Source organism: Trifolium pratense, linkage group LG5 (genome assembly GCF_020283565.1).
Source record: "Trifolium pratense cultivar HEN17-A07 linkage group LG5, ARS_RC_1.1, whole genome shotgun sequence".
Classification (NCBI taxonomy): domain Eukaryota; kingdom Viridiplantae; phylum Streptophyta; class Magnoliopsida; order Fabales; family Fabaceae; genus Trifolium; species Trifolium pratense.
In genome coordinates this window covers 22,318,985-22,450,548 of record NC_060063.1, presented here as the reverse complement: position 1 = coordinate 22,450,548, position 131,564 = coordinate 22,318,985, and the positions used below count along the sequence as shown (strand labels likewise).

General features: G+C 34.4%; 10 protein-coding genes, 1 long non-coding RNA gene and 1 pseudogene across 18 annotated transcripts; 6 read left to right on the top strand and 6 right to left on the bottom strand.

Moving 5' to 3' along the window:
* Positions 1–7,525: 7,525 nt before the first annotated feature.
* LOC123885520 (glucan endo-1,3-beta-glucosidase-like) lies at positions 7,526–10,544 on the top strand. The gene is made up of 2 exons (XM_045934802.1): positions 7,526–7,643; positions 9,386–10,544. Exons 1-2 carry the CDS (start codon positions 7,577–7,579, stop codon positions 10,387–10,389), a joined length of 1,071 nt encoding a protein of 356 aa, XP_045790758.1. The 5' UTR covers positions 7,526–7,576; the 3' UTR covers positions 10,390–10,544.
* Positions 10,545–18,490: 7,946 nt separating this feature from the next.
* LOC123886386 lies at positions 18,491–19,231 on the bottom strand. Its single transcript, XR_006801283.1, has 2 exons — positions 18,884–19,231; positions 18,491–18,724 (listed from the first exon to the last, which is right to left on the bottom strand). It is a non-coding gene; the product is annotated as an uncharacterized LOC123886386 (long non-coding RNA).
* Positions 19,232–19,634: 403 nt separating this feature from the next.
* Positions 19,635–37,657, top strand: LOC123884017 (PH-interacting protein-like). 2 transcript variants are annotated; one of them, XM_045933004.1, is made up of 26 exons: positions 19,794–19,984; positions 20,219–20,320; positions 22,636–22,737; positions 23,635–23,982; positions 24,269–24,423; positions 24,562–24,801; positions 25,336–25,445; positions 25,558–25,635; positions 25,741–25,847; positions 26,618–26,709; positions 26,790–26,905; positions 27,799–27,902; positions 27,977–28,054; positions 28,189–28,267; positions 28,394–28,562; positions 29,280–29,350; positions 30,789–30,869; positions 30,956–31,026; positions 33,011–33,107; positions 33,195–33,254; positions 33,775–33,829; positions 33,944–34,344; positions 34,428–36,260; positions 36,391–36,963; positions 37,050–37,108; positions 37,189–37,657. In XM_045933004.1, exons 4-26 carry the CDS (start codon positions 23,639–23,641, stop codon positions 37,382–37,384), a joined length of 5,169 nt encoding a protein of 1,722 aa, XP_045788960.1. In that variant the 5' UTR covers positions 19,794–19,984; positions 20,219–20,320; positions 22,636–22,737; positions 23,635–23,638; the 3' UTR covers positions 37,385–37,657. The 2 variants fall into 2 exon arrangements, with proteins under 2 accessions (XP_045788959.1, XP_045788960.1); XM_045933003.1 differs by lacking the exon at positions 22,636–22,737 and having other exon boundaries at positions 19,635–19,984.
* A 1,537-nt stretch (positions 37,658–39,194) lies between these two features.
* On the bottom strand, positions 39,195–42,050 carry LOC123884714 (DNA-directed RNA polymerases II, IV and V subunit 9A). Its single transcript, XM_045933876.1, has 4 exons — positions 41,912–42,050; positions 41,754–41,829; positions 40,626–40,784; positions 39,195–39,522 (listed from the first exon to the last, which is right to left on the bottom strand). The coding sequence occupies exons 1-4, from the start codon at positions 41,938–41,940 to the stop codon at positions 39,442–39,444; spliced, it is 345 nt and encodes a 114-aa protein (XP_045789832.1). The 5' UTR covers positions 41,941–42,050; the 3' UTR covers positions 39,195–39,441.
* Positions 42,051–45,544: 3,494 nt separating this feature from the next.
* On the bottom strand, positions 45,545–50,966 carry LOC123886254 (annotated as a pseudogene).
* Positions 50,967–53,247: 2,281 nt separating this feature from the next.
* Positions 53,248–55,384, bottom strand: LOC123887042 (outer envelope pore protein 16-2, chloroplastic-like). The gene is made up of 6 exons (XM_045936317.1): positions 55,096–55,384; positions 54,811–54,894; positions 54,653–54,684; positions 54,480–54,513; positions 54,151–54,218; positions 53,248–53,529 (listed from the first exon to the last, which is right to left on the bottom strand). Exons 1-6 carry the CDS (start codon positions 55,283–55,285, stop codon positions 53,386–53,388), a joined length of 552 nt encoding a protein of 183 aa, XP_045792273.1. The 5' UTR covers positions 55,286–55,384; the 3' UTR covers positions 53,248–53,385.
* Positions 55,385–55,783: 399 nt separating this feature from the next.
* On the bottom strand, positions 55,784–70,955 carry LOC123887040 (serine/threonine-protein phosphatase 4 regulatory subunit 3B-like). Of its 2 annotated transcripts, XM_045936315.1 has the most exons (25): positions 70,564–70,812; positions 68,575–68,655; positions 68,125–68,224; positions 67,955–68,039; positions 67,804–67,853; positions 66,960–67,039; positions 65,062–65,121; positions 63,452–63,551; positions 63,283–63,360; positions 63,096–63,163; positions 62,930–62,998; positions 62,777–62,854; positions 62,594–62,689; positions 60,515–60,585; positions 60,372–60,395; positions 59,857–59,934; positions 59,658–59,751; positions 59,086–59,184; positions 58,636–58,853; positions 58,431–58,545; positions 57,385–57,516; positions 57,191–57,298; positions 56,986–57,092; positions 56,756–56,908; positions 55,784–56,669 (listed from the first exon to the last, which is right to left on the bottom strand). In XM_045936315.1, exons 1-25 carry the CDS (start codon positions 70,606–70,608, stop codon positions 56,270–56,272), a joined length of 2,589 nt encoding a protein of 862 aa, XP_045792271.1. In that variant the 5' UTR covers positions 70,609–70,812; the 3' UTR covers positions 55,784–56,269. The 2 variants fall into 2 exon arrangements, with proteins under 2 accessions (XP_045792271.1, XP_045792272.1); XM_045936316.1 differs by lacking the exon at positions 60,372–60,395 and having other exon boundaries at positions 70,564–70,955.
* Positions 70,956–72,123: 1,168 nt separating this feature from the next.
* On the top strand, positions 72,124–78,805 carry LOC123885318 (dihydrolipoyl dehydrogenase 1, chloroplastic-like). 2 transcript variants are annotated; one of them, XM_045934593.1, is made up of 15 exons: positions 72,124–72,553; positions 73,673–73,819; positions 73,900–74,034; positions 74,418–74,526; positions 75,195–75,319; positions 75,540–75,665; positions 75,749–75,829; positions 76,453–76,515; positions 76,598–76,672; positions 76,754–76,832; positions 76,911–77,011; positions 77,225–77,338; positions 77,854–77,967; positions 78,156–78,227; positions 78,334–78,805. In XM_045934593.1, the coding sequence occupies exons 1-15, from the start codon at positions 72,230–72,232 to the stop codon at positions 78,379–78,381; spliced, it is 1,713 nt and encodes a 570-aa protein (XP_045790549.1). In that variant the 5' UTR covers positions 72,124–72,229; the 3' UTR covers positions 78,382–78,805. The 2 variants fall into 2 exon arrangements, with proteins under 2 accessions (XP_045790549.1, XP_045790550.1); XM_045934594.1 differs by having other exon boundaries at positions 72,131–72,553; positions 78,330–78,805.
* A 5,037-nt stretch (positions 78,806–83,842) lies between these two features.
* LOC123887431 (transcription termination factor MTERF5, chloroplastic-like) lies at positions 83,843–93,358 on the top strand. 3 transcript variants are annotated; one of them, XM_045936746.1, is made up of 4 exons: positions 83,856–84,166; positions 85,358–85,419; positions 85,530–86,266; positions 93,095–93,358. In XM_045936746.1, the coding sequence occupies exons 1-4, from the start codon at positions 84,024–84,026 to the stop codon at positions 93,263–93,265; spliced, it is 1,113 nt and encodes a 370-aa protein (XP_045792702.1). In that variant the 5' UTR covers positions 83,856–84,023; the 3' UTR covers positions 93,266–93,358. The 3 variants fall into 3 exon arrangements, with proteins under 3 accessions (XP_045792705.1, XP_045792702.1, XP_045792703.1); XM_045936749.1 differs by lacking the exon at positions 93,095–93,358 and having other exon boundaries at positions 83,843–84,166; positions 85,530–86,571; XM_045936747.1 differs by lacking the exon at positions 93,095–93,358 and having other exon boundaries at positions 85,370–85,419; positions 85,530–86,571.
* A 3,130-nt stretch (positions 93,359–96,488) lies between these two features.
* LOC123885619 (transcription termination factor MTERF5, chloroplastic-like) lies at positions 96,489–107,111 on the top strand. Of its 2 annotated transcripts, none has more exons than XM_045934909.1 (4): positions 96,489–96,632; positions 105,262–105,323; positions 105,434–105,640; positions 105,736–107,111. In XM_045934909.1, exons 1-4 carry the CDS (start codon positions 96,508–96,510, stop codon positions 106,815–106,817), a joined length of 1,476 nt encoding a protein of 491 aa, XP_045790865.1. In that variant the 5' UTR covers positions 96,489–96,507; the 3' UTR covers positions 106,818–107,111. The 2 variants fall into 2 exon arrangements, with proteins under 2 accessions (XP_045790865.1, XP_045790864.1); XM_045934908.1 differs by lacking the exon at positions 96,489–96,632 and adding an exon at positions 103,419–103,573.
* Positions 98,016–99,330, top strand: LOC123885620 (transcription termination factor MTERF5, chloroplastic-like). The gene has a single exon (XM_045934910.1). The coding sequence runs from the start codon at positions 98,019–98,021 to the stop codon at positions 98,811–98,813; it is 795 nt and encodes a 264-aa protein (XP_045790866.1). The 5' UTR covers positions 98,016–98,018; the 3' UTR covers positions 98,814–99,330.
* A 411-nt stretch (positions 107,112–107,522) lies between the features above and the next one.
* Positions 107,523–116,555, bottom strand: LOC123884850 (viral IAP-associated factor homolog). 2 transcript variants are annotated; one of them, XM_045934083.1, is made up of 5 exons: positions 116,428–116,555; positions 115,595–115,829; positions 113,571–113,714; positions 113,263–113,468; positions 107,523–108,095 (listed from the first exon to the last, which is right to left on the bottom strand). In XM_045934083.1, exons 1-5 carry the CDS (start codon positions 116,432–116,434, stop codon positions 107,935–107,937), a joined length of 753 nt encoding a protein of 250 aa, XP_045790039.1. In that variant the 5' UTR covers positions 116,435–116,555; the 3' UTR covers positions 107,523–107,934. The 2 variants fall into 2 exon arrangements, with proteins under 2 accessions (XP_045790039.1, XP_045790038.1); XM_045934082.1 differs by lacking the exon at positions 116,428–116,555 and having other exon boundaries at positions 115,595–115,976.
* Positions 116,556–131,564: the final 15,009 nt, after the last annotated feature.

Genomic DNA, 131,564 nt, shown 5'->3' with positions numbered 1-131,564 from the left:
AATAACAATTCAATGTATTGCCACTTAAACTCATTTTACAACTACATTTAAAAAATGTCAAAATCTTGATTTTTATTAGATGTTTACACTTACTTTATGCGTATATTCAATTTTTCTCTTAATACATACCGTACATCGGAATCGGGTTACATATGCATTCGAGATGCATTCGGTATTTCTATATCGTTCGATCAAAATTTGATGTTATAAATCTTAAGACTTCTTTTTTTTTTGGTTTTTAGACATTTTTTTTATTTGATGTAAAATTTTCATGTTAAAATTTAAACCGTCTAATATTTATTAAATGACCATAAAATCATTGATTACATGCCTGCATGCTCCAGTAATTACTCAACCTTAGGTCCCCATATAATCCAAGTTGAACAATAAAATATTTGTTATACTTTCTTCTTTATTTTTCTTTCTAAGTTTATCGTACAACTTTTCAAAAATAAAGAAGAAAGAAAAATGAAAAACCACCTTTCATGGAATTATTTGGCAATGTGGACCCCTAAATAATTATACCATGTAGATGTAGTTGATATACGATAAACTTAGAATAATTATTTTGAAAATGTATCATGCTCACATTGGAAGCACTTTCTAAGTGCATGCATTCAAATGCAATGAGTTGATTTTCTACCTATAACTCCCATGGCAATATAAGGCCATAAAGTACATGTTACATGTATATATTTAAGGACCTTCATTTTATTTTATGTGTGTAAATTTTTAATAATTTATTATTTTGTCTATATAAAAAAAATTAAAATTAATATTATCTCAACAATCTTTAAGCATTGATCTTACTATCAATTTAAAAAGAAATATTAACAGTTAGGTTAATTTAATAAAGAATTTTATGTGTTCAAAAATGTCTAAAAAAAAATTACACGAGTTTACACGTAACTTATTTCTAGAATCCAAATATGAATTACTTCACTTTAAATTTAAATTTCATTCGAGTCATCAAATTTTATGCTTTGATCGTCCTACTTTAAATTTACTTGTTTTCTTTTTAAATGACAAAAATATATTAGATAAAAGGAATAAAAAAGTATAAGAAGGTACAACCTATGAAGTACGGACTCCGATACGGACACCGCGACACGACATGGACACGGCGACACCGTTAATGTGAAAAATGTAGGACACAGACACCGCTACATATTTATAAAAGATATAAGTTGAAAATCAAAATATATACATATAAATCTAAGTTGAGCAAGTTATTATCAAGCATAATTAGTATTTAATTATTATCATTATTATTTTAGGATTTGTATAAAGTCTATAGAGTCAATCACCTTAATTGTTGGAGATATTTGTTCCTTAATTTACTCCAATTAGGTTACTATACTTGTGTATATATACACCTCTTGTAAACTCTCAAAAGTAATGCAATATACAACTTTATTCATTCCTTTATATGGTATCAGTTGGTAACGTTCCAGCCCTACCCTGTTAAACCAGAAAACGCCGTTTTTTCTCCGTTTGCCGTAACACTTTGCCTCCCATGGCTTCCGATGGCTCTCGCTCCATAGCTAACCCCTATGAACCCTCCAAACCCTTTGCGTGTATCACCCTCAGCGGTGTCACCAAGCTTCTCCCTACCAATTACCTCAATTGGAAACTCCAGGTAGAAGCCTTCCTTGATGGTTTTGATCTACTCAAATACACTGATGGATCGTTCCCTGCGCCGACAGCAACGATCACCACCACCGCAACGCCTCCGGTAACATCACCAAACCCTGCTTTTCAAACATGGCGTCGCCAGGATCGCCTCATCTATGGTGCCATCCTCACCACTCTTTCCGACGAGGTGGCCTCCTTGGTGTCCCAGACGAAGACCTCGCACGACCTCTGGGAGTTTCTCAAGAACACCTATGCCAAAGCCTCCCGCAGTCACCTTAAACAACTCAAGGAACGTCTTCGGATGGCCTCGAAAGGTACTCAATCCATCACGACCTATATGCACTCTCTGAAGCAAACTGCTGATCTCCTCGCCTCTCTCGGATCTGCTGTCTCCGTCGAGGACATGACCGACCATGTCTTGCGCGGCCTTGATGACGGTTACCGAGCAGTCATTGATGGGGTCAATGCAAGGGACACTCCAATCACCTTTGATGATCTCCTCGAAAAGCTCCTCATCCAGGAACTCTCTCTTGCTGCTGCTCAACGCCAATCACCTGCTCCTGTTACTGCGCTGCACGCTCAGGCAAGGTCGACCAACAACAAGCCTCGACCAAGTCAGGCACCTGCACCGACCAACGAACGCCCAGGTGATCGCAAACCATTCCTTGGCCGATGTCAATGGTGCAACACCAAGGGACACGTCCTCGCTGACTGCCAACTTTTTCGGACCCAACACCCCAGCGTCCCCGCACCTCCTCGTTCTTCTCCGAGCACCACTGGCCAGGCCCAGGCCCACACCGCTACTGCTGGCACATCCTCGCCTGGTTTTCTGCTCGACAGTGGAGCAACACATCATGTGACCAACGACCTTACAAATCTGGCACTTCACCATCCATACACTGGTCCCGACTCCCTCTTCATGGGGAATGGTTCAGGTTTAAACATCTCTCACTCTGGAACACTTTTAATTAATGATTTATCCTTGTCTAATGCTCTTTATGTTCCCTCCATGAAACAACAAATCATTTCTGTTTCTCAACTCACCAAACAAACTAACTCTGCCGTTGTTTTCTTACCAAACTCTTTTTATGTCATGGACTTGCAGACACGCCAAACAACCCATAAAGGCTCATGTGTGAATGGACTTTATCTGTTGCCCACGACCTCACCTTCCGCCCACACCGTCCAAGTGGAATCCTCTGCTTCCTGGCATCACAAGCTTGGACACCCTTCAACTTCCATCTTTAAATTTATTCAACATCATTTTTCTTTAGGTTCAAATAAATTTCCGCAATCAGATTGTAATTCATGCCAAATTAATAAAAGTCATAAACTTCCTTTTCATGAATCTACTCTTACATCTACTTATCCATTAGAAATAATTTTTTCTGATGTATGGACTTCCCCTGTTTTATCTATTGATGGTCTTCGTTACTATTGTTTGTTTGTTGATCATTATACTCGCTATATATGGCTATATCCCATGAAACTAAAATCTGATGTGCAATCTATTTTTCCCAAATTTAAAACACTAGTTGAAAACTTCTACCAACACAAAATAAAAGTCCTATACACTGACAATGGTGGCGAATACATTGGTCTTCGTTCCTTTCTAAGTACTCATGGCATAAGTCACCACACCACTCCCCCTCATACACCCGAACACAATGGCATCTCTGAACGGCGGAATCGGCACATTGCCGAAACCGGTCTCTCCCTCCTTCACCACGCTGGCCTTCCCCTCACCTACTGGCCTCACGCCATGACCACTGCAGCCTACCTCATTAACCGTCTCCCTACCCCAATCCTCGGGCACCAATCACCTTACTCTAAACTCATCCGCATTAGTCCGGATTATCATAAATTAAAATGTTTTGGATGTTTGTGTTTTCCCTGGATTAAACCTTATGCTAACCATAAACTTGCTCCAAAGTCTACTATGTGTGTTTTTGTAGGTTACTCAGCTGATCAACATGCATATCTATGCCTCGATCCTTCAACTGGACGGATTTACACCTCTCGCCATGTCAAGTTCGTCGAAACTGAATTCCCCTTCCGTTCACTGGTGGCCCAACCGATCACGTCCACGACCTCACAGACTGGTCCACTCCAACTGCCCGTCTTGCCGACCATCGCTCCACCTACAGCGAGCACCAATCCCACATCCCCGGATACCTCACTTGTTGAGCCTCCCTCCCCGTCTGGCATTTCCTCCCCGACCACATCCCAATCCTCGTCCTCAAATACAACGAGCAATGAAACGACCAGTAATGACCCCCCTTCCTCCTTACCGCCAACATTGCTCCCACAACCACAAACGACCTCTTCCCCCACAACGACCACTGAACCCCATGGCGGTGGGATCATCACCCGGTCCAAAAACAACATCGTCAAACCCATCCACAAACTCAACCTCCATGTCCGTCCCTCATCCCCGATGGAACCTAGTACTATTACCCAAGCCCTTCGTGATCCGGACTGGCGTTCCGCCATGTTGGCTGAATTTGATGCCCTACATCGCAACAACACCTGGGAACTCGTTGGTCGTTCCTCTGCTCAAAATTTGGTTGGTTGTAAGTGGGTCTTTCGCATCAAGAGAAATCCAGATGGGTCCATTGATAGGTACAAGGCTCGATTGGTCGCTAAGGGTTTCCATCAACGCCCTGGTTGTGACTACACAGAAACATTTAGCCCCGTCGTCAAACCAGTGACAATTCGGATCATCCTCGCCTTGGCAGTTCGACAAGGATGGTCCGTCCGCCAGCTTGATGTTAACAATGCCTTTCTTCAAGGGACGCTCAACGAGGAGGTCTACATGGCTCAACCACCTGGCTTTGTTAACAAAAGCTTCCCTGATCATGTCTGTCGCCTAAAGAAGGCGCTCTACGGGTTAAAGCAAGCTCCCCGCGCTTGGTATATGGAACTTCGTGTATTCCTGCTCTCCATTGGCTTCGTCAATTCCACCGCCGATGCTTCTTTGTTCATTCAGCGGACACCACGCGCGACACTGTACTTGCTCGTCTATGTCGACGACATCATTGTTACGGGGAGCTCCTCGACAGAATTGTCTCGTCTCATTGCTACACTTGCTGCCCGTTTCTCATTGAAAGATCTTGGCTATCTCAATTATTTCCTGGGTGTTGAAGTCATTCCTTCCGCTGCGGGCATGTTTCTTTCACAACGGAAATACATCACTGATCTCCTTCAAAAGTCGGGCATGACAGAAGCTAAACCAGCGTCCACTCCAATAACTGCTACTCCTCCGCTGCTCAAAAACTCTGGTGATCCCTTGCCCTCCCCGACTGAATACCGAGCACTAGTTGGAAGTCTCCAATACTTGAGTCTCACTCGACCAGACATTGCCTTCGCGACCAACAAACTTGCTCAGTTCATGCAGAACCCGAGCACCATGCACTGGTTGGCTCTCAAGCGCCTACTTCGCTATCTGGCCGGCTCTTGCGACAAAGGCATTTTCATCTCCGCGACTGCTACCCTGAACTTTCATGCGTACTCAGATGCGGACTGGGCGGGTGACAAAGATGATTACATCTCTACCACTGGTTACCTGCTCTATCTTGGCGACATCCCCATCTCTTGGAGTTCCCGCAAGCAACGCTCGGTTGCTCGATCATCCACTGAAGCTGAATATAAAGCCTTGGCCGACACGGCCAGTGAACTCCTTTGGGTGCTCTCTTTGTTCACTGAACTTGGTCACACTCCTACAGCTGGTCCTGTCATCTACTGCGACAATCTTGGTGCTACACATCTGAGTGCTAATCCTGTCTTCCACTCCAGAATGAAGCACATAGCCTTAGCTTATCACTTTGTCCGTGAAAACGTTCAACGTGGCCGTTTTCGTGTTTCCTTCGTCTCTACCAACGACCAGCTTGCTGACATTCTCACCAAGCCTCTGCTTCGCCCCCGGTTCGAGTTTCTACTATCCAAGTTGCATCTTTCTTCCAGGTCGCCCAACTTGCGGGGGGATATCAAGCATAATTAGTATTTAATTATTATCATTATTATTTTAGGATTTGTATAAAGTCTATAGAGTCAATCACCTTAATTGTTGGAGATATTTGTTCCTTAATTTACTCCAATTAGGTTACTATACTTGTGTATATATACACCTCTTGTAAACTCTCAAAAGTAATGCAATATACAACTTTATTCATTCCTTTATAGTTATTTCTTAAAAAAAGTTTTAAAACAAGATATAATAATACTTTATTTTTATTTATCCATCTACTATCGAAAAAACTAAAGTTATTGTAATCAAAATGCAATGTCTTTAATCTCTCATTGATCAATATTGTTGTTTCGACGCATCTTTAACTCTTGTAGATATGTTTGATATGTGCGTAACGAGAGCATACGTAAAGAAAAAACAATTTTTTTTGGAACACTTGTCCGACACGTCTCGTGTGAGTCTCTTACATGTGTCGGACACCAATCAAAAGAGTGTCAAAGTTAAAAAAAAATTGACTTTTTTTGGACACCGGTCTGACCTATCAGACACGTGTCATACGAGTGTCATACGAGTGTCGGAAAACGACAGTGTCGAATACCGTGACACACCTAATCATAAAGGTGTCCATGCTTCTCAGGGTACAACTAAAAAAACGCGACTCAGCACCCGCATACATACGGGGCAAGCTAAAGTTAAGTGAGTAAGAAAACTAATCCACACAAGTCATGTGTGTTGGTCCTTGTATGTATGAGTTGTATCGAAACGACAAAACTCTTGTGATTGTGACCTTCGATTAACTTATATAAACTTGATCTTCTTATAGTTGTACATATTGTAGGGTTGGTAGATTTGTTTGGTGTTCTCTTTAATAACACGACGGATATTCATGGATTATTATGTAAAAACTTGATTTATAATATAGAATATATATAGTTTACTTTTACTAAATTTTAAGTGATTAAGTTTCTTTTTTTTTTTTTTTGGTTAAGTGATTAAGTTTCTTTTATAATGTATTAAGCAAATAAAAAAAAAATACTTAGATACATTTTTCGTCCTCCCTTTTTTTAAAAAAAAAGAAGTAAAGTTTTGGTCTCTATTCTGAAATCCAGTTTGCTATATACCACATTTTATTATATTTTTGGAATTTTGGTAATTATGTTCTCATTTTTAGATCATGTTTTAATTATTGACATATTCACTTATGACGTGACGATGTTTGTTATGCATATTTTTTTAGGTGTATTTTTTATATTAATTCTCTTGCTTTTAGGAAAAGAGATCCCAGTGATTTAGAGTACGATCACAAAGTAAATAAAATCTGATCAAGATAATTTCCATCAAGAATCACTTGGACTCAAATTTTTTCTAGTCTATGAATATTTAATATGGTCTGATAATCATTATTACATCATAAATAAATAAACTACATCACATAAATAAATAGACTACATAAAAAATAACCTAAAAAAACATTTTTTTTTTATCAAACTAAAAAAAGCATATAAGAAAAGGATCCTAATTCAAAAAATAATTAAATTGAGGACCAAAATTTTTTTTAAAAAAAATTAAATACTAAAAGTGTATTTAAGTCCTTTAAAATAAAGTGTATTTAAGCATAAAAGATGTTCCTTCCAAAGGATTTATGATACACACTATAGCAAAGGATTTCATTTTGAAGTTAACAGTCTTTATAAACAAAGTAAAGGTGTGAGACTTTTTCCCAATCTAAGTTAGAAAACAAAAATGATGACTTGCCTAATAAACCGACAAGAAAAAGATAAGCATTGAATTTTTTTAGGTGGAAGCCTAAGGCTGCTGAATATATTTTATTTAGATTAGTTATATATAAAATAATACAAATTAATTGTGAAGTATGGTCATCAAGATGTATATATATACACATCATTTGTATGAGATGTCAATCCATTGCCTTGTAGGGCAAAATCCTTCTTTCATTCATTCATAACTTGCAACATGGCTTCTTTGGCCACTCCACTATTTCTATTGGGATTATTCACAATAAACCTTATTCCCATGGCAGGTTTGGTCTAGATGATAATTTTCTACCATTTTCATTAGTTTTATAAGAATTAATTTATTTGATTTTTTCAATATATTTATTTGTTAGTTAGTCATATATGCCTATATATATTAGTAAGATCTTACCATTTAGAAACTTGTATATTTGAGTTTAATTTGTATATTGTTCATGCAAAATCACAATATGTGCGACTTTAGAAATAATATGATTAAATATTTTTAATAATTTTCCGATTATAACTTATTGACGGTGTAATTAACAAAAATTTACACATACATATTTTTAAAATTTGAATTTGTTTTAAAACCAATATAAAAATATTCAATGACATGTGCGGGGGGAGCACCCGTCGAGCGGGTATTGTGCAGCTGACATGCTGATATAAGTGGCTATCTCAACCTCGATATCTATAGGCTCTTAATTTATCAAAACAAAAAAAAATTGAATTATGGATACATATTAAACTAAATCCTGCAATATCGAGCTGTTTACTTTTTTATTCTTCTTTTTTTTGTCAAGTAACCGTAATTAGAAATTTTACCCATAAGATGAATAAATGGGATGACCGTGATTTGAAATCAAACTCCCTACATATATATAATGCAATGTCTCTATCAACTGAGCTAAGCTCACTTTTTCTTCCATTTTACTATCAATGTTTTATTTCTCTTTTCGTTTGTTTTTCTTTTATTTTTTTATTGTTTTCTTTAATAGTGTTAAGAGTCCCACATCGGTTGCGAGATGACCTGAACATGTGTTTATATATTAGAGACAATCATCACCTTACAAGCCGGATTTGTAGGGTTGAATTATGCCCAATACCCATTTCTAAGAAATAGCAAGTTTTTTTTTCTTTCTTTTCTTTCTTTAATAGCAAGTTGATCGGGGCATTATCATTCATTTTGCTAGCGGATATTACAAAATATCCTATCAACAAAATTTCATGATTAATTAATTTTCAATCTTAATCAGTGATGGTGGCCGGTTTTCTATAATTTGATTATATACTATATATACATTGCTTAATACGACTCAATTATAGCATATGGTTGAGTAGATTCGTGTTAAATTAATCATGATGATCTCTTATAAGAAAAACTTATCATGTTCATATAAATAAAATGTGTATCGAAAAATTTACCATAAAAATATAGTTAACATGTCTTTTTATTGTACCAGATGCTCAAATAGGCGTATGTTATGGTAGAGATTGAAGTCAAACAATTTTAATAATTTAATTGTTATGGAGTACAACTTACAATTGATTGACACCGTAAAAAATCATACATGTGACGTTTAATATATTTAAAATATCATTATTACTAGTACATAGGTGACACGTTGACAATGATGTGAATAAGTAGAGAATTTCAAGTTTAGAATTTCAATTTTTACATATTGAAATGTGTTTACGAACTTAATTATGTCCATGGAGATTTTCAAACCCTAATATTGATTATTAGAATATATATATCTATATAATTTGCGTAAGAAAATATATTGACTCTGAAAATAAGTGAACGCTTCAGTACACATTTTATTTAGACATGTATCAGTACACTACTGACGTGTATTTAATAGGTCTACAAATAGTAATTAATATAGAAAAATTAATAAGCATCATTTATGAACTTATCACAATTGTCAATATCATCAGCAAATGTATCGGTACACATTAAATAAAATGTGTACCGAAGAATTTAGCATGAAAATATAGTTAACATGCCTTTTTATTGTACCAGATGCTCAAATAGGTGTATGTTATGGTATGATGGGAAACAATTTACCACCAGCAAATGAAGTAATAGACCTCTATAAAGCAAATAACATCAAGAGAATGAGACTATATGATCCTAATCAAAATGCTCTAAATGCATTAAGAAATTCAGGCATTGAAGTCCTTCTTGGTGTGCCAAATTCTGATCTTCAAAGCTTAGCTACAAATGCTGATAATGCACGTCAATGGGTACAAAAAAATGTATTGAATTTTTGGCCTAGTGTGAAATTCAAGATAATTGCAGTTGGTAATGAAGTGAGTCCAGTTGGAGGGTCAGCCCAATATGTTTTACCTGCCACCCAAAACATATATCAAGCAATAAGAGCACAAGGTCTTCATGATCAAATCAAGGTTTCAACTGCTATTGACACCACCCTTATTGGAACCTCTTTCCCACCATCTAAAGGTTCTTTCAGGGGTGATGTGAGGTCATACCTAGACCCTATTATAGGGTACTTGGTATATGCAGGTGCACCGTTACTTGTCAATATTTATCCCTATTTTAGTTATGCAGGTAACCCGCGTGACATATCACTTCCTTATGCTCTTTTTACCTCCCCGAATGTTATGGTACAAGATGGTCAATATGGGTACCAAAATTTGTTTGATGCTATGTTGGATTCAGTGTTTGCAGCCTTAGATAACACCGGGATTGGTTGGGTGAATATTGTTGTATCTGAGACCGGTTGGCCCTCGGACGGAGGGGCTGGTACTTCATATGATAATGCGCGTATTTACCTCGATAATTTGATTCGTCATGTTGGTAAGGGTACTCCAAGAAGGCCTTGGGCTGTAGACACTTATATTTTTGCTATGTTTGATGAAAATCAAAAGAGTCCTGAATTGGAGAAACATTTTGGAGTATTTTATCCCAATAAACAAAAGAAGTACCCATTTGGATTTGGAGGAGAAAGAAAAATTGCGGATGGTACCTTCAATGCAACAACTTCTCTTAAGAGTGACATGTAAGAGGTTTTCAAGGTTTGAGTTATTTTATGTGTAAAATAAGAGAATATCTCGTTTCCTTTTTGGATGTAAAAGGATTGGAATTAATATTGAAGCTTGTATTACATATCTATCTATATTATTTATTTGAGTTGGTAAATAAACTTCTATCATTCTCATGAAAGGATATCATGCCAAGTAAAACATTTTTTCAACCAACGAGAAAATCACAATTTCTGTGCAATATTGATTTCGATACATACATTTTTAAACTTTCTAAGAGTTTGATGGTCGTTTTTTGCGAGTGCACAGAATCCCTACCAAGTAATAAAGTGATAAGGGATTGTGCCAAAATTACTAGTTTCGCTTAGGAATTTAGAAGGTAAATTGGTTTGCATTCGCTTTGTTGGTTTGACAGAGTTTTGCAAGTAAAAAGTAAAGAACAATAATTTAAATGACAGAGAAATAAATAGCAATTAAAATAGATAGGTGTGTGAGTAGACACACGGGGTGGTTAAATGTTTCGAATTCTTCCCTTACTTCTGTTTGGTAACCGACGTTATACTTTACTTCATTATTAGTTATTATTCGACGGATTAATTTCTATTAAAACAAGTTCAGTTTTACCTTTCCTTATTTCTATTGCAATTTGAATAAAGTTTAATCAACGGTTGATAGGTTTCCCCTGGTTTTATAGTATCCTCACCTTTAACAAGTTCAGCCTTTAAAAAGGTGTCCTTACCTTTAACAAGTTCAACGTTTGACAAGTTCTCTCTACCTTGATTGATTAACCCTAAACATGCAGAATTTAATTAAGCGTAAATCTTAATCCTACCCCCTTCCTCAGGTACTAAATTTAATGGTCTCATGTTGATCGGTTGATTTGTCTTTAGATTCAACCCTATTAGTCTGTTGTCACGAGATCAGCTAATTCTTATGGGTTTGTTCTATAACGTGATCAAGATTAAGAACAAAGAATTAAAGCAAGACAATTATAGAAAATAACTTAATAACAATCAAATATAAACTTGTTCGAACCAAATTACATGTCTCAAGTAGAGCTGTCAAAATGGGCTAGCCCGAATGGGTCGGCCCGCCAAGCCCGATTTTTTCCCAGGCTCGGGCATTGAAAATCCTAGCCCGAATTATTTCCGGAATTTTTAGCCCGGCCCGACAAAGCCCGATTAAAATATGTGCTGGCCCGAATGGGCCACGGGCGGCCCACAAACCCGAAAAAATTAAAATATAAATATAAATAATTTGTTTTGGATGATAATTAGTTTGTAATATAAATTATAAAACACCGTCTGTTACTTAAGTAGCAGACGAGTAAAAATAGGGCACCCAAGAAACTCGTAGGTAGCGGATGAGTAAAAATAGGACGCGCGAGAAACTCGTACGTAGTGGATGAAAAAAAATAGGGCGCGCGAGAAACTCGTACGTAGCGGATGAGTAAAAGTAGGGCGCGCGAGAAAGTCGTAGGTAGCGGATGAGTAAAAATAGGACGCGCGAGAAACTCGTACGTAGTGGATGAAAAAAAATAGGGCTCGCGAGAAACTCGTACGTAGCGGATGAGTAAAAATAGGGCGCGCGAGAAAGTCGTAGGTAGCGGATGAGTAAAAATATGACGCACGAGAAACTCGTAAGTAGCGGATGCGTAAAAAAAGGGCGCGAGAAACTCGTAGGTAGTGGATGAGTAAAAATAGGGCGCGCGAGAAACTCGTACGTAGTGGATGACTAAAAATAGGGCGCGCGAGAAAATCGTACTTAGCGGAAGAGTAAAAATAGGGCGCGCGAGAAAGTCGTAGGTAGCGGATGAGTAAAAATATGACGCGCGAGAAACTCGTAGGTAGTGGATGAGTAAAAATATGGCGCGCAAGAAACTCGTAGATAGGGGATGAGTAAAAATACGGCGCGCGAGAATTATTAATGCTATTTACATGGTTAAGTTTGAGCACTAAAAGTAAAAAAAAAATTTAAAATAAACCGGGCCGGCCCGACTCCCGTACCGGGCCGGGCTCGGGCACTAATTTTGGTAGCCGGTTTTTTATCTGGGCTTTTTAGCCCGGCCCGACAAAGCCCGGAGCCCGACCGGGCCGCCCGTTTTGACAGCTCTAGTCTCAAGCATACATAAGGGAGTTCATCTACTCCACATAACTTAGGAAAATAAAATTACAAAGACAATAAAAGAAAGGAACCTTGTTGCCTCAGAGTTCCTTGGCCCTCCTTGCCTCGTCCTTAGAGTTCTCCTAACTCTACTTGAGCTATCACTATTGTTGAGTTATTTTTGAATGAATAATTGTGAAGGAGGAGAGCTCTATTTATAGTTTTTTCGTGGATTTGGGTTTTTCCATCGTACCCATCGTGCGCATCGTACCCACGATGGCTTGCAAATCTGCTCATCGTGGCCACGATGCGATCCATCGCGCTATGATGAATTTATTTGTTTTATTTTTTTAACCGCCTTCTAATCGTGCTGCGATAGTCCTCATCGTGGTCCGATGAATTCTTCAATTTCTTTCTTTTTTGCCCTTTTTTGATGTTTTTTCCACTTTTCTTGCTTCTTGGCCAAGTAACTTCATTTCTCTAGGTTTTTGCTTGCTTTTGGTCTTCAATTGCTACTAAAACTACTCTAAAATAGTACTAAAACATCATATAATTGACTGTCACCAGAGTTCAAGATGATAAAAGTAGGTTAAGTGCTTTCGAATTCCTCCCTTATTCTTGCTGGGTAACTGGCGTTATACCTACTTTACTATTTATTTATTCTTCTGACGATTAATTTCTATTAGATAAGTTCAGTGCTACCATTCCTTATCCTATTGCAACTGAAGAAAGTATAGTCAACCGCTGGTAGTGTCCCCCTTGTTTGTCACGTTTTCTACTTTTAGCAAGTTGTCACGTGTTATCCTACCTTGTTTGTCTAACCGTAATCATGCAGAATTTAACTATGTGTGATTCTTAATCCTACCCCCAACCACAAATACTGAATTTAATGGTCTCATATTGGTTGGTTGTATTGTCTTTAGGTTCGGGCTTATTAGTCTGTTGTCACAGGATCAACTAATTCATATGGGTTCGTTCTATAATGTGATCAATATTAAGAACAAAGCATTAAAACAAGACAATAGTAGATAATAACTGAATAACAATTGAATATAATCTTTTTCGAACCAAATTACATGTCTCGAGCATTCATAAGGTAGTTCATCTACTCGACCTAACCTAAAGGTACTTAGCTACTATTAAGCATATTGAACAACAAAGAAAACATGCATAAAAATAACCTCGCTTCCTTGCGGAGGAAGTTTCGTCTCCCTATGATAGGGGAGAGTCTCCTTCCCTTGAGAGATCATTAGCCCTCCTTGCCCCTCCTCCTTTGCTCCTTAGAGGCTTATAGTTCTATGAACTTCTGAATGAATAATTGTGAAGGAGGGGAGCTCTATTTATAGTTTTTTTTAGCGATTTTGAGGTTTTTCATCATATCCATCATAGCCCATCGTGGCCACGATAATCTCAACGTTGGTATCATCGTGGCTACGATAATCCCAACGTTGGTACGATGAGTCTGTTTCTTTGCTTAGGCAACACGCTGACTTGGTGGTCTTCACTTGGCTAATCACTACTCTATTTCCATCCATCTCTTTATTTTTATCTAATTATCAAGTTGTTCCCTTATCAGTTGTCTTCTTGCAAATTCCCACTATCATCGTCGCACACATACACTACAAGAAAACATCAATTTACCGACGGAAATTACTGGCGGTTTAGGCCCTCTGTAAGTTTCTGGCGGCTTAAGCCCCCAATAAGTATAAAAAACCGCCAAAAACTAAAAAAATATTATTTAAATGATTGTCTTTAAACTTACTGGCGGTCCTGGCCGCCAGAAACTTGCTTTTCTATTAGTGGCGGTCCAGGCCGCCAGAAACTTGATGAAACGAAACAATTACTGGCGGTCATGGCCGTCTATAATTATCTTTTCAATTAGTGAGGGTCCAGGCCGCCACAAAGTATGAGAAAAACCGCCAGTATCATATCAGTTCGCCTTTACAAGTTTTACAAGCTTTAACGTACAACATCCTCTCTCTTGAAAAATTCAAGTTACAATCTCAAAAAATTTCATCTGTTTCAACAACTCAAAATATAAGAGAAGGACCATAAGATGTCAACATAGTTACAATCTCAAAAAATTTCATCTGTTTCAACAACTCAAAAGCCATTTGAGGACATCCTTAGTGCCTGTCGTAAAGATAAAGTGCTAGAAGAACATCACCTGATTTTGATTAATTAAATTGAAGACAATCTTAAACCGAAAGATCTATGGCAAGAAAGGTCAAGAAAGGTACAATCTCAAGAAAGTTCATTATCAATTGTTGAACAATTCAATTGAACATCTTTCAATTTTTTTAACTGCTATTTATTCTGGATCTGGCTGAGAGCTTTACGGTTCCTTTGGATGAAGAAATTTCAATGTGAGGTGAATTGGGTGTTGAATGTGTGTTTGTAAGAAGAGAGAAATGGGCAGCAATGGGAATGGGTGAGGATTGAGAAAAGAGGAGTGAGTTTCCATGGAAGAGCTTCAATGCAGCACCTCAATTTAATGAATAATTAATTTTTTCTTGACAAATCAATGAATAATTAATTAAAATAATAATAATAATAATAATAATAATAATAATAATAATCATCAACTCATGCCAGATTGCCAGTAAGTGTTGCAGACCAGGGATTAATTAATGGCGGTCTTGGCCACCAGGAACTGTTACAGTTGTGAAATGATAGTTGTATGCTTGTGGCGGTCTTGGCCGCCAGTAAATTTCGTCATACTAGTTTCTGACGGTTTTGGCCGCCACAAAACTTACCAACGCCCAATTTATTGGCATTTTAAGGACGCCAGTTGGCCGCCAGTAAATGGTAATTTTGTGGCGGATTTAGTCACTTTTAGAGGGCTTTTGGCCCCCAGTAATTTGATGTTTTCTTGTAGTGATATGGTGGTAATGGAGAGATAGATCTGGAAAGCCGAAGCAGCTTGTGGAGAAGAAACCACTTGTTAAAGGGTGTGTTTAAAGGAGGGTGTTAAAGGGTGTGACCCTATCACTACTTAAAAGATTAATGTTCAACGTGGTCTTAAACAAGGTGATCATCTTACTCCTTTTCTCTATCTTCTGGTTGCGAAAAGGTTTAGGTGGTTAATGACAGTAAATTATATGATGTTTTTAGTATTATTTTAGGGTAGTTTTTAGTAGTATTAATAGAAATTAAAGACCAAATGCAAGCAAAAACCTAGAGAAATGAAGTTAATTGGCCAAGAAGCAAGAAAAGTGGAAAAAATATAAAAATGGAAGAAATTGACAAATTCAACGTACCACACGATGAGCCATCGCAACATGATGAGAAAGGCGGTTTAAAACGAAGAAAATCTGTAACAAATCAATTCATCGTGGCACGATGGGATCTATCGTGGCCACGATGTGTGCGATGAACACGATGGAAAAGCCCAAAAAAACTATAAATAGAGTCCTCCTCCTTCACAATTATTCATTCATAAATATTTAGAGCTATTCCAATATTCAAAGCTCCATGCAGAGTTAGGAAAACTCTAAGGAGGAGGCAATGAGGGCTAAGGAACTCCGAGGGAATAAGGTTCTTTTCTTTTAATTGTCTTTGTTATTTAATTTTTTTAGGTTAAGTCGAGTAGATGAACTCCCTTATGAATGCTTGAGACATGTAATTTGGTTCGATATTCAATTGTTATTTGTTATTATCTATAATTGTCTTGTTTTAATGCTTTAATTATATAATGAACCCATAAGAATTAGCTGATCCCGTGACAACAGGCTAATAGGCCCAAACCTAAAGACAATTCAACCAACCTATATGAGACCATTAAATTCAGTATCTGCGGTTTGGGGGTAGGATTTAGATGTTGGAACAAAATTGGTTCTAAAGCCCCAAGTATAATATATAAGTTTTGATGATAATAATAAGTATTAAATGCGTAATTGATAGTACTAATATTTACTTTAAGTGTGTAGGATCTTATAAGCAAATTCTTATAACTTTTAAGTTCTTAAGAAAAGAAACAAGTTCTGAAAGGTCTTCAGAAGCAAAGATGAATCAACAGGCTCTTTTCCATTCAGAAGACTCTGAAGCAAGCATCTATCAGAGACAAACGCGCGTTAGAGGCTTGTGTCCTTCAGAAGCAAGAAGCCATCAGAAGATGACCAACACATAATGCGTTGATAATTAACTCTCATACCAGATGTTTCAGAGAACGTTGGGATTAAGCTAAAAGGATCTTTCTCTGATTTGGCAAAAGGAAAATAAAAGGAAAATCAAGCTTATCAACCCCATTCTTAGTTTGGAGGAGCGTTGGAGTCAAACTGTATTTGTTTCTCTGTTTGGTACATACACATTCTCAAGAAACAAAGTAGTGGAAACTCATTACCACTTTTGTGTGACATGTTGTTTTCACCACCAAACTGCTCAGTCCAACTTAGCTAGCTACATCATCTTTGTACAACGGTCATTTACAACGGAGCGTATCACTTGTCTATATATACAACACTCCTTTGTGAAGACAAATTAACGAATACGTTCTCAATCATTTGCACACTCACTTTGATATTACAAGCACTCAAGCTTTGAACCTTTGAATCTCATTCACATAAAAAATACTTTGAAGTCGGTATCAACTCATTGTATTTTAGCTCTAAGGTTTCAATTGTGCTTTGTATTATCACAACAAGCTTTAGTTATCTTTAAGATTTAGAAGTATATTGCTTAGTGTTTGAGCATTGTTGAGAAGTCTCTTGCTAGGTGCTTGAGCATTGTGTAGAAGTCTCTCACTGTGTGCTTGAGCATTTATAATCTTGCGTGATTATAGTGGAAATCCCTTGGAAGTGCAAGGGGACTGGACTACTCTCGTTTGTGAGGGGAACCAGTATAAATTGTTTGTGTCTTTTCTCTCTCCCTTGATCTTTTTATCCTTGATATTGTGTTGTGTTGTCCGCTGCATTCAAGAATCAAGCTTAAAGTTGAAAAAGTTTTAGTTTATCTTAAAACACAATTCAACCCCCCTTCTTGTGTTTTCACACATTCTTGAAAACACATCACAATATCATGAAACGGTAAAGATCTTGAAAACACATCATGTTTGGATCTGATGTAACACCAACTGCTAGAGCATCTAAAGTTGTGCCATTCAACTATGACAGTATGAATTCCACTCCACATCACTCTAAAATATAGTGGTAGAAAATCACCTATCTTTAATGGTGATGCTTCTGCTTTTGAATGGTGGAAGGAAAGACTCTACAGTCATATTACTGACATTGATCATGAGTTATGGGATCTTGTTGAGCTAGGAGTAACTTTTCAAAACTTGAATGAAAATGGAAGACTATCTATTACTGACAGAAAGTTACTCTCTACTGCTGATATGAAGATTTACATGAATCATCATAAAGTGAAGGATACAGTTGTTGGAGCTATCAAACATGAAGATTATGTGAGAATAGGAGATAAATCAAGTGCCAAATCTATCATTGATTTTCTATGTGCTACTTATGATGGAAATGAAAAGGTACAAGAAGCAAAAGCAAGTCTCCTGATAAAAAAACATGAACTCTTTACCAAGGAAAAAGATGAAGATATTGAAACCAGGAGTTACACTACCTATGACCATGTTCAGAAGATTATAAGAAGCTTACCTCTAGTGTGGAGACCTAAGATAACTGTTATTGAGGAAGCTCAAAATCTCAAGATTATGAGCCTTGAGGTTCTGATCAGTAATCTCAGAAGCCATGAGATGGTTCTAAACGCTGATGCAGCAACTCAGAAGAAGTTTAAGTCAGTGGCTTTACAACCAACAAAGACTTCTCCTAAAGCTCTTAAGGCTAAGCTTGTTGAATGATAGTGAGACATTCATTATTTTAATAGCATTGAGTTGCCTCCCAAATGAGAAACTCTAACAAATATGATATATACTTTCTACACGATGGCATCGTACTTACACACTTCATCATTTTGATTCCCATAAATATACACGAATATAATTAACGTTGATGAGATAAAATTAGAATTTTATACATTAATAAAACAATACAAATTGTAGAATAATAAATCATAGTATACAAATACTTGTAGATAAAACAAATGCTAGCAAGACAAATATACACCAAGGCACAATATAGCAAACCCAATGTGGAGCCCGAAACCAAATTGCAAAAATAAAATAAAAAAATAGATGTGTAAAATGCCGTAAACATCAAAACAAACTAGAGATGAGCTTGACAAAATTGATTTCATCTCTTGTGGAACGGCGAACACGGTAACAGATGCACTAACCGACAACTTGCTGCAACACAAACAACAAACAAAAAGGCCCTTTCAAACGAAATTTGAACCAAACAAAGCGACAATAACGAAAACCAAATAATTACTGCTAGAAACGGAGAACAACCAACAATGAAAACCTGATGAGCACAAAGATCTAAAACTAAAGAGGAGGTCAAACCGTGACTGATATTGAAACTAAAAACTCAACAAAGGCTGGATAGGAGAAGACAATCCAACTGAACAACTACCACCGCTGGAGGAGAGGTGAGATCTGCTTACGAAAGCATATCCGAAACACCAGATCGAAGCACTCTAGCACATATGCAAGAGAAAACGACCACCGGGATGGTGCCGACGACGGTTGAACGAACCAAAACAGGTTTAGCAACCCCAACGAGGGTCAGAAGGTGGTGCGGCCGTTAGGGGCTAATGCATCACCAATTTGAACTTCTACATGGTGAAAAAAACAGTTGAATTTAAGTGAGGTGAGGATGAATGTTGGTATTGAACGGTGGAGAGTTTAGAGAGAGAGAGAGATGAGAGAACTTTCTGATTTCTCTTTATCCATAGAGGATAGTATTTCATAATAACATAAAAAAAATTTATCAATAAAAATAAAAATACACCAATTCTAAATTTCATAATAACTTGAGATGAGTTAAAATCAAATCAAATATAAATAAAAACCCAAAATAAAAAATCAAATAGAATTAAATAAAATAAACTATATATATATATATATTATATCAAATGATTTTTTTTTTTTGACAAATATATCAAATGATTATCCCTTAACATGTTGCTACTACTTATATTTGTTCGCAAAACCTCCACGGATCTCATTAGCGCGTGGGGAACCAACTCAAGAAATATTTACATTAATCTTTTTATTTCTAAAATAGAAATTATAGATACTTTTCTTTTATATACTTAAGCATATTTTGCATAACTGTACAACAAAGCCCAAAACGCATCGTTTTATTCAATCCCTTCTTTCGTTCTTGTTTCTTTTTCTTCATCGTTCTGTGCCTCCTCATATTTTTTTATACCTATAATAAAATAAAAAAACACCGAATATTTATTTTATTTTTCAAAAATAGACTCATATCACTGCACAAAACCTTCTTTCTTGATTCTATAATCGCATTGTAGCGCGTGAATATCACTCACCCGTTCTTCACAAATTCGAATTGCACACTCTATCTTTGAAATTCCAATCCATAAACCCAACCATATCGCTGTTTACACTTCTGAAAACTCAATCCTATCCATGGCACTTGTATGTATAATAATAATGTTCTTTAATTTTAGAAATTTGATTATTTTTTGTTTTTATTTGAATTTTCATTGATTGCTGTTGTTTTTTTTGTTTTGAAGCATGTGTTTGATTTTGATTTATTGGTTTGTATTATTGGAAATTTCACTGTGTGTTATGGTTATGGTTATAGTTAGTTAATTTGGTTGTGGAATTTGGAATATTGAATTTAGGGTTATGATTTTTGAATGTTTGCAGATGAATGTGTGATGGATTCTCAGGGTTTCAGTTTTGCAGAGGAGAGTTTTGAAGTGTTATTGGAAACTGCTTCTCTGCTTCAATCTTTCATTCATTGATGAGGTTTTTATTTTTTTGTTTAATTAGTTATTACTATATGTTCTTTGAATTTGAATTTAACAATGTTTTAATGTTTTACATGATTTGAGAATCTGAGTATATTTTTTATTTTATCAATGCATTAGTAGTATATTACAATTTACATGTAATGATGCAGATATTTTGTGTGAGCCATTTTTGGAATGTGAATGCAGGACTGAGTGGTTAACATTGTTCTTTGTTGCTTAATTGCTTATTATGTTTGGTGATGTTTTTTCTTGATCGTTTATTTTGATGGTCTATTTCAAATATATCATGGTGTTTTAAGAGAGACACTGAATATGTTTTCTTTTCGGAGATATTTTGGAATAGATTAGATTAGATGGGGCAATATGCAGCTGGGTGATATTTGCGTTGTTTAATATGAATAGTTGAAGGATTTACTAGTGTACTATAGTTTGAGGTTCTACGTTATTTGGAAAAGTTAGGTTTTATTGGGCTGTCGTATTAGGTCATGCTCAATGGAATTTCCTAGTATTTAAGAATCGGTTCTTAACTATTAAAAAAGTAACCGAGGTAACTCATAAGACTTGTTTTAAAGAAATAGTATAAAGATGTGAGATAATTATGGGAGCTATTTTAAGTTCTTGAAAGATTTGCATAGTTGGAGGGAAAAGTTGCTAATTTTTTTGAAACTGATGTGATATATTGGAAGCTTAAAAAGAAGGTGCTTGGTGGTTCATCTCATTGGAAGTTAGGGTCTGTTTGGTAAAAATAAGCTATAAGCTAGCTGATAGCTGAAAACCTAGCTTATAGTTGATAGCTGAAAAACTAGCTAATTGAAATTAAAGTGTTTGGTAAAATTAGCTTTTGAAGTGGTTAATAAATATAAAATGACATAATTGATAGTGGGTAGTTATTAAATTAAAGGGTAAAAATGGAATAAAGTGTAAAAAGCTATAAGCTATAAGCTCAAACGCTACTTGAAATAGCATCTGGAAAAAAGCTATAAGCTACTAAAAAAAGCTTGTTACCAAACACCTCTAATTTTTTGAAACAAGCTTATAAGCTCATAGAATAAGCTATAAGCTAGCTTATTTGTGTTACCAAACACACCCTTAATAGTGATTAGTGAATTTTGATACCTTAATCATATTATTGAGTTACTTATGTCTTGGACTTGAAGAGATGACAGAGGATTACTGAATCATGTATCCCATAGAACCTGTGATGCTTATACTAGGTGGTAATGGTATGGTATAAAGAAAACAAAATGATGGACAAAAAGAAAAGTTGAGCTGCAATTTAACTGAAAGTGCAGACTTTCGAAAGCGGGCATATTTTTATAGACGAATCATATACTTATTCTGAAGGACTTTTTGGTGATTTTAGGGGTAAATATGAAAAGAAGGGGGAGGGGGGGATGTTGTTTTGTTTCTGTCTTTTTTGATTCATGCTTATTTCATTAATGTCATTGCATTCACCAAAAGTCCAAACTCAACAGGGGGATATTCAATAGGCATGAATTTTACCCAGGTTTTTGATACGGTTTCTGAAATATAGTTGTGCTTTGGGGATAGATCTTAAATACCCATTCCTTGACAAAAAGACCTGGTGTGACTTGATTCAAAAAATGAATGGGTCTTTTTTAATTGTTTTAAATTTTTTTTGACTCTTGTGTTATGTTCTACTTAGTGTTGGTTTGGGCCGAGTGTTATCAGTGAAGGTCCAATAATAAATTAAATAAAGAATGATAAATTAATTTCAACTATTCCCTAACTATATTGAATAAATTAAGGGTCATGCTAACGAGTGCCCCTGGGGCACTTATTAAGCATACAAAAAAAGGAAATCAAAGAAAAAATTAATGTCGACAAGACAACTTTTTTCATTTTTAAGGTATTGAATGCACAAGTTTCAAGGTGAAATTTCCTTATTAATATGCTTAACAAGTGTTGTGCACTTGTTAACATTTCCCATAAATTAAATAGGGAAATACTTTATGTTACGAAGGCCGTATCCATGAAAAATGCGAATAACACTATGTTGACAGTGTTTTCCGCTAAATAACATTTTTTATTGTTTTTTATTAAAAAATAATACTCGTGATAGTCATGTACTGTGTATGTCGTGAGTTTTGTTTTTTGTGATGTCGTGGTAAATAGCATGGCTCAATTAAATATAGTCTTTACAAAATCAATCAGTAAAATATTTCTTAACTTCAAATAAATGTTTTTTATTTCCTTATGTCAACTATATTTAAATGGCAAAAGGGTTAATTTAGTTTATATAATGTGCTTTTGCAAGCTTATAATCCTGCCTGCGTTTTACAATTGTAGCTTACAATCCTGCATTTTCGATCATAGCATACAATCCTGTGTTCTTCGATCGTAGCTTATAGTCTTGTGTTTTTCGATCGTGCAACGCCGTCGCAATCCTAGGTAATCATTTTGGTAGATTCTTATGATCGTTGTTACGATCAATCATCATACGGTTTACAATCTATTTACCCTCCTCCCCCGATCCTTGGCAAAATTTTGATCTTGACATCATTGAATAAAAGCCTTGCTTTCCTTTGAAAGATTATTTTTTATTTTTATAATTATTACTATGTTGTTATTTATCTTTAGGATAAACAGCTGGGGTTTTTAAATCTAAGCAGCTAGGGTTTTTAAATGCTCATCAGTCACATCTCTCTGTCAATTGATTAATTTTAGGATAAATTAAAATTTGTGGAGTGGGTTGGGGCGAGTGCGATGGGAATGGGATGGAAAAGTGGTAATTATCATCTTGTTTTTCTGTTGTCGTTGGAATCATGATAAACAAAAAAGTCAAAAATAAAATTGCTTTTGTTTTATATGGTATGGTATCCTCTCTTGATAAATGAATTCAAGGTCAGAGTATTGGCTATTTGTTGGTTGTTTCTTCTCTGTCTAATAATTTATGCAATAATTACTTTTTTATTTTACTATCACTATTTTGTAAACTATCGGGTGCCATTTTGAGATCGTTGCCTTACATGTTCCTCTGATGTTTTGTAGGGTTTTGACTTTTTGTGAATCTTTATCTAACCTTGTAAATTTCGTTGCTGTCATTTCATCTGACACTTACAATTGAATCTTGAACTTGAAATTTTGATTTTGTGTCATAAGTCACAACTGTAAGGTTAACATAATGAAATAAATAAGGTTAGAATATTGGCTATTTGCTGGTTGTTTGTTTGCTGTCTAATCATTTATTCAATAATAATTACATTTTTATTTTACTATCACTATTTTGTAAACTATAGGGCGCTGTTTTGAGATTGGTGCTTTACATGTTCCTCTGATGTTTTGTAGGGATATGGCTTTGCAGAAGTATGCTCCTTCTGGCGATGCACCTACTGTTAATCTGAAACATTTGAGTTTCTCTAGTAAGGTCCCTGAGAAAACTCAGTCTGATGTGGCAAATCAGAATCATGAGATGGATGTGGATGTTGACCTTGGGGAAGTTTATTTTCTCATTATGCACTTCCTTTCTGGCGGGCCATGTCAAAAAACTTATTTACAGTTTAAGAATGAGCTTCTGGAGAATCAACTATTGCCTAGAAGATATCATGCTTGGTATTCAAGGAGTGGGGCATGCAGTGGTGTTATACAAGATGATGGTCAATCATTCCCTTTAGGTTACAATAAGTTGGTGGAGAGGTATTTGCAATGCTTTACTTTAGTATGTGCCGCCTGTGCTGTGTTTTCCCCTTAGCCTCCATCTATTGATGATTGTGTTTTTACCTTGTTAAGGTCTTGAAAGTTCATCAGCACAGATCCATTTTCTAATTCATTTTTATCACCTTTTTTCTAGTTGTGTTAACAGTATGGTTGTTTGACTTCTAGTTACGGGCTGCAAGTAGTGAACAAATGAGGATGCAACTATTTTTATGTATTGTTTTCCATTGTGATATTTTCATTGATGTCGTCATTTACTATTATATAGGTATCCTCATATTGAAAAGGATCACTTGGTAAAGCTTTTGAAGCAATTGTTATTAAACAAAGCCTCCTTGTCACCAGGCTTGAGTACTGGAAATGCTCCAAATGCAGCTGATGTACCCACTCTTCTGGGAACGGGATCATTTTCACTTCTGAGCTGTACGTGTAATTTATATATGCTTTAATTACATTTACTATGACTTTGAACTCTTTGCGCTGTCCTTATTACTTTGCTTTTAATTAAATTACCTTTGCCTTTCTCTAACTGTAATTATTGTATTTTTTTCTCTACTATAGATGACAGGGAGAAAGTGAATGAAGAAGTCAAACCGCCACCTCCTTATATGCGCTGGCCTCATATGAAAGCAAATCAGGTTCACGGGCTTGGTTTGAGGGAAATCGGGGGCGGTTTTCCAAGACATCACCGTGCACCATCTATACGTGCTGCATGCTATGCCATTGCAAAACCTTCTACTATGGTGCAGAAGATGCAAAATATCAAGAGAGTTAGAGGACACCGTAATGCTGTTTATTGTGGTAGGCTATTCTGTATAATACCAGAAAGTACTTAACTTTTGTATAATTTTGGTTCACCTTGTTTACTTGTTTATCTTCAATGGTTATAGTAGACAATTATTGGGCTGGGGCCTATTACTTCTTACATTAAACATATTATTAGCTTTATTACATCCTTATTCCTCCTGTATCCTATTTTATTTTTGCAAAAACCTCAGAGGTTAAAATCCCCGCTGTCTCTGCCTACAACAAATTTGTAGTTTTCCTGTGCATAACAGAGAACGTGGATCATATTTTACCCACGTCCATTAGGTCTGGTTAGCTAAAGTGTCCTTGCTTTTGTTTCAATTATATTCCATAAGTGCTTTTTTTAATAATCATGAATTGTCCACTTCCTCTGTTTTGAAAAGTCAATTACTGTACTTTTCCAAGATAACATAAATTCATGTTGCGAGCATTATTTCCCTTGCCGTTTTTCTTGAAATTTTCTGTGTTTTTGAAGTTTGGCTGTTTATTAGTGTCATGCAATGCAACTGAGTTTATTTTATACTACAGCTATATTAGATCGGTCTGGAAGATATGTTATTACTGGTTCAGATGACCGACTTGTTAAAATTTGGTCAATGGAAACTGCATATAGTTTGGCCAGTTGCCGTGGACACGATGTGAGTGTTTTCTTTTGTACTTCAACATGTTTTGTCCTATTCGTATAGATTTGCATTGCTTTCATATTTGCTGACCATTAGATTGAATTATATTATATACTATATTTGATAGGGTGACATTACTGACTTGGCTGTGAGCTCAAACAATGCTGCAGTTGCTTCCTCATCAAATGACTGCATTATTCGAGTTGTAAGCTATCATGTGACGAAGTCAGCAATTTTTTTTTTTTTTGTATTTTGTCTCCCTTCTATCTGGAATTTTTGGAACTTATATTTGACAATTTGGTTTTCATAGTGGCGCTTGCCAGATGGCTTACCAATATCAGTTTTGCGGGGGCATTCTGGAGCTGTTACAGCCATAGCCTTTAGTCCCCGGCCTAATGCTGTTTACCAGCTTTTATCGTAAGTCTGTTGTTTATTTATGAAAGCAAAGGAGTTTATAATTGTCTTCTAGTTGGTTTTTGCAAAAAAAAAAAAAAGAGTCCTATACTTGCCACTGTGGATGCATGTCGAATCCGCAATTGCAAATTATGCCATAGGTGTATCCCCAATTGGTAATCACGACCATCATCTAAATATATATAGTTTACTGGATTTAACATGTGAGCTTTCTCAAACTGAGAGATTGGCTAATATGCATTCTCTATGTCATCCAGATATTATTGCATGCAGTTATGTTTGTATCGAACTCTTGATAATTAATTCTTCTGATTTTCTGTTAAATTTATGAATGAGTGAAATAAGCTTGTCTATTGGGCTTAGGCCCTCCTTAATATAAAAAAAAAAGAAGAAAGAAAATACTTCCAATGTTGTTAAACAGCCGCTGTAGTGGCGCTATAGGCCTATAGCGCTACTGCATAGTGGAATTTTAACAATCCTCTATTTTCCGCTATCCGCAATTGACAACACTGGTTACTTCAATTATTTTGTGAGAGATAATCTGTGAAAGTTGGATTGGTGCATAAATTCATTAAGTGGCCATTTGCTTTCTTCTATTGTTGATTTCTTGAACCGATGCTATGCTGCATGATTATGGCACTAAGAAAATATCCCTTATTGATGGATTTTTGACGCAATAGGTTTTGCGTGCATTTAACCTTTTAAAGTGGTTTATGTAGATCTCCCTTTTGCTTACACATTAACCTAACTTTTATTTTTTATTTTTTATGCAGTTCCTCTGACGATGGAACTTGTAGGATATGGGATGCAAGAAATACCCAGTCAAGTCCAAGATTATATATTCCAAAGCCTTCTGATTCTGTTGGTCAGTTGACTCTTTTGGTAGCTATAATTGTGATACTTCTTGGTGAAACGAACTAACTTGGTATAACATATTGGCTTCAGGAAGGAGCAGCGGCCCATCCTCAAATACAATGCCACAAAGTCATCAAATTTTTTGCTGTGCATATAATGCTAATGGAACTGTCTTCGTCACTGGTAGCTCTGATAATCTTGCCAGGGTATATATATAGTGTTTCTTCATAGTTATATAGATGCATTAGTATAATTATTTAAAGCAAATGTAGGTTCTATAAATAGCCATCTATTTTTAATTTTAGTTATTTCCTCTTTCTTTTGATCTTCTGGTGTGCTTGTGAATTGTGTTGATCTGATGAAAAAATAACCTCTCAAGAGATTGAATATGGATTACTCTTCTCCAAAGTCCAAAGCAAGATCAACTGTCATCTCTGTTCAAGCCTTTTTTAGGAAATCAATGTCCATATTCAATTACTTCAACCATTTGTTGTTTAGTACTTGTTGATATCTGGTGTCTTCATCATTTAATGGGTGTCTCCTGTCAGTTAGTGACAACCTTCTAGGCTCTAACCATTTTCTGACCACCCTGTATGGTTAATGACCATATTTTTGTTTGGTTATCAAATGCAAACAATACCCTTTATCAGTTATCAGCTATTAGATACTTTATGGACCCTAAAACTCTCTCTGTGAACCGTTTCTGAGATTTTAGAACCTTTTCAACATATAAGACTGTCCAGATGTAATGAGACATATTTGCTAGCTTCTAAATCAAAGTTATCAATAGCATGGCAGGGTAACAATTTGATATATTATATATGTTGCTAAAAAAAATATTTAATATATATAAAACAAATTTATATCCTGCAATAGCATTTTTGGGGTCGGTGGTGACACTATTCTGAGATTGATAGCTACGATCTAAATGCATCTTTGGCTACGCTTATTAAATAGGTTTTAGAAAAACTTGATCAAAATGTTTAGAGAAGATATTTTTTCGTTTGAGGTTAATATAATGAAACCAAACATGCGCGAAATTTGTTCAAATGGATTTCTTGCATCACAATCTTCAGAGCTAACTAAAAAGGTTTTGCAGGTCTGGAATGCTTGTAAAGTTAATACGGAAGATGCTGACCAACCAAATCATGAGATAGATGTACTATCTGGTCATGAAAATGATGTAAACTATGTGCAATTTAGGTTAGTATTTTCAGCACGATTTAATAATAGATAAATTTTTTGCATGCTTATGTTTTCAATACCTTTTTTTGCAGTGGATGTGCTGCAGCATCTCGATTTTCCACAACAGAAACTTGGAAGGAGGATAATATTCCCAAATTTAAGAATTCCTGGTGTGTGAAGTAGCATCTGGAATGATCTAATTTCCTAGCATGCTCCTCCTTTCCTTTGCTTCTCAGGAAACATGTCATATACATTGTTCTCAACACTTCTGCTATCTGATATATCTAAATGGCTATATTTCCAGGTTGAATCATGACAACATTGTTACCTGCTCTCGTGATGGTAGTGCCATTATATGGATTCCAAAATCACGCAGGTCACATGTAAGTCTGTCAAATATATTCTCCTTCTACAGACGCTTTTAACTCCATTACCCCCCAAAAAAAAGGGAGAGTTGGTTTGTTCAATTTGCATAATATTAATTTGGTTATTTAATTGATTCTATTTAGGGGAAAATTGGTCGCTGGACTCGGGCATATCATCTCAGAGTTCCACCTCCACCTATGCCTCCACAACCTCAGAGAGGTGGTCCACGCCAGAGAATTCTACCAACTCCACGTGGTGTAAATATGATTGTTTGGAGCCTAGACAACCGCTTTGTCCTTGCAGCCATTATGGGTAATTTGGCTGTTTTCTCCGTCTTGATTCCCTCCTTTTCTTCATTGTGTGTCTTGAGATGAGATGGTGAATACTGTATACATTAAGCAGAAGTCCTTCTGCGGTTATTCAACTCCTACACTGAAATTCCCAACCAAATCAGAAGTCACTTGAGACTTGACTCATTCTCCCTCTTCCCTATTCATTTCATGTATTATCTGTTGTAATTTACTGTCTACTAGACTGTTGCTAAACTTTCCTATTATCTATTTATTCCCACCTCTGTTGTTACGGTCAACTAGGCAGTTACTGTTATTACCAATTCATATGGTTCTAATCTTCTGCTTCGTTAGTCTTCCGCATTGGATGAGTTATGCTGGAAATATGTTTATAAGTGGTGGACATTCCTCACCTTACAATCCAGTTTTGCAAGGGTTGAGTTAGACCCAATCCAATTTTAAGAGTTCCCACACAAGAATGTGCAATATCCTGAAGTGGGTCCTTCTATCACTCACTGAGCCTGCCAAATGTGCATCAGTAATTCAGTATAAGACTCTAGAGTCAAGCTCCCACCTCTTTTAAACAAGATAAAGCATTGTATTTGTACATTGATTTTTATGAACTGCATTTGTCATCATGCCACTCCTGTACATGCGACATGATAATGCAGTGGCCATTTTATTCTTGTTTTACAATTTTGAAGCCAATAGTTATTATTTATCGGATCACAACTTGCAGATTGCAGAATCTGTGTTTGGAATGCTTCTGATGGCAGCTTAGTGCACTCATTGACTGGGCATACTGAATCTGTAAGTGTTTAATTTCTTGATTTAGACATATCTCCCATTCTCCATACTCTTCGACCATTTTACTGTCTTTTTGCAAATATAATAATGTATGTGGTGTGACTCCCACTATTTGACATTTTTTAACGAACTGGACACCTGATGCTTAATGTTGTGTTTATTGCTTTTTTGTTTCAAACACTTGTATCAGAACATACAATTCTATTTGATTAATCTTTGAGGGAATTGGTTTTTTTGTTTTATGATCTCAATATGATGTCCGTTGAAAATATATTATGACCTATGTATTTATTGTATCATTTCATATCATGTAAATAGAGATAGTATCTCCTATATTTATATTTTGTATTTATTATCTTGGGCCTATATAAAATCGACTCTGCTGTGCAGTTCAAACACACAATTTCACTACATTTTCCCTCTTTCAAAAATGTCTATCGTTATATATTTTCGAGAATTCATATACAAATAAAATCTTTTGCATCATGAGGATGCTCGGCACTTTCTTTATTCTAATAAATACACACTATAATTAATTCTCCAGTGTATGTATAATCATAGTATGTTGAGGATAAAAAAACTCAAGTAATTGATGGATTACATTCCTGGTTTATTCTCAAGATTTTGAAAAGTAGAGAGCACTTACTTTAGGGATATAATAAAAACCATTAATGTCTATTCACCATACAGCATCACCTTTTCGGATAGCTAGTTCGTTACATAATGTCTAGGACCAAGTGGTTTAGAGTTTGATTCTTAATACCCCCACTTTTCTAATAAATTATCTGAATTTCAGCACCCGATAACTAGGCTATTTGCATTATCTCCACAGCCTAAGGGACTGTGTGAGAGAGCATGCTAGAGATATATAAAACCATTCATATATTTACCTAATAGCTTCTTAAGCTTTTGGGCTAGTTGGTTGTGTCAGATAATCGATTATCCCAAAAGCTTAAGCTGTTAGGATAAAGCCACATCAATGGTTTTATATTATTTCTAACACGCCCCCTCACGCAAGAGCCCACTTGGACTTGAAGCATGGATAATGCATAGGCCCACCTACCATATGCTTAAATTCCACATTTTAATTAGAAAGTGAGGGGAGCGGGGATCGAACTCTAGACCACTTAGTACTTTTTTGCTGTGAAGGAAAAATTTTATTGAAGTGATTTTATATCCTCACCTTACAAGCCGGTTTTGTAGGGTTGAGTTAGGCCCAATACCCGATTTTAAGAATACCCATTAGATTACTTTGCCTGCTCTTGATTGGCCATGCTCATCACTTTACTGTTGCTTAGTTGCTGGCTTTCTTTCTGATTATACGCTAATTTATTCTCTCGGTTTAATTTAAGTGTTGAAGGGAAAAAAACGTGTAATTTTGATGGTTCATTTTTCTCCAATTTTTTTTAGTTTTAACGTTTTTTTTTTCTGCTCACTTTAGACATATGTTCTGGATGTTCATCCTTTTAATCCGCGGATAGCAATGAGTGCTGGATATGATGGAAGAACTATTGTATGGGATGTGAGTCTCCAGTTTCTTTTATCTCACTTATTTGTAGGCATTGGCATTCCTCTTTTAGATGATTTTCATGTCTTTTATGATTTCAGATATGGGAAGGTGTGCCTATCAGGATATATGAGATATCACGTTTCAAGTTGGTGGATGGAAAATTTTCTCCGTAAGTACAAAATGAATGTGCTAGCTCAGAAATTTATTTGCATCAAGTTGGTTGTGTGTATATTTTCCTGAAGTTATTCTCATTATCTCGTATCATTGTTATAAAATAAAATAATATCTCATAATACTAATATCTTAATATGATGCTAGAATATCACGGTTTAGCTCCTACAATAAGTTTTCAAACATCTCTTATTATTTTTCTGTTTTTATTTATTTGTTTTCCTATTTATTTAAGATCGAGTCTATGTATCCCATACATAGGGATTTGTGTTTATTCTTTTGTATCATCTCATATCAATAATATTGAAGTGTTATTATTTCCTCTCCTCCTTATATCTAAAATCTCACAACTTCAACATGATATCTAGAGCACAGTTCGGTCCCCCGTGATCTGTCCTGTCACTACTCAGCTACTCAGTCCTGAAAAGTTTGAGAATGTAATAATAGTTTCATCTTTTCTGGCATGGTCTCCTCCTTTTTACGGCTGCTGTCTCTTCCAGCTACCATCTCTGCTTCTGCAGCCACTCTTTCCAGTGCCATTCTGGAAAATGACACCGCCGTTGTGACCGCCTCCTCAAGACCGGCCAAACCCTAGAATATCACCTACAACAGGTGCTGAACGCATTCTCACACATGGTAAATAGCAGCTCCGGCGATCCCTACATCCACCTCGTCGACGTTGTGTGTGTCGGCATGGCTGGGCAATCTTCCTGCCGACCTTTTGATGCTGCAGTCGCCGTCTTGTCAGTTCTAGGTCTGGTCTTAATTTTCTGCTTCAGCCCACGGGCATCTATGTTCCAGTGTTAGCAGCTCCTCATCGCTCCTGTATTGCGCACATTTTTCCTCTCCTTTGACCTATCGTGCTTCCTGTTGTTACAACCTCAATTTAGTGCTCCTTTTTGTCATTGCAACTTTGTCTTCTTCACATTTTCTGAGTGCTTTGTCTTTGCTTCCCCTTATCAGTGCTTTCTAGACGTAACTTGTCTGCTTCTGCGATGCACTGGCCTTGTCTTCGTCTCAGATGTATTGGCCTCGTTTTCGTGTCAGATGCATTGGCCTCGTCTTCGTCCTAGATGCAGTGGTCTGACCCCATTTTTGTCTAGATGATCTAGCCTCAGCTGTCATCGCAGATGCACTGGCCCATCTTCGTCCCAGACGAACTGGCCTCACCTTTGTCACAGAAACAATTCTCAGACTTATTTTCAAGTTAAAAATTTGGGTTTCCATACTATTGGTTTGAAGCCTCCAAATGCGGTTTGAGAAGACCAGATATCGCTTTGTTCGATTTCTTTCCATGAATTTCTCTTATGTTGATGATCATTCCAGCTATCTGGTCAGGCCATCTTTATTGCAATTCTCTCCAACTTAACTTGTATCCCTAAGTTGCCTTTCCATCCTTTTTATTTATTTGCAGAGTAATACATTGTTTTGTAGCAAAGCTCTAGCTAGAGGAGGACTGTTGGGAAATAAAATAATATATCTGAATATCTTGATAGTATGCTAGAATATCTTGGTTTATCTCCTGGGATCAGTTTTCAATCTTAGCATATCTTAAATTATCTCCTAGGATCACTTATTGAGAATATATATCGACCGAGGCAACGGCCTGAGGTGCATTCTTCTCACAAGTTTTTAACCTTCTATCTTCTTCTAGCATCACCATGACACTTGTTTTATTTTGTTTGTGTTGCGTTTTGATCACAAAACAATATGCGAGATTTGTGTTGGGACTTAAGTGTTTCACCTATATTGTTTTGCTCGTTCCGTGTCTCAACATGCATCAAATGCACCATATTTGGGTTTAATGTTGTTCTCTAGTAAAATTTACTTGGTGAAGACATCATGATTAGCTTGAAGAAAACATTTTTTTATTCTTACGCTTTGTGATTTCGGTAATAAGCGCATGGAATATAGCTATTTTATGTGGACTTTTTGATTTATGATGTGCTGTGAATTCATGTGCACACTGCATTATGACATAGGGATGGGACATCAATTATACTATCTGATGATGTTGGTCAACTATATATATTAAACACTGGTCAAGGTGAATCCCAGAAAGATGCCAAATATGATCAGGTAGATACAACATTAAGTATTAACTGTTGTGTTTCCCTCTTTCATTTCCTACTGTTTTGGTACTAATTTTGTCTGCAAATCTGACAGTTCTTTCTTGGTGATTATCGGCCTCTCATTCAAGACACACATGGTAATGTACTTGACCAGGTTAGTTGATTGCTCACTTGCTTCCCTTTATTTTCATTTATGATGCTCTTAGAACATCTTTTTTTTGCTTGTTGGTACGGGGGAAATGGGAGTGAGGCTTTTCTATTGACATTTCTATATTTTTCTTTTTAGCCCAAGGGTAAAATTTTGCACCAGAATACTCCTGGCCAAAACTGGCTTTTCAATGCCTTTAATAAAATAAGTATTTTGGTACTTCAACTTCCACATGTAGTAAGAAGTGTAAAAATAAGAAAAGGAATATCAATACAAAAAATCCTAATGTTGACATGTAGTGAAATATTTAATTCACTCTAGCACATTAACTGATGCAATTTGTCGCAAACCATCCACTGCTTCTGTATTAGATTTTTTAGTTACACAAATTTCAATCGCAAAGAATGAAACCTGTTTTTAAAAAAATGTCTTTCTTTGATGTTTTGAGTTTTTATTTAGAATGCCTGTTTAACTTTCAATCTTATATCATATGTTTTCCTAATTTAAATAATATTAAATGAGTCAGGAAACTCAGATGATTCCTTATCGACGTAATATGCAAGATTTGCTTTGTGATTCAGGTCAGTTTCGCTTCTTGTTTCTAATCTTTACATCCTCACACACACATAATATTAACATATTGTTTCTCCCCACATTTATTCATAAGTTGTTTGTTGTATGCTGTCAAACTTCAGCAATGATACCATACCCAGAACCTTATCAGAGTGAATTTCAGCGTAGACGACTTGGAGCTTTCGGCCAGGAATGGCGCCCGTCATCGCTAAAGTTTGCTGTTGGCCCTGATTTCAGTCTGGACCCAGAGTATCATATGGTTCCATTGGCTGACTTGGACATGCTTATAGAACCACCACCAGAGTTTATAGATGTTATGGATTGGGAGCCAGAAATTGATGTGTTTGCTAATGATACCGATTCAGAATATAATTTAACTGATGATAGTTCTTCCCGGGGTGAGAAAGGATGTTCAAGCTCCAATGCCTCTGGTGATCCTAGTTGCAGCACAGATAACAGTGACAATGAGGACATTCACATGGATTCCATTCGTAGATCGAAGAGGAAAAAACAGAAGACTGGAGTAAGTACACAAATAGGAAATATACAGTGAATACTTGTTATGTTTGAAATAAATATAAATTATTCCCATTTTATTTTCTGCAGATTGATATTACGACTTCTTCTGGGAGACGTGTTAAAAGGAGGAATTTGGATGAGTGTGATGGCAATGTTCACAGTAGTAGCCGAAGTAGGAAGGGTAAAGGTGGACAAAAATCATCACGGAGGAAATCTTCTAAATCAAAATCTTCCAGACCTCAAAGAGCTGCTGCACGCAATGCTCTGAATCTATTCTCAAAAATTACAGGTGGACCAATTGAAGAAGAAGAAGAAGAAGAAGATAGTTTGGTTGGTGATTCTTCAGATAGTGACTCAACATTGCAAGAGTCTAATATAGACAGTGAAGAATCTGGTAGAGCTTCCCAAAATGACCAACGGAATAATTCCAAGGGAAAGGAAGTGTTACTGTATGAATCAGAGGACACAAAATCTCATGAATTGACCGAGAGTCGTGTAAACAGAAGGAGGTTGGTCCTCAAATTGCCAATTCGGGGTTCATCTAAACCCGCACATGAGTTTGAGAACCAGGCTGGGTTGGTTGGCTCATCGTCAAAAACTGCTCAAGAATCCCATGATTTTAATGGGAACAACAGACCAAGTTCTACAGAGCAAGGATATCGTTTTGGCAATGGAAGTTACTCTTCAATTGAAAGAAAAGATCAAGTAAATGTAGACTTACTAGAGAAAATTAGATGGGGGGAGGTTAGGGCTCGTTCATCTAAACCTCTCAGAGTGAGAGAAGCTGTGCAACAAGTTGCAAATCCCAACTCTTTGAAATGTCCTAACCATCTCAATGAAAATGAAAATGTCAGTACTGGGCAAGAGAAAGAGGACAAGGACTTCACTAGTACATCCACCCCTGCTTTAGAAATCCAAAATGATGATAAGGTAGATAGTTTGACAGAAATAAATGAAAATTGTGCTGGTACTACCTCTCAGCCATTTAATACTACTGGGAATGGTGAACCAGTCGCAGCTTCCAGCAATTACAGGGATCAAGATGAATCACTAGTTTCTGCAGGCATGACTCCGCAGGATACTATTCTTGTATCTGTCGGCCATAGTGGTGTTGACCAACTACCTGAACCAAATATTGGTTTTCCTTCTGTTTCAACAAAGCTGAGGTCTAAAAGGGGTACGAGGAATCCTGAAAGTCCATGTAAGCATGAAACAAAATCATCAGTGCTAAAGAATATTGCATCTAGCTGCAATGCTGATAATAATTTGAACAATGAAGAGCATTTGGTTGTGGTTAAGGATGAGAACAATACTAGACTAACATCTAATCAGAGAGAAAATGATTCTCAAGAAGTTGATGCTCAGGTTAAACAAGTTACTACTTCACATGATTCACTAGAACCACATTCAAATAGAGATAAAATGTTCAAAGCTGTTTATAGAAGATCAAGATCACATAGGGCTGTGGCTAATTTAGCTGATGGTAGTGGCATGGGAGAATCCACTTCAAATGGGAGCAACAGTAATCTTAATGTGGCAGTGGACAGTAATGGCACAAATGAAGCTCTTCATACCAATGGTTCCCTAGAGTTGGAACTAGGTACTCGTGTCCCAAATAATGAGCAGAGTAATCTTAGAGTGCAACAAAGAAATGGATCTTGTATGGTTAGAATTCCTCAGAATGTTTCCCCAAATAAAGGAAAGCTCACAGAAGAAAGGGGTTCTAATTCAAATTTGACTGTTGGTTTGAGGTCCACTAGGAATCGGAGGTCTACTTATAATATCCGTGATACTAGTCCTGTAAATAGAAGGAAATCACTACAATCAACTTTGAAGGGATCCTGGTTGCTGTTATCCACACATGAGGAAGGATGTAGATATATTCCTCAACAGGGAGATGAAGTGGTGTATTTAAGACAGGTTAGTTATGATAGACTACAAGTTACACATTTTGTTTCCTTATAGCATTTTTATAATTTTTGCATGTCACGTCTTTTCTGTTTTTTAATTTTTATTTTGAAGTTTGCCTTTGAAAATGTCACTTTTTCAGGGACACCAGGAATATATAGATTATAGCCATAAAAGAGAATCGGGGCCTTGGGTGTCACTTAAGGGACATCTAAGAGCTGTAGAATATTGTAGAGTTCAAAGCCTCGAGTATTCTCATGTTCCAGGGTCGGGTGATAGCTGCTGCAAAATGACCCTCCAGTTTGTAGATTCAAATTCAAGTGTTGTTGGCAAAACTTTTAAATTAACCCTACCTGAAGTGACCAGTTTCCCTGATTTTCTTGTTGAAAGAACTAGATTTGATGCTGCTATCCAAAGAAATTGGACACGCAGGGATAAATGCAGGGTTTGGTGGAAGAATGAGGATAATTCCTCTGGTAATTGGTGGGAGGGTCGAATTCAGTTTGTGAAAGCCAAATCTTCTGAATTTCCAGACAGTCCATGGGAGAGATATAGTGTTCGGTACAAGAGTGACCTCTCTGATGAACATTTGCATAGTCCTTGGGAGCTTTTTGACGCTGATACTCAATGGGAACAGCCACATATTGATGATCACGCAAGAAATAAACTGCTATCTGCTCTCGCCAAATTACAGCAGTCAGGCAACACCCTTCAGGTATCTGTCTAAAATCCATAGCATACGGTTGTCCTTTTCTTTTGCAGGTGAATGTAAATATTGACTTCTATGTTACTGATATCCAGGACCGTTATGGACTGCATGAACTGACGAAAATTTCAAATAAGTCAAAATTTACGAACAGGTATTCAATCCATCCTTTTTGAAGCAGAACTATGTAAATGTATCTATATTTTGCCTTAAATATTTCTGGTAAATTCGCAGATTTCCTGTTCCTCTGTCTATTGAATTGATGGAATCAAGGTTGGAGAATAATTACTACCGAAGTTTGGAGGCACTGAAGCACGATGCCTCAATTCTACTGTCCAATGCCACCTCGTTTTTTGAAAAGGATGCCGAGATGACTACCAAAATTAAACGCCTATCAGACTGGTTCACTCGGACATTATCATCTTTATAGCTCTTTGCTTCCTTAGGACATGGGCCATAAAAAGATTAAGGCAGCCCAAGCTGCTATTTTTCCCCCCATAATTTTATTTTTCTGTAGATAGATTCTTTATGTACTTTTTGGATTAGTTTTTTTATCTTGTTTAGTGAATTAGATTCTGAGGTTAGAGATAGCAATATCGGGATAAAGTAGCATTTTTGCTGTGGAAAATTCTGCAGCTTCATTATTTGTACAGGGCACCTTATTGATAGCAAATGCGAAATTCACATTCAGAATTTCTTTTGCTATTATCTTCTGGTTAGGGTAGTTTATACCAATGCTTTTTATTCTTGAGCTATAATTCTGAATAGAATATGCTTTTGGTTTCAACATTTTTTTTTAAATAAAACTTCAAGTGAAAAATTGGTTTATAACTTATTAAAATTATTTAATATTTCATTATTTTGCAGCTACAACTTTTTTGGATCATAAAATGTTAAAATGCTTATTTTGATTAGTTTTTCATAAAAATCATTTTCAAGAACTGTCCTTGTGTACTTTTTATTATTATATGAAATTTTTTAACAATGAATATTTAAGTTGTTGATCGTCAAAATTATTCTTTTAATTTATAACATAAGTTTCAAATAGCTTTTACAAAGTAAAAATGAGCTCATGTCACTATGCCGCGGGGGTTGTAGAAAATGTGTATATGGATTTGGTAGGGTTGGTTTGTGGGGATTTTTTTTTATTCTTTCCGTCTCAAAATAATTGACAAAAATGTATAAATGAAATGTTTTTAAAATGCAAGGACTAAAATTCAAATGACTCATAAGTGTAGGGACATTTTACATATTTAACCCAAAAAAAATAATAAAATTCAATGAGTACCTGTATCATGTATTGATGTATTCACTTTTATTACAAATCTAAAGTGAAAAATATTAAGCCACTTGTATAGTGGTGAGGGATTTGGGTTGTTATAGGTTCTGTGTTCGATTCCCAGCTCATTGTAAACCAAAAAAAATTGAAAAAAATTGAATTGAAAATGTCAATTACTATTTTCTTTTTTTGAAGAAAAAAAAATGACAATTAGTACTCCATCCGTTATAAATTACTTGATTTTTTAGAAAATTTTACTTTTTTCAAATTACTTGTCTTTTTGATAATTTATGTTATATTTTGTCTATTATACTCTCCTTATTTTAAATCTTTTTATTGTAATTTTTTTACTAAACTTCTTTGTATAATTTGTTTAAAAAAAATTGATACATAACATATTAAATTTATTGTTAAGAGAAAGTGTGTGCAAAAAAAAATGGTGAATTAAAATAAAGGTATAATAGGAAAATAAGGTGCAAAAATACACTTTCTTACTTTTTTGTTTGTTTTCCTAAAAAATCAAGTAATTTGAAACGGAAGAAGTATTAATTAGAGGGTAAGATTGAAAAAGTAATTAATATTGTATTAAAAATTAAAATAAATCGATTTATTTTGAGACAACTTTTTTCCTATGCAAAAATGTCTATTTTGAGACAACTATTTTCTTATGCAAAAATGTCAATTATTTTGAAACAGATAGTACAAAAAAATCTCACTCGTAATGTGTGTAATACATAACAATGAATAGAGCCCTACAAAAAATATGTCAAGTATATTCTCTCTAAGAACATCAAACTCAATTTCAATTTCTAATACAATTCAAATTATCAAGAGCCCCTTCTGATTTTGTCTATTTCTTTCATTTTGAAAATATAAATATAATATTACACTGCATCCAAATATCCGCTCTAATACACCTTAAATTACCCCCAAAACTCTGATGAAAACTTGAAAAAAGATAAAAGAGAGAAAATGGAGATCCATTCAACAATACTATGAAGATTTTAGTTGGTAGAATTTGTCCATCAATCAAACTAACACAGGGATTTGTTCATCAATCATTTGATCAACAACTATATTTAAAACAGGTAGCACACGTGCCGTGTTTTCATATTAACTACAAAATTCTCTCTTCTATCTTAAGAGTGCACTACAAAATGTGTTAGATTTCCCCAACAGTTAAACCTTGATTTGAGCAGGCTAGAATCTCAGTCTCTCCAACGGTGTCCACAGTTTGGATTGCAGCAAACAAAGAAAAGAGTCATTCCCTCTTCCCCTCTTGCAGTTGCCTGCATACATAAAAAATATTCCGATGATCCATACGTAATTAAAAATAAGGTTCATGATCAACATGTTGTTTGACATTTGCCAAAAATGCATTCAAAAGTTTTCACAGATACTTCTTTCGTCTACACAACATATCGGCATTACTTTTGGTGTGTAGATAGAAATGTATGTAGTATATAAAGGTTAGAGTGTAGAGATGTCATTGAGGAACTTGGCCAGTGTTTAGTGTTCTTATAACAAACTAATTTGGCTTCTTTTTTCGGGTGAAGAAATAATTTAGCATTTAATAAGAAAAGAACAAATAATGACAGTACTGCATGTCAAGAATATTTTGCCACTAGAAAGAAAATAACATAATTTTATGCATTGCAACAATCTGCCTAGAACTGTGAACACTGCAATGATGGAAACCGCAGCTTCCGGATAGGCAAAGCTGAACAAGAGTCAAAATTGTTCAAACTTTATCTTCATTCTAATATTAAGGTAGCAGGCCGATACTCCAGTAATGAATGTCATCGCACCAAAACAAGATAAAGAATATATAAAGGTTTTCAAGCTTGTGCGATCTATACAACAACTCATGTGCCACCTAGCATATGCAATTGCACGAGTCATTACACTATAACCCTACACAGTTCATCTCAGGATTTGATAACTATAACCCTACAAAGCTTGTGCGATCATCACATTTTTCACACTATCAAATTGTCAAGACTCAAACACATGCTATGATCTATAACTTTCAGACTGGGGATTGAGTTAGAAACATTTCATATTTTCATTGCTTATTCCTAAGCATGAAAATGCTTTACTTCAATACAAACACTTTTTTTTTCTTGCCTTCCTTCTACACAACTCACTTCTTCACAAACTAAGGGAGCAAAAGCTGACCGATGAGTACTAATGCTAAACAAAGTCTTACATCCACAAAATATATAAACTCACTCAATAGTCATGATTGTCATTCAAATCCCTATGACTCTAGCACTCTAATTCAAAAACAAAATCAAGATTGCAACCTCTCTTACCTTTAATCATCTGAATACCAAAAATACAAAATGAAAATAAAAGTAACTCTTTGAGTGCCATAGAATGGCGACTTTACCTGGAAAAACACAGCTTCACCATGGCTGCATTGACCACAGCGAACAGCCTTGGTGCGAGGAAGAGTTGGATCCGCAGCTACATCCTGCAACACTTGAGTGCGCTCAGCAACAGAGTGATGAATTTCATTTCTGTACACACAGAAGTTATCAGCAGCCTCCTGAAAAACAACAACACAACCAGTAAACAACTAATCAAACAAGCATATACCATCTAAGTTAATCACATTATTACAAGAAAATGGTCGTCCCTCTCAACACCAACTTCAAAACAAAGACCAATTTCACTCATGTTTGGCTACACCCTAATTCCATAAGATAATCCCTTTTTCATTCCAAAAGCTCTACCACTAAGCTATCCAAAAGGGGGAAAAAGTTTTTTCCACCCAAAATAAGCTAATAATGCTGAAAAACACTTACAATAGCAAAAACATGCACAAAATTTCTATATTTCAAAAGAAACTCAAAAGAAAAAAAAATGGTTGTTTCTGTACAGCCTCTTGAACAACAACACCAGTAAACACTTAATCAAACAATCATATACCATCTAAGTTAATCGCATTAGAACAATAAAACGGTCCCTCTCAACACCAACTTCAAAACATATACAACCAACAATTCGACCCATGTTTGGCTACACCCTAATTCAATAAAATTATCCCTTTTTCCTTCATAACCCTTTAACTAAGCTACCCAAAAATAAGCAAATAATGCGGAAACGCACTTCCAATAGAAAAAAGTAATGCACAAAATTTCAATATTTCAAAAGAAACACAAAATTGTTGGGTTTTTTACAACAACCGATAAACAATTAATCAAACAAGCATATACCATCCAATTTACTCACATTTTTACAACAAAATCATCCCTCTAAACCCCACATTCAAAACAAATTTGACCCATGTTGGTCTACACCCTAATTCTACAAAATAATCCCTTTTTCCTACAAAACCCTCTATAACTAAGCTACCCAAAATGAAAAAAACTAAAAAATTCTACAAACAAGCACAAAAATTCTAAATTTCAAAACAAACTAAAAAAAACAGAAAATGTTTGGGGTTTTTTTTTCTTTCTAAAACAATAATTTGGGAATTTGAAAAGGGATATGAAAAGAAGAAGAAATAAAGAACCTGATGATCACAATTGCGGCAAGCATAGAGGAGAATCTTCTGTTCTCTGTCTTCCTTAGGGTAAAGAATGTTGTTACTGAATCAAACAAACAAAAGCTATTAATTTGTGAAGAAAAAAAGGGGTAAAAGGGAAGAAGATGAAGAAGAAAGGAACGAACCATTCACGGCAAAACTTCATGGTACTCATCTTGGAAGAAGAAGAAGAAGAAAACCTAATTCACAGTTTCTCTCTCGCTGCTGCTTACTAATACTACTTTCTCTTCTCTTCTTTTCCCTCCCACTTCTCTCTATTTTGCCTTTATTGTTTATATATTTATTTTTGTTTTATTTTATGTGCTTTAATCTCAAATTTATACCAGTGTGACTTTTTAAATATTCCTAAAGTTATGACTTATTTGAGTGTGGTGTCTTACAAATTTAGAGATGAATTTGGTGGTTTACTCTAATTTTAATGTTGATTTTACTCTCTCTCAGTGTTTTAAAAATCGGACCGGTCATCGAACCGGCAAGAGTACTGGGTCACTGGTTTATTGGTCGAACTGCATGACAAACCGAATTAAACCGAATTAAATTGGTGGAATGAACCAGTCTCTATGATAAGACTATATAGTTATTAAACCGGTTGAATCGGATAACTCAGTCTTTAAAAAAGTATAAAAAATTTGAAAATTTCATAAAAAAAATGCTATAAATTCTATAAAACAAGGACATATACCACTAATAATAATAAATAATTTTTTATATAAAGAATGTGATATATAAATAAATTATGTTTATAAGTTTTAAAAGAATAAATAATAATTGTATATCTTACCAAAGTTTTAAAAAACCGGACGTATGTCCAGATTCTCTCGGTGTTTTAAAAATCGGACCGGACCAATTGAGTCTTTAAAAACTTGGGTTCTTCTCAACGATTCATCCTAAGGTAGCACAAATTGAGTCTCATATCATGGTTAACATTGACCAATTTTCAAATATATAAAGATTATAAATAAAAATAGTACGTAGAATATAAGAAAATATTACATGAGATTTTGTATGGAATTTTAAGAGATATGAAAGCAAAATTAACAAATATTATATATATTTCTAATTAAAATCCGCTTAGGTTCATAGATTTTATCACAAGCATCATTTAAATTCTAACTCAATCAACCACATAGTTGTCATGAGAAAAAAAATTGTAAATAAGATACAAGTGATGGAAATACAAAGGCCCTTAGAGGCGATTAACAGAACGTTCCGCCTAAGCATGTTGAAATTCCTCGAACATCCCTTGACAAATGGTTGACACATTACGCCTGGTCATAGTCTAAGATCTGGACACACATCAACTTCTCCGTTCGGCCCTACACATTACGAGGTACGTCATTTTTTGAAAAACTAAGGTACGGGTAAATCCTTATAATTTTTTTAAAATATAGTTATATATATATATATATATATTTATTAAATAATAGAATTATATAGTTAAAACAAATAATTAAACATAAAAATATCACATCACACTTTAAAAGTAATTTAAATTGTTCGAAACATCAAAATGTGAAATTAAAAAGCAATTAGCTCAAAAAGAGTTAATGATTTCCCTCTTCATCATCACTAAAAAGAGCGACCTCAAGTTAGGTTCACCGCGAGGAAGACTAGTAATTTCAAGAATATCAACTATATATTAAATAAATTTCATTCATCTCTATGAATATCCCACATTTTTGTTGCGCTTTCATTATAAGTATTACTATTTCTCTTTCTCGAGAGAAGACGAAGTTTGCTATGAATAAAAACTAGATAGTTGATACTTTGTTATTGTTTTTTAGTAGTAGTTACTACTTTTATATTATAAACAAATAAAAAACTTAAATCTTCCTATAAAAAATACTAATAAAAGAAAAAAAAAAGGAGAAGAAAAAAAATTGTGTTTTTTTTTTATTGGTTTACTACGCGCGTACCACAGGTGTACCACACGCGTACCCATTGCAAAAAACAAAAACAAAAAACTAGGTACGGCGTCGGTGCGTACCGGGGGAATACCATACGCGTACCGGTACCCGGTACGTACCCTGTATAGGTACTCTGTCCAAAATGGAGTACCCATGCAACATAGCTTCCATGCCATAAGATAAAACAATACAATTGTAGAACTATGATATAACTTGTTAGTATTCTTAATCAATAAAAGCACAAGATCAAGGGAGCATGCTATGGACTACTCTTCATGACCCCCAAGATGGAGGTGAACTACTCACAACTAGTCATGACAGGGTTTGCTGATGGTAAAACTTGACTTTTCACTTTCTTCAATATTTAGTGACGGTCTTCTTTGAGTTTAGGCTACAAACCAACTTGATTAGCATTGAAAATCCACTTTCTCATGATTAAGGAACGACTTCCACTATCATAATTAGAGTGTTGATCATTAAACACCTTAAAGTGCATCAAATGCACTTTTTTCCCTTCAAATTCCAAGTTTTAAGTTCTATAATTACAAAACAAACAAAAACAAGTCAATAAGTCAATAGTCCTAAGCATAAATTATTTAGGTGAAATACTAGTAAATATTAGACATAATTTAGTGCTATGAATAAGGAGATGCCTTTACTTTACTTCTCAGATGAATTAATTAAGAGAAGAAATGCTTGCCCTTGTGCTACAAGATGAATTTAAGCTTTTGTATTCATGGAACTGATATTTGAAAATCAAATGTTGGTACATCATACATCTAAGTGTTTCACTCCAAAAATGGCAGTATCCATCCATGTTAATGTTTCCTCTACTTTTCCTAGATAGCCAAGATTCTTCCAAAAACTACTAGAAACTAAAACACACTTTCAGAATATCTGAAACTGTTTCATTTTCTTACAATGTTATTACAAGATGCAGAAATGAATTTGAAAACTAATGTAACCAGGGCCGGTTTTGGGCCAGGGTAAGCAGGGCTCGAGCCCAGGGCCTCCAAATTTTGGGGGCCTCAATATTTTTTCCGGCCCATTGTGTAAAACACTAGTCAAGTAGAGTTGCTGCGAAATTAAAATAAAAATGAATCTTGCTCTAGTGGTTGGCGCGCCTGATTTAAAGTCTCAGTATCTCAAGGTTGTGAGTTCAACTCCCAATCTCTAGTGCTTTTGTTTTATTTTATTTTAACCCATTTATAATCAACACTTCATAGGCTCTTTCAAAATTGTTTCCTTTTTCAAAATGGTGAGTTTTTTATAAATAAAATCACTACTTTAGTAAAAACAAAATCACTACTTATAAATAACTTCACTATTTATTTTTTAAAAAACTACATTTTATTATTTCTTTAAAAATAAAGAATTAATTCCTAAAATTAAGATACAATTTTATTAAAAACACTATCAATTTTTAATGTTATTAGCTTCAAGGTGTATTTTGTTATTATTGATTTTAAAATGATTATTATTTTTACATTATTGATGTTTACATTTTAAATAAAAGATTACATTTTGAAAAAATTTATCGGTTCATTTTTAATGATATATTGCTTAATTTTATATTTATCGATTCAATTTCAACACTGCGGAATTACCTTTTCTTCATGTTAGTTCTGACTATTTTTGATGTTGTTGATACTATTTATAATTTAAATAAATGTTGTTTTTTTTAAAAAAATTATTTTTTATTAGGAGTCCATTTTTATTATTTGTCCCGAGCCTCCAAAATGAAGATTTTAGTCCATGATTCCATTACACCGAGTTCACCCAAAATTGAAATGTGAAAAGTAGCCGAATCTGTGTAATTTAAGATGAAAGCAATAGACCCATTTAATAGCACTAAGTGTTTCCATACCCCGTTTTTTTTTCAAATCTATCATCTATGTCTGAGGGTATGGATGTTGTAAGGAAAACCTCATTGCTCCAGTCAAATGACAACAAATAAGTTTCATTATGTGTTTCACCGGCTGATAGACAGTGAGAGAGTCCATCTATGTACAATTGTTCATCATATATATACTTATGGTCCATATTGATATCAAGTTTTCTCCAAGAGTTACTTCTTAGACTATATATGTTCCCTTGCTTGCACATCATGGTCACAATTAGTTTCTTCAATAACTTGTCCATGGCACATCACTTTATAGTCGTCTATGTGACGATCAAGGTTTTAAATTGCGGTTGCGGTCGGATGCTGCGAATGCGTTCATTGCGGATGCTACAGCGCGCAATGCGGTTGTTGTGGCGTGAAATCTTTTTGAAATTTCACAAGTTATATATAATGAAACTACTATGTAACTACACTATTTATCCATCATTGTATAGTCTTAGTCTATTCCATAAACACTAATTTGAATGTTCTTAAAATACACGATTGGGAGATCATTAAAATTAAGATTTTTCATTAGATTTGACACAAATTATGATTTGAAGTTCATAAATTTTATTTTTTGGTGAGAAAATTTGAACGAACATCGCCGAAAACGTCTGATGCGGCTTCTGATGCGATTATGATGCAGTCGTACACGTGAATTAAGATCGCACCGCAATGCGATTGCGGAGGCTACCACATCAGCAATACTGTGGCCGCAATTGCGGATGCGGACTGCAATTTAAAACCTTGGTGATGATCATAACCAAATCCATGATGATCAACATGAACATACCAATAAGGTCCAGAATCAAGAGGGCTTGGAGGAATGACGTTAAATTGATTAGTAGATGGATTCCACAATATAATTCTCACGCAAAGCACAAAACAAACAAAGTGTTCCACGAACACTGCAATAACCTTAGAATATCAAAACCAGAATCTTTCAAATATATAGGATCTAATTTGACATTTGGCCAATCTAATTTGACTCTATTTTCAAACCTCTCACCAGAAACACAATACAACTCATATGTGTCATCGCTATAATAACTGTCCCAAGGGCTAAATGTTTGATGTATGAATACAGTTGCATCATCATTATTGATGGATTGTGATAATTCAAAGTTAGTTAAGAAGTTAGTTTGTGTCCTTTAAGGTAGTTTGTTAGTTAACTAATCTACCAAGTTAGTTAGAAGTTAGTTTCTAAGCCAAATAGTTTGTTACTTGTAGTCTAAGTAACCCGTATAAATACACCTATGTGTATCACTTGTAAAATACTTTTTACTTTGGCCCAGTAGTGGATGAATAAAAACTTTTACTTTCCTCTTAATTTCATCTTCTTCTACCTCACAAAATCAAGAACACAGTTCCCTTCCTTTCCATCACAGTTTTCTGCAAAACTGTGAACTTGTGCCCATAGGCTTGCCTTGAGCCTCTGCATTGTGCTTTGTGTGTGTGTGCTTGATGCTTTTGTTGCGCCAACAATAATAAGGGTGATCCTTTGTTAGGAAATTGTTGCGGTACATAGTCATGAAATAAGGGTTATCAAATAAGAGGGACCATGTGATGTAGGAGGATTTCTTCTGTATATTATTATTTTAGTTAGATTTAGCTTTATTATATTTTAGGTTGATTTCTTATTTTTATATTTCATCTAGATTAGTTATTTTTATATTTTAGGTAGATTTTTTATTTTTATTTAGTTAGGTTTGTTATTTTCTTTTACAATCTTTTAGGAGATTTGTTATTTTTATTTTCCACTCCTATTTAAACTAAACTATTGTAGCCTTGAAGGCAACTTTTGATTCAATAAAAATACAGAGATTTTTCTCAAGTTTGGTGGATTCCAAATTATTCCTTCTGGTGGATTCCGGAAGTCTAGTGGATTCTAGATTAGTTACTTTTTCTGGTGGATTCCGGAAATCTGGTGGATTCCAGACACCATATTTCCGGAATCCACCAGAAAAAGTAACTAATCTAGAATCCACTAGACTTCCGGAATCCACCAGAAGGAATAATTTGGAATCCACCAAACTTGAGAAAAATCTCTGTATTTTTATTGAATCAAAAGTTGCCTTCAAGGCTACAATAGTTTAGTTTAAATAGGAGTGGAAAATAAAAATAACAAATCTCCTAAAAGATTGTAAAAGAAAATAACAAACCTAACTAAATAAAAATAAAAAATCTACCTAAAATATAAAAATAACTAATCTAGGTGAAATATAAAAATAAGAAATCAACCTAAAATATAATAAAACTAAATCTAACTAAAATAATAATATACAGAAGAAATCCTCATACATCAGTCTCCTCTACCTCAAAAGAACTCGACCGCGAGTTCTCGTTTTGATAAAGAGCTTCCTTTGCAGGTTGACTCCTCCAATGAACAAGAGACCACCCTCCTGGATCCCATTGAATGAAGTGAGAGGACCTGTCTCGTGTCAACACATCTAAATGACCAACGGGGTTCCATTGCTCAAAGATAGCACAAAAAATTGGAAATTTATCACAAAAGGGTATTTGACCCAACTCAGTTAACATGCTTGAGTTAGTGCCGAAACTATAAGATTTAAGGTAAAACCCGAATGGAACTCGATCTACAAGCAAATCCTTGAGTTCAATGTGACGGCTGTGATGCGGCGGTTTTGCTGAGATGGAAGTCGCTGCATGCATCCTAGTGTCCGGAGGTTCTAGTGGCGGTGAGGTTGTTGCCGGATTTTGCACAAATACATCTGGCTTAGACGGAGCCGCCATAGGTAGGTCGACATCAAGTTGTGGATCGCCAGACTTGCACAAGACAATATTTTTTATCCTAGTTGAAGTCTCTTCACCTCCCTTTTCGGACACAACTTCCTCATCCTCAGAACTCGAGTCATCAGTAGATGGGTTGTTGCTGAAGTAGCAAAGTTTTTCCCAAGAAAGGGGGGATTGAATTGTGAACCTATTAAAATTTACCTTTTAAAAATATAACTCAACAGAAAGCGTTAGAATGATCTCAGAACGATCTGGTTAGCAGTAAAACAAATTCAAAGTGAATTGTGTGCTTAGTGTTTGCAGAAACTAAAAGATAAGGGAAGAGAGAATCAACACACAACAATTATACTGGTTCACCCCCTAATAGTATGGGTTACGTCCAGTCTCTCACGCTCCGTGAGTATCCACTATAATCTTGAGATACTAGTAATCCCAAATTACAAACCTCCTTGATCTAAACCAAGATCAATAACCTTAACCCCTACAAGCTTAATATCTACCTCAGTCCTACAAACTAAAGGTGTCACTCAATCAATAGTTACGTATTGACTTGAGCCAATCTTTTACAATGAATTGTTCGGATCACAAGCTTTCAAATGAAGAGAAAATCAAGTTGAGAAGCTAATAGAAGAATACACTCAGTTCACTCAATGATATACTGATCCAAATATGTGATGTTAGAGAGCTGAAGTGAGAGTGAAAAAGTTTAATGACTTGGTCGAAAAAGACAAGTGTAGATGTTGATATTTGTAGTTGAAACTCTTGAATCTTCAAAGCACCCAAGTGTGCTATTTATAGATGTTGTTTGTCCTTTGTTCCGTGGTCTTCAAGCAGGTTGGAGTGTTGCCAAAGACTAGCCGTTAGTCCTTTAAAAGATCAGATCAAATATTATTCAAATAATATTTGATGAGAGATAAGATGCTTCTTGAGAACATTCTTAGAATGATGATGTCATGAGGAGCGTGAGGTTGAGCATCTTTGAGCTGTATGAACTTGTTCTCCAAGAACAAGCACTGTTGAAGCCTTGGAAGATCAATTACAACAGCTGGATACAGCTGGAGAGAATCTTTCGATCAAGAGCAAAAAGTCTGCTTGATTCTAGAACATTCTTAGATCGTTCTCCCAAAGTATTTTCTGATTCTTGGCCTAGATCAAATAGAGAGATGTGCATTGCTTGTTTTGATTTCGTGGGCCTCAAGATATTCATGATGATCATATGATGATAGCTGGTCTTCTTATCCTTTTACTATTCATGTGTACTTGTAAAAGTACAAGTAGCTTTCTATTGTAGATCAAGTTCATAGTGAAATATATTTTATGAAGTCCTTTGAGAAGTACCATTTCAAACTTGTTGTCTCCTTTTCATTGGTCTATAAATGTCTTCAAATAATCTCTGAATAGAGCATGTGAGCTTGAGAAATAAATTGTCAAAGACATGTTCATGTTTATTCCTTAAACATGACCAAATAGGAAGCTTTCTTTTGCTATCATTTAATCCTTGCTTTAAATGACTTATATCCTGTAGAGATTTTCTTCAATAAAGTCCTTTGCAAAAGTGCTTATTTGTCTCTTGTTCAGCTGATATCAATTAAGTGCTTATTGTTGATGTATAGCTTTGCACGTGAGAAAAAGTGCAGACTGGAGAATGTTCTCTGATCATTCTAATAAACTTGCAGTTTTCAATCAATTTAAGTGTAGTGATATATAATGAATGAGTTTTTGTTCCTGTCTATATTAATCACTCAAGAGCACTTGTTAGATCACAAAAAGATCAGAATTCACTTAAAATATAATTAAGATGTTTGTTATCTTTAAAACATCAAATTAGGATTTTGCCTCAACAGTTGCGGTTGTTGTCGCCGTTTCTGCTGTTGTTATTGTTTTTATTGTTGTTGCAGCTTCGGTTGTTGTTAGCGACGTCGTCCCCTTAGTCGTCAATGCCGTCAACTTATCCGACAAAGCTTTGACCATTATAGCTAAATCGGCAAGGTCTGCCCTCGTCACCATGGCTGATCACGTTAGGAAAAGAACAGGAGAAACCTGCTCTGATACCAACTGACGCAGTACGGAAGCGTGAAGGAAAAGCAAGCGCTAATCCTATTAGATAAAAGCTCTGGAATCCACCAGATTTCCGGAATCCACCAGAAAAAGTAACTAATCTAGAATCCACTAGACTTCCGGAATCCACCAGAAGGAATAATTTGGAATCCACCAAACTTGAGAAAAATCTCTGTATTTTTATTGAATCAAAAGTTGCCTTCAAGGCTACAATAGTTTAGTTTAAATAGGAGTGGAAAATAAAAATAACAAATCTCCTAAAAGATTGTAAAAGAAAATAACAAACCTAACTAAATAAAAATAAAAAATCTACCTAAAATATGAAAATAACTAATCTAGGTGAAATATAAAAATAAGAAATCAACCTAAAATATAATAAAACTAAATCTAACTAAAATAATAATATACAGAAAAAATCCTCCTACATCACCATGATTTACGTACACATCTGAATCGCTTCAAAGATTTAATTGGCACTTTTGAGAGAATAGAGAAAAAAATATCATTAGGTATATGTGATTGGTTTCTTACCATAACCTTCTCATTTTCTGAGAACACATCCACGCATCTCTCCATTTTAACTCTCACGAAAGAGTTTTGTTTGCAAATTGCAATTTGAAGTAGCAACCAAGTTGATATTAGATCGAAGGAATAAAGAAATCCATTGAAATTTATATAATGTCTAGAGTAACTTTATTGAATGATATTTTTGACAAATAATTGAATGTTATTTTAAAACACTTATTTATGTATAAATAAATTAAGATCATTTTTTAATAGAAAGTAAATTAAGAATATAAAACTCTGGCTTTAAATGGGGTCCCGCAAGTGGACAATGGGATTGATCCCCTTAGATTAGTCGGTCCTAGAACCGAATACCAAATTTTCAAAAAAAAAATCATGAAACATTCTTCATATTCGTTTTCTCTATTTTTATATAAAGCTAAGAACTTAATTTAGAAGTGACTTAAAACATTTGGATTTTATATAATTATTTTTAGGGTTAAATATGTTTTTGGTCCCGATAGTTTCACAAAATTTTCGTTTTAGTCCCTGAAGTTTGTTTTCACACTTTTTAGTCACTGAAGTTTCTTCACTCAAGGTTTTTAGTCCCTACTTTTAATCAAACTATTGTATACTTTCACATTTTTGAATGATCTTTTATATTCATGTTTATGATATTATAAGAACATCTCCGATAAAAATTGATATTTTTTTAACATAAGATGAATTATTTATGAATTTTTATGTGCAAAAAACTAAATAAATTCATATTTAATTCATCCCTTGTTAAAAAAAATTAAATTTCTGTAACAAAGATTCATATAATGTACTAAACATGACCGCAGAAAAAAAAATTTAAGATTTTGAATGATATGCACGAGTAGAATGAAAAGTATGGACTAAAAACCTTGAGTGAAGAAACTTCAGAGACTAAAACGTGTGGAAAAAAATTTCAAGGACTACAACGAAAATTCTGTGAAATTATAGGAACCAAAAACATATTTAACCCTTATTTTTATATTTACTTTTGGATTTTATATTAATTGGTATATTTTTCTTACTTTATATTCTATCTTAAATGTTGAAGAATATATACTAACTTAATTGATAAGTTATTGTTAAAATATTTTTCTATACTGGTAAAAATAAATTTATTTTTCTATTTTTATATAAAGCTAAGAAACTTAATTTAGAAGTAACTTCAGGCATTTAGAATTTTTAATTTTGAGTCATCTATCCAAACCTTATCATTATTACGTAATGTCAAAATCTTATTCCTCCTCCATCTGACAATGATTATGGAATGATAATATTTAGTGTTACAATCCTCATCCGCATGCTAGTGAATTCGAGATTTTTGAAACTAAAGATACTTTTCTTGGTATAAAATTTCAGGACATTCAAAAATCATATTTTATAAGTCAAGTTTCTGCATAAAATATTTTTAAATTTTTTCTTTTCTCTAATTTACGAGAGTAATTGAATGAAATTTATTTTGTAAAATATCATTAGTTGATATGTTTGATATAAGTGTGCAATTCATATCATAGTTTTTAAAATATCCTGAAGAAGATTCGTCGGTTATCTCACTTATATCCGATTTAAGTAAACCAGTGAGTGCAAACGAACTTAAAAGCTTAGTATGATACACACTTTGTGCAAACATCATCTCATATTCTTCATCATCTTCTTGTTCAAATTATATACAACAGACCCCAACACAAAATCTAAGAAGTACAAGACATGCAATATTACAATAGAAAATTAACTTACAATCACAATTTAAGAAGAGTAATGTCTTATGTACCAAAAAAAAAGAAGAGTAATGTCTTTATTAAAGAGTTACACTACTAAATTGTCCCCATTTCCATTACTCTACACACTAATTTAATTTTTTTTTCTTAATTTACAACTACAAACATTTCAATCTGAATCATCATAGTGGCCATTGTCTTTGTTATGAAGTCTAGGGATTATTTCTAAGCTTTGGCTAACATGCACGAGTGCACCATATGGTGCACGGTGCACAAGTTAGCGATTTCATTATAACGAATACGAATTTTACAAAATCTACCGTTGGATTGAAAGTTTATATCATATAGATCATTCATAATTTTTTTTGGAAAATTGGAAGATTTAGTTACTATTGGAAACAAATTGAACCCAAAGTGAAAACAAGTTTGTGCATAGTACACACTTATCTCGGCACCCAAAGTGAAAACAAGTTTGTGCATAGTACACACTTATCTCACTTGTGCACCATAGAATTGATGGTATATGTCACAATGTGTGTGTGTGTGTGTGTGTGTGTGTGTGTGTGTCATATATATATAAAGAGCATATTATAGGCTTAAGCAAGAGAGGATAAAAACATAATAACTAAAAATTCAAAGGGAAATCCTTGCAAGTTCATCTTTTTTATGTACGAGGAAGTTTTACAGTTCAAAAGAAAAAGGATTGCTAAAGGCAAATATCCATAGACAGTACTAATTTAGAAAATCCCTTTGAACAGATTTGCAGCAGTAGAAATTGCAGCTCCAGTGATAGCACATTGAACAACTTGTTCATGAGTGGAGTCTTCCAATGTAAGTGCAAGTGTGGCACCCGTGATTGCTCCGGCAACTGCGCTGTTTTTCTGCATCAAACAGAATAAATGATGTTATTGTGTGGAATACCAGCAGTTAGAGAAACTGCAATTGCAACCATGATATAAAAGTTTTAGAAGTCTATGCAACATGACAACCGCAATTGCAATGTTCATAGCATAACCATAACGCAATTTAGAACCATATAGCACTATGCTCTGATCACAACATAAATGCTAAAGGAAGTGAGAAAGAGTTCCATTTTATCATTCACAGAAGTTGAAAAGAGAATGAAAACTATTAGAGGTAAATATGGTCCACAAGAAAAGACCAAGTAATAGAGAAGATCAAAACCAAAAGCAGGTGTTGTTGTTTGTATTACTTAAGAGTCAAATTGCTCTGCTGCCACATCAATTAAGTTCATACATTAAGTGTTGTGTTGAATTAAGATTGAGATAACTTGTTAAAAACTATGAAGCACAAACACAGACACCGGCACCAATAATAATTTAAGAAAATGGTATAATTCAATGTAATTATATGTGTCGGTGTTGTGTCTAACACTGGCGCGTGTCTGACACGCGAACCCACGCGAACCCGAGATACGCCTAATGTACATGCTTCATATGTTAAAATCTATGTAACAATAACAGAATAACAAAAGGCATTACCCAGTCATGAGCTCCGCGAGCTTCCTTCAGCCCATATGTTAGGCCTGAATATATTCCTGCAGCCACTCCTGCAATTAAAAAATATCTTTAAGGTTCATGTGTCAACAAAATGGAAAATGGAATTTTGTCTACAAAATTTTGTAATATCATCATCATCATCGAAAACTGTTTATATCATGTAGATAAACACATAACAGGAGCTATTAGAGGAAAATAGAAAATTATATGCACCACTTAAAAAAATTTATTGATCATTTGAAGATTCACATAATGATATACAGAAACATGTACACCAGTGTCCTAGGTAAGTAAAGGGAATATTTCATTACCCCATTGTAAGGCCTCTTTCCCAGTGTTCACCACCTGACAATGAAAAAAAAAGGGCAAGGCAACATAATTAACATAAAAAAGAACATATTTAATATGGCATAAGACAGAATTATCCCATATGTCACAACATCACTATATAAGGCCAAATATAAAAGATTTGAAACTAACTCACCATGGCCTCAAGTGATTTGTTACTGGTCTCTCCTAAATACACAAAAACAAAGAGAGAAAAATGTTAACACTTTTCCCATCTTATATATAGTATTAAGTTTACAAAACTTGATATTGCAGCAAAATATGAGCAAATACAGGCAATGCATGCATGTATACCTCTAAGACCAGCGGGTAAACCTCGTTTGTTTGTGGCTGAAACATCTGGTGGAGGTATAACACCATTGTTACCAACCTTGTTACCTTCAATGCAAAATCCAAATAATCACAACATAAATATTTATCGGTTGTTTCACAAAAATGGAAACTCTCATCATGCAAAATGAAAACAGTTTTACAAATTTATTAGATACCAAAGAAACATACATATGATATATGGTAACAGTTCTGCATGCAAGTTATCTATATCTATATCTATATATATAGAGAGAGAGAGTGTGTAACCTTGAGTGGCTATGGAATAAGCATCACGAGAAACAGCTTGAACGGCACCAATTCCAGAGGCTTTGACAAAGCTTTCAGCGATGCGGTTAAGAAGAGGATGGCCAAGATCAAACAATCCTTTCCTATCAAAGGAACAAACCTCTTCAAGGAGAGTCCTAGTCTCCACCTCACTGCTCGTCTTCAAGTTCATCTTTGTTGATTCTGTGTATCCTCCAAATGCAATTCAAAACTTCTTTGTGATTGTGATATGATATATACAAGAAATAGAAGAAGAAAGAAACAACAGAATGAGAGAAAGAAAACAAGTTATTACTTGAGAATAGTAGTGGGAGTAGTGGGTTGTACAACACGTGTACACACGTGGCATTTCTTTAAGCAAACAGGATGCGCACTTGCTGGCTACCCATTTCAAGTTTTCCAACATATTTGATTTCCAAATAAATCATAATAATTATTACTTTTTAACTGTTCCAAGGATACAGTTTATACTTTCTTACAAGAAATCTCAAATCTCCAAAGTATTACAATCTCGAAGATGTTATAAAGTACTGTATTAATTTGAAATGAGTAATTTACTTTTTGCACAATAATATATTATAAAGTATTAATATTAATTAATACATGAAAATTGTAACTATTGTACCATATAAAAAAAATAAAAAAAAAAGGTTATTTGCACTACAAAACGTGAGCATTGTAAACTCTCCCTGCAGCATAATGCCAGTTTTAGAGAGGCGAGAGCTTCCAATACAGTTCAGAATATGTAGCACCGAAGAAACAAGAGTTATGTGGTCCATGACTCTGAGGTAGTCACAACTAGAGTTTTACAAAATTATGGACAGAACAATGGAGAAAGCCAACCATTGTAACTTATGTTAACTGCACGTAAACTACTACTATTACTACTATATCTGTGATAATTTGGGTCTACAATCACACTGCAGATATCCCTATATCACTTAGGGGGGACAAAAAAATAAAAACCTGTGTAGGGCAGATATTGGTGCCCTTATAACTTAAAAACTACAAGATTATGATAACAGGATTAACCCCCCAATTAGAATTCTCTAGCAGCAATTATGAAAAATGAGCTGAAAGAGATAAAAAATCGGTGACAAGGAAAATAAACGTTAATTAATTATTGCTGGTGAATGTTACAGAAAAGCAACTATTACTATACATGGTTCACTTCAGCTGTTGTGTTGCTTTTTTCAGAGCAGATTTTAGAAACATTTATCTCCTTTTCTTCATTGTCTTCAGTTGAGCTCATCTTCCCATCAACCGTCGAATGACCAGTATGATCCTTGATTGCAGTTTTATTACCAGGTAGTACAGCATGGCTCAAAGTTGAACATAAGGCAGCAAAAACATCTTTTGATTTTGAACTTTTAGACATCTTCTGCTTATGTTCGAGATCCATCTCCTTTTCCTTCAAAGGCAACTTCCTTTTCATTCCAAGAGACTCCATTACCCCTTCATCCTCTTCAGAAGTTTCTGGCTGTTTCCTTGGGGGTGGCTTGTAATCTTCGTCATCTTCATCATCATCATAGTCAACTAGTCCACCAGACCTCGGACTGAAAATCGAGAGAAATGCATTTGCCATAGAAAAGATGATCTTGAGAAAATTGTACTGGTAAAATATAAAGTAACGCACATATACCTTAAATCAGAGTGGCCCGCAGCAGCTCCATTGGATAACACACGTTGCTGCTGCTGTTCTTTCTGGCTTGCAGCAGCTCCATTGGATAACACACGTTGCTGCTGCTCTTTCTGATTACGTGAAATAGACGTGGAGGTTGAGTCCTCATCATCACTGATTAACCACCAAAAGTTAAATAGACACCATGCCAGTAGTATATAATATCCTATAAATTTTGATAACAAAGATACCTGTCCTCATTAAAGTAGTCTTCCTCTTCTTTCTCTAAAGCCCGTTCCTCAAGCCGTCTTCGAAGATCATTTGTAACAGTGCCTTTTGCCCCATCATTATCCAAATACTGCAAGCAAGTATTTAATCTCAAAACTGCAAGCAAGCATTTATAATTGCACTACCTTTGACTTTGAGCAAGAAGTGGTAAATAAAACCGGTAAATACCTGCTCATATTTTACTTTCAGTAAATGAATGGTAGCCAAATCCTCAAACTTCACTAACAGGTCCCGGAAAGAATCAACTATATATATTATTAATATTTTCATATGCTCCTGCATTATAAAATATTATCAGTACAAAATTGCTTGAGGCATTTGATATCCAAAATCCAAAATAAATACAGACAAAAGAATAAGACCTTGCAAATAAACTCAAAAAGTTCGAGAACAGCAGAATTGAGCAGATTGTAGCGACTGCCATTAGCAACAAAGATGTCTACAATGGGTTTGAGAAGGTTGTTCCTAACAAAATGATTTATCAGATGCTCGTCCTGCAGAGAATCACTTCAAAGTGTTAGATATACCGCATATGGAACAAAAGTTTAGAGAAAAGTTTCCATAAAGCTGCAAGCATAAGCAGCTCAAAACGGCACTAATCAAATAGGCTAAATCTTCCAAAAATTATATTATGGCCAACTGACACCTTCATCCCCTCATGAAATTGAAAAGTTCAAGTATAACATGATAACAAAAGTTAACACAAATTTTTAACGGTTATCAAGAAATTAAATGCTCTTGAACTGCCAAGATACCATGGTCCTCATATGTAGTTGCTTTCTATATATAATTACAGCATACATCTGATCATTAACTCCACTTTAACAAAGACCTAAGAGATGAGCGCCAAAATGAGCGAAGGTACAACTTAGTCACTGACTTTTTTTGGTTACAACAGAGAAAAAACAAAAACAAAAAGACAAAACAGCAGCGAAACTACTCCCGGATGAAGACTATCCCCAGCGAAACTTAGTCACTGACTGATAACAAGATTTTACAAGAGGAATGAAACAAGAGCAGACAAGAACATCTAAACAAGAATGTGGTTCACATGAAAGTTAATGAGAAGGATTTAACATATAGTTCTGATTTCTATGCCAGTAGAAATGAGATACAAGTTTCACCAGGTACAAGATACTTCTAATATTCCACCCACATAAGGTGAAGGTGGGGATATGAAGAAAAATAAACTACAAATACACAGTAATTAAAGTTTGTTGTACAATGTTCAACAAGGGAGGAGGAATGTCCTACTTTCTCTCTAGACAGGGCAGTAAGACCCTTATGAACCATATAATTATAATTACATGCTCTGGGTAAATGGGTTGAAATATATATAAAGGAGGAGTGCCCTGGCAGTTGCCAAAGACAAAACTGAGATAGTATCTACACAAACGTATGAGCTTACATGACGTGAGAGAATGGTACGCACAAACCGAATAGCACCAACAACCAGATATTTTTCTCCTCTTCTTGTCAGTAGCAAAATTTTATCAATCACATTATTCAGAAGAAAACTGCACCTGCAAAGAGTAAAGAGAAACCAATTTAAATTTTTGAATGATCAGCAACATAAAGTCAATTCTAAATTTTGCAAAGCAACAAGGATATACTTTATCCGGTATGGGTGGTGTAGAACACAGAAGCATAGTAGTTCACATATGTTCAATAGAATCTCTGGCTTTGTCCCACTGTGATTTTGGTCTCCTTGGTCAGGATCTATGGATTTGTTGTTCGCATTAGCAACATTCTCTGGAGAACACGATGCTGTTATCACTTTGATCAGTTGACCCAAATGCTTCTCGTAGAAAATGTCAATAATAGTGTCCCTCTGTCAAACAAAACAGAAAGGTGATGAAATTGTATGATAAAAAACAGTTTATTTCACGATGTTAAACTTAGTTCACATATTATAAACTGAAGTTAACATTTCTTTCACAAAAAAAAAAACCAATGAAGCACAAACTAAGATATATTTTAGTCCAAAAGCATTTTGGTTAAGTAAATATCAGCAACAAGGCAAGGCATGATTGAGAGATCAGAAAAAGAAAATAAAGTCGAACCTGTGCGCCAGACAATGTGCACGAGTCTAAAAGAATACGAAGAATATCAAGAAACTGGCAATGCATGTCATCTCCAAAATCTGTTATCATTCCTTTAACCTGTACAATACAGAGCTCCTTTAACAAAAATGATAAATATTCAAAAACCATTTTGTCATGGTTCATATTTCCTTGCAAAAGAATATGAGCATTGGTGAGAAAATGGAAGAAAATAAAGGAAACAGAGAGAGGATAAGAGACACTAAAAATACTCTAACAGTGTGTTACCCATATGTTGAGAATTGACAAAAATTATTTCAGGTTTCCGAATTGACAGGAAATATTTTAAGTTCAATTAGATTGTTTACCTCCTACATATATATGTAAATGCTAGTACTACATCTTAGCAAGGAATCGACTGTCAAGAAATTTACCTATGGCATCTAATCAGTACTAGACACAGCTAAACACAACGTGATAAACATGCACAAACTGACAGACACACCACCAAAGTTATCTGATTTGAACTATTTCTTCACACGTGCCCATCATCTAGAGAGAACATGTCACCTATTTACATAGAAACAACTTACCAACAATCCAAGAAGTGTGACTCCTTCCTGTCGAACCACATAAGACCGGAGAAGATTAGGATCCTGATTCAAGAAGAGAATGAGAATATCTGTTCTGCAACCATAGCAGCAATTCCCTCTTAGAAATTGATCATAAAGAATGTAAAATCAGAATAGTAAAAAATGATATATACGGATCATGAGATCAAGGTGACAATACCCAGTAAGCACAAGCTTCTTCTCTTGACTTTGCAAGACATCAGTGACAGTGTCAAAGATGCCCTCATTTACCATATCCCTACATACAATGAATGTGAAAAACTAATCAGGAATTCATGATGAGCTTGGCATTGATGCTACATGTCAAAGTTTTGTGACCTTCACAAATGAAAGTTTCCTCAACGTTCTAACTTTAAGGAACTGACATATATTTTTTTTGAACAAGGGAACTGACATATATTAGACATGACTTTTAATAACTACATCTCAAAAGTTGCTTTCAGAAGCTTTTTACACTAATTAAAGCTTCCTTCCTAGGCATTGTGAAGAAACCAAACTGAAGATATGAAATCTTCTGTAAACCAAGTATTGTCATAGCTTAAAAATCAAAATTGTGCAGCATCAAATTTCAAAAGTAAATGCAACTCTGCAAATCCCCCAATCAAATACACCAATAAAAGCATTACCAATTATTTAAATAATCCAATTATTTCGTAAGAAATTAGACAAGCATACTTGAGATGTAATACCAAACTCTGCCTACATAATTAAAAGAACGCAATCAAACAATAGCAGCTGATTACAAAAAATTGGTGAAAACAAATTGCGTACTAGGTTGATGCTGCGTGTAAACTTGTACCGCTCCAGATGCTACATACCTAAAAAGTCGAAGCTGCTGTACCATCGGTAAGCTCTTGCTTAAACCACAAAACTCATGCAAGAAATGGATCTATCCATAGTATAGAGAAGCAGAAAAAACAACATTAAAATTCAGCAATGATGTTATCTTGCAAAAATTCTGGCATTAACATTAAAGAAGTTTAAAACTACAAGATAGTAAAAACTCTTAATATAATTTATAAGAATACAAAATTAAGCTCAACCGAAATTCTAAAATATCCTTCAAGCTTAGGAAAAATTGAACACAACAAACCATTGTCAAATATAGCCTATTAAAGATCCCACATCATCTACTATATGGCCATAATACTACTAACTTTATGGCTGAGTTAAGCCTAGTTTGTTGCTAAATATAATATAAAATCACAACCTATTCCATTTTCAATCCTAACGTCTCCATATGTCGAGCCCTAGTGTACGTACAAAACCCATGTCTGGGTACAATGGTCACAATACACACTATAGTGACTTGTATAACTCTCTCCTAAAGGTAGCCTTTTAGGTTAAGCAAGGCTCGTCTCATTCCATTCTTTTTTTAATATTTCTAATTAAGCTTAAATGCACTTTTGGTCCCCCCCCCCCCCCCCCCCCCCCCCCCCCCCCCCCCCCCCCCCCCCTATTTTACTGAAATAGGATTTTTAGTCCCCCAATCTCAAAAGTTCAGGATTTTTTCCTACAATCCCATTTGGAGATTATATTTTATAAAGTATCATATTAATGATGTGGAATTCCATTTGTTGATGTAACATTGCTAATTTTGACATAAAACCATGTTACAACATTTTTTTAAAATTTCATTAATCAAATTTAACCTATTCTTCTAAAACAGAAGTCATATCATCAAATGTAATCCCAAATTATTAATATGACACACACAAAATAAGCCCCAAACTAGATTGTGGGGAAAATCACTAAGCTTGTGAAATAGGGGGGGCTAAATTACCACCAGATTTAGAAATGGAGAGACTGAAATCCTATTTCAGTTAAAATAGGGGGACCAAAAGTGAATTGAGTCCTAATACGACATGTTGGCACATATAGTGTTGTGACAACTATAACTTATTAGGCCACATTTAGCTCCAACGCACACACAGTGCTATGAACTCATAACTAAAGGAAAGGGAGATTTTCATGTTGATAACAAAACTAGAAACTTGAATAACAACCCGACTCGAGATAAGTAATCATCAAAAGGTATGGACTAAAAATTGGAGATAATTAACAATTACTAGTAGACAATAATATTGAAAATAGATTACAATTAGTTGAAAATATATATTAGGATCTTTGTATTTATTGTATAGGGTTATTATCTAGCCATATCATATCATGTAAATAGCAATACTATTTCCTATATTTTTATTTATTGCCTTGAGCCTATATAAAACCGACTCCCGTGTGCAGTTGAAACACAGTTTCTCCATCTCATGCTTGTGTTCTCTCCAATTCAACAGAACCAAAGTTCCACTATTCAAGTAGCTTAATGTTAGGCCCACTATCATTAATAGGTCTTCTATTAATTTGGCGAGGGGAGGTACATGTGGTGTGGGTTCAAGGAGAGAGAAAAGGGAAATAAACGTGTAGGCCAAGTGGTAATAAATGAGGGGAGAAGGGAACGTGGGAATCATGGAAGGAGTGTTGTTTTTGGACAACTAAGTAGTGGGCCATTCCCATCCCAGCAAGGGGGTGCTCCCATCAACCGAGAGTATCATTTTCTTTAATTTCTTTAAGAAGTATATATCTAACCATTGTTAAGCTTTCGTACTTCATTTTCCATTGTAAAGAGGATACTCCCTCTGAGTTCATAATCTTTTGCCAAGTGTCTTTCTCACAAGAGAAATTTCTATCTCAAATTTTCATATTTCTTTCAAGTAATAACCTAGAAGAGCAACAGGGACCATTTACCAATGGAACCTCTGATGAATTGTATTTATTCTTTTAGTGAAATTTCAAGAAATGTGACAGGTGGGGAAAATGTCAGCGGGAGAAATAACAATTTTTCATGCAGGAAATAATGTAAGAATGTTGCTATCACTAAGACAAATAGAAGACTTTACCATATTTTTCTTTGATTCAAGAGAGGTAGTGGGAGATTTTAACCTAGCAAACAACTCCCGGATAAATGTACTGTCATCTTTTAATAAAGAAACAACCTAAAATGTAGCAATGAAGTCAAAACTAAAGATAATGACCAATATATTAAAATAGAAGTCTTCTTTCCATACTAATCAAAATCTTACAGTGGCGTTGTTTGCATGTATCATAGAGTTGAGATTTGCAGCAGTTGCCTCATCTAATATTCTGGCCAAAACAACATCCTGAAAGCAGTCAGAGAAGATAAGAAACAGATTTATCAGAGAAAGAGAACAAAATAAAATTCTAAGGAGTCAAACCTTCAAAAAACCAATTCTATATGTTTGATGTATCTTTGATAACACAATTGAATTTTTTATTGGTATGGCCTGCAAAATACAGTAGCTGGACATAAGTTAAACGTTCGAATCTATCTAACACCTTGTTTCTTTCCCACGATAGAAGTAAAAAGTTCACAAAATATACCTCCTTAAAAACAACATGCTCCTTTAAGAATTCACGATGATGTTGAACATGAGGAACCTCTGGATCATCTGAAATAACAAAAATAACAGAAGAGTTTCAAGAAAGAAAAATATTTTCGGGTTCAAATACACACACACACACACACAGAAATAAGATTAGTTGAAAAAAAAAAATGTTATAAACTTACATTCAAGAGCACCAATTATGTCCATTATAAATTCATCAATGAACATTCGCTCAAAAATTTGTGTACTATTAAGTAAAACTGCATCAGAACAAAAATGTCAATAATGTAAAAAGGATAAAATGTCAATGGAGTAATTGAAATAAAAATGGCATAAAATATGGATACTGACTGATCCCTTTCATTATTTTGAAAATCATGTGAAGGCCATCAGTATTTTCCAAATCTTCACAAACTCTGAACAATTCAACGAGCTTCCGAAAAAAATCTTGCTGCATTCAAAATATAAATGAGAGGAAGCACGGGGTGAAGAAGAAACTTACAAAAGATTCTAAGGCACTCTGTCATACAGATGAATGCAATTAAAAAATGAACAAAATGAGCACAAGACCACTCTAAGTTCCCACTTCCCAAGCAAGATGGGCTGTTGTATTAGGTGAATTCTAAACATGGTCAACCATAATTTAGGTGGTCCATGGTGCACCACAGCTATTGACACTCAGATTCATCTCTACCGCACCCTCTCATCATGGACCGTCCACATCATAATTCAAAACCTTCCGCTCTTTGTCTCTCTTTCAAGCCTATCTTTGGTGGTTGGACTTTGCCATGCCGCCTTCCTTCCCAGGTACGATCTTCTTTGCAGCCAACCAGAGAGCACCACAGTGATGCACCATTGTCCTTCATCACCAAGTATGAGTCCACAAACAATGTATACATTCCAGTCAAAGAGCACTGCCGCCCCACCTCGACCTTTTGGCGATAGCGCTTCCACGGTCAAATCCTATTTTCTGTCGTTGCAAGCACAGTTTCGCCAACCTCCACTTACAACCATGAGATCTTCCCCATTTGAAACTTCCACCGCACCAGATTTAACGGTCACCTCAAAGAACTAAGCATTTCTAGGTCTGGTGTTTTCTGGAAACACCGAAACACCGTCAAACTTCAGCCAAACTCCTCACCGACTCTTGTTTCCCCTTCATCGCCATCATAGTGGCAATGACATCATTATGAATGTTAAAGGTGTCACCCTTGGTTTACGACATTGATGTGGTTCTACTGTATGAATATGAGGTACTGATCAATATCTGGTTCTACTGTATGGTGCACCATGTGCCACCAATGATGGTGGTCCGTGTTAAATTGGTGAATAGTATTATAGGGAAATAATTCAATTTATGCAGTTTTTATTTCGCTCTTATTTTTACTATTCTCTTCACTTAATTTTAGAATGGTCATTAATAGTATTAATGTACCTTAATCTACATATTGTAACCTATCACTATATGTACATTTATAAATCCGAAATAATATTCAATATTTTTATCAATCTTGAAACATTGCATAAATGAGAGGTCATACATGACTTCAAATAATTATTTAACCCATCTTATCCTTTTGATCCTTGATTGCTTATTACAAATGAATTAAAGTTTTGTGAAGGCTGTCTAATTTCCACAACCTACAATATTTTTTGTTTACATGTATTTGGACAAGAAATTCCTAGATCCCGATTACACAACAATCCACCATAATAAACACCACCACAAACAAATTAGAGTTGTTGAAATTGTCAATTGGAAAATTACCAAATTGGAATACTTGGAATGAAATGACAAAACCTTGATTAGTGGATTTATTATGGTTGGCTGAATTAAAACTTTAATTGATGGATTATCTCCATTCATAGTGAGAGAACACCAAATCATGCAGAATGATTGGAAGCAATATACTCTATGAACACATCACATGCATATATACTAGAAATCGAATTTAGCTTACATCAGTTAAAATTAATTCTGTAAGTCGCAACTGATCCGTAATGCCACTCTCGACCACGGTCTGTGAACAAAAAAAAAAGATGGTGAAGGTGATGATGATAAATTGCATTCGAAGTTGTATAGATAAATGCATGCTTTTAAAAACAACAGAGAATGGTCGGAACTAGAGAACAAAGTAATAAAATTCAAACTCTGCTGGAAGTGATACTCTACCAAGAAAGTCAAGATATTTCAAATAAGAACCATGCATGTTCTATACGCCGTTTCCAAACACATACATAAGCCAAAAACTTCAAATACTTCTACTGGTGTTTTATGAACGGTTTAATTACTTTTAAATCTATTAACTATTTGGAGTTTTTAAATATGTTCCTATACTAATAATATTTGTAATTTAGTCCCTGAATTTGTCAAAAATATATACTTAGATCTTAGCTAAATTGTTTCTAATCGAGTCCCTGAACTTTTAAATAATTTTAATTATGTCCCTCCTAAACTTCAAATAATTTATATTTAGGTCCGTAAATTTTACAGACCTAATTACAAATTATTTAAAAGTTCTTGTTCAAAAAAAATTATTTAAAAGTTTAACGACCCAATTAAAAACCTTTTTGTTTAAGGACCTAATGACAAATTACTCCCACTGTCCCTTTTTATAAGCTCCCTTCACACATATTAAGAAAATTTGGTTATAATTAATATGTACATTTTGTGTTTAACTATTGCACAATTGCCTTTTTTGTATAGATGTATACACATTTACTTCCAAGACAAATAAGTAGTATTAAGTAGGGTTATGTTTGAAAAAAAGTAATTAATGTACCTAGTAATTTGAAAGAGGACTTATATTTAAGACCATTTTTTTCAAGGGGGCATATAATTAGGGACTGAGGGAGTTATAACAAATTGAAGGATTCAATTAAAAAAATAGTTGAGGGACCTACTAAAAAATTAGTTGACCTTGACCCTTGTGAAACTGTTTTCTCCTTGGAAGGTAAGAAGCAATATCATAAAAGCAACACCAACATAAAATATGTGTGTGTATCAAAATTATTCAAGAATCCACACAAAATGTGTTTGCAACAAACCCCATTGTCAAGTCATATTTGAATTTCTAAATGATTAGTCCACATGATCAATACATATTCACATGAACCTAAAGTCATTGAATATCAAAAGGGACTTGATAATTATTGAAGAATGCAGACTCAACTTCAAATTATAACTGAAGCCTCACATTTTCTCTGTTATGAAGATCTACATCTACTGAATTCAGATCTTGAAATTCATGACTTATTATGGAGCTGTTTATGATCTCAAGATTGGCTTATTTATTTGGTTATATAGATAATGATGCTGTACATCGAATTTTTGTGTTGAGAATTCAGCAAGAATTGGCTTGGGTGGGTTCATGGGTGAAATTTTTCATTTGTAACCGATAAGAAACATCAAAGTGCACAATAATAAGTAGCATATAATGTTAAGAGGGGATTTGTCAAAGATTTTTTAACTGATCAGAAATCAGAACTAGATTTGTTATGCAATATAAAACTTGTGATAATTGCACAGCGAAATTATTTGAAAGTACATCAGAAACTTGGAATTGATGCAATGCAATTAAATAAACTAAGGTGGTAACAGTAACACATTAAAGTAATAAAAACAAGTACTTCTAAATTTCGCTTGGAATTGTGGCTTGGAAGATTAAAAACAAAAGGTTGTAGCCACAGAGTATCTGCATCAGTTAGATTCCAAATAAAGAGATAAAATAGTGAGAGAAAAAAACATGTCGTGAAATTGCAGAATCAATAAATCAAAAACAATAGAGAGAGAGAGAGAGAGAGAGAGAGAGAGATGTAAAAACAAAATCAATCAACAGATTTAAGCATATGTCCAAACCTTAAGAATCAATGGAAGCGTCAACAACTCAACTGCAGGCAACTCCCTCAACTCACTGTTTACACTGTGAAATGCCTCATCTGAAATATACCGGAAAAAAAGGTCAGATTGGTGATGGAATAACCAATACTAGGAGGCAATCAATAAGACCACGAAGAAGCAAGCATGGCTAAGCAAGAAAAAACTAAATCAGCAAGTCCAAAAAAAAACTAACAATACAATTCAACAAATAAAACCAAAGAAATTAACAACAAGAATGCTTAGGTGACACATGATCAGTTTACTATTGAGTACTAGAACTCATATTGGTCATTGACTCAATCGAGGTATGGCAACAATAAATCATTAACTGAACCAATGGTATAGTAACATTAACATCATTTATAACTGTTAAATATTTAAGAGAAAAAATATTCAGTTAACATGTACCAAAAAAAAAATCAGTTAACAAAATTAATAATCAGTAACTGATTTTAGTAATTTCATAATATATCTAATATTTAAAGATGGTGTTGTTTTCCATAAAAAAAAAAGAAGATGGTGTTGTTTTAAGTATGGGTTTTTAGACAAAAGAAGAAAAGAGAAATAATAAAAACTTGAATATTATTGACAAATTGACAATAACTTGAAGGCTGAACTGTTATTTATAGGGATACAAAACTCCTAATCTTAAATAAATAGAGAAATCAATAAACAAATAGTGGTGACAACTACACACTATGAAAGTTAGTCTTAGGAGTTAACATTGAAATGATAAAAAAATATGAAAGCATAGACAAAACATGCAAACATCGTCCAAATATACAAAGGAATGACATTGATATTTGAATTTTGCATTACTTACTATTTAAAGTATTAAAATGCATATTCCTTTGCACATTGCAAATATTGTCCCTAAATAAAACAAGCATAGGAATTAAGATCAATTACATATTAGAAGGAAGAAAACCCAAAGAAAGTGTTAAGAAATTAAAATTTAGAAAGTCACTAGCAACCATATGTAAGAGCATCCGCCAGGTTCTTGAAAGCTGAGCGCCAGTTCAGTGGCATATTCTGGATCTCTCCATGAAATAATTGTATCTAAAGAATAAAATAAAAATCTTCCATGAAACCAGTATAGAAAATAAATCCTCAAATATTTTAAAGCATGATAGCAGCCAACTACCTTCTTGTTTTCTGTAAATATCATCAGAAATTATGCGATGCAAAAGTATAGTCTCGTTGTCGTCTTCGTCATAAACAAATACACCCAGCTCTTCTGATCGCTGCATTTTGAGATGTCATGATATGTCATTCATTCGAAATGCAAGAAGCTTACGATTTATCCAATTAAGAAATGAAAACTGCCTTCAAATACATGTGTAATAGAATGTAATAACAAGACCAATCAAACACTTATTTCTTTTGAGTAATATAATCACGAAGAGAGGGAGGTATCACAATTCTTAATGATGTTATATCTTATAAATTACGATTAATATTATAATTCAAAATGCAAACGTAAAAGCCTCTGAGAATACAAATAAGTACACATTGAGGGGAAGGCATGCATGAGCTGTCCCTCGAAAGGTGCACATATATAATACTCATTATTAACAATCAACAGTGTACTAACCTCCAAATAATCAACAGTGACATGCCCAGTGCCCTGGTCATCCCATTTTCCATCATCATTCAGACGGTAGACCTTCACACGCTGCAATTCATTAATAAAAAAACTAAATAATATAGAAGTCTTAACAAATGAAGACATTAATAGTGGAAAACACACACCCTAGTTATATTCCCAAATGTATTATATTACATCGTAAGTAACGAAGAAATATAAGAACTATATTCATTGAACAAACTCAGGCAGCTTAATTGCTGACTGTGGTGAAAATAGTTATACCATATGAAATGAGAATGTCGTCACTTCACAATTTCTCTTCCATTATCCATAATACGAGCAAAATCAAAAGAATACATGGGTAAAAAAGAAATACAAACTGGTACAAAGAAATATAAGGAAATAACTGAGTTTTATTCAACAATTCTGATTACTGAGGCCAGAATTTGGATTACAATAAGATTAAGATATAGACATTTCCTATCCGAGAAATTAGGGAGTATTAGTCTCTCATTTCCAAGATTTAGAGAGTTTAGTCTCTCCCCATCAATATTCAGTCCCAAAATAAATGCATGTTGACTTTTCCTTCAATTTCCATATTCATGCCTTTTTTTTTAAAAGTCCATATTTATGCTATAACTGTCTCATTACATAACTGCTGCCTAATAACATAATAACACTACTAAAAAAAAGTGGTCTAACATAATGCAAATAAAGTTCCTTCCCATGATCATTGTAATTAGTAAACACAGCTGATTGAAAACCAGGATCGCCATTTTTAATAGATATTTAATTTAGAGACGAGTTATCATGTCGGTTTTGCCTTTGGAACCAAGTAAACATTGTTTGAGGCTTCCTAAACGAATAAAAATACATCTTTTGAACAACTTTCAAAAGTTTACAGTAGATAAAGAAATGCACACTTTTCTATAAAAAATTTACTTCTTTTGGTTAGCCTGCAAACTTCTTCAACTTTATAAACAACTTTCAAAATCGCAGGCTAACATTATAAGCTCTATGTTTTGGAAAATTCACTTCTGTCCAACTTAAATATCTGTGCTAATACAAGGCACCCAATAATTAAAACAATTCACAACCATACCTGTATAGCAGCCACAAGCTTTTGATATTCTGTGGCATTGCTACTGCATGCAATTAACAACTATAGCTCATACAAATCCAAACTTATCCAAAATTATCTAATCATCTCAAGATTCTCAACATATACAGTTCCTTAATACCAGACTCTTGTTTCATAACCACGATGTAAAAACCATGAGCACAACCCACTAACCACCTCCGAGACAATGAGAACGTACAAAGCCAACAACTGAACCCTCACCTTCCAGTACATTTCTAAAAGTTTTTTTTTTTATTTTGACTTTCATTTTATAACTCCTGGACATTATCAATTAAGTTCTGCTAACAACTTCCTAAATCTAATTGCACTTACTAAACAATAAACAGTGTATTAAATGCTTCTAACTATTTAAAGAAACTATTCGCATTGCTTACATGCTTAACCTTTCATTTAATACTTAATACTTTTATTTCCTTAATCAACGCTTCAAAGGAACTCCTTAACAAATCTCACAATCAATTTCATTCGATATACAATAATGAAAAACGAGATTCGAACCAATGACATCATGCAAACTACTCAAACTCCCTCATCACTAGCTCAATCATTATGATTTGATCACATTAATTTACTATCATCTATTTCCAAATCCTAAAAAGATTCACAAATAAAATAAAATAAAAAGACAGTTCAACTAAATTTACAAGTTCTAACTAACTAACTAACACTTATTAATTCAAAGATTCAAAAATTCATCCAACTTCATCACTAACTCAGCAAATAAATCAAATCGAAGCTTAAGCTGTAATTCTCTAAACACATCAAATATTAAAAATAAAACAAAAAAAGCATTAACTAGAATCAAATCAAATATCAAATCAAATAAACTATAAAGCTGAAAAAAGCAAACTTGCCTGTAACGAATTAACGTTAGTCTGCGATTTCTCCGTAGCGCCCATAACAGCAACTCAAAATTTGAAACCAGAGAGATACTGAATCTTCGGTATTGAAGTTCAAATTAGGGTTTAAAGAAAAGTAAAAACGAAACGAGAAAGGGGAATTGAGGTTTGGGGGATCAACACGAAACCCTAATTGGATTGTGTTTGTAATTGAAGTTTGAAGAATGTTTGTTTGTTTGTTTGTTAATCCCCGAAGTTGGGATTAAGCAAAAGAAGAAGTAGAAATAGAAAAGAAAATGAATTAGGCGGGTGTGAAATGGCGGAAAACCAGGGGTTTATTCGTTAAATTACGAATGAGCCATTGGATTTTAGTGCCGTGCCCGCGCTTATCCATGTCTTTGTAATGTGGAAACACGTGTATCGTTGTCACGCTATATAGCGGTTAAAACGGATAAAATATTTCCAAAAAAATAAAAAAGAGGAGGCAACATCACTTGCACTTAAATACTACTACTAGTTCCTTACCAAAAAAAAAAAAATACGACTACTAGTTTATAAAAAAAATAAAAAATAATCTCTCACAAATTTATAACTGGTCAATGAAAAAAAAAAAAAAAACAATTCTTAATATTTCCATATTTAGGATAAATTAGTCTCCGATTTATTATAATATAGAGGTTAATTTATCTCCAATGTGAAAATGTCATGAACTCGTCTTTCTCGCAATATCTACCTCATCCACTTTTATGATAAATAATTGTAAAAACAACATGATTGTGTCACATGCTTAAAATCATTCTACATTTCTTCATGGTCATTTAGTAATAGTTAAGTATTTTGTCAAATTATCCTATTAAATCCTATTTTTATATGAAAAATGTCAGCTTGTACCTCAAGAAAAACAAAAATAAAAAATTTATCATAAAATTTATATAGTCAGTACTTTTAAAATATAAATAATGTTAACATCCTTTTTGTTTTGTTTTATTGTGTGTGAACATAATCATTAAACTCCTAAGAAAAAATTATAACTTCAAAAGTCACTCATCTAATTAGTGTTGTGGTTTACATGAAAAGAAGAAGTCTATAAATAATTGGACATTCCTCTTTCAAAAGACCTTTAAGCTAGATTCAAAAGTTCAATTCTTGAAAAATAACATTGAAATTTTTTTTAAAAGATTTTTTTTTGGTGCAAAGAAATATCTATTTTTTTAACTAGAAAAGTAAAATTAATACTAAATTATTGGATAACAAAAATGTTGCCCAAACATCATTTTTCCATTTTCACAAAATAAAAAAATCATTGTTCCATTATCCTAAAAAAGTAAAAAGTAAGTGCAATAAATCCATGTGGGAGCTGTCCCATAGTGTCTGTGAAAAATGAAAAATAGAAAGTACGCCCACACTTGGATTGATAATATGCTAGAAAACACTGACACTCCTCGAATTAGGTGTTTCTGTGTCGAATATGTGTTGGTGTACGTGTCCGACATCCACACAGAAATTTATGATTACACTAAATTATGTCATTTTTCTAAATTTTTATTGATATCGACATGTCAGTGTCCGTGTTCAGTGTTCATGTATGTGTTTCATAGATAATATGGCCGCCCTCAGTCCCTCACCCAACTCCCCTTCTCCTAACTCCTAACTCCCAACTTCCCATTTCCCAATCACCAAAATGACGCTATCACCAATCTCACTCTCTTCCTCATACACCACCACCATTTCTCAACCACATCACTGTTCCCTCTTCAACACCACCACTTCAACAACTGCCACGTCACTCAATCTCAAATTCTGTTCTCTCAAACCTGAACCCTTCGCTTTCACTTCACTCCGCCATCGCTCACATCACAACCATCCCTTCCGTCGAACACACTTCAATGCAATATCTTCCGCGCTTTCTAACAATGGTACTGCTCCTAAATCATTCGATTATGATTTGCTTATTATTGGTGCTGGTGTTGGTGGTCACGGTGCCGCCCTTCACGCCGTCGAGAAGGTACATTAATTGCTTGAAATTCACCTGAGTTGATTTGATTTTGATGTAGTAACTTGTTTTAGATGATAATGATAATGAAAGGTGATTTAGCTTAGTTGATTTAATTTGTTTTCACTTCACTCTGATAATGTTCAGCTGAGTTTATGTAGTAATTTGTTTTGACTTAATTGTATATTCGGTCCCTTATTTTTATTTTAGGTTTATATTTTGTCCCTTAAGTTTAAAAAGTTTCAGTTTGGTCATTTTCGTCAAATTTTTGTTTAAATCGTCTATGTGGCTACTAGATTTGCGGACAACTTAGAAGGGTACTATGTGAAAGTTTTAGAATAAATTAACTCAAAATTTAAGGAAAAGTCAGAAGAAATTAACTCAAAATTTAACAAAAAGGACGAACTTAACGTTGATATCAAATTATCAATAACATAAGGGACGAACTTGAAACTTTTTAAACTGAAGGACCAAATTGAAACTAAAAATAAACGTAAGGGACTAAATATGCAATTAAGCCAATTTGTTTTAGATAATCATGAAAATGAAAACTTATATAAGCCGTGTTTAGATTGACTTATTTGGGCCTATTTGTTAGCGGAGACGACGCTTGTAAGATTATTTGAATGTGGTTATGAAAACAACTTAGAACATTTCTATAAGCTAATTTCAAATTTCAGCTTATTTCCATGAGCTCCTCTTGATGGCTTTTATCGGTTTTTTAAAAGAAATAGATTATAGTTGAGCATGTTTGGATTGGCTTAATTGAGCTTATCTAGTGACATAAGTTTTGTGAGACTATTTGGCGGAACTTATAAAAACAACTAATGACATCTTTCATAAGCTTTTTTCACCTTATTTTAATAAGTTATACAAGATAGCTTATGAAAACAGCTCATAGCATATACAAAAACAATTTAATTTAATCTACATTTATAAAAATAGCTTATGTAAGCTTATGCATAAGCGCTTATGTTATAAGCTGGAAATATGCCGTTTATCCAAACAGGGCCGTGTTTATAAGCGTTTATGCTATATGTGCAGTTAATTTGTTTATCCAAACATGGAAATATTGTATTGCTGAAGTTTTATATTTTTCAGCAAAATTTGAAATGAACGAGTGAATTACAGGGTTTGAAAACAGCTGTTGTTGAGGGGGACGTGGTGGGAGGAACATGCGTGAACAGAGGTTGCGTTCCTTCTAAAGCTCTTTTGGCTGTAAGTGGTCGAATGCGAGAGCTGCGGAATGATCATCACTTGAAATCACTCGGTATACAGGTAAAAATGTAGTGGATCAGGGTTCATGTATAGGAAAAAAGTAATATATTTAAGTGATTAGTTCGGTTTTGTTATGTTAGGTTTCTAATGCTGGGTACGACAGACAAGCAGTTGCTAACCATGCTAACAATCTTGCTTCTAAAATTCGCGGTAACTTGACAAACTCGATGAAAGCACTTGGAGTGGATATACTCACTGGTTTTGGAACTATTTTGGTGAGTGACTTATTCTGCTATGTAGACTCGTGGTTATCAGAGATAAATGCTTATGATGTTGTGACTGTCTTCAGAAATTGAATTGTCTCTTTGTTAGCCAAGGCTTCAACAATGTTGTCAAATAGTTTCTATAGTGGCACTAATAGCCTATAGTGTAGTGGACTAGTGGAGTTTGAAAAAAATATTGTTCCGTGATATGCTATTTAGTACGAAATGTTATTAATACTCAATAGTAGCGTTATTTATAGCACTGGAACGTAGCAGAATTTGAACAAATTCCTATTTCCGTAATTTGTAGATGACAACACTGTTCTTGAATTTAATTCACCAATGGAGCTTTTATCATTTTTTTTACTTCATGGCTTATTTGTGAATCGTTGCAGGGTCCTCAAAAGGTGAAAATTGGCTCTTCCAACAATATAGTAACTGCAAAAGACATCATCATTGCCACTGGTTCTGTTCCTTTTGTTCCTAAGGGAATTGAAGTCGATGGTACTCCGTAAACTATGTATTTCTTTTTATTTCTATCATTGGCATTTTATTATTTTTGTTTCCACCTCTAGTTTTTACTTAATGAAATGACTTAGGTATGGGCATGTATCCTCTCCTCCACATAGAGCTGTAAAAAGGGCCTTAAGGGGCCGGCCCTTTAAGGGGCGGACCCACTTATTCCTGATTATTAATTTTATTTAAATTTTAAACACAATTTTTTTAGGGTGCCGATCGTGGACAGTGCTGATTGAAGAAAAAGAGAATAAGTTCACGACACTAGAAAAATTGTTTAAAATTTAAATAAAATTAATAATCAGGAATAAGTGGGTCCGCCCCTTAAAGGGCCGGCCCCTTAAGGCCCTTTTTACAGCTCTACCTCCACATGTACTGTCAAGTTTCACTTGGCTTAAGATAGAATTCTATCAATTATCAAATTATAAAAGCAGTCAGAATGCAATTGAAAAAAGAAGGAATCAATTTAATATTGGTGAATGGTGATATTTTCTGATTGATAATATGTTTGTATCTAGGATATTTGACTCTGAGGAGATATTTGTTCAGTAGTTTATTGATACTACCCTCATGTTTTTCGTTTTCCTATTTCTTATTGTAAGATTTATTCTGTATATCACTACGGCAATTAAAACTTGCCATCTAATTACCTTCAGGGAAGACTGTGATCACCAGTGACCATGCACTCAAATTGGAGACAGTTCCTGATTGGATAGCAATTGTTGGAAGTGGTTATATTGGCCTTGAATTCAGTGATGTATATACGGCACTTGGAAGTGAGGTAGCACTTTTCCGATATAACTTTGTTCATGAGAAGGATTGCTATAGTTTGCAACATTTATGATGCCCAAAGGCTGTGCTCATACATTTCTTTTTACACTTGTAATTTTTTTACTAACCCAAGAAAATAAAATTAAAAAAAAACTTGATATTATGTCATTGTAAAATTTAAAAGCCCTATATGAAGAAGGAATATAGTGGGTAATAAAGGTATTTTGCAGGTCACTTTTGTGGAAGCTTTAGATCAGCTTATGCCTGGATTTGATCCTGAAATTAGTAAGTTGGCTCAGAGGGTTCTCGTAAATCCCAGGAATATTGACTATCATACCGGCGTTTTTGCATCCAAGGTAACTAAGTCTGGCAACTTCTCCACTAAATTTTTGTTTGGTTGATATTTTGAATAGTCTCATGACATATGCTTTATGTATAGATCACTCCTGCAAGAGATGGCAAACCTGTATTGATTGAGCTCATTGATGCAAAGACCAAGGAACAAAAGGACACTTTAGAGGTACCTTAATTTTCTCTTGAAATCTTCATAGTTAATGAAATCTTTATAGCTAATCACTTTGTTTTTAACTGTATAAATTTCTCCTAAAGAAACTAGTTGGAAAAGGTTGATTGGAGAACATGTGAGCACGGAACAGCTAATACAGAATAATATATTCTTGAATATCAAAAAAAAAAAAAAGAATAATATATTCTTACAATTAGTAATTATATCTGGTCATATTCTTTCTAGGACACCCTTAACACAGCATGCTCTCGTGGTATGAGAACTTGTATCAAATTTTCAAGATCCAGAGATGGTTAGTGCACTCACCATCTATTTGCATGGTAGAGAAGAGAAGAATACAAGTGCCATGCGTGGAGACAATTTTATGAATGATGCAAAATTGTGTCATGCATCTTCCCTCTCATTTACCCTTTTTTTGTGTGCTTTCATTAATTTATAAGTTTATGTATTTCTATATGCTAGTTCTTCTGTGGCTGAAATCCTTGAACACTTGTAATGTTAATAATAGGACAAGATTTTAAATGTAGACCCGTTGCAACTATCTTAAAATATCAATTATAGATAACTTTATACTGTATGTGCATATTTTATAACTGGAAATATATTCTATTCTGCAGGTGGATGCTGCATTAATAGCAACTGGAAGGGCTCCATTCACACAAGGTCTTGGATTGGAGAATGTATGCTTTTCGAACAGAAATGTCAATAGTACAAATTTTTTTCCCTAAAGTGATTGGATATTATTGTTACATGTACCTGCAGATTGATGTTGCAACACAGCGTGGTTTTGTACCCGTGGATGAGCGCATGAGAGTAATTGATGCAAACGGAAGCCTGGTTTGTTTCAAAAGTCTCACACATGCTTTATTTTTTCCTGCCGACCTATGATTGTTACTGATTTAGGATATGGAACGTTAGGTCCCTCATTTGTATTGTATTGGCGATGCAAATGGCAAGATGATGCTTGCTCATGCTGCCAGCGCACAAGGAATATCAGGTAAAAGGAAATTGTGTAATTGGCTGCAAATGCTCGAGTGATGTTTCCAGTTCACTGATTGAAAATATTATTGGACAGTGGTTGAACAAGTCACTGGAAGAGATCATGTGCTCAATCATTTAAGCATACCAGCTGCTTGTTTCACTCATCCTGAAATCAGCATGGTTGGATTGACAGAGGTATGGTATAATTATATACTTTTTATGTTGATTAATGTTTCATCATCCACTTGCTACTTGTTTCAATCTCTCTTATATGACGTTAACTCTCTGTCGTTAAATATTTTGCTGTGACCCCTTTTATCTTCCTATGTTATTTATATAATAAAATTACTACTAGTGGTTTTCGTTGCTGATGAACTCGCTCATTATGATCAAATATGTTGTTTGCAGCCTCAAGCAAGGGAGAAAGGTGAAACGGAAGGGTTTGATGTAAGTGTTGCCAAAACAAGTTTTAAAGCTAACACAAAAGCCTTAGCAGAAAATGAAGGAGAGGGTCTTGCCAAGGTAATTTTTGTGTGTCTTTCTCTTAATAAGTGATCAATTGGGTTAGATTGTAAAAGATTACATTTAAAGGATTTGTTTTTTAAATGATTGGATGTTGTAAAATATAATTATTTTAGAGTGCAATAACAGAGTTGCTTTTTGAAATTTAATAAGTCCTGTTAACATCGTTAGTAAAATGTAAAAGTCAGTGGAGAAGCAAGATGATAATGATTCCTCTCTTATAATCACTTCTACAACCTTGAATTGAAATTGTGAGAGTTGATTTTTTAAAACCACCAAACATGAACTACCTGTAATGTAAATGGCAAAATATGATTATAAACTCAAAATTCTGAACAACCAGTGGTCTCTTCGTGACCTAACACTGAACAGTTAGATAGTGGTGATGAGTTATCTTCTAAGGAGTTACTTTGGCCATAACAAATGTATTTGGTTGGGAGTAGGGTGGATGATTTTTTACTTTCTTCTTACCAGTTTCTTTGTTGTCTAACTGTCATCATGATGTTTTCGTGCAGTTAATATACAGACCTGACAACGGAGAGATACTAGGAGTTCATATTTTTGGGTTGCATGCTGCAGATCTCATCCATGAGGCTTCCAATGCAATAGCATTAGGGACACGTATTCAGGTAAATTTTCCTTCCGAGGCTGTCATTATGTGACCCTGGCAAATTATTAATGACTGCATATGCTGCATAGTTATTGTTAATTGTTATAATATATTCTGTGCATGTCTGTTGATAAATTTATTTACTTGTAAGAATCTTTCCATTCCTGTCTGTTTCGCAACTTCAAACATTTTTTTGTTACAATGCAGGATATTAAATTTGCAGTTCATGCTCATCCGACTTTGTCTGAGGTGCTTGATGAACTATTTAAATCAGCAAAGGTGAACTTTCTATAATGTACTTCCATACTTAAACTCTTATCAGCACACACATAATTTGTTGTGCTTGGGGCATTAATATGTGTGCTCCCTTCAATGACCAAGGCAGGTTAAAGCACAAGCTTCTGACCAAGTAAAGGAACCAGTTGCAGTCTAATATTGTTGCGTACATGCAATTTGCTTGTAAAAGTAAGTTTCCAAGATATTGATCATCTTCAGGCGTAATACTTCAGTAGCACATTCAGAATCTTCTGAAAGAAGAGAACCCTTTGAACTTTAAAGGAGCAATATCAATGGTTTGATAACAGATTGGCACCAATTATTATGTTTGCGTCATATTGTCAGTTTCTGTCAAAGGCACTCCTAATTATTGGACTTTAGAAACTCGTTTCCCCCGAGTTATGTCTAAGATGATTCTAGTGGGGAGGCATTTTGTAATGGGCCATTTTTCAGAGTACATTAGTTTGAATCGTAGATGTTGACTAAAAATAGTTGTTACAAGGTTTTCCTGCATAATCCATTAAATGGGACTTGAAATTGCTTCTTGATGATTTATATATTCTGTATGTTGTCTTTGTCAACTTCCAATTTACAACCATTTTACAGTAGTTGTTTCTCAAGACATGGAATGGAAGCAGAACAATTAAAAAGGATTCACCATTAACATGACCATTATTTGTCTTTATCCGAATAAAAAGATAAATATTTCGTTGGTAAAATGAGTATATTCAGCACGTGCTCGCTTGCTAGGGAGCGAATGGTGCATCCGAATTGTAAACGTTCGCTGTCTATACACTATACAGCAAACTAAGACAGTAACAGAAGCAGTGGAAAAATTGCAGAAAGGAAAACTTAACAAAAAAAATTATCATTTTATTTCATTAATTAAAACGATGACAATTACATCATAAACCATTACATGATACACTTACATTAGACAACAACCAAAAGGGGTGGTGTTGTTGTGGCGTAAAAAAATATTAACAACTCATCGGTTGAGGCTATTTTCCATTACCACTGCATTCTCCCTTATTTGGCCTGACAGGTCTTTGCTTCTTTACCCGCCTTTATTTCGATTACTCATAACATTATTAATTAATTTGGACACAAAAAGTCTAACGTCAATTACCATAACATTCTCAACGATGGTGACAAAATAATACTGGTAATGATGTTATGGGGTAACCGACAACAAACTGTTATAGCACCATATAGTGTACAAGAATTTAAACAAACCACTATTTTTCACAATCTGTGTTTGACAACATTGTTTGTTAGAAACCTAAAGCATAAGGCTTTTTATGGCTGTTGATTGCTTAACAGAATTTGGACAAACTGTTATTGTTCCATGATACGTGACTTAGCATAAAGTGTTGTCAAATTACAGCTATAGTGGCGCTAAAGCACAAGACTTTCAGCTGGGAAATTTTCAGATTTTGTCTATTTCTCAATTGATACCTGATTTTCCCTTCAAAGTTCAATCAAGGCTGTGTTTTCACAATTCTTGTTGATTTCAGAATATTCGAATATCGACTATGGCAGGCTGTAGTAGCGGAATTGTTTTGAAAACCGCCACGGCCAATTTGTAAATGTTAGTGGCGCCATGGTGTTTTATAGAGGACATGGTAGCTTAAAATGGCAGATGTTTAGCTTTCTGCTATGGTCCCCATCTGCAATCGATAACATTGGTTGTTTTACTCTTGAGAATCAGAATCATGTGATTCTTATTGCTCTGGAAACATAATATCTATTATCTTATAAGTTCAGAGATTATTATTGACGATTTCAAATTGCGCTCATCGCATAATGCTTATGTTGAATGAATTTTATGAACCCTAATGAAACAAGGTGTTCTTTGTAGTGGTGATATTGATCTACATGAGATTTGATGTTTGAATTTATACTATGAATTGTTGTAGATTTTAATGTATTTGTCATGGATATTTTGTTTACCTTTGTATTTATTTGTTACGAGGTTAATTTTATAAAGTTATGACTATGCATGAGTCTATGAAGTTTAGCACCATATTTATTTAATTGGTTCAACTGTCGGTTGAATCAATTGAATCATGACCTGGAGGTCTCGTCCATTTGGACCTTTGTTCTAGTTTTTAACAGAAATGTTATCCAGACACAAATTCTCTAACAAATATACAACACAAAGGGGTATATTGGTCAATTTGCCAATTAAGAAACCTCCCACATCCTCCTTTGTATTGTATATTTGTTGGAGGATTTGTGTCTGGATAACATTTCTGTATTCCCATTTCAGCCTTAAGCATGGATCCATAAGCCGCAAAAAGTGCACGAGAAGCTCTGGACCTGGCATTTCACATGTCCAACATACTCGACATACCGTCACACAGTTTCTATTCTCATTGCTCTCTGCGATCTTCGGGTAAACCCCGAAGCTCTTGCTGCTATTGTCAAAGAACTTAGAAAGGAGGAGAGGCTCCCAGTTTCATCATTGCATCCTACACCTCCTTGATCATGATGTATTTTGTTGCATCCAACAGCACAAATCTGTTCAAAGTTAACAATCTTTTATGATGTATTAAGGATCCCACCATAAGATTATGTTTGTTATTACGGTAGAAACTCTTTAAATTAATACTCGGTAAATTAATAAACTCTATAAAATAATAAATTTGTCCGGTCCCGACTTGGACCAATGTAAAAAATTGAAAAACTCGATAAGATAATAAGATAATAATTTTTCGGGAGATCCCTTTATAATTTTCGGTTCCAAGAAAATCATAAATTAATAATTCATAGAAACTGAACAAAATATATTGAACACATTTGTTCCTCTTGTTTACATTTACCGTACTTCAAAAGTCATTGTTGATTTCCAATGCATATGAACACAATAGTTACTAATTTACGTTGAGCCACAAGGTTCGCTGCAACGTAATTCTAAGAGGCATAGAATAATTTGCCTTTTTGTTTGGTATGTAAAGTATAATTACTTAAAATCTCTTTAAATTAATAATTATTAATTTATCGATAAATTAATAACTCTCTAAATTAATAAATTTCTCCGGTCCTAACATTATTAATTTAAAGAGTTTCTACTGTATTAGGAAACCAAGTGTATTTTACTCTTTCTATCATTATTGTTGTGAGTTTAGTGGTGTGAACTGTGAATTGTGTAAACACCTGATGGCTTATCATGATTCACGCCTCAAACTTGCTTATCACTATCCCTTCCTTAAAGCTGCAGCCAACAATTCTTTACTTACATCAAAATTAACGGTTACATCAATGTTTTTATAAATGTAAGATAACTAAAAGAGTAACGGTGCAACAAATTATAAACTTAAAACATATTTGTGACTTAAAAAATTTAAAAAACTTAACTATTAGATACGCGAAACTTAAAAGATGTTTTGACTTATTTAAATTAAATTGAGTTAACTACTACTCCTTCCGTCCTTTTTTATAAACATTTATTGACATTTTTTACACATATTAAAAAAAAGTGATAGTATAATTAATATATATTTTTTGTATATTACAATTTATTAAATTGTCCTTAGTGAAAAAATGTGTTTATAATTGACTTTTCATATTCAAATATAAAGCAATAGTATTAAATAAGTGTTATGTTTGAAAGAAAAAAGAGCAATAAATGTGTCTTATAAATTTTTTGTAATGTAATGTGTCTTATAACTTGAAAACAGACTTATATTTAAAATTAAATTTTTTATTTTAAAAATGGTTATAGTGATGGATGAATTTTGTTTTGGTTACCATGATATTTGTATGAAGTTTTCACTGTCGTTAGTGATAACTAATCTCCGTCGGGAACCTGTGGGACACATAATAAAATGGGGACCAACCGAGTTTTCTCCATACATATGTGTTAGTAATCGAATCGCTGACTAAATACTTAATGGAACCAACATTCTTAGCGTTTGGACCAATTTATTGTTGGAGGGATGAAATACTTAATTTATGTCGAATTTGATTTCAAATATTTTAAAGGGGAAATAGTCATTTTGGTCCCTCAATGTGTAACTCGCTGTCATTCTGGTCCTCATTGAGGAAAAACTACTAAATAGTCCCTGAATCTGCATTCCGTTAGTGAGTTTAGTCCGTGCTGTTAAGTTTGGCCGTTAAATCAACAAAAAAACTGACATTTTTTTGGACACGCATCAGCTTGCAGAGTTGGCACTAGGGACGGGGAAACTACCATTTTGGTCCCTCAATGTGCAACTCTTTGTCATTATGGTCTTTGACTCAAGAAAAATATAAAATAGTTCTCAACCCTGCAATCCATTAGTCACTTTGGTCCCTAATGTTAAAAATGGTCATTAACTTTATAAAAAAAACTTATGTGGCATTTTTTACTGACACGTGGCACGCAGAGTTAACACATATGTGTGACACCTGGATGGATGATGTGTCCAGGGACTAAAATTACATTACTTTTTTTTTTTCTTCTTCATTTCTTTATCTTCTTCCTCTCATTCTTTCTTCTTCATACATTCAATACCTAACAACAACTTGCTTCTTCTTCTTTCAAACTTTGTTGTTATGCATACTTTTTTTTTCTTCATTTATTTATTTTCTTCCCCTCATTCTTCTTTACCTTCTTCATACATCTTCTTCATACATTAAATAACCTAACAACAACCCCTTTTGCTTCTTCTTCTTTCAATTTTTTTTTTGTTGGCTTTGACCACCAGTTTAATCTGGTTCGGGGGTTAGTTTTGGCATCAAGTGGTTTCGGTCCCCTCACGATCGTAGTTGTGAAGGATCGAACCGTTGTCTCCCTACCAAGTTCATCATCAATCACCACTGAACCAACTAACGATTGGTTCCTTGTTTCAAATTTTGTTGTTATGCAAATTCTATGGGGGGAAATTAGATACTACTCCCTCCGTTGCTTTTTATTTGTCGTTTTAGATTATTGTACACTATTCATGTAATATACTTTGACCATAAATTTTTATTAATATATAAAAATCAAATGTTAGCAAATAAGATATTGTTCAATTTGTCTCGATGAATATTCTCAAAATATAAAATTTTCATAATTTTTTATAATAGATAATTAAAGTTATTAGTGATCAAAGTTATGCTTTGACATGTGTAAAGTGATAAAATAAATGAAAAATAAAAAGGAACTGATGGACTAGTTTATATATGAATAGGTGCAAATGATTTTTTCTTTAAAAATTGGGTTAAATCTGCGTGTCACGTGTCCGTAAAACATGTCACTTTAGTTTTTTTTATAAAGTTAACAACAATTTTTAATGCAAGGGACTAAAGTGATTAACGGATTGTAGAGTCAATGACTGTTTTGTATTTTTTCTTGAGTCAGGGACCATAATGATAGCGAGTTGCACATTCAGGGACCAAAATGGTTGTTTTCCCGTCCCTCGTGCCAACTCAGCAAGCTGACACGTGTCCAAAAAATGTCACGTCAGCTTTTTTGTTGAGTTAATGGTCAAACTTAACAGCAGTGACCAAACTTACTAACGAAATACAGATTCAGGGACTATTCAATAGTTTTTCTTCATCGGGAGACCAAAATGACAGCGAATTGCATATTGAGGGACTAAAATGACTATTTCTCTTGTTTTAAAATATGATTTCTATTTATCTTTTTTGAGAGGAAAGAAATACAAAATTTAGGATTACTGGTTCACTTTTTAGGCAAGAAGAAACACCGACCACTTTGTCTCAACTCTCACCGGAACCTTCCTCCGTCGCCAAAACCACCGTGAAACCCAACTTCCCGTTGCTCTCACAAATTCACCACCACCCAACTCACCAGCAGCACCTTCTGCTATGTTTGTTTTTGCATCTTTCATTTGCAGTGATATTCCACAAACATTACAACTCTCAAAACCCACAAAGATGAAATCTTTCTCTTCAATTCAACCACCCCACTGTTTCCATTTCGCACCATTTTTCTCTTCCACTTCCATAAGGTACACTTTTTCTTTTCTACCCATTTTCATGCATCAATGTCTTTTTGTTTTTATCCAAAATTGTTTGCACTAGTTCATTATTATTTCATACATGCCTATGCTTTCATTTTACACATTTAAACTCCAATAGAAGGTAGAAATAACTCTAGAAGGGTTTAATGAGCTTGTTGGGTATCTTAGTTTGTGTTCTATGAAGTACTGACACATACACCGAACACGACACTACACAATGACACGTCAACACAAATAATAATTTCAAAAATTGACTTAATTCAATGTAATAAGTTTCGGAGACTGACATGTGTATGACACTGGGACACGCCTAATCTGAGGAGTGGTCGTGCTTCGTAGTTTATGTTGCAAAATAGGAGATAAGGGTCTATGTGAATGTCATGTCAATTCATTGCCAAACCCCAAATAAGAATTCATTGCCAAACCCCAAATGTCATGTTAATTAAGTGCTATAAGCACAGACTTGTATACTGTACATGTAAGTGTTTATATGTAAGCTATTTCTATAACAAAAGATAAAATAAGTCAAATGAACTTCATATAACTTATAAGTTATTTTTCATAAGTTATTCTAGAGAGTTTATGAAAATAAGCTGGAAACATCTTATGGACATGTCATAAGCTATTTTTATAAACTCTTCCGAACAGTCTTACAAGTGTTTGTTGTTAAGAAGTCCCTCACCGGATGTGAGTTGTCCTGGACCAGGGTTTATAAGTAAGAGGCAATCCTCACCTTACAAGCCGGTTTTGTATGGTTGAGTTAGGCCCAATACCCAATTGTAAGATGGTATCAGAGCCTCCTCCAAGATCCGTTGCGCCGCCCACTATTTATATCCACGCACCAAGCCCAATAGTGTAGGGCGTGACGGGGTGTGTTAAGAAGTCCCACATTGGATGTGAGTTGGTCTGGACAATGGTTTATAAGTAAGAGGCAATTTTCACCTTACAAGACGGTTTTGTACGGTTGAGTTAGGCCCAACTCTCAATTTTAAGATTTGTGTCAATATATAAAGCTCAAGTGAGTCAATCCAAACAAAGCAATATATGAATAGCATGCAACCAATATGCTTTTGTTTTTCTTTCAAATCTCTTTTATTTTATCTTGTAAAAAAATCTATCTTATTTTATTTATTTGATTATATTATTGAAACTTGGAGATTTTTTTTCTCTTATATGAAGATTTTGCATCAGGACTCCAATTCCTTTCTCTGCAAGGGTCTTCTTTTGTCAGGCAAAATCTGGTATGCAATTTTGTTCAAAAGTTTTATTTAGATGTTACAATTGACATGAGGTTCATGTAGTAATGTACTATTGTAATGAGCAAAGATCTTTTATGGTTCTTTTTTCTCAGGCACGAATGAGTCATTCAACATAAAAGTGTTGCCTCCAACCCTATTAGCAGACCCTCATATTGTTTATCTTATGGAACATGGAATGAATAGTGATCAAATTAGGACTCTTATGCGACGATCCCCGGCTTTTGCCCGCTATAGTTTGGAGGATAAAATTAAGCCATTGGTTGAGTTTTTTCTTGAACTTGGAGTGCCGAAAGAACAAATTCCTATTATCCTCACTAAAAGGCCTCAATTATGTGCACTCAGTCTATCTAAAAATATTAAGCCCACCGTGAAATTCCTCGAATCTTTGGGGGCCGACAAGAAACAATGGGTGAAAGCTATCTACCGTTTCCCGACCTTGCTAACTTATAGCAAGCAGAAAATTAATGAAAAGGTAGATTTTCTCCTTGAATTAGGCATCTCAGACGAGAGCATAGGTAGGATTTTAACTCGTTTCCCTAATATCGTTGGTTGCAGTGTAGAGGACAATCTCCGACCAACAGCAACGTACTTCCGTTCATTAGGGGTTGATGTTGGCGCTCTTCTGTTGAGGTGTCCGCAAATGATTGGTCTTAGCATTGAGGCGAATATAAAGCCTGTAACAGAATTTTTCTTGGAAAGGGGATATACCTTGGAAGAAATTGGGACTATGATTTCGAGATGTGCAATGTTGTACACTTACAGCTTGACTGAGACTATGGTCCCAAAATTGGATTTTTTTATGACTACGGATTACCCGAAATCAGAGCTGGTTAACTTCCCTCAATATTTTGGATACAGTTTAGAACAAAGGATTAAACCGAGATATGCACGCATGAAAGCTTCTGGAGTAAGAGTAGTGTTGAATCGGCTTCTTTCAGTGACAAGCAGCGACTTTGAAGAGATCTTATTAAAAAAATTAAAGAAATTGCAAGTTGATTAGGATTTTGTTTACAGCAGCAAGGTTGTTTAATCAGATAATGAAAATTTAGACTTTCGGGCAAGGTTGTAATCAAATTGTAATGTCTTCAATCTCTCATTGATCAATATTGTCGGTTCGACACATTTTAACTCTTACTAGTATAACTTACCCGTGCTATCGCCCGGGTTAATGTTCTATGAAAAATATAGATCATTTTTTTTCACACATGAAAAATATGGATTATTAAAATTTTAATATTGTGATTTTTTTAATTATTTGTAAAATTAATTTTATATTTAATGTAATAGTTTATTTAAATATGATAAAAGATCCAAATTTTGAAGATTTTAAGGAGAAATGGCATAATAGAGAGTTATACTCCACTCCCCGTTCCCAACTCACATGTTCATATATATGTTCTTTTATTTTCATAAAAAAAAAGGTCATTATGCAAAAATTAATCTAACGGTTAATATATTTGTTCTTAATCGTCATCTCTCTCCTTTAGACATTTGTTTTCTTCAGGAGTATTTTATCTCATGTTCCCGTGTGAAAAAATTTCACATTTGAGAAGCAAAATGGGGCGTTTTTAATTTTAATATTATTTATTTAAAAGTAATGAACAGTAGAATTGTTTGTCATTTGCTTGACACAAAAAAAAATTATATAATTTTTTTAAGCATATCTCATTTGTTAATGTGCAAATTTTAAAAAATGTATCTATTTATTTTTATTTTTATTTGTTTATTTTACAGTGATGTATGAAGAATAAAAATAAAGTAATACATGATATTATTGCTTTTAATTCTTTTTTATATATATAAAATCATTGTTACTTTCCCTGCTTTCAATTGATATCGTATTTTTTATATAATAAAATCTACAAATGTATGTCTCACCCTGTGTAAGTTATTTTTTGCTTAATACCTCCATGTAGGTTTTTTTTTATCAATACCCCCGTATTTTAATATTTTGTTTGGTACAAATCACTATGTATTTTTTTTATTATAAAAACCACGTTAAGGTAAACAATAATTAATAGAATAATAAAATGAAATAGAAAAATAATCTATGAAGTCAATTACTTCATTCCTTTTATATTTCAGACAATGACACATTTTTCTCTACTTGATAAGTATGAAGTTTAAGAATAATTTTTTTTAAGCATATCAATTTCTCAATTCCACATTTTTCTCAATTCCACATTTGTTAAATATCACATGAAAAATTAGACAAATAAAAAAATAATGAGTAAAAAAATAGAGTACAACATTTATTTATAAATAATAGTAAAAAAACATTTATAAGCATGATTTAATCCAATAAAAAATAATATGAACAACAATTCTTTTTTAATAAGTAAACATATGATTAAAAAAATGACAATAAAATATAAAAAATATAAATAAATACTTAAAACTCTAACATCAATTGATAATACTTAATACTAATTTGAATAACAAACAATGTTGTTCTTCCGTATATGAACCTGCAAATAAAGAATTATAACTCAAAATTAGTACAATTTTCTGATTGTAGAATTAAACTTGAATATTTTATCCACTCCTCTGTTCTCAATCCACATGTTATTTATCCCTTGTAGTCATTTTCATCAGTCTCTGCAAGAATCTCGTTGATCATCATATAAAAAAATTAGATTATTATTATATATGATTAAGGTTAAAGTCAATTAGTTGAGATATTAGTTTTTCTAAATTTAATTTTAGTTTTTCTATTCTTATTTTTAGTTAATGTATTTTTTGTTAAGTAATAGATAATAACTAAAATTTCAACTTTTTAAAGTAAATAAGTAAGTGTATCAGAGTTTACACTAAAAACAAATGTAACTATAAAAAAAATGCACTATTATTAATATGAGTGTAAATATAAGTCCCAGTAAAAATTATAAAAAAATAGGTATCTAGCATTAATACGTGTAGAAATATAGGTTCCCATAGAAAAAAAAGAAAAAAAAAAAAGAAAAGAGGTCATTCGCCCCGTATTAATAAATCTTGTATTAAAACATCTGTAGAAATCTAACTCCGTAAAAATTACAAAAAAATAAACCCCTGAGTATAAATAAAGGTTCCGTACAAATTTTAAGAAAAAGTGGTCCCAATATTGGTATATGGATAGAAATATAGCTCCCCGTATTCCATAGATGTTCATTTTGATATTTTTGTTTTTCAAATTACTTGTGAAATTTATTTCATTTTTGACCCGTATATATAGAAACTATAGTAGATTTTTGGTCCTTAATTTTTGAAATTTCCATACATTTCAGCATTGATTTAATTTAATCAATATATATTCCAAAAATGAGTTAGTCAATAATCAAAAGTTTCCATATGTAAAATTTCAATTGTATCAAAATATTAATATAGACATTTGTTCATAAAACCTGATTGAGCAATTTCTATATTTATAATTGAGCACTAATGACTAAAGGAAAAAACATAGAAGAATGACACATCAGCAAAATGAATTGAGAGATTGCCACAAGTCATCTAAAAATAACATTAAAACAAAAGTCAAAATAATTTCGAGCGTATATCTGTCCTTTTTTTTAATAAATGTATAAGTATGCGGATGACCTTATTTATTTGTTGTCATAATGCCATGTTAAAGCATATAATAACAATTCCTATATTATACTTAATCGAATCCCAATATTAAAAATTCATATATTTTGCTTCCTTTTTTAGGGTAAAAAAGTAACTACTATGAACCAAATCATTGTACCAAATTTTCCCAAAATTATTGTACCAAATTAATTACAAATAAATTGATAAGGAAACAAATATTAAAGCACTAACAATTGTCTCGGAAATTAAGTTAAAAAACTATTAATTAGTATAAACTTTTATGTTGAAAGTAATAAAAATAAATTGATTTTTCACAAATTCATAAATTATAATAAACTTATATATCTATCAAACTTATCTATCTATCTATCTATCTATCTATCTATCTATCTATCTATCTATCTATCTATCTATCTATCTATCTATACTAGGGGTAAACCCGTGCGTTGCACGGGTTCGATTAAATATATAATTAAAATATTTTTATAAATGAAAAATAATAATTGTTATAAATATAATAATATCATATAGTTAAATGATAGATATTAAAATAGTATATTTAACTCCTCTTCGATGTATTATTGGTCAAAAAAGAATAAGAAAATATGAGACATAAGAGTAATTTAAAGTTCGCTTATAGATATGTCGTAAAATAAATTATAACCTTTAACTTCTAAACTTTTGCATAGGTTATATACATTCAAATTATTTCTAATGTAGTTGAGACATACAATTTTTTTTTTACAAAACATACCAAATCCATGGTTTAAATAGAAGGAAAACTTCCGATCAAATGGACGTGCTCCACAATCATCACACTGCAATGACCACATTTATTGCATAAAGCAATCTTTAAACTTCAGTCCTTAAAAAGATGAAAAATGGATATTGAAAATAGAATAACATTCATATATATAGACATAATTTGCTAAAATATCTATACATAGAAAACATACAAAATAATTTAAATACAAAAAATGAGAGAGCATGACTAAACAAAAAGTATGTGATACATGTGAATAGATATTAGTTATATAAGGATCATGGTTACATTGAGAAGCATTCCAACAGTCATAAGATTTAATTGTAATGAGTGTTTAGTTATCATTGCATTATATTTTTATAAATTAACTATGCAAATGTTAATTTATAGCATAAGAAATTAGATCTCTTTATGCAAAAACCACAATAACACATGAAGTTTAATTCTTTTCATTTTAGTGTGCTGTTTCTTTTGCAGATAATCAAAAGTCACACTATTAATTGGTGTTTCCAATTATTTGCAATTAAGCATAAAATAAATCTCATAACTGATTTCAATTATTTTTTCTTCTATGGACCAATAATAAACATGTTATTGTTCTCGTATTTATCAATTCTCTTTTCTAAAAAGTCCGGTATCAAATATAAAATTATATTCATAGTTATACAATAACTTTAGTAAAATTGCATATTATTAAAAAAAATTCTAAGGAAGATTTTTTTTTTTTTATCAGAGAATTTTTTAGTAAAGTTGGACGCAAAAATGTCAATATGGCGCAATTCAGTTTTTTCTCAATTACATTATATACTATCATTTATCATTATAAGTCCAAATTTAGTAGAAAGCTGAGACAAATAATATAAGAATACATCATTGTTTGTTGATATATCTTCTTGTGAGAATTTCATTTTAGAATTCCAACAATCATGAAAATTTGATGGTCATAGTATCATTTATGTCTCTCTCTAAACCATAACCGAGATATAAATTTGTAGGTCTTATAATATTAGTTGGTCACTTTTAATTAAATTTTTCATTTTTCATTATTGATATATTCTTTTGTAAGAAATTCTCTTAGAGGTGTCACATCATCACAAAGAAGGCCTAAAAACAATTCAAGCTTCCTTTTAATAAAAGAAAGATGTTATGTCAATTTTCAAGATATAATTTGGCCGATCAATATAATAGATATCCAACCATAAAAAATATGGATTAACATATATGAAGAATATGAAATACAAAATGGATAAATAATAAAAGGGTGAAACTGAATATACAATAGATGATAAGATATTCTTATATGAGTGACTATTTGTTTTACAAATTTCTCGTAAGGATGCATGAAAATCAATAGATACTTTAGTCAATATTCTGCCATAGAAATCAATAAATTAGTGAAGGCATACATGGAAAGTAAGAAAAGAACATAAGACATTATTAAAAGTTGAAGAATATGTACCTAAGAGTTATTTTGGAGAAAGTAAATGATGACTCAAACAAAAAATTTATAAATTAGTAAATACCTTTTTTTTCCTCTGGTTCTATCACATGGATCTGGAGTAAGTAGACTAAAATAATATAACGTTCTATGTTCTCGATAACAAATGAACAACCAATATCAATAAATAAATGAGAAAAATAAGATTGTTTACTTACAATCATTGTTATGATAAAAAATATATTTTAAAGATAACTTTTAAATGAACAATATAATTTGATAAGAGTAATTGAGTATACCGGCCTTTTCATCCATTAACATTCTATTGTAGTGAAAAATTATTTCTTTCAACCTACACATGAAGAACAAAAACTAAACATTAGTACAAATGAATATTGTTGGATATCAATACATAGCACCATGGTAGAAATACGCTCAAAGATTGAGTGAAAATATCAATTATTAAGATTTAGAAATAATAAGTAGAAAAAGAATGTGGGGTGGTGGTTATAAAGAGTGAGAGTGAACCTATTAGTCACTAAATTTTCTCATTTTATAGTAAAGTGTTTTTCTAGCTCATACCACTTTCTAGCTCTAGAATTTGAAAGAAAAACCTATCATAATACATAGCACATACCACTTTTTTTTTTTCTTAGTATTGAAAGAATATATTTTGTGGTTATATTGGTCCCTTTTAATTCATTTAGGAACCAATTAACTTGCAATGAAGAGAGACACACGTTTTTTTTTATTAAATTCAGCTCTTTAAGAGATTGATCAAAGAGGTTTGGAATATCAAAGTGACTCACTTGCTTGAAATATAATGATTCCTTTTTTTTATTAGTATTAGTATTGAAAGAATTCCAATAGTCATGAATATTTTGTGGTTATATAAATCTTATATGTTAGTTGGTCCATTTTAATTTAATAATTTTTCATTTTAGTTAGTTGGTCCCTTTTAAGAAGTTATATAGTGATAATTTGATATATTGATAATTAAAATTAAAATGATTTAATTAAAGATAATTAAAATTAAAATGATTTAATTAAAGATAATTAAAATTAAAATGATTTAATCAAAGGAGATGATGAAAAGGTTTTTTAATAGAGATTGTAAACTTGATAATTTGATATATTGATAATTAAAATTAAAATGATTTAATTAAAGGAGATGATGAAAAGGTTTTTTAATTGAGATTGTAAACTTTTCTTGTAGAGTGCCACATCATCAAAATACTTGATTGTGAGCAACTCAACATTCCTTTTACTTGTAAAAGATAACATAAAGGAGTATCTTGCTAGAGATTGGAGGATCCATATAGTTCACACCTTCCGGGAGGGCAATGCATGCGCTGACTACCTTGCAAAATTTGGAGCTGCCAATCCTGAGGCTTATTCTCCTATAGTTGATCCCCCAATTGGAATGAATCTTCTCCTGCTAGCTGATGCTTGTGGGACTTTCTTTTCTAGATAATTTGTTTTTTCTTCTCTTTTGTTTCTTCTACTTGTACAAAAAAAAAAACTTATATATCTATAAAAAATAATAATAAACTTATATATGTTACTGAATATATATACATTCAGTTCATTTCTATTAATTAAAAAAATTATTTATCATTTTATATTTTAATTTGGATTTGGTGTAGAGAGAGTTTACATCGTTTATGGTCTTTTGACCAGGTTTTGAATAAATGCATATAAGCTAATTTTGTAGGGTTCAATTAGAAGAGAAGAGTTTATCCTGGAGTAGATGTTATTTTTACAACTCTTCGTTAGAGTTTTTAAGGAAGAAAGTCCATGTAGTGGCTCTGGTAGGGGTGACTATATTTATTACTATTTTTCAATATTATGATGATTTTTTTATGACTACGGATTACCCGAAATCAGAGCTGGTTAACTTCCCTCAATATTTTGGATACAGTTTAGAACAAAGGATTAAACCGAGATATGCACGCATGAAAGCTTCTGGAGTAAGAGTAGTGTTGAATCAGCTTCTTTCAGTGACAAGCAGCGACTTTGAAGAGATCTTATTAAAAAAATTAAAGAAATTGCAAGTTGATTAGGATTTTGTTTACAGCAGCAAGGTTGTTTAATCAGATAATGAAATTTTAGACTTTCGGGCAAGTTGTAATCAAATTGTAATGTCTTCAATCTCTCATTGATCGATATTGTCGGTTCGACACATTTTAACTCTTATAGATATGTCTGATATGTGCTTAAGGAGAGAATAAGCAAAGAAAAAAATATTTTTTTGGAACATTTGTCCGACACGTGTCGTACGAGTGTCTTACAGGTGTCGGACACCGATCAAAGGAGTGTCAAAGTAAAGAAAAAATTGAATTTTTTCCGACACTAGTATGAGCTATCTGGCACGTGTCGTACGAGTGTTATACGAATGTTAGATACCGACACGAGTCGGATACCGTGACATGCCTAATCATAGAGGTGTCCAGGGGCGGATCCACTGTGGCACTGAACTTTGAAAAATTGCACTAATAATCTTATATTTTTAAATTTTGACCACTCTGGATTTTTAATTTTGCACCTTTGACCCAAAGATTTTGCAAAAGACCACAAAGCTCTCTCGCTTCATTTACAACAATTATGGTTAAATGATGTTCCATCCAAAGTAAGCATTTTTGGATGGAGGTTATTATTATCAAGACTTCCAACTCGTATGGCCTTGGCAAGAAAATCTATCCTTGTTAATCCGCATGAGCTATGTTGCATTTTTTGTTTTGAAGAACAAGAGGAATTATCTCATGTGCTCTTTAATTGCTCTTTTTCTCAAAAGTTGTGGAAGCGGATTTTTAAATGGATGAATGTGGATTTCATCTCTTTTGATGACGGGTGGAAACATTTTTCCTCTTTTGGAGCTTTATTGAAAAATAAGAAATATGAAAAAGCTCGTCACGTTATTTGGTTGGCCACCACTTGGTGTATATGGCGTGCGCGTAACAATGTGGTTTTTAGAGGAGAAGTTATTAATTGGAAAGCCTTAGAAGACAAGATTATTTATATTTCATGGTTTTGGTTTATAGGTAAAATAGCTAGTAAGTCTTCTTGTGTTTTTTCAGATTGGTGTAAGGATCCTTTAAATTGCATTATTAGCATGTAATGGTTGTTTTTAGAATTGTAAGGGTTGGGTACCCCTTGTACTCCTTATAATTCAATATTTGCTTATCAAAAAAAAAAACTTTTTGGATCACTTTTTAAGTTTTCAAATTTTCTTTTCTGATGATTTTATACATTTTATGTTATGTACTGCTATACTTTGACTTTACCGTTCCGTTTCCATTACTATGTACTGCTAGTATTAAAGTAAGGAAAATGCTAAACAGTGCCCTCGGGGCACTAGTTAAGGATACAAATATAGAAGTTTTATCTCGTAAATTGTGCATTCAATGTTTTAATGATGTGAAAAGTTATTCTCTCTCATCATTAACTTTATCATTTGTTTCCTTTTTTAGTATGCTTAACTAGTGCCCCAGGGGCACTGTTTAGCATGACCCTTAAAGTAATCATTTAATATTCCTTCAACTTATTGCTTCTATTTTTATTTTCTATCCCAAAAAATTATGACTATAAATACTGTAATCACTACTAGTAATTCTTATTATTGATAATATTTCTCTTTTAAATTCCAATTTCCATGTGCTAATTATTAAATTAATAATGCTAAAAAATCATGAAAGATAGAAAAAAATTGATGCATTCATTATAAATAATTTATTATTTAATATTTATTTTGGTCAAATAGTCTAGTTATCAAAATTTCACTCGGTTAATAAGTAGAAAATTTTGAGTTCAAACTCCGACCCTATATATTACAATGCCTTTATTTACTGAGATATACCTACAGGGACAAAAAAAAATCTAAAATTTGATATTTATTAGTACTTGATAAGATAAAAAATGTCAAATTTAATATTTTAAATAAATGAAAAAATAATGATTAAAAATTCCTATGCTTTTTCGTCAAGCAAAAAAATATATGTCTATCCTAAAACTTGGTATATATATATATATATATATATATATATATATATATATATATATATATATATATATATATATATATATATATATATATATATATATATATATATATATATATATATATATAAATTTTTTAATTACGTTAAAAGTCTGCACCCCCTGATCCAGGGTCCTGAATCCGCCACTGGTGGTGTACCTTCTTCATTGGGGAAACCCGGTTACTAGATTATGTTTAGAGAGAAACTTCCATAAAAAATTCTCATGTAAGTGATCTATATGACAAAAAATATTCAGATATATTGATTGGCTTTGAAGCAAGGTATATAAGAGATACTACATAATCATATAGTATATTTAAATTTTAAAATAAAAAATAAAAAAATGAAGTTTTAATACATAATCATATAGAAAAATAAATAATACCAAAACAATTCTTTTCACTTCCAAAAGCAATACAAATTGAACCATTCACATAATATAGTATAGAGGGGACATGTTTTCTTCCATCTAATGTGCTTCAATTTAGTTTTTCTTTGACTCCATATGATTTTGGAATATCTGAAGCCCTTACATATGAGAAAAGAAATCAAGAATTTATATTATGAATAAATATACAAAACCATATTTGATTCAAAAATATATATATAAAAAACCATATAGAATAAGAGAAAGGTATAGATGTTAAAAGGCTTAACTAAACATTTGGTCCCTTACGTTTATTTTAGGTTTCAATTTGGTCCCTTACGTTTAAAAAGTATCAATTTGGTCCCTTACGTTTATTTTAAGTTTCAAGTTAGTCCTTTCCGTTAGTTTTTTCACTAACACCGTTTGAATAGTACACGTGTCAGTGTGTCCAAGTGCCACGTGTCAGTCCACATATGCAAATTGACTGCCACATGTGACAAAATTGACGGAAAGGACTAACTTGACACCTAAAATAAACGTAAGGGACCAAATTGATACTTTTTAAACGTAAGGGACCAAATTGAAACTTAAAATAAACGTAAGGGACCAAATATGTAGTTAAGCCATGTTAAAAATAGGTTGAAAATCTGAAAACAAAAATTAAAAAAGGACTAAAATAAATATTACAAAGACTAATTTGAACATGAACATATTTTGCAAGGACTAAAATAAAAAAAAAGGACCAAAAGCAAAATGTTACTATATATTTCCAAGGACTAAAATGAAAAAAATATTTTTACCGGAACTAAAATAAAAACTTATATATTTGCAGGAATCAAACTTGTGTCGTTGCTCTCACAAACTCACCACCACCGACTCACCAGCAGCAGCACCTTCTGCCATGTTTGTTTTTGCATCTTCCATTTGCAGTGAAATTCCACAAACACTACAATTCTCAAAACCCACAAATATCAAAACTTTCTCTTCAATTCAACCACCCCACTATTTCTCTTCCACTTCCATAAGGTACTTTTTTTCTTTCTTTTCAACCCATTTTCATGCATCAATTTCTTTTTGTTTTTTTAATCCAAAACTGTTTGCACTAGTTCATTATGCTTTCATTTTACACATTTCAATCTCAAAACAACAATGGAAGGTAGAAATAACTCTAGAAGGGTTTAATGAGCTTGTGGGGTGCCTTAGTCTGTGGTTGCAAAATAGGAGATAAGGGTCTATTTGGATAAACAAATTAATTAAGTGCTTATAGGTTATAGACTTAGTCCCAGTTTGGATTAGCTTATTTTTGAGCTTATGCAAACAGGTTATGCAATATAAATTGTACTTTTATAAGTTATTTTATCATAAACTATTTTGACAAAATTATAATAATATATAAAAATTGCATAAGCTCAAAAATATGCTAATCCAAATGGGCCCTTAGAGCCCGTGAGCTTATGCTAATCTTTTATGCATTCTTATAAACTTTTCAAAGTAGTTTATGAGAAAATAGCTTATAAAAATACAATTTTTGTTAGTGAAAACTTATAAATTAGCATAAAACTTTTTATGTGCATAAGCTATTTTCATAGGCTAAAAAATAAGCCGAATCCAAATGGCCCCTTAGGGTGTGTTTGAATTGACTTATTTTTTAGCTTATGCAAATAAAAAAGTTTTTATGTATTATTATAAGCTTATCAAAATAGTTTATGAAAAAACATTTTATGAAGATACAATTTTTGTCAAAAAAAATCTTATGAATTAACATAAAAGCTTATTTATTTGCATTATTTATTTTTCATAAGCTCAAAAATATTTCAATCCAAACGGTCCTTTATGTTAAAAGCGTAGAGCCATCGACGTATATCGTGTAAGTGCTTATAAGTTGTTTTTTGTAAGTTTTCCTAGAGAACTTATGAAAATAAGTTGAAAACATTTTATGGACATTGTATAAGCTTTCCCGAATAGTCTTGCAAGTGCTTATGCAATAGATGAACTCAAATGAGTCAATCCAAACAAAGCATTATATGAATAGCATGCAACCGTTTTTTTCTTTCAAATCTCTTATTTTATCTTGTCAAAAAAATCTATCTTATTTAATTTTATTTTATATATTTTTTCTCTGATATGAAGATTTTCCATCAGAACTCGAGTTCCTTTCTCTGCAAGGATATTCTTATGTCATGCAAAATTTGGTATGCAATTTTGTTTAAAAGTTTTATTTAGATGTTACAATTGATATGAGGTTTGTGTAGTAATGTACTATTGTAATGAGTATAGATCTTTCATGGTTCTTTTTACTCAGGCACGAATGAGTCTTTAAACATACAAGTGTTATCTCCAACCCTATTAGAAGACCCTCATATTGTTTATCTTATGGAACATGGAATGACTATTGATCAGGTTAGGACTATTATGCGACGATTCCCGGCTTTCTTCCGCTATAGTTTGGAGGGTAAAATTAAGCCATTGGTTGAGTTTTTTCTTGAATTTGGAGTGCCGAAAGAACAAATTCTTATTATCCTCGCTAAAAGACCTCGATTATGTGCACTCAGTCTATCTAAAAATATTAAGCCCACCGTGAAATTCCTCGAATCTTTGGGCGTCGACAAAAAACAATGGGCGAAGGCGATATACCGCTTCCCTGCCTTGCTAACTTATAGCAGGCAGAAAATTAATGAAAGTGTAGATTTTCTCCATGAATTAGGCATCTCAGACGAGAGCATAGGTAGGATTTTAACTCGTTTCCCTAATATCGTTGGTTGCAGTGTAGAGGACAATCTCCGACCAACAGCAACGTACTTCCGTTCATTAGGGGTTGATGTTGGCGCTCTTCTGTTGAGGTGTCCGCAAATTATTGGCCTTAGCATTGAGGCGAATATAAAGCCTGTAACCGAATTTTTCTTGGAAAAGGGATATACCTTGGAAGAAATTGGGACTATGATTTCGAGATGTGCAATGTTGTACGCTTACAGCTTGACTGAGACTATGGTCCCAAAATGGGATTATTTTATGACTATGGATTACCCGAAATCCGAGCTGGTTAAATTCCCTTATTATTTTGGATACAGTTTAGAACAAAGGATTAAACCGAGATATGCACGCATGAAAAGTTCTGGGAGGAGATTAGCGTTGAATCGGCTTCTTTCACCGTCAAGCAGCAACTTTGAAAAGGTCTTAAAAATGAAAAATAAAGGAATTGCAGGTTGATTAGGATTTTTGTTTATTGCAGCAAGGTTGTACAACCTGATAATGAAAATTAAAACTTTCAGGCAATGTTTCAGCAAGGATTTTGTTTTTTGATCAATGGCATTTCAAGTGAAAAGTTGCAGTTATACTCGAACATAGGTCAATGATTGTGACCGTCAATCTATAGATTATGGATCTGCAGTTCATGCCGATGAACTTGCGTTTAAGCTGTTTTGGAGTGAGTTTGATACATGCCACCTTCAGCCAATGTTTATTTGTTTGCAGGGTTTTTGACACACTCTGGAGTTCTGGTTGCAAGTTACTGTTGTATGTATGTTATTATTGTGTCGAATCCATATACTAATTAGAATCTTTCTTATGTACTACTTGGTAAAATAGGTGATTAGAGGATACAATTGATAACATAACACCAAAATTTGGTACTAAGTTATTGAAATGAGGCCATTCTGGCGATGGAAAACATCTGTTTCCGCAGCATTTTCTTCGGCTAATTGTTCTTAAATGTAAAGAGCTAATATCTCTCTTTTCAAAATGCATCAGTTGTATTTCCGAATAAGCATGCCTTATCACTTCTAATGAACCATAAAAATTGGACGCATGTTATCTTCTCAAGTGTATGGTTTCCGTTTGCTATGTGTCCAAATTTATTGGTAATAGTGAAAAATTTGACCAGATGGACCGACATGAAACCTGCTTAAAAGATAAGGGACCAACTTGAAACTTTTAAGAGATAAGGGACCAACTTGCAATTAAGTCTCGTTAATTTTACATTTGGTCGCACATAGAGTTGGGTACGCAAGCTGACCTACTTCGTATAACGCGCTCTGCATAAATCTGCATGTTAAATGGTTCAAACTGACGTGTTTGTGAATAAAAACAAGTTATAGTAGTTGTCCGAGTTTAGTCTACGGGCAAAACGGGTTGACCCACGGACCATTACAAAATATATTAAATTTTTTATTTTTCTAAAAAAGAAACTAAAAAATTATTTATTATTAAAATTCTTTTTTTAGAAACTTAAAAAAATTATTATCGTTAATAATTTTATGTTATAACATACTATTATATAAGTTGTAAGTAATAAATAAATAGGTCATGCATTTTCCTATATAAATATATAAACTACAAATGGTATTTAATATAAAAAATTGAATGTTGATATACTTAGTGACATTTTTATGATTTTATTTATCTTTTTCATGAAGTCGTGAGTAAATTCATTAAAAAAAAAAAAAACCCACTAATGATACATATCACGTTGTGACATTTTATCATTTTATCAATCTTTTCTACATAAATCAATTGAGGAAGAAGAACATGTTTGTTTTTTGGGTGTCATAAGAAAAAAGAAAAAAGTATTGTGTCGTGAAGAACATGTTTAGAGAAATGTTTAGTATTTGAGATGGGACAAATTATAAGTGATAAAAGTATAATTATCTATGTCTATTCTATACATCTATTCTATATCTATATCTATACATATAATAAAAAGAATACATGACTTTGGTATGAATTTTTCATTATCCCAATTTTACCCTTTAATAATTGTTATTTTTTTATTAAAAAAAAAATAAGGGTCTTTTCTTTTTCTTCTTATTATTGGGCACTAAATAATTACTTTTTTATGTTTATTTTTCTCAGGCTTTACAGGTTCTATATGGAGTGTTTTCAAATGAAATGATATGAACATGATCCAATAGCAATGGTTGTACAATGTTGACGGACTTAATTTGTACCTATTCATTTATAAGGATTTTCTTTTGAAAGTATGTGATTTTTTATTGATGATGTGTAGAAATTTGAATTATATATTGCTCCATTCTAAGGGAAATTCAAAAAAGGTACACACTACGTCTGCATTCTAAATCCAATACAATAGTGTTGCCCTTAAGATAGAAATGAGGTTTTAATTCTCTCTTTTCTTACGTTTTTTTATTCAAATTTCTTTTATTTAATTTCATTTTGTTTAGGTGTCAATCTGTTTGCATTACTAATTCCATAATCTTTTTTTGTATACACAATACTTACACAAGGGTATTTGTGTAATTTTATTTACACAAGGGTATTTGTATAATTTAGTCACTATAATTCATATACGTTAGCAACATAGAAAACATTAATCACACAAGCGGATTAAGCGTTACGGTTTTTAGTTTGAAAATAATTAGGATTGGGTAGGGATGGCAGAAAAACCCAAACCCGTGAGACCCACCCGAACCCAAACCCAAGTCAACAGGCGAAACCCGAATTGACTGGGTTTGGCTTTGGGTTTGGGTGACACCCGAAAATATGGGTGTGGGTTTGGTATCACTCAAACCCACACCCGAAACCCATATATACACCCACCCGAAACATGTTAAAATTACCTAAATACCCCCATATATATATATATATATATATATATATATATATATATATATATATATATATATATATATATATATATATATATATATATATATAAGTGTAAAAGTAAAATTAGGTTTTTCACAAACCACAAACCAAAATTGTGTTTGAATTTTGCTTGAAAGTTGGAAGAACTTAATTTTGGTTTAGTTGTAATTTAATTTCTTGAAAGACTATTTTGTAATTTTAAATTCCCTTGTAATTTTAAACCTATGTTTTTGCTAAGTGATTGACAATATGTTTAAATTCCATTGTTTTTGCTTAAATTTACCTTGTTTTGCTTAAATTTACAAAGTAGTACAAAATGTGTTGTGGGTTTGGGTGTAAAAAACCCGAACCCAATGGGTGTGGTTTTGCCACCCGAACATATTTGGGTTTGGGTGTTGATTTCGGGTGTGGGTTTGGTATCACTCAAACGCACCCGTGGGCGCCCATTGTCATCCCTAGGATTGGGTTAATAAACTTTTAAGCAAAAAAAATAAATTTATTAAGGTTAATAAACTTTATTATAAAATTATTTTTTTGTTATTATATAATGATAATTATTTAGTTTATTAACACAATCCTCTTTCACAAATTAGTTTAGATAAAAAATCAAACTTATAATAAATTATTGTTTACAATTTATTTACGTTAATAAAATAGAAAACGTGGATCACACAAACAGGCGCGGAACGCGCCTATTTGGCCGCTAGTATATTAATAAAAAAAATAGATGGGTCATACAAGTCAACTCATAAACATGTGAATTTAACCTGAATAACTCACGCTCTTAACGGTTTAATCCACACAAATAAATATAAAAAGCAAACCAAATAAATTGTTCTTAGGCTCACGTAGACTGTGAATTATACATGTCAGTTTGCGGATCTTAGTCCATATATCTGGCTCTAGTCGCACATATCCTTTAATCTCACCAATTTCTGAAAGTGCAAACAACAATTTTGATTTTTGGAAGTCAATTCTGCTCTCATTCATCCCTGGATGCATTAAAATTGCAATTAGTTTCTCAAGTGTCTCTTTTATTAATCATTTTAGTTAGGGATGACGATGAGTAGGATATAGGTAGGGTACTACAGTACCCATCCCCATACCCGCAGATTGAAAAAATACCCGTACTCATCCCCATACCCTGGGTAACAACTTTTGCCCCCGTCCCCATACCCTATGGGTATCTAGGTACCCGTACCCGTTACCCGCATTTTTACTAAAAATAAATTGATCAATTATAAAATATCATATAATTTTAATAGAATTAAAAAAAAAATCAAAGATTTTAATATTGACTAATGAAAATTATAAACAAAATTATTACTGACCTGATGTTAAAGTTCATTTTATGTTAAATATTCACATTATTTTTATATTATGTTATAAATAGACATTTTTATTAAAAATATGTAATAGTTTAGTAAAGTTGTATTGTTTTAAATTGATTTACATATACTATAATATAATAAAATAAATGAATATATATTATGCAGGTATGGGGTGGGTATTAAGGTACCCGTACCCGCACCCATACACTTTCATTTTTGCGGGTAATTATCCATACCCGTGCCCGTACCCAAAATGCGAGTTTTTACCCTACCCGTTGTGGATAATTTTTGTGGGTACCCTCTGGGTATGAGTCAATTTGCCATCCCTAATTTTAGTCCTCAAATATGTTTTTAGATAATCAATTTGGTCGTTAGTCGATTTAGTCTATAAAATTACTAACAGAAGAAACATTAAAAATATATTTATTATTTTGATACATTTTTTTAAAACAATAATTTTGATACATTTATAAACTAATATAACATCAAGTTATACTTCAAGAGACTAAACCAATGGTAACAAATGGTTTACCCATTCTTTAAAATAGTAAGTTATCCATAATTAAATTAACAATCAAATTATGTACCAAAAAACAATTTGGTCATGCTAAACAGTGTCTCGGGCACTAGCTAAACATACTAAAAAAAAACAAATGATAAAGTTAATGATAAGAGAGAATAATTTTTCACATCATTAAAACATTGAATGCATGAATAAAATTTCTATACTTGTATTCTTAAGTACTGTTTAGCATTTTTCAAAAAAATTAACCATCAAATTGATTTTCAAAATATCATTTTTCTTTATCATTTTTTAGAGGAAATAATATAGAATTTAGGAGTAATATAGTTGAGTTTTGAGACAAGACAAAGTACTTTGCAACGCACACTTGTTTGTCTCAACTCAACTATGTTTGTTTTTGCATCTTTCATTTGCAGTGAAATTCCACAAACACTACAATTCTCAAAACCCATAAAGATCAAAGCTTTCTCTTCAATTCAACCACCCCACTATTTCTCTTCCACTTCTATAAGGTACTCTTTTTCTTTTCAACCCATTTTCATGCATCAATGTCTTTTTGTTTTTTTTTTTATCCAAAACTGTTTTCACTAGTTCATTATGCTTTCATTTTACACATTTCAATCTCAAAACAACAATAGAAGGTGGAAATAACTCTAGAAGGGTTTAATGAGCTTGTGGGGTATCTTAGTTTGTGGATTGCAAAATAGGAGATAAGGGTATATTTGGATAATAAACAAATTAATTAAGTGCTTATAGGTTTTAGCATAGACGTGTATAATCTAATAAGTGCTTATAATGTTTCCTATAAAATCATAACGAAAGTTGTTGCGAATCGACTTAAGAAGATTGTGGATCAAGTTGTGTCCCCTGTCCCCTTACCAAACTGGATTTGGTGACAAGTGTTTGTGGGGAAGTATGGTCGTGAGAATTCGAATACCGGACATGTATCTGCTGGAGCTAGTGACTCGGCGTTGTGGAAAGCTATTGTCACGAGCTGGCCTAAACTACAAGAACATTGCTATTGGGCAATAGGAGATGCCAGTCAAGCTAGATTTTCGGATGATAAATGGCTTGATGATAACTGGTGAATGGGATTATGATTTGATACAACAACTAGTCCCCTCATGTGTTTTGCAAAAGCTGCATGCAGTCCCCTCCGAATGCTAGTAATGGCCCTGACGTTCCCTTGTGGCCGGGAGTGCCAAACGGAAAATTTTACAGTCAAGACAGCTTACCATTTACTTGCTGGTAGCTATTCAGCCACAACAAGTACGATATGGAAGAAGATATGGGAGTTGCACGTAATGGAAAGAACTAGAGTTTTTATTTGGCAACTGAACCATGGCCGCTTGTTAACTAAATCAAAACTGGCGCAGTGGCATCTTGGTGAATCTTTCTACGATAATTGTCCTCAATTTGAAGAGACCATACTTCATGTTGTGCGGAATGCCCAATAGCCATGAAAATTTGGAATCGCTTGGTTGCATACCAACATAGAGCAGCTTTTTTTTTGACAGGTTTACAGGATTGGATTGATATCAACCTATATAAATAGCTAGGACTGCAGACTCATAATGCTTGGAGTCTTATTTGGGTAACTGCTTGCTCTCTCATGTGGCAGTGTCGGAATAAAAGATTGCATGATGAGGAGTGTGTAGAGCTGGACAGACCATGGCTAACAATTCTGGAATATGTTAGACAGTATAGCATTAGTATGGACAGAAGTTATCCTGGAATATGTTTTTCATAAAGTTACCCTGGAGAGCTTTTGAAAATAAGTTGAAAACATTTTATAGACCTTTTATAAGCTTTCCGAACAGTCTTGCAAGTATTTATGCCAATAGACGAGCTTAAATGAGTGAATCCAAACAAAGCATTATATGGGATCTGGATCCTCTCCAGTTTGGTGTCTCATGTTTTCTATTACGTGCAATCTCACCCTTTCAATTAATCTATGATTGAGAATTATGCCAAACCATTTTTTGTCAGTCAACCATTGGATCAAATCCAATGACTGAGAATTGCATTGGAGAAGGACAGGATCCTGATCCCATTATATGAATAGCATGCAACCATTATACTTTTTTTTTTGTCTTCTTTCAAATCTCTTATTTTATCTTTCCAACAAATCTTATTTTATATACATTTATGATTATATTATTGAAACTTGGATTTTTTTCTTTCTTTCTCTGGTATGAAGATTTTGCATCAGGACTCAAGTTCCTTTCTCTACAAAGGTCTTCTTTTGTCAGGCAAAATCTGGTAAGCAATTTTGTTTAGAAGTTTTATTCAGATGTTATAATTGACATGAGGTTTATGTAGTAATATACAATTCGAATGAGCAAAGATCTTTTATGATTCTTTTTACTCAGGCACAAATGAGTCATTAAACATAAAAGTGTTGCCTCCAACCCTATTAGCGGCCGAAAAAGAAGAAGCCAAGGCTGTATTAACCTTGTTTTTGAGGAAACAAGGTTTGAGCAATGCAAATGCAGCAAGAACCATCAATAAATCAGATCCTTTTATCGACCACCTTCTCTCAAAGCTTCACTCTAAACACAAAACTTGGTACCTTTCAGGTTTGGTTGCTTTGCTACAAATTAATCACTTCTCTTTCATTACTTTCTTTTACATTGTATCTTGCTAATCACAGTTTTGTTGACATAATGATTAGGTAGAGAGCTTACAACTCTTGAGATTAGGGATGCTCTTATCTCTTATCTTGAATCGCTTTTCCAGGAGCATGGAGACGTTCTAATCGATGTAGTGGAAAACTATCCAAACCCACCAGTTAAGGATAAAACAGCCGTGCCGATTACCCCTTCTAATCCTAGTCCAGTTGTAGACACTAAGAAGCTTAAAACAGTGAGTGGTACAGATCCTGCAGCGGGCAACCTTCGCCCTCATATTGTTTATCTTATGGAATTTGGAATGGATAGCGATCAGATTAGGCTTATTATGCGACGATTCCCGGCTTTTGCCTACTATAGTTTAGAGGGTAAAATTAAGCCATTGGTTGAGTTTTTTCTTGAACTTGGAGTGCCGAAAGAACAAATTCCTATTATCCTCACTAAAAGACCTCAATTATGTGGAATCAGTCTATCTGAAAATCTTAAGCCTACCATGAAATTCTTCGAATCTTTGGGCGTCGACAAAAAACAATGGGCAAAGGTGATTTACCGCTTCCCTGCCTTGCTAACTTATAGCAGGCAGAAGATTAATGAAAGTGTAGATTTTCTCCGTGAATTAGGCATCTCAGACGAGAGCATAGGTAAGATTTTAACTCGTTGCCCTAATATTGTTAGTTACAGTGTAGAGGACAATCTCCGACCAACAGCAACATACTTCCGTTCTTTAGGGGTTGATGTTGGCGCCCTTTTATTCAGGTGTCCGCAAAATTTTGGTCTTAGCATTGAGGCGAATATAAAGCCTGTAACAAGATTTTTCTTGGAAAGGGGATATACTTTGAAAGAAATTGGGACTATGATTACGAGATATGGAATGTTGTATACTTTTAGCTTAACTGAGAATATGATGCCAAAATGGGATTACTTTATGACTATGGATTACCCGAAATCCGAGCTAGTTAAATTCCCTCAATTTTTTGGATACAGTTTAGAACAAAGGATTAAACCGAGATATGCACGCGTCAAAAAAGCCGGGGTGAGATTACTGTTGAATCAGGTTCTTTCACTGTCAAACAGCAACTTTGAAGAGGTCTTAAAAAGGAAAATAAAGAAATTGCAAAATGATTAGGATTTTGTTTATAGCAGCAAGGTTGTTCAATCAGATGAAATTACGCATTTAAGCTCTTTCCGAGTGATTCAGGAACATGCTAGCACCTGCAACCAATTTTTTTTGCAGGTTTTTTGACATGAGTAACACTGGTCTGCTCCCATTGCAAGTTGCTGTTGTATATGTAATTGTGGAATCCATAATAATTGGAGTCTTCTTTGTAAAATATGTGATTAGAGGATGTAATTTATAACATGACACCAGAGTTTGGTACTTGATTTATTGAAATGATTAAGCCATTCTGATGAGGAAAAATTTGTGTTTCTGCAGCATTTTCAGTTGTGTTAACTGTTCAATGTAGGGAGCTTATATACATCTCTTTTCAAAATGAATTAGCTGTGTTTTGTAAGGAAGCAGGTCAATATGGTTGCTCATAAATTGGCCAGTGTATTGTCCATCTTGTTACTATTGTTTAGAAAATTAAATAGTTCTATTTTAGTAAAAAACAATATCAAAATGATATCTTAGTCAAATGAGAATGAAATGACAATCTCATTTGAAAACTTGGTTCTGCACTTCTGCTAAGTGATTTTTTTTTTAGATTTAGAAATTCGAAGTGATTGTCTTGTACTGTATTATTAAAATTAATTAAGTGTTAAATTTTATAAGAAAAACTAGATTGATAAATCTTTAATTACAATCCCAACAAAAATTAAAGCAAAGATGTAAGTAAATGCAAACTGAAATTAATTTACAGTCTATGGAGCAACAATGGGAATATCACACTTCAGACTACATTTTAACTTTAAGTTAGAAGTGACTACCTATGAAGCATAGACATAGACACCAGACACTGACACGTCGACACCGACAATAATTAGAGAAAATAACATAATTCAAAGTAATTTTAAGTGCTGATGTCCGACACCGACGCGTGTCAAACACCAGAACACGCCTAAGAGGAGTGTCTGTGCTTCATGCGAGACTACTACTACACCAATCCACCTTATGGGGGATACTTTGGGAGAGCAAAGTTGTGACCTTACAAATGTAGTGTTTCACTTCATCAAACTTAAAGATAAACATCTGTCCAAAAAGAAAATAAATAAAAAAAAGACATCAAAGACAGTAAAAAATGCTAATCGCTTGAAGAATCATCATCCTTCTCTTCATGATCAGCGACGACTTTCTCTATAAACCTCTTGCGTACTCCATCAATGACGGCTTGTCTTGATTCCTCATCTCTGCTATGGCCATCATTAAGTACAGGATCTGATTGGCACAGGATCAATGCAACACCTGATGTTACAAAACAAGCAAAGAATTCAATGTGACATGTTAGAGGTAGTGTCATTAAATAAAGGAAACAGATTTCAGTATAATAGAAAAGTACAATGTAGACATCTTAAAAAAATGACTACAATATCATTGTGCTCTCATTTATAATCAATCAACTTATACTTGCAACTGTCTCAACTCTTTTTTTGGAAGCAGCAAACTTATATAATAAAAGCCTTTGAGGTATAAGACATAATCAAAAAGCAATGCACAAACCAACTGATAGAAACAGGGATAAGAGATGGGCCTTGATACTATGAGCTTTGACACTAGGCCCAAACCAAGAGAAGGGCATAGAGAATGATGACGTGGCCAAGTGAGGCATGGTGTGCATGGGATTATAGCTATATAAGTGGTGTCAGTGATAGAGAATAATCATCTTGGAATTCTGTTATTTGTATGGGATCACTTGTTAGTGATTTGGGGCACTTAGTGCTTAACAAAATAAAGGTAAGAAAGTAACAAACTAGTAGAGAGATTCTACTAGCCCCAAAGCACTAAGTGCCCCAAATCACTAACAAGTGATCCCATACAAATAACAGAATTCCAAGATGATTATTCTCTATCACTGACACCACTTATATAGCTATAATCCCATGCACACCATGCCTCACTTGGCCACGTCATCATTCTCTATGCCCTTCTCTTGGTTTGGGCCTAGTGTCAAAGCTCATAGTATCAAGGCCCATCTCTTATCCCTGTTTCTATCAATTCCCACCTCCTTAGAAACAACCTTGTCCTCAAGGTTGAGAGAGGTTTCTATTACTCTTCTTGCTGCTAGGAGGCCCTTCAATACACTTGAGAAACACATAAGAATCAAACCATTGAAGCTACTGAGGTCGGACATCATTTGCACCCAAATGCTTAAGTGGCAAAACTTCCCTCTATCATATACCAACATAAGCACCACCACCCAAATGCTTTTGAGCATAATCTCCCCTCTGTCATATACTAAATTAAGCAAATTATAGCTTGAAAGAACACAAATTGTGGTTTCTAACAACTTGTGGTTTCTAGCATCAAATAGAATTTCACAAAGCTTCCCTCTATCATAAAAAAAAATCTGCAAACTGTATAATGATGGAAAACTTTTCCAGCCACATTCATGAGTACTAACTAGCATAGGAATATTGGGCTTCCTTGGATCCCATTGTATGATCCCCAATGATGAAGACAATGACATAATTTTCACAATGGTTAAATCTAACAACTCCTCAAAGCAAACATTGACACCCCATTGCTTATTCAATCCTTCCACAGTGTGCTTTGAAGGCCAAACAACATACCAAAGACCATGTGCATATAAAGTACAGAGTACCCCCTGATTTATCTCTTCCTTTTCACTCTACCGATAAACATCATAAGGAGCCATGTTGCAGTTAGTTTCTATTATAAGCAGAGGGAAATATATGTCATCAGTCACATCTTTAGCTAAGAGACAATCAAACTCATTTGTATCATCCCATATAGTCAATGTTGCATTCTCTTCAATTCTCAATAGCCTGTTCAAACTTGTCAGTTTGATAATTTGCTTAATACAATTTATCATAACTTTATTTATCAACTCAAGTGAATAAGAGATAGTCTCTAAACCAATACTCAGATTGGTTGGTGGAACATAAGATTTTCCACAACAATTTAAGGGTACCCTTGAATCAGTATGTGAGCTTAACTCAAAAAACTTATGAGCTGAGATTTGTTTCAAAACTATAAAAACATTCTCACATCCTACATAGTTGTTGGAAATCAAAGAATTCCATGATATAGTTCCTATCACATTTAACCATTCAAACAATTTTCTCACACCAATTAGAGAATCACAGTTGCAGTACATACCAATCAGGCACTGGAGAAGCATCATAAACCAAAAAACACGCCCAGAAAATGCTTCTCTCAGCTTCAAATTCATGAGATCACCACCAGCTGTGATGATGGTAGTTCCATCTCTAATAACACAAATCCACCTAACATATTCATGTGTCTCATTTCCATTTAACAACATATGTGAATCAGCACATTGTATCTTTTTGAAGTACTTAAAAACTTCCACGTACCTCTCTTGTTGCACATACTCACTGATAAAGGAGTTCCACGTTATTGGTAACAATCCTTCACCCACCAGAAAATCTTTAGTAGTGAGACCTTCAATACCAAATAAATCTCGTGTTGGGTCATCTATAACCATTTTCTTCTGAATCATTGGGCAATTAAATTGGGCCAGTTTCAGTGTTCCTACTACAGCCCATTTTATAAATCTCATTATAAACAACTCACATTGCATTGTGTGAGTGGAATACATACCAGGTGCCTTGGATGACTCATATGAGAGAAGAGTAGATGTGTGCTGCTCTGATGAAGACACATGTGACAATTTGTGATTGTGCAGAATGGAGGGCAGATATTTGTCTATCTGGCCCATTTTTAAGTTTACAATGATACCCAACTCATTAGTTGTCAATTTTAATCTTACTTTATCATCAAATGCCAGTTTTACCCTTATTTCCTCCGGATCCTTCTCTCCATCCAAAGCAATGACACACAAATACTCATATACTCCTCCGTTTAGATACGACGTCTTGTGCAGCGACGTTTGCCGTAGTAGCGCCGTCGTCAATCGATCGGTGTCTGGTGGTTCTGGTGAAGGCAGTGGCCTGAGCAAATTTGTTTGTATCCTCCTTCGCTCTGCATCCGTTCTCGCATATCCACCCATATCCAAAGCTAAGCTTCGATCTGGCGGTTTAGCCGGCGGTTCTCGCCGTGAACTAACTTTCGCATGTTGATCAAAGCCCGACGACTTAATCTCAACGTGATGCGTATTAATCTCCACATCTGGTGGTTCCGGCAATAGCGGTGAATCGATCACCACCACTTGATTTACCTTAACACTCACCTCTCTGTTATCTGATTCTTTCTTCTCAATTGCTGCATCGAGCCCATCCATCGATTCTTTGTGGCTCTGAAATTTCCGATTTGACGGCTCCGATGATTGCTCTGAATCGTTTAAATTCTGCAGTGATTCAGATTCTATCTCTTTCACCTTTTGAATCTCTTCTCTCATCCTTCCGATCTCTTCCTTCAACCCGAGAGTCTGTTGATACATTTGTTTTGATAGCAATAACATCTTTGCATTCCCTTCTATCAACTTCTCTACCAACAACTTAATGCTATCTCCCATCGTGTTTGTCGCACCTATGGTGAATCGGGTATGGGTGGTATGGATCCGGTAGGTCGGACCAATTGATGGGTTTGTGAATTATGGAAAAGAATGAAACAGTAATAATGAAGTAGAATGGAAGAAAAGCTTGCAATTGATATTAATGGAGTTTCAACTACAAGGTAGAAAATAACAAAATAAAGGTAAGAAAGTAACAAACTAGTAGAGAGATTCTACTAGCCCCAAAGCACTAAGTGCCCCAAATCACTAACAAGTGATCCCATACAAATAACAGAATTCCAAGATGATTATTCTCTATCACTGACACCACTTATATAGCTATAATCCCATGCACACCATGCCTCACTTGGCCACGTCATCATTCTCTATGCCCTTCTCTTGGTTTGGGCCTAGTGTCAAAGCTCATAGTATCAAGGCCCATCTCTTATCCCTGTTTCTATCACCAACAAAACCTGCAAAACATAGCAGGAGATACAAAAGCAACAAAGCTAAAGCCCACCACCCCTAAAAACAACTACGCCAAACAATACTTGGTGAAAACAAAAATAAGCGCAACAGAGGAAAACAACTACACGCGAATCCTCAGTTCCCTAACTCCCATCCAAAAAAACAAACCGCTAAAACACCTATAATTCAGAAGAAGAAAAAAACCAAAACACAGTCCCACAACTAAGCAAGTAAACAGCACCTCAGTGAACGAAAAAAGGAATAGGATAAAAACTAGCTACACCAGGGGCGACGGCAGGAGCGGAACTACCTCATCCACAAGGTCGTTGGTATTCTTTGAGACATTATTAAAAATCATATCATTTCTAGCCTTCCATATTAACCACAAGGTTGTGTGCCAAATCAATAACAAGCCTTTCCTTAACTTTACATTCCTCTCCGCCTCATAAAAGATCAAAAACGAGGTAAACAAATTTGGTGGAATTGTAACATCAACTCGAAGCCAATCAACAATGTTCCTCCACACTCCTTGAGCAAAGTCACAATGCAACATTAGATAGACACTTGTTTCTAAGTTACCGGTACACCCCACACAATCAGCATTGTCCGAGTCCCTCACCACCCCCCCTCCTTGCAAGATTGGATTTTGTAGAAATGCTATCATGCAGAAGTTGCCATGAAAAAGAGATAACCTTAGAGGGAGCTGGAGCTGGACTATCCCAAATATGGTTGAACACCTTCTCCTCCAAAGTAGAAACATTAACAACCCCCCACTATATCATTCCGAAGTAAATCGTAAGATGAATTTACCGAAAACACACCATCGGGGTTCGGTCTCCAGGCCCAACTATCAGTATCCGTCGACAAAATCACTCCCCGGATCAACTCCTCCAAATGATCTAATAATTGTTCCTCCCAAATGTCTTAACTCTTATTGAAATTCAAAAGTGACAAATAATGTGAGAGAAAAATATTTTAAATGGGACACTTAATTTGAGATAGAGGAAATAAAAGATATGAAAGGGGAGGTGAATGACTGCAATCAAGAGGTCCAAGTTCAACTGGATAACGAAAAAATTATGTATGTCAGTATGTTAGTTGCTGATAGGAATTATCAGTTCAGTTTCTATATTATTGTGTTACTAGAATAAAACTTAGGAAATACGAGGAAAAGGACCAAAAGCTTCCAAGCCAGACAGAATTCTTTAAACACCAACTAACAACAAAATAGAGTTTTATTAATAAATTTTGCGGATTCAAAAGAAAGAAGGATAAAAAAAGTTGGCATAAAATCAGGCCCTAATTTTACGATGCAATTGTGGAAATGAATTATATAATTTTGACAAATTGAAGCTCCGACCTTCCTTCACAACAACGTAACACAGAAGCTAAGAAGAATTTCCTATGACATAATTAGCATAAACCTTTTGTACTTAACGAACATTAACAACTCAAAGTTATCGAAGAAAGAAAACAGGGACAATAGAGGTTAAGAGATTTAAATACCTTCAGGAGTGCATCTTCGCCCAAACCTACTCATACCGACATAATTTCCTTTAACTGCTCCATTGTTGTACACCAACAATGTAGGAAGATTACAATCCGGGTAGTTAGGAATGCAATCAGTTGATATTATCTTCACAAATTTTGTTGCAGGATACATTGTAGCAAGTTCTTCAATGCATTGCATCAAAACCCCACATTCGGGAATCCTGTCGAACAAAAGCACAGCCGACTTCAGCAAAAAGAAAACATAACATTCAAAATTTATACAAAATTGGGATGAAAAGCAATCGCTTATAAAGCATACATACCCGTCTTTGTAAAGAATAACAACCACCCAAACATCAGATGGAGCCTGCGAAACCTCTCGAATGAAATCAGATCCTGAAATAGGAGTCACAGATCCATACCTCAAAACTTTAGCTGCCTCTTGTATCTCAGCTAATCTCTTCTTCCTATGACAGCAAAACGGCTCAAATTAGAACATGTGGACTGAAAAAACAACAGCACCGATTTTGCTATATACATAAAAGAGTAATTTTATTAAATCTTAATACCAAACGAGTGTCTCAGTAATTCAAGAGTAAAAATCACTTTTACATGAGGAACCGAAAATAACCAAACCAATACATAAGTTCTAGAACTGAACCAATGATTCAACCACAGTTCTCTAACTGTGAACCGAACTCTGAATAACCAACCAAACTGCTTTGAACCAAACTGCAAAATACTCGAAACTCAAGTTCTCGGTTCATAAATCCAAATTCTCAAACTAAATCCAAAATTGAACCAAATTCCCAAATGTAAATCGAACCAAATCGATTCAATTTTCAGTTCTCTAACTAAGAGCTTGTTCTTGTTCTGCTGCAATGTTGGCATCTCCTAAACCTTCTCACATGCTCTGTAGAATAATTAGTGTGCTTAATTTTTTCAGTAGAATCAAATCACTTTTAAGTGAATAGTGAAAACCCCAATCAATACATAGTACTTAGAAGTCTATATAGTCTAGCTAAATTCCTCAATCCTAGGCCATGCAAATACTACATAAATTAATAATCACTGACTATGAAAACTCCAATCATTTACAACTAGTAATACTTTTATCAAACCATAATCATGCATGGTTATCCCTCCAATAACAAACCTACAGATCAAAAAGCTTTAACACTGATAAGTTATCATCAGAACAAGAGGTCATCATAGTGATTTGAGAGAAAAAAGAAGTTCAAGTTGAACTACAGAACAGAAACAGAGATTACTTTGTGATTTTAGACTCATTTTTGGTGCAGACAGAACGATGGGACAGAAAAAAGGGTAACACAAGTCATAAGAAAGCAAATTACATCAATAGGATTCCTTATTCAAAGCCAATGGTAAAATGCAATTGATAGAAAACCTGTGTGTGCATGCAGTATTCTTGGAGCAAATAGACTGATATATGTAAGTTTTTTTAGAACGAGATATAAGCCCACTTACTTCTAAGTAAGGGTGTCTAGGTCACAACAGGACTGTTCTCTAAATATCATTGGAATCTTACAGCATACCTAATACCTATAACTCTCTAAAGATGTCATAGAAATGCAAAAATAGTTCAATACACGATAAGAACTATTTCGAGGAATCCAAAACAAACAAAACTTCGAAATTCGAAACTTTCAAATTCATGAAAGACCCCCATCAAATTCAAGAAATTACTCTACATTTAGCTGGAATTTTAAAATGAAGCTCCCTGATTTTAAGTTTAACATGAATACTGAATCAAAATACCAAAGAATACTGAATCAAATACCCAAACAAAGTAGAATTTGATTGACCCTAAAAAACTACATTACCCAATTCAAGTTCCTTAACCTGAAAAAAGTAACAAACTCAACTAGATTGCATTCTGAAACAAAGAAAATGACCAAATTACAAAATTAAACTCAAACCAATCCAAACATACAAAAAATGACAACTTGATCCAATTCTTCATCATTTCATAGAAAACAAAAACAACCCAAAAACGACCAAGTTACAAAATAAAACTCAAACAATCCAAACATACAAAAATTGAAAATTCATCATCAACATTTTTATTTATTATAAAAAACATAAAAAGGGTGCCAACATAATATTATTCTGAGCACTGCCATTATTAATTAAATTAATCAAAATTTGAATTTCCACATTCTTATCACAGACCATTGTCAAAATCAAATTTTGAAACAAACCCATGAACAAAAATCGCCACATAAAAAATCAAACTCAATTTCATACAAAAAAATTCAATACCTATATTCTTGAAGCAACCCACATATAAAAATTGAAAATTGAAAAGACCCAAAATGTCTATTACCTATATTCTTCTAAGAAACGATCATCGTCAAAATCATCTTCAAGGTCTTCAAGTTCATCATGAGTTTTGGAATCAATCCATGATTTGTCTTTGGGAATGGAATCAGGATCAGTGGCGGGAGTGAAAGCTGGTGGTTTGAAAGCAGGTGACTTAGCAGGAAGATTTCCGAGTTTAGTTTGAATATCATCCCATTGAGTTGATGCTCCTTCTAGATCTTTGTATATGAAGTGATAATCTCCCATTTTTGTTTGATTTCTTCTTTAGAAAATGGAAAAATGATTAGGGTTTATATGTGATCTGTTGTGTGACTGAGTTTGAAACGGAGATCAGAGGTTCGAGAGAAAGATAGAAGGAGTTTGGTTTCTGTTGTTTGTGTGTGATCTGTTGTTTTTTTTGTTGATGTATCAATGTAAAAATAATTTTATTTTATTTTTGACAGTAAATTAAAATTAAAATTAACTTATCATTTTTTTAAATTTACACAGTCGGTTCATTTCATTAATAATAAAAAATTTGTCCACAAATTCTAGTTTAACATGTAAAAATGTCGAAATTGCTAGTGTCGGATATCAGGATTGGGATTCGAACCACGGTCACTCACTTTGTGTGTGTGAGTTTTCAATAGCTTTGTCATTTCGTCTATAAAAAAATTCAAATAATACAACGAGGGACACGGTTAAAGTAGGCGTGACTATACCAACAAATGACTGCACTTGCTAACGTCATGTTCGTTTGCCGCTTAGTAAACTTAATCTTAAAGTTCGTATTACATTGTAACAATAATTTAATCGATGAAATAAGAGAGCTTTATTCTGATATTCCTTGGTGATAATCTCCCATTTTTGTTTGATTTCTTTAGAAAATGGAAAATTGATTAGGGTTTATATGTGATCTGTTGTGTGACTGAGTTTGAAACGGAGATCAGAGGTTCGAGAGAAAGATAGAAGGAGTTTGGTTTATGTTGTGTGTGATCCGTTGTTTTTTTTGTTGATGTATCAATGTAAAAATAATTATATTTTATTTTTGACGGTAAATAATAAATAAAAATAAAAATAAAATTAAAATTAACTTATCATTTTTTTAAACTTAACACACGGTCGGTTCATTTCATTAATAATAAAAGATTTGTCCACAAATTCTAGTTTAACGGGCAGAAATGTCGAAATTGCTAGTGTCGGACGTTAGAATTTTTTTTTCTACCCCAACAATCTTCACTTTGCCCCAACAATCATATTTGAAATGAGAAATATACTCTCATATATAATGTAAAACTGAAAAGAAAAAAATCATTATTTACCCTAGTCAAACAAAGTGTACCGGTGTGAGTTTGGAGTCTTAGGAAAAGTAAGTGTAATTTTACATACCGGTACACTTTTTCGAAGTGTGCCGGTTCGATTTCTTCACCGGTACACTTGAAAAAAGTGTACCGGTATGCATATTCATACCGGTACACTTGAAAGAAAGTGTACCGGTATAAATATTCATACCGGTACACTTTCTTTCAAGTGTACCGGTATGAATGTGCATACCGGTACACTTGAAAAAAGTGTACCGGTATGCTTTCGACGTCTGAGTTTAAATTTACATACTGGTACACTTTAAAAAAAGTGTACCGGTTCACAGTAATTTTTTTTTTGTTTTTTTTTCAGTGGTGCGTACTAGAGGATCAGACGGTAGAATTAAGCATAGCAGAGGACGTGGAGAGTCTCGGCAACATCAGGAGGAGCCGGAACACGAAGAGTCGGAACACGATGAGCCTTTGCCGACAGTGCCTGAGCAACAGGTTGAGGAGCAGACTGAGCAGCAGGCTGTGCAGCAGGGTTGGCCTGGAGGGCCGATCGATACGAGTCTTTTGACACGATATGAGCATCATGTTGTTCGTCGTGTATGGTTTGGTCATGTAATACTTTGTTTGTTTTGTTATTATTTGTTAAGTTATATTGATCATATATTTTTTTTAATTTGTATTGTTTATACTCTCGTTACAACTGTTAGGGCCCGTTTGATGCGCAAGATAGGATATTGATAGGATAGGATATAAAACAGGATAAGGATAGGATATGATATCAGCAGGATAACAGTTATCCTATCTTGTGTTTGGCGCACACAGATAACAAACATGATAACTATTATATCATGTTTTTAATACATACTTGCTCATAATAATATGATAAGATATATAAAATATTTAAATGACAAAATTACCCTTGTAAATCAATTGTTATTTTTTTAAAATTATTTTGTAATACTTTGAATTTTTTAAATAAAAAATATAAATAAGTAATCAAATAAATTTATATAGTTTTAAATAAAAAAATATGAGAAAATAAAAAATTTTAATTTTTTTTATGAATCATGATCAAATAAATAACCCAATGATATATACATGTTAGATAAGCTAAATAAATATATGATATATCTCATACGTAAATAATAAAAATACCATTGCAAAATAATTATATTTAATTTCTTATAAAATTTAAATTAATATCCATATTTTACGATTTTTTAATAATTAGTTTACTTTAAAATATTGTAATTTTAGTATAATTTTGATTTTTTTATATTATGTAAATTACAAAATTACCCTTGTGAGAAAATCACATGTATATTTAAAAATTAATTATTTTATTATTAATTTACTATCAAATTATTTTATTATTTATATTTTATTAATTTTCATTTTTTTTATTTTAAAATATATTTTATAGAATAAAACAGTAAAAAAAAAAATTATCCTATCCTGCTGGTAACCCAGCTCAAATTCAGGATAAGAATTTTAACTAGAGAGACTGATAGGATAAGCTACAGGATTAACTTATCATATCCTGTTGTGTCACCAAACACTGGACTGAAACAGGATATGATACAGTTATCCTATCCTGTCTCTTATCCTGTGCACCAAACGGGCCCTTAAATCCTTATTTTGCATACAAATTTAGTGTTGAAATATTATTATAGTTCATTTTCAATGTCATATGGTATACATCCAATTATCCGGTCTAATTTATTATTCACAATGTATTTTTTAAAATATATGTAGGAATGTGCCGAAGGTGACAGAATTGAGCTACGAATAGCATCTTTAGGAAAAAAGTTAGCTGACAGGGTTCCTGATCACCATCCTGACATTATTCAAGGGTGATTGAATATTTCGGGGTTGTGCTGGCTTGAGCGGACTAGCTTGAAACTTACTGATCCGCAACTTATATCCGCATTTGTTGAGAGGTGGCACCCTGAGACATCGTCATTTCACATGTCGTTCGGCGAGATGACTATTACTTTGGACGATGTGGCATGTCTTCTGCATCTGCCTGTTAGGGGTCACTTTTTTATACTCCTGTATCAGTTTCTCAGGAACAAGCTGCGACACTTGCAGCTGAGTTGTTAGGAGAGGAGTATGAATTTGCATTGCGAGAGACTGTAGCGCAGATGGGTGGTTATTTTTCACAGCAGTGGCTATATGAGAGTTATATGAGGAATGTCAATTTGTACGGGAGACATGACTGCGCAGCTAGGGCATGGATGTTGATGTTGGTGGGATGTACCATTCTGGCTGACAAGAGTTATACACGTGTGGATGCCAAATGGCTACTTCTGTTTAGTGATTTGTCTGCATGCCATACATTTTCCTGGGCCAGTATTGCATTGGTTTGTTTATACGATAACTTGAACGATGCATCCTTGTTTTCTACAAAGGCCCTTTCAGGGTATGCGACACTTCTTCAGGTATGCGACACTCACTACAAAGACATAATTTAAATATTGCGTAATTAATTTTTTTTCTCTTTGTTGTGTAATTAAATTTTGTTTTTATCTTTGTTGCGTAATTTAATTTTATTTTCTCTTTGTTGCGTTGTTAACAATTTTCTTTTTTCTTTGTTGCGTAATTTAATTCTTTTTCTGTTTTGTAACAGACTTAGATTCACGAGTATTTTCCTACCCTTGGTAGGCGGGCTGAGTCGGGACTTAATTGTGATAATCCTGGCTTTCCTCGACCTATGCGGTGGATCTATAAGCAAGGGAAGACCAAGCTTCCCGAGTATCGACCTATATTGGATGCACTGACCCTTGATGAGGTGATATGGCGATCGTTTGAGACTCACAGATGTAGCATTCCTTTTGATCTGATTACTCTATATAGTGGTCATCTGCGTGGATCCACGGTAGTTCCTTACTTGCCCGAGAGGTGTATTAGGCAGTTTGGATTTGTACAGTATATACCACCACCACCACCTTTAGCTCCTGCCTATTCTGATATTGATAGCGACTGGATTGGTTATCACGCGTCCATTGATCGGATCCTTCAGCCGACACATCCAATGACATATGCTTATGAGACTGTACCTGATTACATGTCCTGGTACTATAGGGTATCACATCCTGGACTGTGTTGCCCTGTTGATGGACCACATGGAGCACCACCAGTTCCACAGTATGCACCTGCACCTGCACCAGATGGACCTGTAGACGATGCACCAACAGAAGATGCACCAGTAGAAGATGCACCACAAGAAACTGCACTACGGCATGAGCGGAGATGGAGAGGTATGGCTCGAGGCGCGCTTGACACATTTCTGATGAGGATAGACGCTGATAGGGATGTGAAGTGGAAGAAATAGTCACAAGAAAGGGGGGTTTGAATTGTGACCCTTTTAAAATTAATCCTGCACTCTACAAAATTAATCTCAAGTGTATACTTGGATAAATGTTAGTGGAATATAAAACAGCTTGTTCTGAGAATGTTCTCTGCTGCGTGAGCTTGTTCTGAGAATGTTCTCTGCTGCGTGAGAATTCAAAGTGAATGTAGATTAAGTGGTTTGTGTGATGTGTGTTTGCAGTAAATAAATAGTTAAAGGTAAGAGAGATTCACACACAAAAATTATACTGGTTCACCCAAATCCTGGGCTAGTCCAGTCCCCACGCCTGTGAGTTTTCCACTATGATCTCGAGATACTACCGATCTCAAATACAAATCTTCTTTGATCTAAACCACGATCAGAAACCTCCAATCCCTACAAGCTTGATCTACCTCAGCCTTACAGAGGTGTCACTCAATCAATAGTTACGTATTGACTTGAGCCAATCTTCTTTTTACAAAGGGAAGTTGTTCTGGATCTAAGCTTATACAAAAACTCAAAACTAGTTTGAGAAGCTTATACAAAATACACTCAATACACTCAGTAATATTGTAACACCCTAACCCATACTACCCTTAAAAACGTAATTTTAAAAACTTTTCAACAAGTGTAAAGGCAGAGTGCCACGCGGTAATTAAAACACAAGCATACACACAGAGCATCATGAAATTTAACATGAAAAGCAACAGCGGATTCCAATCAAACCAAGCATGCATATATATACATATATATATACATAAGCCATATTCATCCCTAAGGATGTCACTTATACAAGAACTAGCATAACAAAAAGGTAACACCGATATACGATGAAATCCAAGCGTAATCCCCGACTCGATGTTACATTACCAGAGCATTCACTATTTACAAACTCTAGTCAAAAGCTAGTACTAAGAGGAGTAATCTATGCTAAGTCTCCTCACCAAAAGGTACTTCAACACCACGCTAGAACAACAGTCTAAACGTCGGCACAATCCTCAGCCTGAATATCTGAACCCCCAAAGGTCCAGCAAATAACACAAAGCAGAGAGTTAGAAAACATAATCGCATATCATACGAGCATAAGAAAGACCTTACACTTTCGAACTACATCATACATATTCTAACTCACGTCAAAACATCGCACTAAACAATTATCAATTAATAAGGTTCAACACCATTCAACCAAATAATGTCACTTACCATTTATCAAATATATGCGCATTTACCCTAAGGTATCTAATGCCAATTAATTCACTGTCATGCCATCCCTAGACATAACTAAATGCATGTGGTACCAAGATGTCACACCAACGGTGGACCAAGAACAGTTTTATATCATGCTGGATATGTCGGAACTTACCGAACCATCTTATCTCCCTTGGATAAGCCAAAACAGTTTTATATCCTGTTGGATAGCAGCTCCGGACTCATGGATTCATCTAATCCGATCCTCGGCTTCATTATGGACACATAATCCATTTTCGTTATTGGAACCTAAGTTTCCAATGTTCACATACAATCATGAATGCATGTATGCATACACATATCAACCATATGATATTCTCTAGCTCGAAGCTACTCTTTTATGAATGCGGGAACACAAATCCTAACACATTCACTTAACATTGCACATTAATGCCAAAACATAACATTGCTCATTTTAAGCTACAACTTATTGCATACACGTTTATCATTCATATAACGATTAACAATAAGCATTAACAGTATCAACATGTATCAACAATCATGCAAGGATACTCTTAAACCATGTTACAAGTGCCTAATCACACTTACAACCATCAACAAGAATTGCTGTCACAGAGGCCTTCGCTAAGCGAAGCCTTAGCGAGACATGGCGAACCACACCAGGAAGTAACCTGCTCATGGCGAGCATTGGCGAGCTTCAACGAACCTGTTCGCTGAGCGAAGGCTTAGCGAGCCTACGCGAACCACACCCGGGAGTCACCTGCTCATAGCGAGCTTCGGCGAGATCCAGCGAACCTGTTCGCTACAGCGAACTCCTGGTCGCTTAGCGAACTACACCAGAAAGAAAAATATCTGTTCTTGAGTTTCTAAGGCGGTTTAACCTTAAATCAACTCAAAAATTCATCCAAACATGTTATAAATTCATATAAACAGCCATTTCAAACATATATGGTATCAAGGAACATTAATCATCCCTTCCAAACATCCAAATACCTCTAACAATCAAAATCATGGCAATTTCTTGGGTTTTAAGTAACTTTCATAAACTTTCCAAAAATGATCCAAACACATACATATTCATCATGGGATCAAGCTAGTGATTAACACATACAAAGTGATGATGAAGAACATCATACTCACATACAAAAGCTTAATCAAAATCTAAAAGAAATTGAGTGGGAGAGTTCGGGAACGGAGACATAGACAATCTCCCCTCTCCTTACCACTCAAGAATCATGAATTCTAATCTCTTACCTTAAGCAAAGATGATGATCCCAGCCTTCTCTTGCTCAAGCTTTCTCTTAGCCAAAACCCTAGCTCTTGCTCTATCTTGCTTCTACTCACTCAAACTCAAAGAAATGAATTGTGAAACTATTCATAGTTGATATTGCTACTTATACCATTCCCTAAAGTCATGGACCAAGCCCAATTGGCTTAGGCCCAAGCCTCTCACACGCCTAATAAGCCCAAAACAAGGTTCTCGCGCCTAATAACTTACGATCGGCTAAATAATTATTCGTCGCTCACTAAAATAATAAAAGCCAATTAATAAATAAAATAACATTTAATAAAATATACGAATACGAAAAATGGGTCGTTACAATCCTACCCCCCTTAAAAGAATTTCGCCCTCGAAATTACCTAGAAACAGATCGGGATAAGAATCTCTCATCTTGCTTTCCAACTCCCACGTCGCATTCTCACCAGCCGGTCCTCCCCACACGACTTTCACGGATGCAATCTCTTTGTTTCTCAACCTCTTCACTTCTCTTCCTTCGATTCTCAAAGGCACAGTCTCGATGGTCAAGTCATCCCTCACTTGAACATCGTCCGATTCAATCACGTGTGTCGGATCAGACACATACTTGCGCAACTGTGATACATGAAAAACATCGTGCAAATTCGCCAATGATGGCGGTAATGCAATCCTATACGCAACTTTCCCAACTCGCTTCAAAATCTCAAACGGCCCAATAAACCTCGACGTCAACTTCCTTGACTTCAATGCACGTCCTACTCCAGTAGTCGATTTAACTCGTAGGAATACATGATCCCCTTCTTGGAATTCAATGTCCTTCCTCCTCTTATCATGATAACTCTTCTGTCGACTCTGAGACGCTTTCATCTTCTCACGGATCATCCGAATCTTCTCTGTTGTCTCTTGTACAATCTCTGGTCCAAGAATTGCACCTTCTCCAGTTTCATACCAACACAGAGGTGTCCTACACCTTCTCCCATACAAAGCCTCAAACGGTGCCATTCCGATACTAGAATGGTAACTATTGTTGTATGTAAACTCTACCAACGGCAAACAAGAATCCCAATTCACGTTTTGCTCCAAAACGCAAGCTCTTAACAAATCCTCTAAGGATTGTATTGTCCTCTCCGACTGACCATCTGTCTGAGGGTGATACGCTGAACTCAACCTCAACTTCGTTCCTAAAGCTTCTTGCAAGCTTTCCCAAAATCTGGAAGTAAATCTCGGATCTCTATCCGAAATAATACTTGTTGGAATACCATGTAGCTTCACAATCTGCTCCACATAAATCTCGGCCAACTTAGGCACCAAAGTACCTTTCCTAATAGCAATGAAGTGAGCACACTTCGTCAGACGATCTACCACTACCCAAATCACCTCGTTACTTTTCTTGGTCTTCGGTAAACCTCCCACAAAATCCATTGCAATGCTATCCCATTTCCATTCGGGTATAAACATTGGTTGTAACAAACCAAACGGCTTCTGATGCTCAATCTTCGATTTCTGACAAGTTAAGCATGAATAAACAAATTCAGAAATTTGCCTCTTCATTCCCGGCCACCAAAATAACTTCCTCAAATCCTGATACATCTTGGTTACTCCAGGATGAATACTCAAACCACTTCTGTGACCTTCTTCCATGATCATTCTCTTTAATTCGGGTACATCCGGTACACAAACTCTTCCGTGAAATCTCATGACTCCACTTTCGTCAATCTTGATATTGGTCTCCTTGCCTTCATTGATGAGTACCATCTTCTCCATCAATTTCTTATCCGATTTCTGACGTTCTTTAATATCTTCAAGAAAAGGATTCGTCAATCTTAACATTCCAAGCTTCACACTTGTAGAAGTAACCTCACACACAAGACTCAAGTCTCGGAATTCTTCAATCAACTCTAACTCTTTCACCATCAATGATGACATATGCAAAGTTTTCCTACTTAATGCATCGGCCACTACATTGGCTTTTCCGGGGTGATAACTCAATTCAAAATCGTAGTCCTTTAAGAATTCGAGCCATCTACGTTGCCTCATATTCAACTCCTTCTGGTCGAATAAGTACTTCAGACTCTTGTGATCACTAAACACTTCAAACCTCGATCCATACAAGTAGTGTCTCCACACTTTCAAAGTAAATACCACGGCGGCTAACTCCAAATCATGCGTTGGATAGTTCCTCTCGTGAACCTTCAGTTGCCTTGAAGCATATGCTACCACATTACCCCCTTGCATAAGCACTCCGCCAAGTCCTAACTTCGAAGCATCGCAATACACGACGAACGACTCTTTGGCATCAGGTAAAATCAACACGGGTGCAGTAGTCAATCTTCTCTTGAGCTCTTGGAAGCTCTCCTCACAATTACCGTCCCAAACAAACGCTTGATCTTTCCTCGTCAACTTGGTTAACGGTAAAGCCAACTTCGAAAAACCTTCGATGAATCTTCTATAATAACCGGCTAAACCAAGGAAACTTCTAATCTCTGAAACAGATTCCGGCGTTCCCCACTGTGACACAGCGTCAACCTTCGCAGGATCTACCGCGATTCCTCCACTTGAAATTATATGCCCTAGGAAACTTACCTCTTTCATCCAAAATTCACACTTTGACAACTTGGCATACAACTTCTTCTCCTTCAAGACTTGTAAAACAATCCTCAAGTGCTCCTCGTGCTCTTCCTCGGATTTTGAGTAAATCAAAATGTCGTCAATGAACACCACCACGAATCTATCCAAAAATGAATGGAAAATTCGGTTCATATACTCCATGAAAACTCCAGGTGCATTGGTCACACCAAACGGCATAACTGAATACTCGTAGTGCCCATACCTCGTCCTAAATGCAGTCTTAGGTATGTCTTCCGTCTTCACTCTAATCTGATGGTATCCAGATCTCAAATCGATCTTACTAAACACACAAGCTCCAACTAGTTGATCCATCAAATCATTTATCCTCGGAAGTGGATATTTATTCTTGATCGTCACTTTGTTCAACTGACGATAGTCTATACATAATCTCATGCTTCCATCTTTCTTCTTTACAAGCAATACCGGCGCTCCCCATGGCGAAACACTCGGTCGAACAAACCTCTTCTCAAGCAGCTCTTCAAGTTGCTTCTTCAATTCATTCAACTCTGACGCTGACATTCGATACGGCGCCATCGATATCGGACTAGTTCCAGGTACTAGGTCGATAGAAAACTCTACCTCTCGCTTTGGAGGCACGTCAGATATATCATCCGGAAACACATCTGGGAATTCACAAACGATCGGTAACTCTTCTATCTTAACTCCTCCTTCGAGTTTCAATGATGCAAACATCATGAACATCTCGGCATGTTCTTTCAATGCTTCCGATACTTCCTTCCCGCTCATCAAATGCAAGTTCTCCTCCGGCTTCGGAAAAACAACGGCCTTCTCACGACAGTTGATATGAATTCGGTTGAAGATTAACCAATTCATACCAAAAATTACATCCATACCACTAAGTGGAATACACACCAAATCCATACCAAAATGCCTACCAAAAATGGTTACGGGGCAGTTACGACATACTTGTCGGGTAATCACTGAACCATTAGCAGGAGTTTCTATTTCCATCCTACCCATCATATCCGTTAAAGGAATACTAAGACGCTTCGCACAATCCAAAGAAATAAAAGAATGCGTCGCTCCCGTATCTATAATCGCAATTAAAGGAGTGTCATAGATGAAACACGTACCTCTAATGAGATTGTCCTCAAGGCTAGCATCCTCTCCACTTAAAGCAAACACCTTGCCCATCACCTTCTTGGGCTTCTTACAAGTCAGACTCTTGTGGCCTTCATCTCCACAGTTGAAACACACCACTTTCGTCCTACACACTTCGGTCTTGTGGCCCAGCTTTCCACAATTCTTACACCTATCTCCCTTCCTCGGGCAATCATAAGATATATGACCCCGTTCTCCACAGTTATAACAACTTCCATTCATCGGCTTCTTACTTCCACTTGTATTCCCCTTACCGCGGTTGTCATAAGGTTTTCTGCGCTCTTGTCCTTTCCCTTTTCGGTCGTTCACAGCCTTATAGTAGTTCACCTTAGCTCTACCATCCTCATCACAGATCCTACTCTTGTTCACAAGGGTCGCAAAATCCCTTATCTGTGAAAATCCAATCATATGCTTGATGTCTGGACGTAGACCACTTTCAAACTTCACACACTTGTCGTTCTCCGCTTCCATAGTGTTGTAATGCGGGCTAAATGCACACAAAGTCTCAAACTTGACGGCATAGTCAGCTACCGTCATATTTCCCTGTTTCAACTCCATGAATTCCACCACCTTCTTATTCTTCACATCCACAGGAAAATACTTAACCAAAAATTCTCTTTTAAACATTGCCCATGGTATAGCCATACCACCGGGTCCTAGCCTCAACTTGGCGTTCTTCCACCACACGTTCGCTTCCTCGCGCAACACATATGTCCCAAGGGTTGTCTTCCCTTCCTCGGAACAATCCATTGCTTCAAAAATTATCTCAAGTTCCTCCAGCCACTTGTGAGCTCCATCCGGGTTGTAACCTCCGGTAAACGTTGGCGGTTTCTGCTTCATGAACCTTTCCAACCTCATCTCTACTTCTCTTCCAGGTTGATGATCTCTAACCACAATGTTGGTGAGTGCGGCCAAAGCTTCCGCAATCTGAGCATTCGTTCTTGCAGCAGCCATGATTCCTGAACGAATCACAACTAGACGTTAGAAAGTACTAACAGTGTTCCCTACACATGCTCATACGGGGAAAAGAAAAGTCCTAATTGGTTCACACGAACCGACCTGCTCTGATACCACTATTGTAACACCCTAACCCATACTACCCTTAAAAACGTAATTTTAAAAACTTTTCAACAAGTGTAAAGGCAGAGTGCCACGCGGTAATTAAAACACAAGCATACACACAGAGCATCATGAAATTTAACATGAAAAGCAACAGCGGATTCCAATCAAACCAAGCATGCATATATATACATATATATATACATAAGCCATATTCATCCCTAAGGATGTCACTTATACAAGAACTAGCATAACAAAAAGGTAACACCGATATACGATGAAATCCAAGCGTAATCCCCGACTCGATGTTACATTACCAGAGCATTCACTATTTACAAACTCTAGTCAAAAGCTAGTACTAAGAGGAGTAATCTATGCTAAGTCTCCTCACCAAAAGGTACTTCAACACCACGCTAGAACAGCAGTCTAAACGTCGGCACAATCCTCAGCCTGAATATCTGAACCCCCAAAGGTCCAGCAAATAACACAAAGCAGAGAGTTAGAAAACATAATCGCATATCATACGAGCATAAGAAAGACCTTACACTTTCGAACTACATCATACATATTCTAACTCACGTCAAAACATCGCACTAAACAATTATCAATTAATAAGGTTCAACACCATTCAACCAAATAATGTCACTTACCATTTATCAAATATATGCGCATTTACCCTAAGGTATCTAATGCCAATTAATTCACTGTCATGCCATCCCTAGACATAACTAAATGCATGTGGTACCAAGATGTCACACCAACGGTGGACCAAGAACAGTTTTATATCATGCTGGATATGTCGGAACTTACCGAACCATCTTATCTCCCTTGGATAAGCCAAAACAGTTTTATATCCTGTTGGATAGCAGCTCCGGACTCATGGATTCATCTAATCCGATCCTCGGCTTCATTATGGACACATAATCCATTTTCGTTATTGGAACCCAAGTTTCCAATGTTCACATACAATCATGAATGCATGTATGCATACACATATCAACCATATGATATTCTCTAGCTCGAAGCTACTCTTTTATGAATGCGGGAACACAAATCCTAACACATTCACTTAACATTGCACATTAATGCCAAAACATAACATTGCTCATTTTAAGCTACAACTTATTGCATACACGTTTATCATTCATATAACGATTAACAATAAGCATTAACAGTATCAACATGTATCAACAATCATGCAAGGATACTCTTAAACCATGTTACAAGTGCCTAATCACACTTACAACCATCAACAAGAATTGCTGTCACAGAGGCCTTCGCTAAGCGAAGCCTTAGCGAGACATGGCGAACCACACCAGGAAGTAACCTGCTCATGGCGAGCATTGGCGAGCTTCAACGAACCTGTTCGCTGAGCGAAGGCTTAGCGAGCCTACGCGAACCACACCCGGGAGTCACCTGCTCATAGCGAGCTTCGGCGAGATCCAGCGAACCTGTTCGCTACAGCGAACTCCTGGTCGCTTAGCGAACTACACCAGAAAGAAAAATATCTGTTCTTGAGTTTCTAAGGCGGTTTAACCTTAAATCAACTCAAAAATTCATCCAAACATGTTATAAATTCATATAAACAGCCATTTCAAACATATATGGTATCAAGGAACATTAATCATCCCTTCCAAACATCCAAATACCTCTAACAATCAAAATCATGGCAATTTCTTGGGTTTTAAGTAACTTTCATAAACTTTCCAAAAATGATCCAAACACATACATATTCATCATGGGATCAAGCTAGTGATTAACACATACAAAGTGATGATGAAGAACATCATACTCACATACAAAAGCTTAATCAAAATCTAAAAGAAATTGAGTGGGAGAGTTCGGGAACGGAGACATAGACAATCTCCCCTCTCCTTACCACTCAAGAATCATGAATTCTAATCTCTTACCTTAAGCAAAGATGATGATCCCAGCCTTCTCTTGCTCAAGCTTTCTCTTAGCCAAAACCCTAGCTCTTGCTCTATCTTGCTTCTACTCACTCAAACTCAAAGAAATGAATTGTGAAACTATTCATAGTTGATATTGCTACTTATACCATTCCCTAAAGTCATGGACCAAGCCCAATTGGCTTAGGCCCAAGCCTCTCACACGCCTAATAAGCCTAAAACAAGGTTCTCGCGCCTAATAACTTACGATCGGCTAAATAATTATTCGTCGCTCACTAAAATAATAAAAGCCAATTAATAAATAAAATAACATTTAATAAAATATACGAATACGAAAAATGGGTCGTTACAATATTGTGATCCAATAGGTTGATAGAGAGTTGGAGTGTGAGTGGTAAAATTGAGAGACAAAGATATAACCACTTAAAAGTGGGTTATGTTGAAAAGTGGTCTCTTGAGAAATTTGCTTGTAGAAACTCAAAGGTTGTTTGAGAAGCAAATAGAAACACTCAATAAACTCAGAAGTATGATGTGAATGAAGAGCCTGAGTTTGAGTGATGAAAGAAGAGTTTTAGGACTTGTACACAAAAACAAGTAATTGATGATTTGTAGCTTGAACTCTTGCTCTTTCTCTTGGATTTGCTTGCCTTTTATAGATGCAACCTTATGTGTGAGTCTTGGCCTTCAAGTATATCAGTTAGAGAGCAAATTATAGCTGTTACTCAGTGCCAAAGATGCTTTAGACAGCTGCTGCAAAATTGCAGATTCTCTGTTCAGTCTTGGAACAGTCTTGATCTTCATTTTGCTTTGATCCATAAGATCCAAATATGTGTGAGCTGTTACCAAGTACATATGAGTTGTTTCTTACTTCCTTCCACTGTCATGTATCAGATATAGCCGTTTGGAACCTCAGAAAAAGGACTTATGACAGTTGAAAATGGTTTTGAAAAACTGTGTGCAGGATCATTCTTGCATCAGTCTTAAAACAGTCTTGAACTGAATTTTGCTTTGATCCACAAGAGCCAAAGAAGTGTGAGCTGTTGGCAAGTACAAATGAGTTGTTTCCTGCTTCCTTCCAATGTCAGAGGTCAGATATAGCCGTTTGGAACCTCAGTAAAAGGACTCATGACAGTTGGAGGTGGTTTTGCAAAACTGTGTGCAGGAACGTTCTTGAATCAGTCTTGAACCAGTCTTGACTGCATCAGCAAGTGTGATGAAACTTCATCTCTATTTCCTTTGTGATGTGCAGCTGTTCAGTAGGCTTAAGGACACTCCAGAAATAGGTTTAGCTTGGGAATAAACCAGCTGGAAAAGTATCAAAGCATGTAGGACAAAAAGTACTTGTTATGACACTTTTATTAAAGAATGTTCCTTGTGTGTACTTGGCTCAAGTGCATCATAACTCATAGATCAAGGAGTGTTGTTGCAATCTGATTGGCCTATGATTTTCGATCAGGTGTTTCCATTGGATGATCAATACCATAAAAGATCATGAAAGATCAAACTCATAATCCATTGCATGAATTATGACTAGGAAAGCATATACTTAAAATTCCACCAAGTGTTGTTGATCCCAAAAGAGATTATCTTCTGTAGAGATTTGATCCATATTTCCTTTGTAAAGTTCTTATTTGTTTTGTCCAAAGTTGACTTATAAAATCAGAAAGCACTTAATCCAAAACATGCTTATATTCAAAAGTGCAGTCTGTCTGTTAAGAATGTTCTCAGATCATTCTTAAAACAGTATCTCAAGATTTTCTTAAAGAGGGATCTTCATGTTGCTGCAAAACTTTCCACAATTCCTCTTGATGTTTTGCACACATTGTTACTTGTTCATTGAGTACTTTGAGATGCTTTTAGTGGAGGCGTGGGAGTACTCATCATGAGGATTATCATTTTCTAGCTTAGACAATGATTAAAACTTGTATGCCTTGTGGTGCATAAGCTCCTTTGTAAATTCATGGAAAATCATTCTTAGATCATTCTTGTCTTGAGAAGCTAAGATGAAACTTTGAGTAGGTTTTGAAGATCTTCAACATATGCATCATTTCCATTGATGTTAATTGTAGTAGTAAATCCTCAAAGCATGTAACAAAACTCAATGTGAGTTTTGACATGATAACATCAAATATGTTCTTGTGTAGCTTGTGATGCAAGTATTTCCATCA

Bases quoted from the DNA above. Each gene is read 5' to 3' on its own strand.
- LOC123884714 (XM_045933876.1), bottom strand. From the start codon at position 41,940: ATGAGTACCATGAAGTTTTGCCGTGAATG. The intron at 41,830-41,911 runs GTTCGTTCCTTT...TGTTTGATTCAG, and splicing joins ATGAAGTTTTGCCGTGAATG to TAACAACATTCTTTACCCTA. The intron at 39,523-40,625 runs GTAAAGTCGCCA...TTATGTATGCAG, and splicing joins GTGAAGCTGTGTTTTTCCAG to GCAACTGCAAGAGGGGAAGA.
- LOC123887040 (XM_045936315.1), bottom strand. From the start codon at position 70,608: ATGGGCGCTACGGAGAAATCGCAGACTAACGTTAATTCGTTACAG. The intron at 63,164-63,282 runs GTAAGTTTATAA...TTGTTATTTCAG, and splicing joins CATAATTGGTGCTCTTGAAT to ATGATCCAGAGGTTCCTCAT. The intron at 60,586-62,593 runs GTAAAGTCTTCT...TACTATGGATAG, and splicing joins TTGAATCAAAGAAAAATATG to ATCCATTTCTTGCATGAGTT.
- LOC123885318 (XM_045934593.1), top strand. From the start codon at position 72,230: ATGACGCTATCACCAATCTCACTCTCTTCCTCATACACCACCACCATT. The intron at 73,820-73,899 runs GTAAAAATGTAG...TTGTTATGTTAG, and splicing joins TGAAATCACTCGGTATACAG to GTTTCTAATGCTGGGTACGA. The intron at 77,339-77,853 runs GTAATTTTTGTG...GTTTTCGTGCAG, and splicing joins AAGGAGAGGGTCTTGCCAAG to TTAATATACAGACCTGACAA.
- LOC123887431 (XM_045936746.1), top strand. From the start codon at position 84,024: ATGTTTGTTTTTGCATCTTTCATTTGCAGTGATATTCCACAAACATTA. The intron at 85,420-85,529 runs GTATGCAATTTT...CTTTTTTCTCAG, and splicing joins CTTTTGTCAGGCAAAATCTG to GCACGAATGAGTCATTCAAC. The intron at 86,267-93,094 runs GTTAACTTCCCT...AAATCAGAGCTG, and splicing joins ATTACCCGAAATCAGAGCTG to GTTAACTTCCCTCAATATTT.
- LOC123884017 (XM_045933003.1), top strand. The intron at 24,424-24,561 runs GTACGTGTAATT...TCTCTACTATAG, and splicing joins ATCATTTTCACTTCTGAGCT to ATGACAGGGAGAAAGTGAAT. The intron at 25,848-26,617 runs GTAAGTCTGTTG...TTTTTTATGCAG, and splicing joins GCTGTTTACCAGCTTTTATC to TTCCTCTGACGATGGAACTT.
- LOC123885620 (XM_045934910.1), top strand. From the start codon at position 98,019: ATGCGACGATTCCCGGCTTTCTTCCGCTATAGTTTGGAGGGTAAAATT.
- LOC123884850 (XM_045934083.1), bottom strand. The intron at 113,715-115,594 runs GTAATAGACATT...TTGCTGTCATAG, and splicing joins CGTTTCTTAGAAGAATATAG to GAAGAAGAGATTAGCTGAGA. The intron at 113,469-113,570 runs GTATGTATGCTT...TTTGTTCGACAG, and splicing joins GTTATTCTTTACAAAGACGG to GATTCCCGAATGTGGGGTTT.
- LOC123885520 (XM_045934802.1), top strand. From the start codon at position 7,577: ATGGCTTCTTTGGCCACTCCACTATTTCTATTGGGATTATTCACAATA. The intron at 7,644-9,385 runs GTTTGGTCTAGA...TTATTGTACCAG, and splicing joins AAACCTTATTCCCATGGCAG to ATGCTCAAATAGGTGTATGT.
- LOC123885619 (XM_045934909.1), top strand. From the start codon at position 96,508: ATGTTTGTTTTTGCATCTTCCATTTGCAGTGAAATTCCACAAACACTA. The intron at 105,324-105,433 runs GTAAGCAATTTT...CTTTTTACTCAG, and splicing joins CTTTTGTCAGGCAAAATCTG to GCACAAATGAGTCATTAAAC. The intron at 105,641-105,735 runs GTTTGGTTGCTT...CATAATGATTAG, and splicing joins CAAAACTTGGTACCTTTCAG to GTAGAGAGCTTACAACTCTT.
- LOC123887042 (XM_045936317.1), bottom strand. From the start codon at position 55,285: ATGAACTTGAAGACGAGCAGTGAGGTGGAGACTAGGACTCTCCTTGAA. The intron at 54,219-54,479 runs GTAATGAAATAT...TTTTAATTGCAG, and splicing joins GAAAGAGGCCTTACAATGGG to GAGTGGCTGCAGGAATATAT. The intron at 53,530-54,150 runs GTAATGCCTTTT...TGTTTGATGCAG, and splicing joins CTCGCGGAGCTCATGACTGG to AAAAACAGCGCAGTTGCCGG.